This window comes from Acanthopagrus latus, chromosome 21 (genome assembly GCF_904848185.1).
Source record: "Acanthopagrus latus isolate v.2019 chromosome 21, fAcaLat1.1, whole genome shotgun sequence".
Taxonomy (NCBI): domain Eukaryota; kingdom Metazoa; phylum Chordata; class Actinopteri; order Spariformes; family Sparidae; genus Acanthopagrus; species Acanthopagrus latus.
The window spans coordinates 14385833-14529150 of NC_051059.1; the positions used below are offsets into that span (position 1 = coordinate 14385833).

The window sequence follows — 143318 nt, forward strand, 5'->3', positions numbered from 1 at the left end:
ATCCCGTCCTTTGGATACAGATGCTGATTTTGTGTTCAAAGGCAGTGATGCTGTCAAAGTGCTTCTCTGCCTCAGGGTTTATTTATTATTTAAAAATTCTTCGACTTTTTTTTCACAAAGGAGTTGGACTGAGCCGAACCACAATCATTCCAACACTACTTTTTATAAAGTCCTCATACCTAAAAAAACATATGGGGGTATTAGCTTTCAGTAAAAGCATAATTCAAAGTGGATTGTAGGAAATGTTTCACTCCTCGTCTTATCTCGTTTTCTTTTATCACTTGAACAACAAATCTGTTATTGCTGCCTCATGAATCAATATTTTTTTTGTCTCTAGCGACAGCCTTTTTCTTTGTCTGAGTCCCTCTGGTGTAAAACTCTGAATTGCACTGGATTTGTTTGCAAGTGCCCTATAGATGAGGTTTGATTGATCGATCGAAATAATCTGCGATCTTCAGCCGCAGCTGTGTTTACATGGACAATATTTCCCCCAATCTGATGGAAGTGATTCTGACGAGAGGCGTAAACTTTAACCGTTTACATGGACGCTGAAGAAAAGTCTTCCGATAACAGTTTGTGTTTCTCATCATCAACTCAACTTTTCTGCCCCTGCCCCCTGTGAAGAGTCTAATCTGCTGGAACGTAGCACAGAAGAGTTTTGTTCTGTCCAGCTGTATTGAGAATATTCAGTTTCTCATTCATCCGCATTGTCTGTCCACACATTCATGTTCCTGGAGTGCTGCAGTTTGCTGTCCTAAAACACAGAAATCCGTAAGCGTTTTTACACGCACCCGCACGGAGACTCGTCCTCTCACTAGTCCGTTTTCACAGGCCGACTTTAGTTACAAACTATTCTAACTCCAACTTTACTTTTCTTTAGGCTAAATAAACGATTTCACTTTCAATGATTCAGTCGCATCAGTAAAGGCTTTTTAAATTGCTTTCCTCGGTTTTTGATACTTTCTTTTATGGAGCGCCTGTATTGTTTTTTTGGAATCGGTCTTCAACCTCCAAAGCACAAAAGTTGTATTGATCCCAGACTAGTTTTGTTTTGCTGACAGCGACGTCAGCTGTGATGTTTCCCCCCACGCGAGGCGAGCGTTCCTCCAACCACAGAGAGAAGTCTGAACAGGAGTTCACGTGGTTGATCAAAGGTTTGCACCACCCCTCATGTTCCGATCAGATCAGGCGGGATCGGCTCAGTCTCAGTCTTTATTCTGATTTGACATTTGTTCCGATTATTTTTTGCGGCTTCTTAAAGCTTGTTTTAAAGGTGTGCTGTGTAGTTTTGGGAAAGAAATTCTGATCAGATTGATCTTTATGACACACTCAACTAAATAACTAAATAATTACAGTTGTGTACGGTTTTTCTTTGTTTATGTCGGATGCTTATTTATTCAGTTTCCTCAACAGTCCATTGATCACCTTTAAGGTCCCTTTATATTTTGAATGTATGACGCATTCGTAAAGACACTCCAGATTTAATGGTATTGACCATATTGATGTAGAAAAGTACTCACAGACAGACACACAGCTGAGCATTTGCTTTGAAGCATCTGCTGCCCAGAATCTTCCTCTCTGAGTGTCTCAGAGTTGCTACATCTTTAAGTCTTGTGCTCTTGATGTTGGAGGGAAGCAGACTTCACAGGTCATTCTCTCGACATCCCTTTGACCCAAATACTCTCAGATTGCTGTCAAACACGCTGCACGCTTATGCTGAACACAGACTTGTGTAGTGAAACCTTCTTCAGTGGGCTCTCAGCCGGAATCAGCATACCTCTTACAATCTCACTCGGAGCTGAATCTACCGTATGTGAAGGGGGGGAGGAAAGAAAACCATGGCAGCTTTCGCCCGGGGTGTTGCTTTTGTGTGAGAGAATAGAGAAGGCAGTGGAAAAGAGTCAAGAGAGAAAATAACGTGTTTTTCACTGCAGGATTATGGCTTGGACAACGAGAACATACAGGACCGTCGCTCTCTCCTGTCTTTTAAAGTTCACAACACATTCACTGAAGGTCAACTGTGTGCTGCAGCGGAGTGGGAGAGAAAAGGCGAGCAGAGGGAAGATGACATATGCTTTGTCTGTGGAGGCAACACAGCATTGTCTTGGTGACGGAAGGATAACTGGCAGAGCCATCTTGTTTTGCCATCATCTTTTCATCGACAGCAACATTGTATGAATGGAGCCACAGTGATTTTTTTTTTCTCTGCTTCACTCACAGCTGGATGACTTATTCAATTCCCCTGAGATACCTCTCCATTATGTATTTTGCAATGTGCTCTCCGCTGATGAAAAGTTCCACTATAACACCAACACAGTCCTCACCTTCTAAAAGGAATAGTGAAACATTTTGTGAGATATGCTTATTATCTTCCTTGATGAGAGTTAGATGATTAGATTGATACCATTTTTCTATTTTTCAGTTTAAATATATAATATGTAAGAATTTTGTATTAAAAATGTCTTAAAACACATCAGATACATTCTCGTCAGAAGTGACGATGGCACATAACCAACTGTGCAGCGGCACGTTGATTCCAATGTGAGGTGCTAATTTGCAGATTGCTCCCTTTAGACAGAGCCAGGCTAACTGTTTCCCCGTTTCCAGTCTTTCTGCTAAGCTAAGACTAGCTTCATATTTAACAACAGATGTGAGAGTGGTATCAATTTTCTCAACTAACTCTTTGAAGAAAAGCAAATAAGAGCATCTTCCAAAACGTCAGACTTCTGATTTGAATATCAAGCTAACAGCCAGTTAGCTTTGCCTAGCATAAAAGCTAGAGACGAGAGCTAGCCTAGCTTTGTCCACAGGCAGCAACATGTGCCTGCTAACTTTTTTTTTAATTTTTTTAAAGCTAATCGTAAACGAACAAACTGATTGATTAAACAAATGAATTTCTGGGCTTTAGAGGTGCTGGTTGATGGACTTTGTTACTGTTCTCTCTTGCTTTTATTCTTTATGCCAAGCTAAGCAAACAGGCTGTTGGTCGTAGCCTCATAATGAACAAAGGTCAGTGGTATCTCATCATCTCTCATTTAACTTTTGCCAAGAAAACGAGTAAGAATATTCCCAAAAATGTTTAACCGCTCGTCTGACAATCCATTGAGAGCTGCAACAACAGAAAAGACAAATGAAAACCCTCTCACTTTTTTCTCCTTCAGAGACACTCAGCTTTTGTTATGTACTCCGTGCTGCCTGTTGTACACTTTCTATCTCAGTTTGATCTATTTCTTTGCTGCCTATTATTTACTTCTTAAAAATCAATGCACCTCGGCGTCTTGGGGTATACAGCGACGCGAAAAAAACCCTGAAAAATTGCAGAAACTGATCATTATCACGGCAGTGGGGCTTTTTTATCTCCAGCTTTATGTGCTTTTAATTTGGTCTGTCTCTGAAGCACAGAGCTGACCGGCCCACAGCTCGGAGGCGGACGTAACGAAACAGATGCTTGGCAGATGTCAAGGTTAAAGCGCGTCGGAGGAATTCACTTTCTGTTTAACGGGCTGCTGAGAACATGCCTTTCAGCTGCAGGCCGTGGACATGGAAAAACCGGCGTGTGCTGGGCATGTTGCATGTGATTTGGGGTGGATTTTGAGGAGAAGGCCCTGCAATGTGTGCGTTTGAGATCACAGCTCTACATTTTCCTTTGTGTCTTGAGGCTGGATAGAAAATGGAAAACCCGGCTCTTGAGGGGTTCGGTGACAAAGCACACAAAGTCAAGAATTGAGATGACACTCGCAGCTCAGATAGAAGAAAGCTGCCAGCCAGGGAGAAGATCATTTTCAGGATTCGACCTAAGATGGAGCCCTGCTGCCTTTTGAAACATATAAAGGGCCAGCGCTCATCAAGGCAACACGTGGGAAAGAAGCTCCGACTGGGAATGAAGAAGAGGCGTATATCTTGTCTGAAGCTGTCAGGAAGTTGAACTCTTCTGCTGCTTTGTTCCCAAATTTTGACACACTTAGAACTTGTTTGCAAACGCTATTGATTGCTGCCAAGAAAGAGGGACAGCAAGAGGCCACGGAGTGACATTCTGTGTAATCACGTGGAAACAATCGTGTCGGGAGGACGCTGTGAGTGGCGTTTTTGAGATTTATGCCACTGTGGAGACAGAGGGGAGTCTTCAGCTACTTTTTCATCTTCGACAGTAACAACTACTCAGCAGAACAGCCCTCCCATTAGCTCAAGGACTACCATTAACTCTCAGTTCCCCTCCACCTGCACAAACTGGTCGTCAGAGCTCATTTAGAGGAGAGCGAGCTGCGCAGCCTCGCATTCCTGTTTACCTTCCCCGCGTCATCACCTTGATGTAGGTTGACTCGTTTCGCTGGTGTCTTGCCTGACATCGGTACTTGCATCAACGCAGACCGGATTTAACAAGGCTCTGTCTTTTTTTACGGAGAGGCAGGAGTGGGCACGATACTGCAAAATTACCCACCTGATGCTCGCCACGAATGCACGCGGGGAATTGCTTTGCTCTCTCAGTGTTTGATAATCAGCTGCAGCAACAATCAGAATGGGAAATGAGTAGCCATAGAAACACGTGCCCCTTGGGTGCACGATGCATGTGGTAAATACGCTGGCAAATTCACTTTTTATTTTCATCCTCAGCCGACCCTGGCCCGCTACTAGTTGTAACTGATGATTTATTAATATGTTAATGCCCTCCGACGGTGTCCTGTATCGTGCGGCCTGCAGGGAGAAAGATTCAGTCACACTCTGTCCACCTTTAACACTGTGCCACTGCACCGGGTCAGTCCAACAGAACCTGCTCAATAATTCAAGTGCTGGACCGGAGAGCTGGGACCCTCCTGTCACACACAATGAGGAAGCACATGACACTAAACTCCAGCCAGGCACTCAGCGCTCATCATCAGCCGCCGATGGGTAATGAACCTAAATGACCTGACACGAGCAGAGAGAGACAAATTAGGCGCGGCAGAGCTGGAGAGCCTCACAGAGGAAATCTAGGTTTAAGGTGGCACCTCTGCCCAGGCTTGATGTTTATATAACTTCCTTTATGTAATGGAAGAGTTTGAAGCTAAATCATTTTCTTCCTGGGAGTTAGATGGGAAGTGTCACACTTTGTGTTTCATTTCCTCCTTTTGTCCTCTTCCCACCTTTTTTGGTCCACACCTGTGTTCTGTTAATCGCCTCCTGTCTATTGCGATCCTTGGCTCACCCTCTTGTCTTTGTAATTTTAGTCTGTTTTGTCCTCGTGTCCCTGTGTCTGTCCCCCTGTCCCACCTTCCTGTTAAGCATTTTTGGCTTTTCATTACAGATTCCTTGCATTATTCCTGGTGTGTACTTTGCCTTTTGGGTTACACTTTTTTTCAGTCTTGTCTGAAAGGCAATACGCAAGGACCAAACACAAAACCTTAGCAAAGTACAAACTAAAAGCAAAGCATCAAATCTAAAGGCAAGGGTACAAACTAGGAATAACATGAGGAAACACAGGAATAGACCCAGGGAGACTAAACAGAAGAAAAAATGAATAGTGCAGGGAGCTCACAAGCTATATACAAAAGGGAGGTATAGATAATAATAGATACATTTTATTTTGAGAAAGTTAGTTCCTGGTTACTGGGTGTGATGCAGCTGAAAACAAAATTCACCAAATCTGACCTCTTGAGTCTATGGATAACAATGTCTGGAAACCAAAACTCACTAATAAACTTGTAATATTTTATTTTTGATACCTATAACGTGTTAAAGGGGGTCTACGTAATAATATGTAGTAATGAATTAATCAACCCTTACATGACATGAAAAATGAGAGCTCCCTCGTCTCTCTCGGTTGCCCTTTACAGGCCTGTGGTCCATTTGTTGTTGAAGCTGTTTAATGCTGCTGGTCTGTGGATTTCTTTGCGAAGGACTCGAGTCGGATTTTCCGCGACAGTCCACCGGATGTGACTTTATGTTCTCAAGTCTCAGTGCCTCTTTCCGCTCCGCCAACAGAGAGCAACGGCAGCTAACGTAAGTTCAGAAATGGAGTCCGCGGACACGAACGAACACAGAAGTCCCACAGAGCCCCTTTAACAATTTGCTGTTTTATGTGGGATTATGGGCCAAACCAGTAAGGTCCTGGAGTCTCCGCTGGTGGCCTGGCACTAATCCCAGCCAAGAAATAGTCCTTTAGACTACACAACATGCTAATTGGAGGGCTTTAGTGGATTTTTGTTATCTTTGGATAGAGCCAGGCTAGCTGTTTCACCCTGTTCCCGTCCTTAGCCTTATCTAATCTAATTGGGTCGGCTGAAGCTTAATATTTACCACACAGACCTGAGAGCGCTATAAATCTTCTCATTTAACTCTCTGTAACAAAGTGAACAGCTGTTTGTTGTTGTTGCATTTACAGAAATAGACTGTGCATAGTGTCAAGGCAATCACCCTTCAGTCATTACTGAAGGAATTCACCAAACCCTTACCGTCACTACAAATTAAACACGAGGATGCACTGGAAGGTTTCGACAACTTCTTAACATTTTAAAATCCCCTCAGGATGTTTAATAATCACTCCTTGAGCTTAAACCACGAGAGGAGGGAATTGAGCGCGAGCATCAAATTCTTCATCAGCTGAATTAATCAGGAGCCTGAGAGTTTTCTTCAGAGTGCCGGCTGGCTAGCATTGCGTCTGTGTGACTCAGAGTGCCCCTAGTTGAACTTTAACCACTTGAGAAAGACAAAAGAGAGCAAGGGGGACAAAAAAAACACCGTGCACCCATTTCACTTTACATAGCAGAGCGAAAGTTCAGGCTGAATCCTCGGTGGGATACAAAGATTCAAGCTCCCTCTGGGATTAAAAGTGCAAACAGTGTTTTCCTCTGGAATGAGAATCAGGATGAATCCTCAGGGTCTGCAGCCCGCCTCTGTTTTCAGAGCGTTGTTTTGAGTCTCTTCACACTGAATGGGCATTTTCAGGGAGCTGGTTCTCATCATGCTGAAGGACCTCTGTGTTATAGGAGGATAATCCCAAGTGTGCCATAATACATCGTGGAGTCTGCATAGCAGGCAAGTTGGTAGTTTCACATTTGCAATTCATAGCAGCTCACCCCCAACACGTCTGCTCACTCTCTGGAGTAATAGACTGCTGTCACTGATGAGTCCCGGGGGTGTACAGAGTGAATCCTTTCTCACGTCTGTATCGATCGGCCCGACAGTCCTACCTGATTTACATTGACAAGAGCACTGGGGTCCAAATGAAAGTAAGCATGTTTTCCAAATTGGAAACACAAGGGACACGTTGCTCTGTGAACAGACAGCTGGGAAGGTAAGCGCTGACGTTTGGACTGAATGCTGTGGAGGAGAAGGCTGACTTAGCGACTTTTCTTTTATTCCTGGAGGGGCAGCAGTCACTGCTTTTAAGGAATATTTAAGGTGCGTTTTAATTAGACAAAACAATCTTTAGCAGCAATGAGAAGACTCTTGTGTCAGTGTGTGGACACTTTTGAAGGTTTCATAATGTTTCCATACGTGCAAGTTTTTGACATGCAGTCTTTAAAACTTAAAGTATTTTTTTCTGTATAACAAAAATATGATGCTGCTCGGGCTGCAGACTCAGCTCACCCACGCAAATCAAATTCCACTGACCCTGATTGTAAGGGTATTAAAGTGAAACTGAAAATAAGTTTCAGGTCCCTTTGGGCGCTTGGGGAAACGTACAAGAACAATGAATACAACTTTTAAAACCGATCTATATGAAGCCAAAAACAACCTTTCGATACTTTGAAGAAAAAAGGTAATTTTCTCGGTAAGTGCATCGCTACAAATGCACCAGGAAAACCACTGTTTGCCGTGAGCGCTTTTGTTGCATTCGTCAAGTGAAAATGTTCTGATCCCTTTAGCAGAGACCGTGGTGTCGGACTGCTTGTCAGTGTCACACTTTGCAGAGACAACTTTTGCGCAGAGCCCCACTCGACAGGAACACCATTCTTTCTCAGACAATTTTGGGGAAGAAGAAGAAGAAGAAGAAGAAGAAGCGGTATATAAACACTGTCTTCTTATTAAAGGGTAACTCCATCAATTTCACACATTAAAATGTGTTTACAGGTCTTGGGGAGTACAACTGGATGATGAAAGTAGTATAAAGCCTTTTGTGACTCCAGAAGAAGCTCCATGTAATCTTATATTTTGCCTCCATTGATGTCACTCAATGGCCGAGTTGCATTGTGGGTAATATATAAATTCCAATCATTTGTTTTTAAACTGTTGATAATGAGTTGACAGTGTTGCAGGAGTGGAATGCTCGAAAAGTTGACTGCTTTTCAAAACCTGGAACCAACATTACCCATAATGCAACTGTGCCACTGAGTGACATCACTGGAGGCAATTTATCAGATGACGTACAGCTTCCTCTGGAGCCACTAAAGGGTTTTTACAAATTCTTCACAGATGTATTAAGACTTCCCAAGACATGTAAACACAATTTAATGTATAAAGTCTTATATATGATATAAATAATTATATCTTACAAACATGAGTCTAATATTTATTCACCTTTTAGCCCTGTTTTGGTCTCCTTCTTACATTCTTTATAAAAAAGTCTCTTTGGCTCTGAAACCAGGGCTAGGATGCAGATGTCCGCAGGAATATTTTTTCCACGTGTTTTAAAGTTTGAGTGATTTCTTTTCCCGCTTCCTAATCAGTCAGAGCTTTACCTTTGGTCTTATCTTCACACAGAATAATAATATCCTGAGGTGAATCACTGAGTTTGCCAGGTTAACTCACAGTTTGATACAGAAACCACAACATATGGGTGGCCATATTGAGGAGCCAAATGAACAGATGGACTCAAACCCACACAGTCATTAAATGTCAGGGCTCATTTAAAAGCCAGTATCACAGGCTGGATGTGTGATCTTAAAATAAAAAAGTCAGTACTGCTTTTTAATTTCGGCGAGGCGGTGAAGCTTGATGTACACACCGCGAGAGAGAGTGAATCATCAGGTTTGTTGAGGAAGGATTCGCCTCGAGCTATAACTACTGTACACCGTGAAATCTATAGGGCATTATAAGCACTTTGACAGGACACCAAATATTCCTCCCACGTGGACGAGCGAGACCATTAGACGGCCCGAATAACATCACGCGCAGACGGCGGGTAGAACACTTTGTTTTAAAGCGAAAACCATCATCTTCATATTTGACAGGGGGCAGATGAGGTAGTGAAGCTGATGTAATTATGTTGTTGATGCCGGCTCTGCAGGATATGAGAGCTGACGGGGCCAGCAGCTCAGGGAAATGTGAGCCTAAAGAATGTCAAGGGGTTTTACTTTCACAGAGGAACACAACAGATCTTGGGAAATGTCAGTGTGTAAACACATTAGAAGGTTACGCTTCATTGGTCACATGCGCGCTGGCAGATGCACAGACAAACACATGATCAGCACAGATTCTCACTCTCTGGAAATGCACACACAAACACAAACACAACACGCACACCAACCCACACACACACACACACACACACACACTGCATCCGTAAATGACCTTTTGTCTCATCATTATTTTTGAGTAAGCAGCACAAATGGTGTTTTCACGAATCTCACGCTCAAATTACTTTTTCTTTGTGTAAATTCTGTGAGAAATGGCAGCGGATGCAGAGGAAATGCTTTCAAAAACAGGGCACAACAAAGAAAAGAGCAACACAGCGGAGGATAGCCGCTCGACATTTCATCCGAGCTGTAACTTACAAACTGTTAAAATGCTGGGTTTTTTTTTTTTCATTTTCCCTTGTATAATTCTGATGGCATTATACCAGGACAAACCTCATTTCTCCACCACTCACTTTCACTCCCCTCTCTACACATCCTCGATTGTATTTAATAGCTCCAATCAGTGTGGGGACAGTGGATCCCTGCTGCTAATGCACTATTCGTGTTTGAAAAGGGGACACTGTGCACGCAGCATCGGTCCATTTTGCCATTAACGTTGCATTACATGTCCCGCTCCTCACTGTAATTACAGCGCTCCAGACCCGTGATGTGACCTGAAGCACAGAATAACTCCAGACTATGAGAAATCACACAGCACACATCTCGCCTGAGATCGCCTCCCTCGCCTGCGGACACATGGCTCAGAGCTGGCGGTGTCAGCTGGGGTATCGGCTAAGATGTGCTGTTGAATTACCTGCAGCCCAGCCAGAGAATCGGCATGTGTGCTGAGGTGGAGGAAAGTGGATACAGATGTATAGATAGAGGAATTCTTGGTCACACCGTGCTGGAATGCCTTCCCCTCAAACTTGAAGACGCTGATGTGTTGCTGCAGGAAGAGCAGGCGACATATTCACATAACGAGGCTGATGATGCTGCAGTTAAACGCTGAAATCAGCTTCGGTGTCATTTTCTTCTGACTCGTTTTCAAGTGTGTGATTTAATTGAATCCAACCATGACGAAGACTATAATCAAGATCTTTATTCAAAGAATCACACAACTATTTCGAGCTTTTCTGTTTTGGTTCACTGTCACTGTTGTCCTTGTGTTGTGTTTGGCCACAGCAGGGATCTTTTACCAGCAAAACCTTTTGGTAAAGCGACTGTGCGCCACCTGTCTGGCACCATAACGCCAGACAGTGAAAGCAAGGACTACCTGGTGAACAGGTGCAGGATTTCAACCTTATCTCAGGAAATGTTCACTTCTGCAAACCACAGATATCTTGAATCTCGAGGTTTCTTTATGTCCACTTATAACCTGGTTAGGTTAAGGCACAGACATGGGATGGTTAGGGTTTGAAAAATATCATGTTTTGGCTTACTGGGTCACAGTCCTGAGTTTTTCTGTCATTTTTATATGTTTTAAAATGAGCCCCAATCTACTTCAGTTGTTTAGGAGAATCCTGCGACACTGTTTTGCTTGTGAAGCTCCAGAAAAACTTTGTAGACTATTAAATTTTCCATTGCAACTTCCCATCAACACAGGGTTGACTGGAAAATGAATGAAATGAATGAATTCTCATTTTCAGTCTTAAATGTTTGACTTCATTGAGACAATATATTTTCTTTCATGCTATAAATGTGGTGGTGGCAGAAGAGATAATTCCTGCTCATTAGACATGTAACTTGAGTCTAATTCAGTAGTCTGGGCCAATATTTCTGACACTTGTGACATCAAGTTGATTGCTTTCAATCAGTGTGATGATCGGGCAGCTTTAAACAAACTGACAGTGTTGTTTATAAAAGAAAACTAAGGCAAAAGTTTGAATTATGTCTCGTTCGTCACACTTTGCAGACCGACTTCTGGTTCAACTTTGACCTTCTTTTACTCAGATAAAGATCTGAGTGCTTCCACTGCTGAACAGTTCAAATATACCCACTTTTTATTCTAATTTCAGATTACTTTATTTATTCTCGACCACTACATTGTGGTGCAGAGTACAAAATAATGATGGGAAATATGACGAAAAATAAGCCCACTGTGGAATATTTCTTACAAGCAGTATTCAACATTTTAGTCCATAGATTAATTTCTAATGTTTGTCAGGAGCCAGGCTAGCTGTTTCTCTCCTGTTTCCAGTCTATATGCTAATATAAGCCAGGTTTGCCTGCTAGGTGTTCTTTCATAATTACTGTGACAACATCTACATACAGACAGCATCTCACCAACCCTTGCTAAGTAAATGTAGAAGCTTATTTCGTCAACATGTAACCTCTTTCTGTCTGACAGTATAAATCAAACCATCAAATGTCCGTTTCCTGACAGCTGGTGTGACTTTTAATTGTAACCCATACATCACTGATGCAATTTGTAAGACACGGCCAGAATTTTAGTTCAGCAAAAGTCCAGACAAATTCTAGATTCACTGGTTCCGCGCTTCACCGAGCCGTGAGCTAACTGCAAGGGCCAGAGCTGCCAGATGGGAAATGTTGAACTATTATATCATATTTCTGATTTTATATTCTTATCTTACCAGTATCGTAAATATTACCTATTACCTAACAACATAGTGCCCCTTTAACCCTCTGTTGTATGAATCCACAATACAAGCAGTAATAATGGAGTGTGTCTGAAGATGGACGTGTCCTGACCACAGATTTATAAACAGACATCTTTTATAAACAGACATCTCTTTTATAGTTGTGGTTTATGACGAGAATGTTTTGGGGGCAGCGGTGGATTTTTTTTTGTTACAATACCACAAATGGCCACTGGGGGAAAAATGGAAACAGGTGTGAGCAGCAGCTCTTGTTATAGGTTCTCCAGTCAAACCACAGTGCTTCCCGATTGGTCCCATCTTTTCCTAAACCCATCCAAGGTGTTTTAAGAGCAGACAGCCAGATCATAAAAACACTCCTCTACTCTGCTGTTCTTACTTTATTTTAATCTCCACAAATAAGGAGTTTATAAAGTCTTTCATCATGAAACCCTCAATTAAAAATCATATGGATCATCTCCTCTGATACACGCACCAAGTCACCTGAGGTGAACAGGTGCACTTCTTAGCAGAATTCACCCCACACACCTCTCTCCTGTGACCCTTCTGGGACACCGTCGGTGACACCAGCTAGGACCCGGACCCTCGCTTGAGCACCACAAAAAGAAGGGAAAAAAAAAAAAATAAAAAAAAAATCAATGACATTACCAAAAGCTCTTATCCATTACAGCCCTTGAATTGCTCACCATGTGTAGCTACGAGAGAGAGAGAAAAAAAAAGCTCGGACTGATTCAGAAACTCTGGCCAAACCCCGAGTCACATGACTCCAGCACCGGCAGCGACACAGAGCGCGGCGGGGACGCAGAGCCTCGGTATTTACCAGCCTGCACAGCACCAGTCCAGCACCGCCACACGCCCAATTTCTTTTTAATTGAAAACCTTTTACTCCCGCTCGGTGAGTACATTTTCCACTGACATTTTCTTCTGCATATTTTTATCCTCTTTTTCTTCCTTTTCTTGTCTTGACTGTTGCGACGCGGTCGAACAAAAATAACAAACATGTTTTCTCGTTTTCTGCATGCGATGATTGAAATCTTTGGATGCTGAGTGTTTTGTCGCTCCGGCGACATCCGCTGACAGATATCCCTCCGTGCTTGCGGACGCTCTTGATATTTTTTTTTTTCCCCCTCTTCCCCCTCTCTCTTCCTCTTCTCTCACCCCCCACCCCACCACCACCACCTCCGAGGCAGCTTCTTTACGAGCTCACTTGTTATAATCCCCGAAACCTTTTGCTCATTTCCAGGCTTTTTTCCCCCTCCTCCTCTTCCTTCTCCTCCTCCTCCTCCTCCTCTGTCATGGCTTGTTTTGGTGCGGTTTCGGTGCTTTTCTCTCATCCTGCAGTGTTTCTCTGGTGTTGGAGGCTGAACGTCTCTCAGGGCGCAAACGTTACAGTTTTGATTTTCACTCTTGAGGATTTTGCTTTTCGAATAGGTGAGGAATTTGAACTTTGCTGGAGTTTGTTTGTTTGTTTGTTTTGGCACCTTCTTTGCACTTTCTCTTACGCAGCCTTTGCGAGCAAAACGGGAACTTTTTTTTTTTCTTGCCTTCCAAGCTGAATTTCTCGGACAGAGCTGGATGCACGTTGAATCCTCAGAATGTCTCACACCTGCCCCTCAAACGCAACAGAATCACAATATGGCACCGCTGAACACACTTTACACCTTAAGTCCATATTTCTTTCTGTCATTTAAGGATGAGAAAAGTGAGGAGGGGTTGCTGCCCCTCAGTCCTCCGAGTTGCTTGGGAACATTTCAAACTATCTCTTAATGAATGCAAATCACCGCTGTGCAAAACAAAACAGATTCCTGCCAGTTGAACCAGACACAGCTGTGCTCCTCCTCAGCCCCTGTTTCGCTCGCCACACACACACACACACACACACACACACACACACACACACACACACACACACACACACACACACACACACACACACAAGCCTTGTTGCACTCAGACATCACAGTCGGAAACTTAAAGGGGGCTGGATGTGAGGAGGACGGGGAGGGTTGGAGGTGTGTGTGTGTGTGTGTGTGTGTGTGTGTGTGTGTGTGTGTTGGGGGGGGGGGGGTCTTCAAGGCCTGGGTACATTATTATTTTTTTCACAGCAGTTCATTATGCAAATCAGGCCGATAAATTTGATTAATAGTTTGACCTTGACATGCAGCCAGTGCTCACCCACAAACCTGCAGGCGACACGTTCCAAAAAAAAAAAAAAAAAAAAAAAGCCCCAAATCTCCTTCAATTAAGAAACAGGAACAGGGAGACAAAAAAACAAAACAAAGATATTACCCTTTAAAAGCGACCTCTTTAAAAAAAATCCTTGAGCAAAGTTTTTTTTTTTTCTTTTTCTTTTTAAAGGGAAACGCTTTCAAGACAAATAAAAACCTGCTTTCAGTCATCCCTGGGAGAGAAAGATACGGGTGAAGGCATCTGACAGCCATTCCAGCCTTCAGACTCTCGCAGGTTCAGGGAACAGGTGGGGGAAGCGGAGCATGAAATGTGCTGCTACGCAAACAATACTTATCTCTCACTCGGGATGAAGTGGGAGGCTGGGGCGCCGGAATAGCCAGCCCGTATATACGCATGCACTGAATCACTGAACGAGCCCGGAGAGGGAGGGAGGAAAGGCAGGAAGAAAGTTTAGCCAGGCATTTCCGGAGCGGTCAGTAATCTGTCTTTTTTTTTTTCGTCTTTTTACGTTTCTGCACCCGTGGGCCGGGATGATCATTGACCCCCCTCCTCGGCAGGTGTGCGGTGTGGGCTGTCTCAAAAAGCCACGCGCCACTGAGTCTTCGGCGAGATACGGATGGAAAAAAAAAAAAAACGTTTGAGAGCTGCGCCGGGCTTTTCGGGCTATAGGTCAAGGAAGAGATTAGGCGGGCTCGCTTCTCTCTGTCTCTTCTTTTTTTCTTTTTCTTTTCTTTTCTTTTTTTTTTATCACCCTGCATGTGAAAGATAACCGGGGAGAGAGAGAGAGAGAGAGAGAGAGAGAGAGAGAGAGAGAACAAAAACAGATGAGTGAGTCAGACAAACAAAACAGGAGGATGGTTTGTGCGCATCAAATGCATCAAAACTCTTGGAGCACACACGCGTATGACGTCCACCTCGCACGGAGCAGCTCTGCGCTACATTACGCATGTGGAAATAACCCACCGCTCCCCCGTCACATCTCCTGTTCTTGGCTCTGAATGTCCTGCTCCACATCTGCATTAGTCACATTCAACAAATTCCTTTCCCCCCCTCCTATACTGTCTTTTTCAGCCATTCCCGGACGAACAACAGCCACAGTATGCGCGTGCACCTGATGCTCAGCTGGGTTGCGTGCCATTAGCCTCGCAGCGTCAGTGTGTCGGCACCGCGGCCAGCTCCCTTTTATTCTCCATTCAAAGAGATAGCAGGTTGATTTCAGCACCGTGGACAGCTGCCAACACTTCATTGCTCTGGCAGCTGGAGCCGGCTGATTCCTGCCTGGGAAGTCCGGAGCGTCTCTTCTCACTAACCCCTGCCCTCTGCACTGGCGCAGGTCTTATTCAGGGGCTATTTAAAGCCGTGTGACCCCCCCACATTCAAAAGGTTAAAGAAGAGGTTGCACCCCAGATAAGGAAGCAAATGATAATACTTTCTCAGAGCGAGGCTCCTGTTTAATTTAAAGCCAGCTGAAAAAAAAAAAAAAAAAGCTCAGTTTAATATTTTTTTCAGAGTGGAGCTGGAATGTTGTAAGGGGGAGATATGCAGGTGTGCAACAGGTGTGTGTGTGCGTGTGTAGGTTTACATTAAATGAAGCCTCAGCATCATCTTCATCCACATCAAAAGGATCAACAGGACCACTCAGAGCAGTTTGATTCACCAAACAAAAATGTGGCATGGAGAAATTGTCCAGTCTCAAAGATTATTAATAAGTGAAGCAACAACGGACAGCTAGAGATAAAAAAATAAAAAAACAAAAAAAGAACTGTCTGGTTCACTCTCCTCTAGCCTGCCTGCTCTGAACGTGACCACCTGGAAAACAAGACTATTCTCACGAGACTTTCAAAATAAAATGGCGCAATTACTACAAACTGCAATCATGGTAACCAATTAAGAGGTGTACATTGCTAACAGACAACAGATCCCATCAATGTGCATTGCTGTATCCCACAGATTTGTTGAAACTTAACATTTCCTCTGGTTCTATCGTGTGATGACGGTGTGTTTATGCTCATTAGGGTTTAGGCACAAAAAACCCACAGAGTTAAGGTCAGGAAAACATCATGTTTGGGCTCTAACCCTAACCTCACCCTAACCCATGAACCTGCAGTCACCAGTCCCTCTCATCTGTAACTCCACCACCACCTGCTCCGCATCTCAAGCTTCTCATCTCAGTGGTTTGCAGAAACGTTGACAGCCAACGTGTTTATTCGAACTACGGGGCTAAATAACCACAAATAGGATTACTGGCTGGTGTAAACGGCACTGGGTGATATTTAGTGTGTTTGCTTTCAGCTGTAACACTTGGACCCCACCTGCTGCAGCAAAAAACAGTAAAAATACAGTAAACAAAGTTAGCGAGTGAGCAGAAGAGGAATGGGAAAAAAGAGACCAAGGCTGAGAATCATCAACTCCAGGAATCTTCTGTCTTGTATTAAAAATAAATAAATAAATAAATAAATAACATAACATAACATCAATAACATCCAGTTTAACTGAACACATCTGGAAAATGACACTGGTGACACGTGCCTTCATGAGTCAGTCCCACATTTATTTTGAGTTAATCCCATTTTCATCCTGCTGTTTTACTCACTAAAGCACCAATTATGTATTAATCCACAGCCATAATCCTCCATCCTCTCCTGGTTCAATAGCGTGTGCCAAAAACGACAGTGCCCAGCTGCTTTAGGGTTCCTCTGAGCCCTTTTTAGAAAAAATTTAAACTATATATTCAAGACCACTTTTATAAAGACTCATGTTTCCAGGAGAAAGTAAGGTAAAGGTTCGTAGAAAGGTTAAGAGGGACAGACTTACACATTGCTGGTTTTGGTCTTGAAAAAAGAAATAAAAGTTTGTTTAACTAGAACTGGAATTTACTGTGTGAATATTGAAGTGGATCATATTACGGCTGCTTTGAAATGCTTGCGAATAAATATAGAAACCAGGCAGGGGCCAATAGTTCAGCGCCTTTATCTTTCTTACTGAATCTTCCCTTGATGTTTATTTGCATTCTAATTAACATTGTGTTTAGTGTTTACTGGTTTAGATGTAGAGTGTGTTCACCCTTCTGTCGCTGTGTTGACAAAATCCATCTCTTATCCGCTATACGCTAAACCGAAAACACCATCAGCTTGTAACGTTTCATGCCGGAGATGCTTTTTTTTCCCATTTAAATTGCAAATTGTCCCTCAAACGAAATTAGAAATCAGTTCTTAGTGATGTTGTTTTTTTTAGTGCTCACACAGAGGAAGCCCCGCCTCTGCACGCATCCAGCTCGGCTTCCTGTGCGCATTTCATTCGGACGCTCCTCCCCACGTACGAGCCCGCTTTCGACCTTTGACCTTTCACCCTCACTGTTAGTCAAATCATTAGCTCGCTCCACAGCCCGCTGGTGCCATAAAGCAGGAACCAGCTAATTACTCACAGCTCTAGTGACCCAGTTACTTTAGCCTAGCGGAGCGGGGTGCTATATTTGGCAGTCACACAAGAGGAGAATTAAGGGAAATGGAGAAATATGTCCGTGCCAAGAGATATGGGGAAGCGTGGCGTATGTTCATTTGCCCTCGAGCGGCGCTGTGGACTCCCCCTGCCACATCAGCAGGTGGAGTCTTTTTCTCGCTCTTTCCTTCAAGTGCACATATTGATGCAGGGTGTAATCCACAGTGTTTCTCGGCAGTGCGAGAATTGGGAAAGTCTCCAAATAAAATAAAGAATGAACTTTTCAGAAGGCTCAGACGGCAGCAGCATGATACACGGTGATGCAACAGAGAGTCTCTGAAGCCAAACAGTTGGCGGAGGCGGCGGGTGGAAAAACAAACAGGGTTAAAAATGTTCCCTTGAAACGATAAAAGTCCCAGTGGGACTGACGGAGCGACATCTACAGCGCTGTTTGTCAGAGGTTTCACAGATTCTTTACTCAAGTACTAGTACAGAGGCTTGTGTAAAAACAGACTGGTGGAAGTAGAAGTCTACTGATTCAACGTTTTTACTTGAGTGAAAGTAAGAAAGTACAGATGTAGCTCACAGTATAAAAGTAAAAAATGTCCTTCTGAGGGACATTCCTGCTGGCCATTTCTGTGCAAAGCTGACTGAACCTCACGTCATATTGATATAAATACAGGGCTGGACGTCATATTGATTTAAATACAGGGCTGGACCTAAATATCTGACTTATCAGATATTTGTTTGATGGCTGGGTATTCCTTTTTCAGGTTTTGGATTCTGATTTTTGTGTTTTTTTGCTTCAAAACAGCAGTTTTCATACCTTGTTGTCCAAACAAACTGCTGGGGGGGATTATAAACATAAATTAAACACACCAAACCTTTTGGAAAATGTCTTTTCATTCAGTAACAAAATAACAATAGAACCAACAATACTGTAGGATAGCAGGATCCTTCTAAATAAATGCTTTTAATTAAATAATAAAACACATGGACAGCCATGCTGTTCATCTCAGTTGAGAACAGAGAAATGTCGGGCCAAGTCCTTCACAGGTCATGCTCAGCACACCCTCCTCCCAGAACCAAAGCTTCGAATATTTGCTTTTGATTAGTACCGAAGCTCCAGAGACCCCCAAAAAAGGTATTTGTGATGACCCTGATAATTATACTTAAAGGCAGAATCAGTAGGATTTGTAGCTGTTTATAAATGCACCAGATAGTTGGTTGTTGAGTGTCATTCCCAGGACTTTAGAAGCTCCAGAAGAAGCTGCATTTAATCGCTCATTGACTAAACTGCATTGTGGGTAATGTAACTATGTTGCATTGCACTAGGTTTTGGAAAGGAGGAGTGTGTGGAATAAGCTGATATCGCTGCTTCTGCTGTATTGATTTTGGTCATCTGTTTGTAAACTGTCTATAATGAGACGAGTGGACTGATTCTCAAAACCCGGTGCCTACATTTCCCACAATGCAGCATGGACACTGGGTGACATCACTGGAGGAATAAAACTGGACCTAGAATAACTTTATATTATTTAAATTTTTTTTATATGTGCAGTTGAACTCCCCAGGACCTGTAAATACACTTTGATGTGAGAAACGTCACCCTTTAAGTTCAGCAACAAAGTATTTGTCATCACAATAAGTTGCTTGTGTTTATGAAAGCAAAACGTTTGAGATGTCCAACTGGTAACACCCTGACCTCAAGGATCAGGTGTGTGATGTCTAATAAAATCATGCACATCAGCCCTGATTACAGAAACAATCAGCCCTGCCCGTTTTTGAAGGATACAAGATAAAAACATCTTGTGGAGATACGGTGCCTTCCCATCTCACTGTATAGGTCACATTGTGCTCTTATCTGCCTGCTGTCATCGCCTGGTCGAAGCTATAGGTTCCCCAAATCAGATTATGGGACAGCTCATTTTAGGTGCATGATTGTCTGGCCTCAGTTTCCAGGCTTCACAGAGCCTCTATAAATTCAGACCGTCGGGGGGGGGGGGGGGAGTTGGTTGAAATCTGATGGAAATTGGAATGTATTTTCTATACAAGAGCCCCGGCATGTGCGTAGACCTGTGGGCTCCCGCACAGTGAAACATCGCCTCACACTTCGAAAAGTCAGTTTATTAAAGGTATGAAAATATGTAAATGATAAGAGGCTGATGCATGAAAGGATAGCCATAGAAATAATTTATAAGCCAGCACCACATACCTACAGCGTGATGTGCGCCTGCGTTTTTTTTTTTTTCAATCTTTGATATTCTGTGTGAGGCCCAGCTCTAAGCTCCTTGAAGATGATTGGCATTGCAAATGTCTTTTCCCCCCTCTTTTTTTTAGAAGTTCACGCCCTTTTATTTCCCTCTCTGCTTCTCCATCTCTCTCCTTTTGTTGCCATTCCCCCCCTCCTTCTCCAATTCAAACTCAAGACAGGTATTATGCAGGAGGTAATGGGGTGTGGAAACGGAGGAAAAACAAGAATAGTTGTTGACAGTCATCCCTCCTTGTTAAGATCTGCCGCAAAAAAAAAAAAAAAGAAAAAGAAAACGCAGGTACTGGAGTAAACAGGCTTTAAAACGGCAAATCGAGTTGCTCATTACACGCGGGCAAAACAAAAAACAGCTATTCTCTATCTTCTCTGCACCGTTAGCCAGTATTTACTGTACAAGTCCTGCAGGAGAGATTAAATTCCAGTGGGCTCCTCTGGGCTGGGAGCAGAATGGCCCAGCAAGGACCTCTATTCATTAAGCTCTTAATTGCTAATTGAGGTCTTTGAATGATTCAGCAATAGCTGCTGCTGTTGGGGCATTAGCTGAGTAATTTATGGCTGCGAGGGGAAGCAGGGAAAAAATTGAACGAGGGCGCGAGAGTGTTATTAAAAAGGACATCGGTGCCCGCACAGCACTGTTATTACACAACCACCTCATGTTAACGCTCAAAAAATGGCTCAATGGTCTTTGTTGATTTTCATCATTTGTCTGAGTGAAATTCATTATGTTCTGTGATTAAGTACCGTTCAGTAATAATGCATTTTGACCCGCCACCTCATGCAATCTTAATTTAATTTTTTTTGATTAAGTGTATTGTTATGTGTTCGGGGGAAGTTCTACATTTGTTCCTTCTTTTGTCTATTGACAAATGGAAATAAATTGTTGGTCAGGTCAGCTAGAGTCATAATTCTTGCTATGAAATGTCCCAGAGGCTCTGTCACTGACTGATTTTAGGCACTATTTTCAGCTTTTTATATTTTTCATAGCAGCATTTTGATAAATCATCACTATTTTTATGCTGGCATAGGTTCTTGTAAAGCAGCAGAATGGTAAAAAATAAACCAGTCGCATCATAAATTTTGACTTTATTAAAGTATAATTAGGTTTCAGTCCACATTTATGCTCTTGTAATGTGTTTGGCTGTGAGGCAAAAGGAAAACTGGCATGATATGAAATGGACGGCCATTATGAAGCTGCAGCTAGATTTTAGCATAGTTAGCATAAAGACTGGAAGGGAGGGAAGGGAAACAGCTAGTGGTAAGTCAGTCTCATTAAACTTATTGAGACTTATTGCTTTTACTCTGCGTTTTTTTAAATACTGATTAATCAACTGGAATATAAAGTTTTATCAATAAAGCTCAGAGGTGCTTGTAGGAGGTTATTTTACCTTTGCAGAGAGCTGTATGTAGGCTAGCTGTTTCCCCTGAGCTGTTTCCAGTATGCTAGTTAAGTTAAACTTCGGCTGACTCTAGCTTCATTTTTTGTGCGCATTTTTAAAAGTTTAATATCTCAGCAAGTGTAAAAACAATAACTGGCTTAATATGAAGATTGGTACCACGTCCATTTCGTAGGCAATAAAATTCCAGCGTAATGCTAACTTAGTGTTTGAGACTGAATACAGGCAGCAATGGTAAATAGTTAGCTAGTGGTTAGTCTGGCTTGTGCAACCAAATCTTGTTGTTTTTATATTGCAGTTTACATATATTAGTGCTTGTAGGAGGATATTTTACCTTTGGACAGAGCTAAATGTTGGCTAGTTGTTTCACCTGAGCTATTTCCAGTATGCTAGCTAAGCTAAAGTTCTCCTGACTCTAGTTTAATATTTAGCAAACATGTACTAGTGGTATCAATCTTCAAAAACAATGAAAAGAATGGTAGCTACTACTTCATGTCCATCTATTACATATGAAACTATAGCCAGATGTTAGTTAGTGTTAGCATTGTGACTGAAAGCAACTGGCAGTGGTTAGAGCTAGCTAGTAGTTAGCCTGGCTTGTAACACCAACCCTGATGTTTTTACATTGTGTTTTTTGTTCAAGATTAAACAAATGAGATATATTTTTGTATAGATATAGATCTTTCTACAATTATACAAATTAAACAATATATAAAGTTTTATTAACAGAGTCCTAGAGATGCCTATAGGTGGAAGTTTTACATGACAAAGCTACATTAGCTGTTTCTTCCTGTTTCGAGCAAGCAAGTGACTCTACTTCACATCTACACTGCAGTATTGGTACTATTAAAACAAATGGGATATAACGTTTTAAAAAATAGATATGTAGGGGTGCTAGTAGGGGGATGTTTTTTTTCAATATGTTCCTGGCTCCAGCTTCGTATTTAGTGCACACTGGTCGGCTATCACCTGTCAACAAGAAGGCAAATTATTACCCAGGCACCTGTTAACTCCCAAAACCCTGTTAAATCATCTTTTTTAAATGGCTCTTTCAATTAGGTTGTGTTTGTTTCATTGTGTTCGGCAATTAAAAAAACATTCAGCCATAATTCACCCTTTACTCCAGCCATAGTTTTGATCAAGCGTGTGATTTTGTCCTTGTGGCAGTTCAGCTACATTTGTACTGATGTTTTTTTCTTTGAATAAACTGACAAAATGTAGCAGTCAGGTCAGCTATAATCATTTCTTGCTATGAAATGTCCCAGAGGCTGTGTCATTGAGCGATTTCAGGCACTATTTTCAGCCTTTATATTATTCACCGCAGCATTTTGATAGATCCTCGCAATTTATGCTGCATATGTTTTCACATAGCAGCAGAAAGAAGGAAAACAACCCGTACCTGCACTGCAGAGTTGTTCGTAAATTTAGACTGTATAAAAATGTAATTAGATTTCGGTCCACATTTATTCCCTTGTAATGCGTTTGGCTGTCATTCAAAAGAATGAGGCAAAAAGAGAAAACTGGCATATTCTAGACCATATTTCATTCTCCCTTACAGACACATTTTTTTTTTCCTAGGGAGACAGTAAAAGTTGAGACGTAGTTCCAGAGATATCTGTCTCCTGAGCCTGATAAGGCAGAGGGTAACGTGTCGATGTCGCGAGCTATGAAGACGCCTGCACATTAAACTCAGCCTTATTTTCCTATGTTGACGACAGTTGAGGTTTGATGCTTTTAGCAGTGCACTGTCAACTCGCTTAAGATAAAATGCTGCAGTGCAACATTCAAGCAGCGGAGAGTGAGTGTGGCCTGAATGCATCCTTCACATCCCATACGTATTTGTCATTTTGGATGAAGAGTTTTCATCTTTTCTCCTCAGACGGGGAGCATGAGTCAGTGAGGAGAGATCAGGGAGAGAGGAAGTGCTAAAATGATTACTTTCACCAGCTCCTCGCTTCTTTATCTCCGGGGAATTCAGACTCTGAAGCCCCTGACAGTCAGTGTGAAAGGACCAAAGAGGATCCGTGAAATACTTACACTTGGAACCTCTGCAACACAGGAGGATGCCGTAGAAGAAACATCACCGTCGAGCATTCGTGTCTCTGTCATGAAATGAGACGTCTTCAGAGATAAACAAAACGTCTTTGCGTGCAGAAGTGTGCGAGTGATGAGCTGGGTAAAAGCTTCATCCATGCATGAAGATGTTATTTAGCATTAATTTCTGGAGCATTAAGCGTGCCAGGCTGAATCCGAACCCCTCTCTCCCCTCCTGCATTGCCCATCAGGCTGCTTTGAATTCAGAGTGAGTGTGTTTTCTGGCCTGGGACGTTTCTACCAGCATTTGCCAGCAGTTATGCCACATGTTCTTCTTAAAAGGCTTTGAGGATCTTAGAGACTCATGAATATTGTAAAAGAATCATCTTTGAAGTCTCTATTTTCCATTTTGAATGAGCTAGAGGAATAATGTAATGCATTTTTTCTTGTGACCATTCTCATTAAAAACATGTAATTGAGGGCAATTGACAAAATGATTCTCGAGCACCTCTGGGGCGTTAATCTACAGTGATGCATGTGGAGAAAGAGAGGCTGAAAGCTTATGAATTCCTCAAGGCTTTCGGCCATAGATTGCCTGTAGCTGTATTTTTCCCCTGCAGCTGCAGCCTGTGGTTATTTAAAGCACAAGTTCAGTGGTTGCTCAGTGACCATTTGATGCTGTCAACTGCTAATAGAAGTTTGACAAGTACACAGACTTTGAAGGAAACTACAAACCATTAGTCTGGCTAATGTCTTGTGTCCATAAGCAGGTTTGCATCAGTCTCAAAATTCAAAACAGACACAAACACTTTCAAAGCAGTTTGCCGTTTCTTCCTGGTGCATAACTGCTGTTGCTTGTTGCGAGACTGTGCCTTCCGGCTGTGGAGAAGGCTGTTTAAATTATGAGCAATGTTTTTTTTTCTTTAAGCTTTAACAATAAGGGGCCGCAATGGGTCTTTGGCTCCATTGCATGTCCAGTTTCTACCCCTCATCCTCCCCCCTCTCCCCCTTGAATGTCTGCTTCCCCTATGGACAGAGTTACAAGGGGTAGAGGTTGAAATCCACCACTATGAACCCTCATGCGTCATCAGTAATGCTACATTATAGGCTAATTAGCACCCTGTGCTCCGACCCTGCTGGTCTGCATTGATATTAGACAACAACTTCACTGCTGGACTTTAGTTACATTTCATATGCCATCAAAATGCAACATTGAAAAATGTCTAAATTCCAGACTGTTATGCAAAAATTAGCAATAACGATGTAACGTTAGCTAACTAGCAAGTTAGCTACTGAGATGTCAGTAGTGTAGTAGTAATAGCTATTTATGCTTATTATACAGAAATGGATCGTAATATATTGAGTCAACATTGCGCTTTCATAACCCTCGGTGTGAAGTGTACCTCTGAGGTTTGGACGGCCATGTAGCCATGTCTGCCATGCCCTAAATGTAAATGTAAATGTAGCCCTAATCCCCAGATTCCATCGTGCCCATTGCATTAAGGCCATTACCTTAGCTGATTGTGGCTGTTCTAGACAATGTTCGTGTTTCCACCATCTGTGTCCACAGGACATTTCAGCAGAAGCAAACAGCATAAGAGCAACTCAACAACACCAGGCATGCGTGACGCTCTGTTCCTGAAATGCTCCCTGTGGGATATGAAGCCACTCAGAGGACAGAACAAAACAGTGTTGCAAGAATGATGATGGTCAGTGAGTTGCTGTGACAGCCGCACAATCCTGATTAGTTGAGATTTTGAGTTGAACACTTTTAATAAACAATACCTAAAGATGTTTATTTAGTGTTCATGTTATATACATGTTTTTGTTCAGGGGACTTAAGAGAAATTCTTTAAAGTAGGCCTAAGTCGTGGTTGGTCACGTGCTTTGAGGTAAGAAAGCAGTGACTCAGCTGTACAATCTTACTTTCAATTCTCTGCAGCTATGACTGAATATAAAATAACCCATAACTTTTTTTTTCTTTTGTTCACTTCTCTCAGACTAGCTACTGCAGTCTTTTCTAATGCTGCTCATTCATCTCGTATTTCATGAGCAAAGTCAAATCAGTGCTTTCATTCAGCTTTAAATCCCAGCTCAGCAGGGGCTTACATTTCAGATTCACAAGTCTTCTTTAAAAACTGCTCTTACTTGCTTAATCAGCCCTCTAATGGCCTCACCTCTGTGCATTTGCCCTAAAGAGGCCATTCAATGCTCTTCACTTCCATCACTCACTTGGTTGGTTGGGTTAGGCGCCGGAGCTGCGAGGCTTGTTCAAAGGTAGAGACGGGGTTGAATGAGATTTGATTGGATTGGATTGACTGGTGGGCTTTTCAGTCTCCTGCACTGTTGATAATTAAGTTAATCAACTCCAGAAAACTCAATGACGGCATTGCCACAGTATGGGACTCGCCGCAGTACTAAATTATCCTCCATTCTGTGAGGTGTGAATGCAGATTTTTTTTTTTCTATAAGAACAGCAGAGGAGACTTAGAGTGGATTATGTGTGGGTAGAGGCAGGTAGGATGGGGAAAACTGTGATGGGAAGTGTACCTGAGAGGAGATCGACTGCAGGCAGTATTTGTGCCGATGTGCGAGTCATATTTTAAAGAATATACCTGTAAGTGTTATTACACCTTCCCATCCTCGCCCCTATACGTGCTCATTTCGATTCGGACTGAAACGTGAAACACTCACTGCTTAAAACATCTTTACAAGTCTCCTGGTCACCTGAGCTGACACATCTAGAGAGCACTGGAGCAGACCTGGAATCATTTAGACATCAAACCTGTTAGTTGATAAACAGAACATTGCCAACTATTTTGATCATTTATTAAGTGTTAATCTCATTTTTCAAGCAAACAAACTCTGGTTCAGCTTGTCAGATGTGAAGATTTGCTGATTTTCTCCCGAAACCTCGCTGAGTATACGATAAGAATAAGACATTTTAAAGGAACTGTTCACCCAAAGATTAATATTATATTATTAATATTATTCACCTTCATGCTTAATCCAAAGTGGGGTCGAGTTCTCCTAAACAACTAAAGCAGATGGGGACTTACTTGAAAATGTAAAAAAATTAATAAATAAACATCCAAAATAAACTTAAACGGGCTCCAGACAGCTTGTCCAGCATCATCCAAGTCTCCAGAAGCCCTGAGAACCCAGATGGATTAGGAAACAAGTTACTCATAGTATTTTTAAGGTGAATTCCTCATTGCAGCTGCATTGTGGGTGCACGAACTGGGCCGCATGTCGAGGGTGTAAATAAAATCTTTTCTAATCAATGTGGGATCTCAAGAGCCATTAAATGTTTGTCATTGTATGTTTTTGTCGGTTTTCACGTTTTCAAGCAAGTCCCATTCTACTTCAGTTGTTTCGGAGAACGCTGCAACGCTGTTTTGCTGTGAAGCTCCACTGATGTTTTGTGGACTACAAAACTTAACCTGACTTTCCATCAGCATGACGGTGAGTAGGTAATGACTGGATTAACATTTTTTGGGAGAACTGTAACTGTAACCTTTAAGATACTACTAATTATGACTGTAATTTTTGACATTTTACAGATGAAAGTTTTTATCAGGAAAACAATAGCAGATCATCGGATGATAGGTAGACAGAAAGACAGATAGATTGATGGTGAAACGTATTGCAAAATTAGGAACCAGTAACCAGAGAAAGTAGACAATTGACACTTGATGTATTGATTCATTATAAAATATTACTATTCATTATGTATTATTTTTGATTAATTATGTCAGTGCTGTAAAAAAAAAAACATCCTTTTTTTTCTGTAACATGACACTGAGACTCTCTCCTGCCCAGCATGTTGACAGTTTCTGCTCTTCCAGTCTCATCAAAGCTTCTCCTGAGATGATAAAGTGTGTACAATTTGTGAAATGTAGGTTAAAAAGACTCATTGTGGGGGGTACACAAAGAAACACACACACACACGAAACCAACAGGGAGTTCCAAGAAGCAGTCGCCTGAGAGCTACTTCCTCCAGCTGTGAGTGGATGTATTGCCATGGCGACACTTCCTGATCCCCCCAGAGAACTGAGGCATTATGGGAACAAACAGTGCAGCTGCTGGGGGGTTATAATTGATTTGAAGTGTCCAGGCAAATCCTCTTTGTTTTCTGTTTGACGGTAATAAGGCTGTCATTGGCACATACGCAATATGTGTCGTTAATACCTGTGGAGGAAGAAAAAAAAACTTTTAATCCATTAAAGTACCAACACAGCATGGAGTAAAAATACTTACAAGTCAAATTCTGCTTTCAAAACCTTAAGTAACCTAAATTTGTTGTAATCTCCAATTATTATATTTGTATTAGCAGTATAGTCTGTAACAGACAAATAACTGTAGCTGTAAAATAAATGTAGTTGAGTAAAAAGTGCAATATTTTTCTCTGAAAGCAAGTGAAGTACGACTCAAACGAAGTACACCTAACTCAAACTGTATTTACAGTACAGTGGTGATTACATGGAATGGCTTTGAGTTGTTTGCCCCACAAAGAGGAAAAAAAAGAGGTGAAACAGTGTGTAAAGATTCGTGTGACTTTGGTGTGAAGTGCTATTTTCAAACACGGGAACACAGTCCTCACATACAGAACGATTTCACACATCCGGTTCACAGCTGCCGTGTCAGAGTTCCTCTCACCTCCTGCCGACAACAATCTGTCTGAGCTGTCGCGTTCCTCACGTTCTCTGAATATACAGGCGGAGACGATTGCAACACCTGCAGAAGCTCTGTGGTGACTGTAGAGCTGAAGCGACGACTCGTCAATTTATCGATTAGTTGAGGACAATAACGGACAATTTTTTTCAAATAATTGCTTCATTGTTAAGAGAAAATGTCCCAAAACTCAGTGGTTCTGGCTGCCCAAACTTGAACATTTACCAACTTTCTTTGATCAATTACATTTTAGGGTTTTTACACTGTTGGTTGGATCAGATAAAAAGTAGAGCTGCATACATTAGTCACTTAATTGATCGTCAGGAAATTATTGCCAATTACTTTTGGCTGTTTTGTCATTTTTCAGGCAAAAAAATATCCTAGTTAATTGAATATATTTGGGTTTTTGACTGTTGTATAGATAAAACAAGACCTTGAAGACCTGATCTTGGATCCTAGAAAGCTGGGACAGACATTGTCTCACTATTTTTTTTTAATGTTTAATAAACTGCAAGGATTAATCAAATAATTAGGAAAATAACCTTCAGCAATCAGTAGGGAAAATAATCAGCACTTGCAGCTCTACTGTAACTAAGACATCAGGCTGTGCTTTGGGAAATGGTGACAGATTATCTTATAATCAAATAGGAAAATATGACCCAATTAATCAAGTCGTTGCTGTGATTAATACATTGAACTGAAAATAATACTCTGAATGTTTGTCAGAGCATAATGGAAGCATTTTTCTCTGTTTTGACCGTCCATCGTGGTTTCAGCATGAAATATTCTCTCTCGATTATAGACAGCACATGCCCTCAGCTCTGCTTGTTGTTTACATCCCACTGGCGCTGACTGTCTGGCCTTCCGTATGTAACCTCCACAGTCTAACCTTCCTGGCTTTCTGAGCAGTGTGCCACTGTGTCTCCCAGCAGGCAGTGCTGCAGGAATAGGATGACTGGGAAGACCCTAACCAGCAACGTGACCAACAAGAATGACCCGCGCTCCCTCAACTCCCGCGTCTTCATTGGCAACCTCAACACGGCCGTGGTAACCAAGGCCGACATCGAGGCTATCTTCGCCAAATACGGCAAGATCGTGGGCTGCTCGGTGCACAAGGGCTACGCCTTCGTCCAGTACGCCAGCGAGAGGAACGCCAGAGCAGCCGTGGCTGGGGAGAACACCAGGGTCATCGCCGGACAATCACTAGGTAATGTTGTGCTTTGTATTTTGATTACAGTGTGAATATTTTCTGCCGAATTATTGTGTACAAGGGTCGCACAGGGAGCTGCTCACACAACACGGTACATTCTCAGTGCTTAGTCCTGGTGGTGGCGTATCAGTTCAATAGTTTTGACTGTTAGATGGATCCCAATAGCACATGGTTAGAGGTGCAGATATTGGGGTTGGCGGGTCCCCCGCAGTATTTAGAACATGAGCATTTGCAGAGCTCCTGTCTAATTGTCATATGCATATGTTTTCAAGTGAGGTGGCACCACAATAATGGCTGTTCACTTATGCAGATTTATACCAATTTATATATATATTTTTTAATCCCCCAGCAACAATGACAACCAACAGTACATGTATTGTATCAACATTACTGTAATCCATCATGGAAAGGCTGGTCGTTCAAACATGGGCACACCAGGGCGATCACCCCCGCCCCCCCCCTTGACGTGGCTACTGGCAATTTAGCTTATTGCTAATAGCCAGACGTCCAACAGATCAAGAAAATATGTCGGGATTAAGTTACATACTGCCCCTTTAAAATACATGACACCATATCTTATTTCATGGCAATATCAACTCTGTATCTCTGCTTTCTCCATTTTCCCAGTCTTGTTACTAACTAACCCTGATCCTTAAATTGGTACTAAGTTGGCAATAAAAACTAAACATGAAGTACATATGAAAGCAAGGCAAGAGTCATAAAAGAGGGGTCAATACCAATTTTAAAATAGGATTTGGTTTAAGACTGGAAATATATGGATTTAGTCAGTCTGAGTGAGACCTTTCAAGCCTGTTTTTTGAAACTAAAATGATCACCTCTTACATTAAATCAATATATGGTGTCCATCTGGTTCATCGGGTTTATGGAGAAAAGTTCTGGGACATATTTTGATGTATGTTGTTAAATGTCATGGGTAAAACCTTAGAAGCACAATGCTGCAGAGAGGACAGGAGGCAAGCTTTGACATAAAGACAGACAGACAGACAGGCAGATAAACAGATAGCAACAATGAGGAAACATTCAGAGCCCAGTCCTCGGGGGCCTTCTGTGGATCCCTGTAAATCTCCCTTATATTACTTATTGATTAGTTCGCAGCGTCCTCCATGGAAAATAAAAGTCCTCTCCACGTCCTGCTCTCTCATTAAATATGAATAAGAGTGCTGCGGGGTCACATCTGTAATTCCACACTGTGTTTGCCCGGTTTCACGCATTTTTGGTGTGTGAAATTACATACTGAAGTGGTAAAACTGAAAGGTGGAGTCTCGTTCATGGTGATTTTCTGTATAATTACATGACTCAGGAGATATTATTCAACTATTACAGAACTTTATGCCTAAGACTCTGACTATTAGTGAAACTGGATGTGCTCGAGCAACTGGTCTGAGGTTTTATTTTGGCATTTTGGGCAATGATTTCTGTTATTGATAATAAAAACTTAAACTTGACTTCCTGGACGATATTAGAAAAAAAACAAAATAAGTTAATAAATAAATCAAAAAAATGTATGTATAGATTCATTAAATCAGATACACAAATCCAAATATAAGCCAAACATATCTGGAGGAAAAAATGATGTCCAACAGTAATAATATGAACCAAACTGGCTGTTGTAAACAATCATCACATCTTCTGGTTTGACAAGTTTGCTCACTATTTTCCTGTTCACTGTGGGATCACTGGTCACATTTCTGGCATAATATTTATTGGCAAATAACTTCAGTTTTTTACTCAAAATAAAGAAGTTTTGATAATCTGGCCTTACTGTTTGTTTCATGAGGAGCAACAGGAGGCAGATTTGACTCAAAATGAGTCCTGAATAACCTCCTCCTCAAAGCTCAGCTCAAAGATAACATTTTCATAATTATCTGTTATAATGTGCTTCTCTTCTCACAGCTTGTTGCAATTAAAGAAAATAAAAATCTCCAAGGAGTTTAAAGACCGACAATAGTTGAGTTGTTATTGTTGCTGTGTTCTCAGATGTCAGTATTTACTTTGGTGAGTGCATTGTTATCACATCATCTAGAATTAATTGCTGAGACTAGGAAAATGTTGCAATAAGGTGGAACTACCCTTCAAAGGAACAATTCAACCTTTTGGGTAATAAGCTTATTTACTTTCTCACCAAGCATCAGATAAGAAAATGTATACCACTCTCATGTCTGTATTCTAGCAGTTTGGAATAAACACTGGAGGCAGGAGAAACAATGAATGAAAAAAAAATGCTTGTATGTAGTTAAGTGCATTTTGATGCTGAATTCCTACATATAATATCTTTAAAGAGATAGTTAAAGCTAACTGTCTCCATAACGACATTATAATTGATATCATTTGTTCATTTGTGGCCCTAAATGTTTCCAACAGTGTTCACCAAGAGAAAAGCTTACTCGGGGTAACAGTGTGTTTCACTAGTTCCAGGACAGGGGGCGAGAGTCAACTTAACATGAATAAAACTTAATTCAGTTCAACTTTGACTGAATTCAGCACTCAACCAGAGACGGTTCTCTCCCTTCTTTATCCCCTCTCCTCTCTGTAAGCTTACAAATAAAGTACACTTCCCCGACAGCTCCAGTCGGGGGAGATGTTACACCCAACGATGGAGGTCGGCTCCACAGATTGCTGCTGCAGCCAGGTTGATAAACGGAAGTGAAGATAAATCCACCTTTCAGATCCCATAAGTTAAAACGTAAACTCTGTGCTCTCCTTTCAGCTCCGGATCTGAGCAGAATTCAGTGTGAATCTGGGTGTTTATTCCTCCGGCAGGTCGTGCTCTGCACCTCACTCTCTCCTCCAGAGCTGCAGATAGTTTTCACTATTTCCTCTAGTGTCACATGGTGGAGTTTTTAATCCTTGAAGCCTCATTGGCTTCGTCATTTAATGTTTGCTTAATTAGCTCTTAAGGACACATTTCAAGGTCTCCACCACGGCGTGCATCATTTAAGTGTTTTCTTGTAAATGCTGGCCAGATTTTGACCATTTGTTCATTCATCAGACGTGATCAGTGACAAGAAAAATAAGCCACATTTGTAAAAGCCACACCGCAGAAATATCCACACTGCTGTCAACACAGATTCTCTTGTCCTGACTGTCTTGTTCTGTCTGCATCATTGCATCCACTTAAAGAGGCTCCTCTCATTGTTATTCACACGATAAACCGCAACATTTATATCATCTGAGGGAAACAACATCCACAAAGGCTCCCAGAGAAAGGAAAGGACATCTCAGGTGAACATGTGTCTTCTGAACAAAGGCAGTGAGAGCTTAAATCGCATATATCAGCGAGCTATTCCTTTGCATAGCTCGGCATATTGCATCTCCACTGGCTGCACTTCAATAGTGTCCCTGTAAACACAGACAGACACACACAGTATATTCAGGATATTATCAATGCACCACAAGTGTCAGAGGTGTGCCTTCAGTATTGCCTGCCTCTGCTTTCGAAAGTCATCTATTCTTCTTTTATTCTGCTCTGCCCCGTGAAATTTAACCCTCACGCCTTATCTTTTAAACATGGACTTCATATATGATTCTGACCCATACTGCCACAGGGTGCAGCCTGCAAGATATATTAATTCTTATACTCAATTACACACAGTGATGGGCGTCATGAATAAAAGTACGACATGAAAGGAGGGTCGGAAACAAACCTGTGAAGGAAGCCAAGATAAGGTACTGGCCGGACAATACAGTGCAAACAACTGATGCATTCATATTTGTACATGGCATAGGCTGTGTACCATACTGACATTGTTACAATACAATGTCATGTCACATTACATGTTTATGACCTCATATCAGTAGGTGGAGGGGATGATGGTGGAGTTAGAGGCAAGGAGGCTGGCAAGCCACTGACTGCAGTTCAAGAGTGCGTTTCAACATATGTTAAGAGGACCGTGGTCCAATCTTCAGCTTTGTTTGTGGCGACAAAAGTTTATACTTTTGACAATTCAGGACATCTGCAGCTCTCTTTATGGCATCAAAAAAACCTGATATTTTAACAAGAAGTGTGAAAACAGAAATATTTGGTGACAAGTCGAAGTCAAACATCTTCAGTTGTGTTTGTATGTAAAAAAAACCAAAAAAAAACATTTTAAACCAAAACATGATCTTACCCTAACTGTTTTTTGTGCCTAAACCTAATCATACGATAAAAAGTAGTGTTGTCACAACATAAAACTGGAAAATGTAACCAAAAGAGATTGAACATTTCAACATACGGGTCATCTGTAGAAACACACATTGCCAACATTTATCCTGGTGATTGGGTCGGGCAGCTCGGTCTGCTGAATGACCAGAACGCCTCACGCTTGAGTAGATTTAATAACCACAAGATGCTAAATCTTCAGCTTTAGCTTTACTCAATTTCATTCCTTCAGACATGACTGGGTTCCCGATGTGATGGCTTTAAGTAGTCCACGCTAATAAAAGTGACATTCAATCACACCGGTGTTTGGCCTCAGACAGCAGCTACTTAGATCCTGATGAAGCTGTCTGCCGGTGATGAAGAGCACACAGGGGGAGCGTTTCGTTCTCGTTTCGCCGACTCAGCATTTTCTGCTTTTGTGGATAAGATCTGGACACAGATGAATTGATATTTTAAGGTTCATTTTTCATAATCAGGGCTAGCTGTGATCATATGTGCCTCCCCGACATCATTTGGTTCAAAGTGTGCGGGAGCTTTCATGTGCGGCAGCTGTCTGGCAGTCTTTGAGCGTCTCTCTGCGGCTGAAGCGCGTACTGCAGGATGGATCAGAGGGGTTGTAAGGTCTTCTCTCGTTACATTCAGCGCTGCAAGTCATTTGTTCTTTGATGAAATGTGTCAGATGGTCGTTTGGGGGGAAAAGGTCTGTATTTTCTGTAACAATGAAGCAACCGTTTCGCAAATTCGTCTGTCAAAACTCTAATCTAATAATCTGGAGAACGTTTATTTATTTGATTTAGTAGAATAATATACAGGAAAATAAGGTGACACGGAGATTAAAACAATAAGAATTTAGAATTGACTTAATAAAAAGGACATCAAATCAATAAACTATGATTAGATCATGGCGCTTGTTTTATTAATTTGATGGTTATATATTCATCAGTGGATAGAAATGTGTATCTGCGCTCTGTCTACCAGTTTTTCCTCCCTCCTGAATCCTCCGTCTGCATGAACACTAGATGGTGCTGAGAGAATACCAGTGAGGGCGCCGCCACCGAAAACTGGGACATCTTATTCTGTCCCTCAGCATGTGTGATTCATTTGGATCCTCGGTAGTCAGACTCGTGCAGGGAGGACAGCCTGCAGAATATTCAGCCACATTTTCCCGCTTATGAGTCATTTATATGCAATGAAAAGAAGCATGTTGAGTGATTCGTCTCTGCTGCTCACGGTGCTGGTGAGCTTCAGTTCGTTTTCACTCCTCACATTAGATGATCAGAGCTCGCTTTTGTGAAGCTTCTCTAAAGATGTCAACAGTTGAGGAAGCTGGCGTTTGATTCCAGTGACTCGCCTAGAGACAATGAATCCGTCACGCTCTGCCTCTGTCTTTCACGAAGCTTTTAGTTTCTTGTCGCTTCTAATCGAGAACAGAGAAGCTGGGTTACTATTAAGATGTCAGGCTGCGCGCGAGACAGCTGCGAACCCCGTGTCAGTGTAATTAGATATCACAATTACAAGGCTTCATCTACAACAGAGCCCAAATGCTGCAACAGCTGGGGAATCAGTAGGCAGCTCCCCCCCCCGGGCGCTCTGCTTTTTCAATCCGTCTCTTACGTCCACATCCCATCCACTTTAAATTAAATGTGAAGACAAAAAAAACAGAGATGAATGGGAGACTTTGGCAGTGGGAGGTTGATTTACCATTCCGAGTTATGAAAGCGTGCGTTTGATTCACTCTCTTGTAGATGTTTTTATTTTTATTATTTTTTTTTATCCTTGGTTAATCTGCCACAAATGTTTGTTGAATTGTTGTGGAATTGCGTGTGTCAGTCTGTGTTTAACGGAGAGAATCACAGAGCAAGACATGTTTGGACGGTTTTTCGTGATGCTCTAATTATTGAATACACAAGAATTAACCTTTTATTTCTGCTGTAATACTGAGCATTTCTCACTTTATTCAGCTGATTGTTTTGAGTAAGTAAATGTTTTATCCCGTGTTCCATTAATTCTTGTCTTTAAAGTATTTTTTTTATTAACATTTTTGATCAGAACATCCTGCTAATAGAGCTTTGTTGTCATCTTTCCGTATAAGAATATTGCTATTATAATACTTTCACTGGGACGATACAGATGCAATAGCTGCGATGTTTACGTTGTTTAGATAATATATACAGTATATACAAAAACAACGTACTGGTATTTGTCAACGTTACCTGTGTGCATGTCAGTACACATGTATAGTGTGAAAGTGTTGGGAGTCGTCACTCTGGCTCTACTGTATATGAATCTTTTTATTGTCTTTCGGCTCCTTGTTTTGATTTTACGGCCCACTGCTTTATGTTGTATTTTCGCTCTGACTGATCTCGTCTTGATCTTACGGCGCGAAAGTTTTCATAAACCTGCGTGACGCTCCTTCACAACATCAAGTTAGCGATTAGATTCCCTCAGGCGAAACACAAGAATCAATAGCAGACTTAGATTCATCAGGTGGAAAGATTCATGACCTGTGTGTTTAAAGCCCCCCTACGGTTTATTTGGGTAGTTTTGTATTTCATGGTTTTTTTCAGAGTCCTTTCCTGGTAATGTTGATGAGACACACTGTTAGCCAAATAACTCAAATTTGTCCTCACAGTCAGTTTATGACAGTATTTTTATGAATATCAACACAAGGCACTTGTAAATGTAAAGGTGAATTAATAATGTTGATGTTTTAAGGTAAAGATACAACTTTAAGTCATTTTGTCATTCTGCACATTCATTGCCAAGAAAAGTTCACATTTTACAATTAAAAAAAACCTGAATAAAACTGAAACAACTTCTTAATTTAATAATTAGTTAAACTCTTACCTTACCTTAGAACAACAGCTTCAATATGATGTTGGTGTTACAGTGTCTTGTAACAGGGTGAATTGTGTCTCTGTCTCAGCCACTTTGCCCTCCATCACTTGTTTCTGCACTATGTAACTTCAGTGAGCGGGTTGGATCACAGCGTTACAGCCATGTTTACTTTTGACACTCAGAAACTGTGGGGGGCACCAAATCATACAAAATGCCAATTTTTACATAATTTTGCTTTAACAGACTTCAAAATGTATTGATTATTGTTTGCTTTTCCGTCATCTCGTATGATAGTATCTTAATGTCTTTGGGTTTTGGACTGATTGGTCTGTTAAACAAGATATTTTAAGTAATGTTTTTAACTTGGGATCTGCATTTATTCCTCACTATCTTCTTACATGTTATTGTCTGACAGCTGTTAATTGATTATGGAAATAATCTTTAGTTGCAGCCATACACATGATGGTCTTTTAACGGATAATTATATATGCATGTAGTATGCTAAGAATTTCCACGTTTGAATTAAATCCAGTATATTAATCAGCTAATTCACTTAAACTAATAGGTAGCTACAGAGACACAATTTTGATTTTTAAATTAAAAAATTGTGGGCTGAGATGCTTATTACAGCCTTGCACTTGAAACAGAATATTGTATGAAAAAGCTGCAATAGATTAGTTTCACGAGCTCTGTTTTCTTTAACATCTATGTTCTTCCTGGTAAAAATGCATTTAAGGGGAGGGAGAGAGAGACGTCCATAAAAGATCTTAATCAAACTTCTTGCCTTTCCCCCGCCATCAGTAGAGACACGAAGGCAAAACGAGGATTTTTAGTTCAGCTTGTGTTTTCTTGCATCTGGAGCAGAGTGGAGGCTTTGAGGCGAGAGCTCCCCCTGGAATAGTCTGACAAATGGTATGGTCTGAAGCGGCTGTGAGTCTGGAGCTGGAGGTGCACCGGCACTCTGTCTATTTTTGGGCAGAGAGAAGAGGAAGCGGACTCGGCCCGGCCACAGCAGAGTTATCACAGCAGCGTGTTGTACCGCTCACCGTCATGACTATGTACAAAGGCAGGCGTCGCAACCAGAGATGTGAGTACGAGGCATCAGTCAGTGACGATAACTGGAGTTTATGTCTCTGCCAATTTTATGTTTAGTTGATTAATTATTTTTTTTCCCCTGAAGTTTCACTTATTTGACATTGAATTTGCTCTACAAATATCTCTTGTTTGAGTGGTGATCCCTTGAGGAACTTCTTGTTTAGATCCATGTGTGTGCAGGCTACTTTGCAGCGTTTTTCTGTTGGTTGAAATCCGTCCTCTGCACTGTGCCTCCTTCTTTTTCTTCTTCTTCTGCGCGTCAGCATTTGCATGTAAATCTGAAATTTCCAAGAAAGAAAACGTAGTCCTCATTTGATCTTAAAGTGCTCTGTGAAATACTGCGCTGTAGCTTTTCACCATGCATGATAATTAAAATATGCAAATCACACAGGATAATCATTTATTTATGCCCGGGCTAATGTGACAATAATTTACCGTATCAGACAACACAAATCTATTTTCATCCAGCTTTTGTGCTTTTCACTGACACTAATTTTCCCTATGTGACTTGATCAGAGGCAGGAAATTGCTGCCTAAAGGGCATAACATTTATTTGAATCTACTTGGTGAGTGTAGTCTAAAGAAGTATATGTGATGTTCAGGTTGGACTCCACGGAGTGCCTTTGAGCAAAGTGCCTCTCTGCTGTTTGCTCCAGGTGTGCTGTGCACCTGTGTACATAAAGAGGTTGTGTGCTGATGGAGATATTCTTGCTTGGTGAGCAGATCTGTGGGTAAATGAATAATTTATAACATTAATGAATCTACTGATGCACTGTTCCATGATCCAAATCCATTATTCATCTGGGCAGCTTTGCATTTTAAACCCTTGTATTAATATTTGTTTAAGTACATGAAGTTAGAGCTGCAGTGAACTATTATCCTTCTCACCATCTTTCTCGCAGCAGATATTTTGTCTTGGTGCAGAAGGAGCAGCACAGCTAACACCAAACCTTTGTCGTACAGTCACAGTTGGTTGGATTGAGGCAATAAAACTACTCGAGGGGGGTGAGGAGAACATCATTGTTCCAGGGCTCCAGACTAAGGTTTTACACTTGTGGCACTGGTGCGCCCACCTCTTTAATGAGGGTGCACCAGCAAATCAATTAACTGTACCAAATAATACCTCAAACCATTTTTGCGGGATACATTCAGGATTTCCGCTAGCACCGGACAACGCGACTGGCAGGTTTTCTATTTACCGGAAAAATGTTTGAAATTGCAGTCAAATATCTATCTGAATTTATTAAGCTTAAAATGCTAAATAATATGTAGGATATATAAGAATGATATCAAAGCATGTCAATTTATAATCTCTCATGTCAATTTATAAAAGTATAGGCTGCATCAAATAAAATGAGTGCCGTCAATTGACTCACGTGCGTAACTTTGAAATAAATATTGCACAATGCGCTGAAGGCCTGTTGCTGCCAACTTGAAATAACAAAAAATAAGTCTGTTCATTATATGCTTTTGAAATATATATGCAATAAAAATATTTCTTGACATTTTTTTTTTTTTTTACACATTTTTCACTGCAGCAAAATGTGCAGCAGCTGAATTAAAATCAAAAGTGTGCAGTGTCTTCGCAACTTGCAATACGCATCAGTCCTGTCACCTTGTTCTCCCACAGGCGACTTTGCTGTGCTGTTTTGATGCGGTTCTGCAGGCAGAAACCTCTCACACTGGAGACGGGGATCACGCAGGCTATCTTGGCCAGTTTAGCCCATTTCGCTGAAATCTCTGATGAGAACATTGCAGGCTGTTGAGAAGTTCAAGCCTCCATAACCGTGGAGCACTGTCATTACAGCGATGGCCTCTTGTTACGCACAAATGGCATTGATGAGCAGGGCTGTAGCTGCCACCAACTCGTCCTCACTTGTAAATAAAATTCAAATTGCGCTTGGAGGGAAGATTTTCACTGGACATTTTGACCGGTGGGGTTAAAAAATACTGGACTTCGGCAGATTTTACCGGTGAAAGTGTGGTAATTACCGTATAACGGAAACCCAGGTTACATTAAACATCTGCTAAATTTGACCAAACTGGTGGCACCAATAAACGTGTTAAAAATGTGGGTGCAGGACTTTATACCACTTCAACTGACTCCCTTCTTTGCTGCTGTAATTGCTACCATGACCACTAGAGGTCGCCAAATTAGAAACGAAAACAAGTGTCCTGACAGGCTGCTTTTACAGTTGAACTAGTGCATATGGTTGTTTTGGGCCCCAAAAATGAAGCACTTAATTTGAATATAGCCATTGTGCATTTTATCATCTACACTGATGTTCAGTCTGTTTTCTTATCTGCCTTAAAATGTGCTTTTTAAAATACCTGGGCAATGAGAAAGAGCCTAAAAGAAAAGCATTAAAATCTGGTTTGCCCATTCTGCAGCAAAATTTAAACTGGTGGCTATTCTTGAGGAGGATTTAATCACACAAGTGAAGACAATCCTTCTCAATGACCCACAGGTTGCCAACCGCTGGCTTGAATGATTAATCAAATATCAAAGTTTTTGCACATTCATTATCTGGTGCTCAACTAAATTATAATCACAGTCAGCTGCAGCAGTTGTAACTCTACACCATGTGTGATCCTCGATGTGTGAACTGATGAACAAGGAGGCCAACTTTCAGAGCAGATGTATGAGGAGTTTCGAGCAGGTGGCAGCTGCCAGTTTTATTTATCGGCTGCGTGCACAGACTCACATGCCCCGCGGTTAGGTTAAAGGGATGAACTGACTTGAGGGGTTAAAATGTTTCAAAGCATTGCATGTAAGAGCCACATAGTTACATCATGGAAAAAAAAAGCCAAAGCGGAAAAGGAGGAAAGTGTATTAACAGATCACAAGAGATAAAAGACTAAAGTATCTGCACCTCAGGCCACGGCAACACGCTCATTATGAATTGATGCAAAAATCAACACCTAAAAATGTTGAGATGTTGAAAATATTACTTTCTTAACTTTAAATATTTATTTGTATTTGTATTCCCAATGTGCAATACACAGAGCACAGTCAACCTGAGAGAGTAGCAAACCCCACATCATGTTCTCCTTAATGGACCATAACTCAGCAGGTCTAATGAAAATGATTGTATTAGATACTCAGGAGCTTTGGGACCAGCTGCCAATTTTGTGCGCTGCCAAGTAACCATTTTCTTTTAAGAGGGCGACCGAGCAAAGTACAAGGAATTCATTAATGAAGGACAGGCTGGTGAGCAATTAATCCACGTGTCGCCTTCCAACCGTAACAAAAACCTCCACCTTGAAGCCTCCAGGTTCAAGTCCTGATTGAAATCGGTGCACTCGTTCAGAGCAGGTAGCTCAGTTCAAAGAGTTCACAGAGTGGTACGCTTGCATGATTATGGTTTTTCCCCCTTTGTGTGTGGTTTTAACATCCAGTATAAAAGATGACATGACTCAGATTAAGCATATCCGTATGAATCATGATGCACAACACAGTGCTGATTATCTGATATATGAAGTCTCCCATAGGGCTCTGACTGTCTGTTGTTTTTACTATAATCTTTTCGTATTTTTGTTTAAATATATATATATTTTTATCAAACATTATTATTTCAACATTTTTTTATTGCCTTAACAAAAGTATTGCAGTGACTTACATTATGTCACAATAGCAAAAACAATACATTGAATTATCACAGTACAAATAATACAACAGTAAAATAAAGGGTCACACAGTAAATTTAAAGTCACTGAGATGGTTGTACTAGCTAATGGTACGTACGCATTAACCTATAAAGGTAGCCTTAAGGCCTGATGGCCAGCTGACTGCAGGAAAACACAATATACAGCAGTAATTAAGAAGAGACTTTTCTCTTGTCTGTGTAGAATTCAGTTTTAAAGAGAGACTTTTGAAATTCTGCAAAAAGAGTAGCGGTAACTGTAGAAAAGCATATAACTAGCATGCTTGTTGTGATCGCAGGTACACAACAACAGCTTTCCAAAGTGCCCTGACATTAGCTAACACTTTAGCAACACATTAGCCCCGCCAAAAAGCTAGCTGCTCATATTACGAGCCAGTTTCATAGCGATAGACTGATAGTGACGCCCAGTAAATAAAGACAGAATTATTTTAAAGGGGCTCTGTGGAACTGGAACTAAGCCATTCCTTAGTGTATGTAAGCGGACATTTATAAACTAATGTTAGCTGCTGTTTTGCTCGATGTTAGCAGCGTCACTCAAGAACACGCCTGAGGTCACTTCCTTTTCAAGGAAATCCACAGTCCAGCATCATTTAACAGCTTAAACAAATCATCCACAGACAGGGAAGGTCTCATTTTTTCATGTCATGTTACGACCTGCTCACACGTGAAAAAAAAAGAAAGAAAAGAAAAGGTGATTAACATGTAAATTGTTGTTGTTAATTGATCCATAGAGTTGCTTAAATGCTAAAAGGTCATCCGCCCTACCCCATACAAACTCTGACTGAACAGAGCCATGCGACTGGTGGCAACAAATGATGAAAAAAAAGGAAACACTGCTGCTAATTTGTCGTTTAACAGTGTTTTGGAGCAAGAAAATGAGTTTTCGGAGGGCACAGTTTAGGCAGGAGATGTACAGTAGCCTGGTGAGGATGTCACCAGTTGTTTGTTTGAGGAAACTGAGCCTGACCAAGCAGCGCCGCCCTGCTCTGCATGAGGATTTTATGCTAATGTTGGAATTTTTTGCTAACTGAAGCATTTCCAGCTGGACTGAAGGCCCTATGGAGCTGAGCGTCGGGCTCGGCACGGATAATTTACCCAGAATTTATAGCAAATTAGACCCACTTGAGATAGTCAAGAGAGAGAAGTGTGAATATAAACATTTATCCACACTATTAGTTCGGTCCATGTCTTTCTTTGTGCAGCTAACCAACTAAAATGAACTACATCATGTCTCTGACGTGTAAGTGAAAACATTTCAAGATGATGTGAACAGAAGGTCATCACGTCCACACACACACACACACTTATGCATATACATGACTGCGTCTACCTGTACATACAATCATTCACATTCACCCCGCTCTGCTGCTTGAGAAAACACACTCTCAGGTGCAATAAAAAGCCGGAGTTCCCTCTGCCCTTGAGTCGAGACCGGAGATTATTCAAGTCCCTGCTGTCAGATTTACAGGGGCGCGAGAACACAGGCTAGATTGAATCTGCGACAGCTGTCACGCAGGATGTCTCTTAGTCGCACATTTGTATTCACACAGGTGCCTGGATGATCTCTTCATCAAATACTGCTTGCCTGCTCTCAGGATGCGTGTTACGGCAGAGACAGAGTTTGTTCTGTGCCAGGAGTGATCCTTTGCCTGCCAAAGATGATGTCTAGGCATTAGTTCAGGGGAGGAAAGCTTATTTTCTCATCTCTCTTCTCCATCACCTCATTTCCAGCTCTTGAGTCGTGCTGGAGAGAGAGCACTAGTTTAACAACCACTTCCCAACTATTCCCTCCACTAATTTCCTGAGAGCCTTGAATCAAGAAAGGCAGAGTCAAAAAGGTCGAGTTGCTTTGTAGAGTCTCTTCAGATGTATTGTCACCTATCAGAAAAACCCCAGTTAAGAGGGAAATTGCTACCACACTATAATTTTTTGTGGCTTCTGCTTGGCTAAACAGATGCAGCACAAGGGCCACACAGTTATTTAGCTGCTCGAACCAAACTCATCCCGGCGGACTCATTCAAATTTATGTCCGTGTGTCTGTGTGTGCACCCGGTCCGGCTGTAATGACCTGTCCACACCTCCAGAGACAAAGAGCTCAAGGGCACGCTGAGCTGAGCAGTCTATGTCTAACTAAAATAGACCCACACTCACACTCACAGACACACACATGCAGCACACTCGCAGGTAATTTAACTTCATTAATATGAATGAATCCAAACTGTGTCAGAGGCTCCTGAGGTGATGATGGTGTTCTTTATCCAAACTGTTACTGAAGTCATCCTTGCCGTAGGAGACGCTCAGTTGAAATGAGGTCTTGTAAAGCCTGAGATTGATGCTTTCATCTTGTGGACAGATGAGACGAGGGGATGAAAACACCCGTTTGACCTCAGTGTGTGACCTGCAAACAAGACTGGATTAAACTGTGTCTCAGACTGGATTTAGAGAAGCTTTCATAGTGCATGTAAAGTTTTGCTTATGGATCAGTACTATGGCTGAAATGACAGCAATATTGTCATTGTTGATTTGTGACATGATAGTCAGTACAATCTGGATACATCTCATCTCAAGACACTTTTATCCTCCAATGCTGTATTGCTTTCTATCATCTTTTTAGTAACTGAATCATTTTGTAAACCTGGTTTTGAAAAAGGTCTGTTAACTTGCATAAGAAAACCTTACACCTAACCTTTGATCAGACTCCTTATAATCCTTAAAGCTGCACTAATCTAGATTCTTATACCAACAATTGCTCATATCTCTTTAGCTTAATGTGAAAAACTATTACCAACTATTCTGCCTCTGATTCCTTCTTCTTTAATATGAAGATTTGCTTTGTTTCTTTACTCCTCTACAACAGCAAACATGATATCTTTGGGTTGTGACCTGTTCAGTGGTTATGCTATCAACTTGCTAATAGCAGCAAAAGAGCGGGATTGTTGGTGAAAACCAAAACAGAACATAAAGATAGCGTCTTCAATAGCAATGCGAGGATCAGGACAAGCCCGTCATTGGTTTAAGAAAACACTTTGAACCCGAGTAGAGCCAGACTGGCAGGTGTGATGGGAAACAGCAGAAACAGTGTCTAAATGTTGGTGTGCTGCCACCAAATTTAAGAGTAATATTGTATTGTGAGAAATCCTTTTTAATAAATGCTTTCATTAAATATCTTATATACTTGCATTCTGAAATAACCCCTCTATATTGCAGTTTACATGTTACTGGCACAGTCTGCCTTTCAATTACAAGCAGTGCTAGAATGCTAAGACCAAAGCTAGATGTTGACTGACATTGTGCCGCAAAGGATTCTCAACCCACAGGTATTAAAACCAGACTTAGGATTTGCTCTTCTTCTGCAGCATTTCACATAGAGCAGCCATGTTTTCATCACCCGCACATGTCATTTTGAACAGAACCTGCATTAAAGGTGTATAAAAATGCACCACAAGTAACTACAGGTGTCACTATAACTATAACTTTATTATTAAGATTGTTACATTTCCATCAGCTCCACCAAGGAGATTTTGTTTTCACCAGTGTTTGTTTGTTTGTTTGTTAGTTGATTGGTTGGTTTGTTACCAGGATTCCAAAAAAACCACTGAGCGGATTTCCATAAAACTAAGATTGGGGATGGGTCTCGGCCCAGAATAAAGCCCTTTAACTTTGGGTTCTAATCTGAATAAAGGGACAGATCCAGAAATGTGTTTTCACTTTTCTTTAAAATTGCATTAATTCTTTGGGAATTATGCACAGAAAAAAATCAGGTGTATTTAGGTGGCTGATATCTGTTAGTGAGTAGATCCTAGATCTGGTGATCTTACATTTGGGTTAAGCAGTTATGGTTGGTTTAAAGATAAATAAATATAATAATAATTCTTATAAATAAATAAATAATAATTCTTAGTGAGGCGTTGTGTTCAACATTTTACCAGAAGAAGAACAAGAGCAGCTTCTCATGAGTCGAGAGGATGAACGGGGATTTAAGAGTATCTGTGTCTGACTCTGTTTGTCGCCTGTGATTTTCCTTCTGTGTTGATGCTGCATACAGTTTATAGTATCAATCAAGCCATAACTGGCTATTGCTTAGCAACGCAGTCCCCATCTCTTCCATCTCCAGCCTCAACCTTTTTATTGCTCCACATACAAACAAGTCAGCCACACACACACACACACACACACACACACACACACACACACACACACACACACACACACACACATCTGCTCCATTTTTTTGTATATGATTAGTATAATGACTGTAATTAATCAGAGGCTCAGTGTGTGTCTGCGGGGGGTGTGGAGGGTTGGGGGTTGCTGGGAGGTTGGCGGTGTTCGCTTCGGAGTGCTTTTTAGTGCTTCGCTCTCTCTTTAATGACCCCAGTGGGGGACCAGAGGAGAGAGCACACTTTACATTGCGAACCATTCCTCACGTCCTTCTGGAGCCTAATGATAATGATACAGCTGTCCCTGTGCACCTGAGAGCTGCCGATACATCCCCAATCCATTAGTCCATTAGGGAGATCGAGGGGGGAAATGAGGAGGAGAAAGGAGGAGAGGAAGAGACTGCAAACATAGTGCTGTGGTTAATCTGCAGACAACATGCTGGAAGATCCAGACGCAGGTGCAGCTGTGGAGTGTGTGTGAAAAGACGTGCCGGAGGGGGGAAAAAACAGAGATCTTGTGCACTGTGGTCCGAGATATCTTGCATTCTTTAATTCATAAGCTCTGCACGTTAACATTGCGGCCTGGGATGACATTATCATCTCCACGAGCGGGTGGGGAAAAAAAGACAACTGCAGCGCTTTCGGCGAGATGACTTGACTTTAGCTCCTGTCGTGACATTTGCTCCTGCATGATCCTCAAGGCAGTTGATGCAAAGCTGTTTTATCTGCGTAACTTGTTGAAGCTGTCAGGGGTGACTCATCCATCTCTCCTGTGTGTGCGTGTGTTTTTGTTTGTTTGTTTGTGTGTGTGTGTGTGTGTGTGTGTGTTGGAAGGGGATGTTTGATATTTGTTTGTGTTTTTGGTGTATGACCTTGAGCAGTACTCGAGGCTGATTGAGCAGAGTTTGAGCCGCCGCCGCAGCGTCGACAGACTAAAAGCAGTGATACCAGCCTGGTTTAGTGTGCAGTGATTCTTGGCAGGTACGAGAGGCTGTCAATCATGACGAGAGCCATGTGGTGTTTAGGGATGAGTCACAGCAGTCTGCTCATGCATTTCAAGGGGATTACATTTTTTTCTTTTCTTGAGTTTTTACTAAGTGAACAAAATGTTAAAAACACTGTCCAAACATTGATTTGTAGTCGATCAATGTCTCAGTATCTCAAGGCCCCGATCCTGTAAAAGGTTCTCTCTGCTTGTCTTTATCTCTTTGAGGGCTTCAGTGGACTCATGTGAAATCACTAAATGAACTGATGCTCTCTAGTTGAATTCACCTGGTTAGTTTCCTCACACAGAACACCGTACTGCAGGTGTTTTGACAGCACGAACCTCTGCCAGCTTTAGAGCATTAAGATTCATCTGTACACGTGACTTCTTATCAACTGATTAATCAATTTATGGCCACTGTAACCAGAATGTATAAAATCACGTTTCAGAGCAGGGCTTCGCATCATGGAGATATGATATTGTTGTTGGGATTTGAGACTATGCATCGTCTTAGATTTTTGGATTGTCATTGAAATATGGCATCAGTGTTGTCTTCCTGCTTTTAAAGGCTGTGTTACAGTAAACTGAACTGTTCTTCCTGTTCTAGTACTTGTCTTTACCCACATTACTGATGAGTTTTTATCAGAAAAATAATCAATAGTCGTCTCTACGGTACTGTTGCAGTGTAGATAATGAGGTATTTTGTCACCCAGTCCCTAGACCAACTTAAAATCAACATTTCTTCCTGACAAGAAAGTGCTTTATTTGTACCACAACTTGATGACATGATGAACGATTTTATATCTCTCTGTGATTTTATAGCAAATTTAATCACATCGGCCACCAGATCTAATGATATCCTGGGGAACTGCAAATCACCTTGGATTTAACAAACGTGTATCATGTGTCTACCGCTGCTGCTCCAGCTGCTGATGCGCTGGTCAAACCAGCAGGACTGTTGTCTCCTTCAGAGAGACAACCCAGTCTCTTATACATCATGCAGTACCTTTGATTTTTTTTTTGTGCCACAGCATTCTTATATTCTTTCAGTTTTAGCCATTACGTTGAACTTCACTCTAGTTTATGATTGTCTTGCATGAAAAAAGGTCCAGTACTAAGTAAGGCCATGTCAGAACAGACCTTACAGACTCTTACTGAACATGCTTACCTGCTGTAATGTTTTCTGGTGTCATAAACTAACTTTGCTCCTTCTGCGCACCTCAGTGAGCACTATGGTATTCATGACATTTATAGGAGTACAAAGGGCTTTGCTATCAGAGTGAATGGCTGCCATAAATAATTTCTAACCCATGAGAAGCCAAAAGTTTCAAAACAAACAAATCACAGCAGTCACCCCTGTTTTCATAAGTTTCTTTGGTGCCGTGGTTTGATATGATTCATTGACCATGTTGCGTTTTTGTGCTATGTAACTTTTACATTTAAGGGTGTCGCTGATGTGGAGCAACCTCAGACGTACATTGTGCTTTTGTGTGCTACATCACAGTCGCTTAGAAGTCAGAAATAAATGATGCCTCTCCTCGCATTGTTATAAAGCACCTCCTTAAATCTGCAGGGCATCGCTTCAAAAGATTCTGCCCCGTGTAAAGAAATGTTGGAAAACATTCCCACATCCAAATCCATTTCTCTGAGATGAAAAAAATATCTGCGAGGTTACCCAAGAGGTCAAATTTAGGAGACGGGCAGAATGGAGTCTGTCAGATGTGCCTGAGAAGTGCTTTAGGGGAATCGGCCCCCCCCGAGTGTTTGTCAGTGACACTCTTCCTCTAATCTCACCTTTCACTCTTCGTCTCCTCAAAAGAAAATCCTCTAATTAGCAGTGTCACTCGTCACCTGAAGTTTGGATACTCAAAGTAACCGAGTGTCACTTCCAAAGATAGTTTATTGTTTTTCGCTCGAAATGGAGAGCTAGATGCTCTGACCAATCATTCAAAACCAAAAGATATCCAATTTTGAATCATAAAGGAGGAAAGCAGCAAAGCACAAGAAGCTTTTAGAAGCATATTTTCCACCAGGGCTCTTTAGCTGCAGCTTGTGGTATGCTCAGAATTATTTTCTGTGCATTATAAGCTGCTACTGTATCACGTCGTTTTCATTTTCTTCTCCAGATATCAACATGGCAGGAGAGCCCAAACCATACAGGCCCAAGATGGGCTCCAAGAGGCCTCTCTCCTCCCTCTACAGGTCTGTGTGAGACATGTGCCATATATCTTATTTTGCTGTATCAGTCGGATATTGCTTTGCTGACCTACTTTTCCTGCTACACTTTCATTCTGCAGCCTGTAAAATATGTGCTCATGATCCTCACTGGCGGCCCGGGTGCTTTCTGAAGGAACAGTCGGTTCCCTACCTGTGTTATCAGCGCCCCATTTCTGGCTGTTGCAATAACACATTTTCTCATTCTTGACATTTTAGAGTCTCGTTTGAAGCAAAGGAAAAAGCAGTGCACAGAAAAAAAAAAAAAAATCATGTTAGTTTCACGTTTTGGCGAATCTGCTTATTCGCTTTCCTTGCTCAGGTCCACTGATTGTGATGCTTGAGCCTGGAGATGGTCAGCTTAGCGGGAAAACTGCAGCAGGAAGCAGCTCGTCTGGCTCTGAGATAAAAATCCACCAAACCAGCACCTCTTGAGCTCACTAATTGTCTTGTTAAAGTAACTTTAAAGGCGTAAAAATGACACATCGTGGTTTTATGAATTGAGCTAACCAGCTGTTGGCCTTCACCCTATACTCAAAAACTGATGCATTTTGAAAAATATTTGTATTTGTTTCCTGGCTGAGAATCAGAGTAGATAATCAATACAGCTCTCAGTACAGCAGTACAGCAGCCATGAAGTCTGCTGTACTGTCACACCTCTTCCTCCTTGGTGAGAGAGAGACAGAGAGGTGGAGGGGAGGAAAAATATTTAAACAAGTTCCAGATGCTCTGGAAAAAAGAATTACTGTTTCTTTTGTAACATTTTAAAGTAAAGGGGATGTAAAATCTGCCACGTCTATTTTTCTTTCAGTCACGGGGATCGCACCGCTTCAGTCACCACCCAGAGGCCAACAAACACAGGGTAGTGTGCACACATTCTAATGGGTGGGGGCAAAAAACAAATTATTAAGTGATAAATATAAGTTTGACACTCAAATGCAAATTATTAGTACATAAACCCACAATTAAATAACAAGTTTTCTTTGTTTTTTTGTGCAGATAAACAATATGAAATATGTCATTGAGCTTAGTGGTGCTGATTCTCTCTGTTTCAGGCTAAGCTAAACTCAGCGGGTGTTGGATGCAGCCTTATGTTTATCATACGGACAAAAAAAGTGGAATTGATCTTGTCCCAACACATAAAAAGGGAATAAGCGTAGATCCTCAAGTGGCAGATTATCTTTGAGAAAGCACAGAACAGATAATTTCGCTCAGACCTAGACTGCTGGTCATGTTCTTTATTTTTCTGTTAGTGTCTTCTGTCTGGATTTTCCTCTTCCTCCCTGACAGCGGCTTATTTTCTTTTTTTTTTTACAGTGGCTACGAATTTGACTATGACTACTACAGAGATGATTTCTACAGCAGGTATGTTAAAGAAGAAAACACTCTAGTTAAAGACAGCAGTGTCTGGCTCTACTTTGCTAACTTAAATTTTCCATATCGCTCTTTAAGTCCCTTTTCTCCTGGTCTTTTGCCCCTCAGTACATACCCCCCACCCCCACCTCTCCCCATTTCCTTGTCAGCTACTTAGAAAAAGATGAGTTTTGAGAAGAATAGCCCCATTTCCATCTGAGGCAAAGTAACTACATTATCATAGGCATAATGAATGTCATATTGGGGAGGTTTTTATTCCTCTCCGTTGGGCTTACTAATGATGCTTTTATCTGCATAGACGACTACTGAATGTCAGATAGTCCCCGGGCTGGTCATTTGCACTGGCAAGGCAGAGAATGTATCTTCGTTCTGACATTTTCATTGGTTTGTTTACTTCTTCTACTTTGCAATAGCCCTGAGAGTTGAATCCTTCAGCTTTGAGTCATTATTGCTATTTTGCCTATTTGGTGTGTCGTAAGCAACGGGGGAACGGATTTGATTGAATGGCAGTGGCATTGTTCAATATGTACCACTATCGTTCAAACATCTTTTGCAGCATGTCTATTAGGTGCTTTGTAAGCACTTCTTGTTGCTCGGATAATAACATCGTGGGGCAGCAGGAGCGACTCCTGGGGAAGAAAAACACCAATTTGTTGACACTTTACTGTTCAGTGCCCATAATAAAACCAGAAATACCTCTCCCTTCTTTTTAAAAATGTGTCTTCCTTTTTGTAACATGTCTGTTGTTGTTGTTGTTAGACTGCTGCAACTTTATTCTCCATGTGTCTTCAGACTCTTTGAGTACCACGGCCGTGTCGTGCCTCCGACCCGGGCTGTGATTCCCATCAAGCGTTCGCGGCTAGTTGTCCCGTCCACACGCAGAGCCAAATCTTCCTTTCCAGTCAGGGCCTGTTCTTCCTCCTCTTCCTCCTCCTCTTCCTCCTCCCGAGCACTCAATGTCGGCTCTTCCATCACAGCTCCTAAACGTACGTTCTCTTTGTCCTGTTTCATTCCTGAAAGTCAAGTGTCCTGCTCTATTTAAAGGACAATTCCACAGTATTACATTTTGGGTCTTATTTTTGTAGTTATTAGTTGCAATAACATTGAACTCACCAATGTGAATGCTGGGATCACTGGAAACATTGCTACAATAACAATGCAAAATACATGAGTCGTTAAAGGACGTGATAATGAATCTGCCAATTAATTTCTAAATTAACCAATGAGTTGAAGCCCCCCAAACATGTACTGTTCAGTCATGGATGACTGGCATTTCTCCTGTTATTATTTTTTTTACAGACTTTTTGTTGCTGGTTAAATTTCTGCTAATCCATTCAGTGAATTGTTTCTACTAAATTTGCAAACAAGCTAACATTTAAGTCAGATTATTAAAATTTCCGGTAACTCAGTCGCAGACTTACCTCTAGATAGTGGTTATAGGTGGTTATAAGTTATAAATGGTTATAATTCCCTGTTGCACAGAAGATTTGGTCAATCACTTTAATTTGTATTTTTGTTTTACCTTCCAAATCAATTTTGACTAACCTGGTCATTTATTATTGAAACACTCTAATGTTATTTCTTGCATTTCTTCACCTATCTGACTCCTTTTTAATGTTCCAATATTTAACAGTTGCACTAGTCATTTTTTTCTGTATGGACAGTGGTTTGACTGACTAAGTGTAATGTAAAAGGTGTTGGTTTATGAACATCGTTATTGTCTTGACTCACTCTCATTGTTCTTATACTGTAGCATTGTAGCATCGACAGACAGAGTTGGTGATTAGCTGGTAAACTTAGTGAAGCTTTTAGCCGCAAAAGACTTAGATAATTTTCGCAGGAGTTGGTGGAGACCGGGCTAAAAGACTTAAATTATTGGACTTAATTATTGGAATCTCAGGTGGACACAACACAACTCAAATTGAATGCTGCTGTTGCTCCGTATCTGCTGGATGCGTAAATAAGAAACCACTTGAGAACACATTTGCTTCTTGTTCTTCCCAAAAGTGGCCTTAAAGATAATCAGTATAGGTTTAATTTCTAAGAGAGATATGTGTTCAGAGAGCTATATGATAATATTGATATCTTCACAAGTTTGTGTGTTCAGTGTAAAGCTACAGACAGAAGCCTGTTAGCTTAGCTTAGCTTAGCTTAGCACGAAGACTGGAAACGGGGAAACTGCTGGCTCTGGTCTTTAGGTCCCAAAATCTGCCATCAGCATCAGCGAGTGTATTTAATAAAAAACTGTTCCTTTAAGTTGGTGAGTACAGCGTTATCATACTGATGGTAACTGTGTACAAAACTACAAAAATGACAGTTGAGTTGTTTAAAAATGGGATTTTCTTTTCATTGATCAACAGTAAACGTTGCACTGCTTGTACTCTCACTTACTGATCGGTAATCTCTCCATGACACAGTACAGTGGAACAGTCTAAACTTTGGCTTCCATCAACTGTTCCTTTTAAGTGCAGTGGCTGTTGTAACTGTGTCAGTCTTCTTGTCATACATTGCATTAACTAATGCCTTTTAACTTCAATCATTTTTGCTCACAGTGAAGACAGACCAGCTCCAAACAATCAAAAAGGAGCTGTCACAGATCAAGACCAAGATCGACTCCCTGCTGGGAAGGCTGGAGAAGATTGAGAGGCAACATCGCTCCGACACAGGTAAGATTTGTCAGAGGGGAGGAAAGAAATGCAAGAGTGCTTGCGCGGTATTGAAATGAGAGAGACACACAGGGCAAAGTGATAACATTGAAATAAGACATCAGTTCAATAACCTATTATGCCGGTGTTAACTGTGAGTGTCTCTTTTGTCAGAGATGCAGAGGAAACAGGAGGAGATGTGTGAGTGTATCCATGGTGACGCAGCAGACCACTCCGGTGGAGAAGATGTGGAGGGGACAGCCGAGGTGGAGGCGGGGGAGATGACAGACGGCGGAGAAGACGATTTTGAAGACGAAGGCACCAGCGATATGGTGAGCAGGACAAGCAGCCACTCACAGTCTCAGTGAGGAGTGAGTGGTGCTCCACGGTCAAGACAGGCACAGAAATGACGTGCAATGTCTGGTTAGACTTTCCACTGAGTCCACTGATGACTGTCTGAACCCAAGCAGCTGTTTTCAGCAAGAAAAGCATCAAAACAGCTGTACACTACCTGTTCAGCAGCAAAAGGCTGACAGTTGGTGACTAGCTGGTAAACTTAGTGAAGCTTTTAGCCGCATAAGACTTTTTTTTCGCAGGAGTTGGTCTGGGCCATTGATGGAAAGTCCTATATGTGACCCACCCTGACTACAACCGAACCCGGAAATTTCAGTGGGGAACTTGTAGAAATGACGCTATGGGGCTAACTACAGTGTCAAAAAAGCATCTGGCGACTGACCAGGCTGCTGTATTTGACATGCTGGGAGTGGAAACAGGCTGAGTGTGGAGGGCGTGTGTGCAGTCACTCTGGTGTGTCTGTTTGCATTAGATCTAAATCTACTGTACGTGTTCATTTGACCAAATTTATGTCATAATCTCAGCTGTTAAAGGAAACTGGGGAACTGTTCTGTACATTGGTGTTAAGTAAACCAGTTTGCCATCAAGTTTTAGGCTGGTGATACTAGCAAATCCCATGAAAAGGCCAAAACCAAAGGTTTGTTTCTCAATACTTTTCAACTTTCATAAGACTCTCAGCTGTAAGCTCACTCTCTCATCCTGGAAGCTGTGGGCACAGAACTTCAACAAACGAGTATTTTGGTTCAATAACCAGCACATCTCTTCACATTTTATAGGAGTTGGACACTCTCCGGCTGACTAAGTGTTAATTAGATTGACCGAGTGTGTGAGCTAAACAATTGAAAACTAGTTGGGTAAGACTTAAACTGACTAAATTCCCTCATTGTCTTACTCTCATTTAATGAAAATAACCCAGACCAACATGTAAACTGTGGCTGGGAGGACGGGACAGTCGTGTCAGAACGTATCTGTTATTGTTTCTTCAACAGTATGTCTCCACCTACATCTTTAAATATTGGGTCTTATTTTCTGGTGATATGAAACTCTCTCCTGTCTCCTACAGGCAAAATACAATATTTTTCCTCAATGGAGAAAAAAAATCTGAGTCACCAACTGTATCAACGGCTGAATAGCCTTTCAAGATGCCTGGCCATGGGAACAACTGATGTATGAGACTAAAGATCCCAAACAGAGAGTTCAAATATAATGCAGTCGCTTTATTCTTTATATTTGGAAAAAAAAGTTACCCAACCATCTTTGTATGAGCTGAATAAAGTACGCGTTGATGTTTTCTCTTTGTGTGCATCTGCAAATTACTTTTTCTATCCTCCTATTTCATTTATTGATGTAAAAACATACAAATCAATAAATGCATTGAACCCCGTGACCCTGCAGAGGATTAAGCGGCGTACATATAATGTGTACAGATGATGGATGGATGGATGGATGGATGGAAATGCATTGAAGCAGAACAGACATTTATGTTTTTAATGGTATTAAAAAAAAAAAAGTTTATATTCTGACATGTTGCCATTGGTGCAGAGTTGAAAAGGTAGTTATCTCATTGATGTCATCGCTGTGATTAATTACTGTTTCTTTTAATTGCAGATAGAGAACCACATATCGGACATTGACAACTGAGCAAGGTCAGTATTTCATCCAAGCTTCAAAGAGCATAATTCTTTAGTCATATGAATACAAACCAGCCGTTGTATTCTCGACTGTTTGGCATTTTATTTTGTGAATCGAAATTCATGTGTCTGAACAATATATGCCCAACAACTTGAAGTTTGCACCAGCAGCGACGCAAAGGATCTGAGGCTTATTTTCCCACTTTTAAGCTGAGCGAGAAACACTGTTCTTATAAATGGCCTGTCATTCTCTCCGTCTGGGTGCGTAAGAAAAGGCAGCTTCTCTGCAGTTATCACTGATGACTGTCTGAACCGCCGCAGAGATTAGGACTCCGTCTCATCCGCACTTTCCATCAAACAACATTTAAATCCCCTGATTTTCTTTGTATGAACAAATAGCTGCAAGATTTAATTTGCCTGTTGGCTGACATTTCCTCCCTGCTGTCCTCAAGTGCCCGATAACGGAAATCTCTTTCAGCCGCTCTGAACATGATCGATCGTTAAGGCAATGGCCTAATGAACTGTCTGTCCTCAGGTGGATATCACAGCGGTTCAGGTAATATCAGCAATGTTAGTCACAGCCTCCACGCGTCCTCTGTTTTTCCACCAATCTCACAGGACGATCTTGCAGATAAAGCTCCTAAAAATAGCTGGCGTTTCTACATAGGTTTACTGTGAAACCGGTAATAATGAATTTTCACCACAGTCTGTCTGTTTCTCTCCTCTTTTTTGTTAGGTTGGGGGGAAAAGAGAGGTCCTACAGTACCAGAAGTTGAGAGAACAGATACCAGCACAACCTTTCTCCTCAAGAAGGTGTATTTGAAAATTAAAGGGGAAGCAAAAATGAGAGTGACTGACAGCAGAGGAAGAGTTTTTTCAAACATGTTTGTAGCTTGTTTGCCTCATTAGAACACGACACTTCTGATGTGTACTTGCTGGTTATGAAATTCTCCAGAGAACTGCAAGATCAACTGCAGAGAGCAATCAGTAGTTTCCCTTCAAACTAATTGCCTCTCTGGATAATAAGGACAGTATCTCATGTGCTTAATATATTATGGTCTGTATTGTGCATAAAAAAAACAAACGAAAAAAACAGATGAACCATTAAATGCCCTTCTTTCGTTGTACTGCAAAGTGTATGTTTGTTCTGTTTATGTGATGAGCCACGACACTGGCAGAGAGCTACATATGAATGTAAGAGGAACACGTTTTAATTTATGTGATTTGCTTTGTTCGTACATTTGGCTGAAATGTACGGTATGTAATTTATTCACAGCCCCTCCACACAGTATTGTATGCATACCATGTTTTTTTCATTTATCACACTTGATAAGATGCAGTTTGAATTCTGTTTACATTCATTTTATGGGAAACATAAGATAACTATTTTTTACTATCAGCATGTTGAAAATGTGGCTATTATGGATCATTTGTATTCATTGCATCTGTTGTACAGCTATGGATGATATCCGTTTTTGAAATAAACCCGTTCCTCCCCAAAACAAACAACAACAACAAAAAAAAGTCTGCCTGAGTGTTGTGCCTTTCATTTTCACAAACAATTGAAAAGGTGCACTCTGGGTTCTCAGCTCTGAGCAGAAACCTTTTTTTTCACTTCAGACTTGCAAAACAACTTCCAACTGTTTTCCTGGCTGAAATTTTTCCTCCAACCCCCTAAACCCCTCTCTTCCTCTCTTGGATGGATTGTTATTTTTTTTTTTTCTCGGACATTCATGATCCTCAGAGGTTGGATCCTGTCAACTCTGGTGATTTTCCACCATGATTGTGGGTCCAGCTTTCAAAAACTATACAATTCAGTGGTGAAACTGAAGTGTACTTAAGATCAAAGTTACAGTTTTATATTCTCATCTCACTTTACTGTATTTGCACTCCGGTACATTTCAGAAGAAATACTGTAGCCGACTTGATACTTGATATTTTCAAACAAGCAGTATGAAGCTGTCACTTTGGGCTATATAGCTGCACTATATATCTACTGTTAAGACCGACAATCCAAACAATTATCGAATAACCTGGAAAATAATCAGCAAATCATCCCTAATGAAATCATCATTTGTCACAACCAGCAGTAAAAAAATGCTTAATCATCAGCCTTGCTAATTAGTGTTGTAGAAAAAAGGCCAATAATTAGTCTATACCTAATTTTAGCTGTGTAATATTGAAGACTGTGATTTCTTGATATTTTCTAAGACGATGATCGTTCCATGAAAATCTCATCCTGCTGTAGCCCTAATTATTACAAGACAAATAATAATTTAATTATATATTGTACGTACGTTAATACAACATTTTTCAGTAATGAGTACTTTAAGCTTTGATACTTTAAGTTAACCAAAAGCTAAAAGCTACACATAAATACATTCTTAACATCATCATTTTTAGAATTGATGCTACGCCTCAGTTCAACATCACAGTGCCTCACATGGCTGTGGACTTTATATATCACTTATTAACTTTGTATAACATTAGAAATGGCACTGCAAATGAGCTTCCTGATTCAAACTAAAAGTCTCCCTCCACCCTCTAACTACTTTCCAAAATAAATGGGAGCTGCAAGGTGAAGAAGAAGGCACAGTGTGATGCTAAATATAAGAAATCTCCACTCACGTATAATTATAGCATTCCTATACATTAGTGCTGTTCTCGAATTGGCTCTGAGAATATTCATCACATTTTTTGCATGGTGCCCTTGAAAACTACAGCCTGTGAGAGATAAGTGGTGGTGAGGCAGATGGCATTTCATATTCACTCACTTCATTAGCACCAGATCATCATTTTCACAGGTTAAGGAGGGCCATTGGCGGGGTTGCAGGTATAATTGGTTCTATCATTGCTGGCCAGCAGCCAGTGAGTACAGTGATCAGTCATGCATCTTCTCTAATATGGACAATGTTCAGTGTGTGATGAACTGAATCAATCACCAGCCTGTAGCTGCTGGAGGAATTAGGGGTATAATAGGGGTCAGGATCTTTATAATACATCTGTGATTAGCCATAGTTGAGCGGGGATGCGCGACTCACAGCAGCCATTGTTTCACAGGCCTAAGTCAAAGGTGGAGCTAATGTAGGAATTTTTAAGAGTTATTTTTCAGGGAAAACAAGCATAAAATGAGCCATTTAGATGTAATACACTGCTCTATTAGTAATTCCAAAATGGCAAAGGCTTTAAAATTATTATTCAGACTATTTACTGGATACTGTTGGTCTATTTCAGTGGCCACATGGCCCTTTACTGGATCAGTTTGACAACACTGGTTGCTCATGTGTAAGACACTTTCAAGAGTTTAAAAATATTAGTGACATGTGATTTTACGAGCAATCTTCTCCAGTGGTTTGTGTCAATGTGTAGCAGGGGCCAAATGCCAACATTAATTTCCCATTAGGTTTATTTTTGGAAATGGATCGTTATTTCATTTAGCAGATTATAACAGAGTCTTTAATTTAAAGCCAAAAATGTCATGATTTCTTTGAAATAAGTGCCTCATTTTCTGTTATATACAAATATTTTATGTTCTGACAAGCAGTAAATGTTGTATTTGTTATACAGCATGTTTGTTAGTATATTTCTTTTGTTCTTTATCTGGGAACTTGTAATCACCACATTTTTTTGGCTGAGACATTCCTGGGAAGGAAGCAGCTGGTACTTAATATGTGTGAAGTTGTGAAACACTGGAGGCTAAGAAGCTATGTAATTGCACTTTTGGCTTCAAGAAAAGTAGACAGCAAAAAGGAAATAATTTTAGTCAAACAGTGAGTGATAAATGCACACACATACATACACAGCACTAATGAGTGTGATTAACACCATGGGCCTGGTGAGGAAAACACATGACAGCTTTTTTTTTTTTTTTTTACGATTCTGTAAAACTTGAAATTCATACAGTTGAGTAGACATTATGCTTTTGGTTCATTATGAGCTTAAAGATTCACTTTTGACCGTGAAAACTGAAAGCTGAAAAAAAAAAATATAGGGATTATAGTAAATTATAGAACAACCACTAAATGGACATTAAGCTGGCATTGTTTTGTCAGCTGCTGTTATTTTAAGCCAACACCCAACTTTACAGTATGTTACTAAGAGAAAAACTGAGATTCCATCTGGAGCTGTTGAGTTAGAAAGAGGCAGGCATTTACAAGGCAGAGAGAATCTAAAGAAAGTTTGGAAGAAACCTCAGGAAGAGCTACAGAGGAGGGATCCCTCTCCCAGGATGGACAGACATGGCAAAACAGGCAATACATGTTGCAAGAACAGAACAACAAAATCACATTGTATAATTCTCCTAAACAACTGAAGATGTCAAGAAGAAGTCGAGGGTGTTAATAAAGTATCTCTAATAAATAATATGCCTATGTGGCCTATGTGGGTGGAGATATACTGTGCCTAAGGTGAGGAACAGGAGCTAGCTTGAAGTGTGGCTGTTAAATAGTAAGCGTTTAAACTTCATGCTGGGAATTAAGTTTGTAAAAACTAGCTAGAAAGACTTCCCAATAAACTTTCAGTTCGTGTACAAATTAGTCAGAGTATTTCTAGTACACTGTCGAGTATATAATAGCAATATTTCATAACTTAAATAGTTTACCTGGACAGACCGGATGTAGGAGGTGATGTTTCCCGGATGTTGCCGTTAACGACGTCGTACCAACCGGAAGTACGATACCAGAAGCGGCTCGTTCAATTCCAAAGAGGAGATGCCGAAAACAAAAACAAATGTTTTAGCTAGCTCGGTAACAGTGCTTTGGCCGTCGGAAAAAAAACATACTCCACTTGTTAGGTGTTAGACTGTACATGTTAAACGGTTACGGAAGATTTCGCCTCGTTCGCTAGTAAACTTTAGCGAGGATGCTAGGTGGCTAATTCCGAGCAAGTTCTCTGCACATTTAAGTTATCGTGATGTGACAGCGGTGGTGGCTGTGTTTGTTTTAGAAGCATTCAGACGGTCAAGTAACGAGACCTGCTTGTCGTCGTAATGGGGGAGAAGGAGCTGAGTCTCATCGACAAGAAAGTTACAAGGTAATTGTACTTATATTTTAAGCTGTAGTTCAGTTGTTTAGCCACCAAAAACATGTACCCCGATTTGTATTAAACATTGAATTAATTACAAGTACACGATGACAAGTACTTAATGATAAGTAAAACTAAAACCTTTAACATGTTAGCTAATAACAGCTATGTGAAAGTACAGAAATATCATCAGCAAAATGTACTTAGACCCACAAAAGTAAACCCATTAATTTTATGTAGCAAAATGACTCCTGGCAGTGATTATAGTTTACGTTCTGTCAGGTTAGCTATGTTATTAGAATATTATTACGAACTATTAATGTGTAAGTAGCTATGTTGTACCTGGTCAAGGGCAAGCTACAGCAATATGCACTGTTTGTGTTGGGAAGTTCAGAGTTTAGATGATCATCACATGTTTTTGTTGAAAGATGGTGGTATGGTATAGAATAATTTTAAATGTGTATAAAAGTGAAGTATTCTAGTCAAATAGAAGTACCTCAGGACTAGTCAAGCTTAGTCAAGTATATGTACTAGTTACATCGTTTGTTTGACTGACTAACATTCAAAAACCCCAAATATTCCGTTCATAATACGACTCAAAGAAAAATAGCAAACCTCCACAACTGAGAAGTTGGAACCAGGAAGTGCATGCATTTGCATTTTGCTTAATTTTTTAATGATTATTGAAACCGCCACTCATCTAGTTGTTGCCGATCTTATAGTTTCATCTTTTCTAAAAATACATGCTACATGCCAGGTTTTGGAACTGTAACAATTTGTCGATTAGTGAATCGGCAGACAGGTTATCATTAACATTTTCATTAAACTAATGATTAATTAATGATTTCAGATATTGAATCAAGAAAAAAATGCCAAATATTCACTAGTTTCTTGTGTTCCCTCTCTGAGGTTTATATTCATGTGAACTAAATGTCTTGGGTTTTGGACTGTTGATCAGACAAATCAGGACATTTGAACTTGAAGATGTCAACCTCAGCTCTCAAAACCTCTGATGGAAAGTTTCCCAAATTCTGGGACTTTCTGTAGGATAAACAATAAATTGATTAATAGAAAAAAAAATCCCCCAAATTGTTATATAGATTTTGATTCCAGTAGCACAATTGAGCCTCAACACAAAATGATCAAGATTTTTCTTTGATGGTGAATTTGTTGTCTCAATTTGTCGCTCTCTGTCTAGTTTGCTAGATGTCCACCTGAGTCCCACTGTAACATCCCTCAATCTTCACTGCAATCACATCCCAAGGATCGAGGGCCTGACCTCAGCTTGGCACCTGCGGCACTTAGACCTTTCGTCCAATTGCATTTCTAAGATTGAGGGTCTAAGTTCCCTCACTTCCCTGAGGACTTTAAATTTATCATGTAACTTAATCACTAAGGTTGAAGGTGAGTTTTTTGTCTCCATTTTACTTGGACAATAAATGTTTCAACTTTGTGGGTGTTCGTCAGGTGATAATTCTTCATTACAGTCTTGTGTTTACGGTCACTGCTTTATGGGCTGCAAAGTCACTCAGTTGTTATTGTCCCCTCCCTTTACCTCAGGACTGAATGGCCTTGTGCAACTAAAAAGATTAAACGTGTCCTACAATCAGATAAACAACCTCACTGGTGAGTTTAATATAGACTGAACAGAGTTATATTTTTGTACACTTAAATGGAAACACTAACAGTTGACCGTCATGTCAATGTTGTCAATTAGGCTTGTTGTACCTTCATGGTCTGGAATACAAGCTGAAGCACGTCAGTCTCCAAGGCAACCACCTGGAGAGCATCGATCACCTCCTGCAGTGCCTGCTTGGATTGCAATCATTGAAAGAGGTCATTTTGAGTCAGGATGGCAGAGACAACCCTGTGTGTAAATCAACAGGTACGGAATTATACATTTGGAGTACAGTTGTGACTGGTGGTTGGACAGATATATTACCAATAAATACAATACTGCATCAGTAAATGTTACAAATCAGCAAAATCAACATTAAGTCATATTTTTGGTGCAGAGACTCTAAAATGTCAGGTTGTTCTAAGCTATTTCCAGGACTTATCTTTTTCACAAAGGTTTGGATGATTCTTAATGAAAATGTGTTTACATCTACACACATTTGGCAGTTTATTGGATACATTAAGCTGAAATCATTTCAATAATAAAAAGGCTTTATTTACTTGTAGCACTGAACACATTTGTACACTTTGCATTTCCACATTTTTTTTAAACACATTTAGTTCTGAATATACTGTGGATAAAAGTGTTTTAATAATGTCATACAACAGCCCTGCAAAGACCCTTGCATTTATGAAACTAATAATGTTCAGTGTACGTGTTTATTCAACTTTACGACCCTTTTGGAGGCTTCGTATTTCGCTTTTCTGTCCACCACATTTACTGCATATAAATGAGAGTAGACTGCATATTAGAAACACCTCTCAGTATAATGTAGTGCAAATCAACCGCACCACAAAGCAATACGAAAAATAGAATTAGAAACTGTGTTAGCATTAAGTGTACCAAAAAAAGCAGATAACTGAGTGTATAGCAGGATTTTACATGTTGGACATCGAAAAAAATTGTAGTAATGGGCATTATGATTATGGGCTATAAACAGCTGGTGTCTTTCTTTTCTTTGTGTTGTTTTCGATGATTCGCTCGCAAATCCAGAGGATAACTGACTAACTAACTTGTTTTCTTCCTCCTGTCGTGTCTGTAATGTATGCACAATGAAAATCTGAGCTAGCTACATTGGGAGCCACTTAAAAATATGACTGTGGTCTGTTTATCCTCCTGTGCATGTAAGTTCAGGTCTTTTAATAATTGGATTGGCAGCAGTTAGATTAATGTAAAACTCTTTCCCCTGTTTTCCCTGTAAGTTCAGCTGTGCACCCATTATCCCTGTCTTCCTGTTCATGATTGATTTACAGCAGTAGCTGTCAAAAGTATGTGTTTAAATCAATGAGGGCATACTTGAAGCATTCTTAGAAACCCCTGCTGTCAATATGCGTGGATACACTGATAACTGTGCTCTGATCTCATTAAGTGAGCCACACCAATAGTGGATATGGGGATAGCACGTACCGGAGAGGTTATTCTCGTAGATATAGATTTCTTTTTTTTTATTCTCACCTGATGTTTTATCCAGGCTGTAAGCCAATGACACTACAAAACTGAAAATTTGTGTTAATGGGCAGTCACAATGCTGTAGCCTGCTAGGGTTTAAAGTAAATATGTATCCATCTTGCTGCAGGTTATTGGGAGATTGTTATGCAGTCCTTGCCACAGATCTCTGTTCTGGATGGCGTGAATCGTCTAGGAAGTCAATCACATCCAGGTCTAGTGAGTCCCTGTGATATCCCCGGTCTGGAGGACTATGTGGACCTCCTTCTGTCCTCGGATACTAGTCGCAATGAAGCGGTAATTTTAATGCCACACTTCCATTATAAGCCTTTTCATTTTACCCTTATATTTCATTATAATAATTACATTTACATAACCAGGTAGAGATAAATTGTCTTTTTTTGCAAGAGACACTGGCCAACATGGCACCATAGAAGTGTTAGCTAATAGTCTCATGCATTTACAACACTTAAATATAGCGTGATGAAACAGGACATGAGAAGCATTGGAGAGAGAAGATTTACTATTGTTTAATTTTGAACGTGGCTTCCTCATAACCTCAGGTTTATTGTGTAAGATATGAGTGCATAGTACAAAAAAATGCAAAGACATTCTCCGTCTATTATATGTGTAAAGTTCGGAGCCTGACTAATTCTTGATTTTTTTGGGCGGGGCTAATACTGATATTAGGAAAGTCAATATCAATATTTCAATCAAAGATATGTAATGGGGGCAGGATATTTTACAGTTTAACAATCAACTTGATCATCCTAAAAAGAAATCAACATCACTTAGAATTTAATGATAATAAATTACCCAGAGCAGTTTTTCTCTGCTTTATTACAAAACAAGACATTCAGAATACCCCGATAGGATTTTTTCATATCTGTGTGTTTGGATTTATGAAATTTATATACACATGCAGGGACAAAGTGTGACTTTCTACTTCAGAGCTTGTCCACTCAAATTCTGAGAGTGCTGACAGAAGAAGGAAAGTGTTATGTTACTGGATGTGTTCGAAAGACTTAATAACTTAGCACCATCTTGCTTTGAAGTGACAGCACTAATTATTGAACCACTGTGTCCCCCTGCAGTACTGTAGTTGTTGTAAAGAGTAGATTCCCACTGGCCACTGAACTGTTGGATATTATGTAAATTTGTGGATTTATACCAGGATAGTGAGAGTTGGTGAATCTGATCTCTTTCCAAATAATTCATCTCACACATCCATTGCACCAGATGGTCTAATATCCATCTGGTTTTCTCATTAGTGAAACCAGCTGCATTGTAGTGTAACACACCCATAGTTGGATCCCTGCTGGAAGAGAATGCTCGCAGTGAAAAAAGAAAAAGAAACAAATTAAAGTTTCTATTGCAGGTTAAAGGCGAGGTCCCTCTCACCACACCCCGCATCGATGAGTTACTGACCCAGTTTCGGCAGCGAATAGCCTCCGAAGCAATCACAGATCCAGTCGCACAACCAGATCATGAGAGTGTCCGGCCGGTTCGTTCCACTGTGGCTGATCCAGCAGACCCCGTGAATGAAGAACGCATCAGGAAATTGGAGCACCAGGTGTCCCAGCTCATCCAGAAGGTGCCCATTTAACACTGCTGACAGCCATTTACTCATTTATTAAGACATATTTGTGTGAGGTTTAGTGTAAGTGAGATAACATAGAGAAGGTATGTTTTAGTAGAAAATAATAGTATTTATCCAGCACACATAGCTTGTATTCCCCAATATTCCCCATTAAATCATATAAAAGAAAATAAATAGCAGTGTTTTTGCATTTTCACATTTAGAGCATTCTTTTTAAAGCAGATACAAGAAACATATTTTTTCATCAATTTTGGTGGCCCATAGAGGCTGTGAGAGAAAGTAAACTGTGTTTTAGTGCTGCACCATTACAGCAGACATACAGAGCAGTTTCTCTCTCCTCAGACTTTTATCCTTCAGCAGGCTATAAAACATTTGGAATTTTAATTCGTGATTTACAAGGTTTTTTTTAATTGGTCCAATTTATGTTTATCAAATACCCTTTGTATTCAAACATGTAGACTGTTAAATATTTCATTTACTGCATCAAAATTATAAGTATTTTTGCAATATTTACTCAGACCCCTGCAGGTGACAAATCTGGTACTCAGTCTGTGGTGACTGTACAGAAAGCCAAGAGGGACATAGATCGCACATCTGATAGCGAGTGTGACAGCGGGAAAGAAAACACAAGGCACACCAGGATCCCCAAACATCGTAACCTATCGAGGTCGAACCCCAAGGAGACAAGGGGCCGGAGATCAGACAGGTACCTCCATATCTCTGCACAATGAAGATGTTTACTCTCTGGAGTGGCAATAATTAGTTTGTATGTGTATGTGTACTCCTTAATTTTGTTACAGCAGGTAATTGCCACCCCCATAAAGCCCAACATTTCTCTGAACTCACTGTTAATGTTTTGTAACTCAACAGTGTGAAGACATTTTCAGCTCTATTGGACACTGTAACAAAATCAGGGAGTGCACCTGTGAGGAATGATAATCACATTCAGATGCTTGCCAAAGTTAGCTGACACGCAAGTGTTTGCGATGTTGTAATTGACAAAGGCTGCAACCATAGTAATCAACTCAACATGTAGCGATGGATATTTCTATTTTGTTCACCATGCATCAACCTAATATTATTAGGTCTCTTTTAGCTCTCGGCTGAAATGGGGTTGTACTATTACTTCTCTGAGCGATGTGGTAAACTTTCCTCCCCTCTTTTAGAAATTACAGCTGTCATCTCGCTCCCATGATTAACGACTGTGCCTCCACGGTCTACCCCCTCATCTTACTTCATCAGCCACTGATGACATGTGCTTAGGATTCAGTAATTTAACTGAAGTAAGCTCCCCACTGTCCTCATCAGAGACAAGGTGATATTAAAATATTAGCTCCAAATTCAATTCAAAGTTGTTCAAACTTAGTCTTTCTGTACAAGTGAGGAAGTCATCCACTTTGACCTTTAGAGAGCTTGACATTAACTAGATGGCTGTTGATAATCAATTTTACTGCTGGCTCAATGCCTTTGATTTGTTTTATGTGCAGTGATCAGGAGAATCACAAACAGAAGAGTTCAAAGTCTGCTGTGGGGCCCAGGAGGAAGGCTGACAACACAGGGGCTAAAGACGCCATGGGGCCAACTCGAAGGGTTCTTTTGAGAGCTGCCAAGACCTCCGGTGACGTGAAAACCAAATCCACTGAGGAGGAAACCTACAGGGTACTGCAGCATGGATAGGTCACCCGCTAACTGAATGGCAGTTTCTATTTTTGTTAAATGAGTGTAATATGAAAAAAGATTATGTCTCCACACAAGAGGAGAGCAGATATTCTCGGTGTGTCTGAGCCTATATCATTGTGAAGGCACACTTTGGTTTGTATTTGTTTTTTATTTTGCACAAAGACAGAATACAAGATTCAGCCTGAATAAAAGTAATAACTGCAAGACTAAGACGACAACAAAATAACATTTCTCAGTCAATGTTTTGCTCTTTTTGGGAATCGAACCCGCTTCCAAAAAGTTGGGACGCTGTGTAAAATAGCACAGAATCTGGTAATTAACTAATCCAATTGGACATAGTACAAAAAATACATAATTATTGTTTTTCCTCATCAACATGTTTTTTGTAACTATATGCTTATTTTAAATTGATGCCAGCAGCACAGTTTGTTTGTTTTGGGACAGGGCATCAAAGGACTGGGAAAGTTGTGGATTGTTCAGAAATCACATTCACAGAACATTCCACAGGTAAACAGGTTAAGTGGTAACAGGTGATAGTATTAAAAAGATTAAGATGTTCCTTAATTGATCCCCCTTGCGAGAAATTAGCAGGTAACATAGCAGTACAGAGGGAATTGGGTATGAAAGGACAATCCTCAAAAGTCGTTCTGAAACAAGTATTGGGCGAGGTTCACCTCTTTGCGAAACACATGATTGTATAAACGATATTACTACATGGGCTCAGCAATGCTTTGTCAAACCATTGTTAGCAAACACAGTTCTTTTGCAAATGATTGCATTCCGTTTTTATTTACGTTTTCCACAGCCCAATTTTCTGAGCATTTTGGTCCTAGTCAGCAGTCTAAGCATATAGCATATTTCCCTTCCTTTTAATATAATAGGCACAATTCATTTTGTATATTTAGTCTAACCTTCACCCTGGCTTGGAATATCTACCGATTTGGCATTGCACTTGCATAACATTGTCCAACTCACAATAGACAGTTTGAAAATAAAGATCCAATATCAATGCAGCAGGTGTGCTGTGCTTTTAGTAGGTAATGTAGCCTCAGGCCGCTTGCCTTTTCATTTTCAAACTTGCATTGATCAGACCCAGAATGACATCACTTCTCACAGCTGCCTCTGAAGCAAAGCAAAAAAAAAAATCTATATAAGATATTTAATTCTTGTCTATATTCTTTACAGGAACTTACTGATACTTAAAAAAAAGAAACAGAAATGTTCAATGTTGTTTAATAGTTTATCTGTTTGTTTTTGTGTTTTTATGTATGTGCACTCAGACCATTGTTGAAGAGCGTGACCAAGAAAGAGAGAGGCGTTGGAAGGCTGAGCAGGCTGTGAGGAAACTAACAGAGGATCTGAAGAGCCTGCAGACAAAGGTCAACGAGGAGAAAGACCTTCAGAGCATGGCCCTGCACACCACCGACAGGTAAGAGGAAAACCTGGTCGGACACACAGATGCAAATGTCTGCGCTGTACACACCAACTTCCACATGAATCGGTGCAATAGCTCTAAAGCAGATATCATGATGAAAGGGATAATTGAACTTCTCTCTGTGGATTTTCGTTGTCAACTGCATAATGGATTCTCATCCATTTCTACCCTCTTCATCTTTTGTATTGGCTCTCCTGAGACCAGGACCTGCCTCCAGTCTCATCCTTGAACAATGAGTAACCATCCTACCATTAAAATTCCTCACTGTCATTGTCCTGTAGCCTCTCATGAAATTAAAGCACACACTTTGGCTGCGTTACCTCAAAACCTTAAAGTATGCCTGCTGATCATAAAGATGTTTAGTATGAAGGCCACTAACCTACACACCCATTCTGCTTATTTGCCTTAAATTTACATTCCAGAGGTTCTCATTATCTATAATTAAATATTCCTGTCTCTGTCTTTCCACACATGAGACCATTTAGCTGTGAGCTTCCTTCCTTCTGCACAGCATAGATAGAGTCAGGTGTAGCTATTTTGTGCACTTGTTCTTGCATACATCACAACCTGCTTAGATAAATCTGCATTATGGGTGTAATTAGAAGCCCAGTGACAAGCATATGTCAGCAGCATTACATCAATCAGTCTTGGCTGTCACTTTCTAATGACACTGAACACTGCTGCTATTGTTGACTCGCTTGCTCATCAGGAGGCACATCATAGAGAAATGAGTCATTGCAAATTTGAAGGGAGAGCTGCTGTAGGTGGTTGTGTAGCTCTCCAAGCTTGTATTTTCACCAGACTGCCCTTTAATATACAAAATATTTTTTTTCCAATGTCATCTATAATTCTATTTCCTTTCCCCTGAGATGTGATTTAGACTATTATATACAATGTCAGATTTCTCCAATTTCCCAGGCTATCGTTTTTTTTAACAGATGCAGATAAAACACAGAGGACAATCAAGGTTATCATGTAATTGGTAGCGGTTGCCTCAACCAGTTTCCAAAAAAACCAAAAATACACATTCAGGGTAAATCACTTGCTGCTCCTGCTGCTCCTGCACGCTGGTTTTTTATGCTTTCTCCCCATCCAGACTAAAAGAGTTGTTGCTCAAGGAGCGATCGGGGCGCTCTGAGCTGCAAACTCAAGTTGAGGAGCTAGAGGGGAGGTGTCAGTCTCTGACCCAGCAGCTGGAGCAGGCCCGCAGCAGTGAAGAACAACACAAGACTGCGCTGCACAGACTGGGGGAGAGCATCTCACATGGAGAGGCACTCAGGGCTCGACAGCAGGCTGAAGAGGTAGTGTTGTTGGTTTGGTATATCTGAGAAAAACTGTATCACTTTGTGAATAGAGTGAAGATCCGGTCAGGTAGTTATTATAGATTCTCAACATAGAAAGGAGAGCAAAATATAAAAATTATCCTTCATCATTATTATACCATATTTGCTCCAGCAGAGTGAATAAATGGAAAAAGATGAAAGATTCAGCAGACAGGGTTTTTCAGCTCTTAAAGGATGTGACAGGCAGGTATAAGATGGTGTCCTTCTGACCTTCCTCAGATGAAGCGGTACCAGGAGCTGGAGAACAGGGCAGCAGCTCTGAAGAGAGAGTTGGACATCCAGAGAGCTTCAGTACGTCAGTATAAAGACAAATTGCAGCAGCTGCATGAATTGCTGGCATCCAGGGAACAAGAGTACAGGTACACCTGAACCCACACCCCTTCCTGTATTATATTGTTTTAGCTATCTTTCTGTCTATTGTGCATTTAGCAATCCCCTCCCTCATCTCTACATCGCCACCCTTGCATGACTCCTTTCTTTGTTTTGAAGCAGCTTTTATACACATAAACATGGATTACTGACCAAAAAATCTATAACAGTGATTAAATATGTGTGGATATTTGTGTGGATTATTTACAGTGTTGGAATATGGAGCTGTTTATCACTTCTTTTAATAAGAAAATAATGCTTATAGCAGCTTTAAATAACAGTTGGAATTGTATGTCCTGATCCACATATTACAAAATGCATCCTAAAACCCCAATCACTTTTAAAATAGGCCAATGCATAAACCTTGCTTGTATTGTTTTACAGAAAACAGCTTGAGTTGCGGTTGCAGCCTGGCGGGGCAGACTTCCGCGAGGCAGTTGCAAAAGAAGTTGCAGCCGCGGAGCAGAGACTCGCTCACAGGGAGAAGGAGCTGCAGGAGAAGCTGGTAGAGGGCAGAAAACAGTACGCCGCTCTGGAGGACGAGTTCCGCATGGCACTAAGCATTGAGGCGGCTCGCTTCTCTGAGGTCTGTTAAAACATGGACACCTGCCACACAGATGGCCTGTAATCACTGCTGTGGTGTCCGAAAATGTTCTCGACATCCTCCGTACAGTCCAAAAAATGATTACTGTGTTGATTAAAAAGTGAAATGATTGAACTAAAATTGAACCCAATCTAGATGGGCTTTTCTGATGGTGAAAGCTGAGATTGAATTAGGATCATCACCACGGACAAGTATGTGTGATTGCCTCAGGAAGAAAGCTACAAAAGGATTGGATTTGAATCCATCTGTACTTTCTCGTTATGGTTACAGATTTCATTCAGCCTCCACACAAAATCTAATCCAATCTTGATTACTACTGTGGCACAATTTTCTACTTTAAGGTCCCTAAACTTTGACCACTGGAATAGTCTGGAATACAGTTGAACCCTCACTTATGGAAACCTTTAAAAGTTTGCTTGACTTTAAATCCCCAGCTCTGGAACCGTCTCTGTCAGACCTGAAATGTGACATTGATTGATAAACACGTCAAATCAGGTAATGCTTGGCCCAAAAGTCCTTCACTCCTAGACATCTCATTCACATTCCACATTCTCTCCCTGCCTCTGTAGGTGAAGGAGGCTTGTGATCACATGACTGCAGAGCTGCTGGAGCTCAAGGCGACCCTTGCCCAGTCACAGCAGAGGGAGAAGAAATCTGGCTCTCTGGTGCAGGAGCTCACAGCCATGGTCAAAGAACAGAAGAGCCGCATCTCTGAACTCATCAAAGCCAAGAAGGACGCTGTCACTGATCTCAAGGTACAGCATGGAAGTTAAAAAGAGTCTGACTAAAGTTTTTCTTAGCAAATAAGAATAAATTGTCTGATCAGGTATAAAATATATCACATTAATATATAAGATATTATAAATAAGACCGATTCAGGGCCTCAGCCTTGTCAAAAATCTTTCAGCCCAAGTCTGTAGGAAACATCTTTAAGACATCATGAATTCTGAATGGGTCCAGCTGTCTTTCCATCTGTCAGCTGTGACAGATGGCCATCGATCATTATCGCTGTTTGTCTGTCCCTCTGCCAGAGCCGACTGCATTCCATGGAAGCAGAGGTGGAGCAGGATCGGCGTGTCAGTCTGCAGCTTGAGTTGCTCAAGAAAGACAAGGCTCGACTGTTGTCTCAGCTCACAGCTCAGGAGTCGGTGATAGATGGCCTCCGGGCAGAAAGGAGGATCTGGGGCCAGGAGCTCGCTCAGCAAGGTGTGAGACATCCACGTTAAAGTTTATTAACAGACACTTGTACAGGTTTTCCCTTTAGCCCCTTTTGGTTTGGTGGTTGCTCCATATATACCATTTACAAATTGACTCACTCTTGGCTTAGTACTGTGTAGTTTGATGTTGTATTTAAATTGTGTCATGTAAAGTCTGCCATCTAGTGGTTATTTGAAAGAAACGCACTCTTACACATGAGGTAACAAGGTTGTGCAGGTACACTGGACATAGTAGACAAGAATTTCAAAAATGCTTTGTATAAGGCTTCAAAATGCACAAAAAAACACATTTTCAAAACACTGACAAGATTAAATTAAAAATTAAATGAATAAGGAATCAAATGAACAAAAATATACATTAAAATTGTAAGGTTTAACATTAAGTGCTTTTCTCTTTACTAGGAGTGTCTCTGGCTCAGGATCGAGGACGCCTGGAGGCTAGGATAGAGGTGCTGGGTGCTGAACTGGAGACTCAGAAGAAACATAACGAGAGGGACTATGATGCCCTTAAAATCAAAACCAAAATCATTGATGACCAGACAGAGACCATCCGCAAACTCAAAGAGGTAGCAAAATGCTTGTAATACCACAATGTGCTACTATTTTAACGTTCATATTTGTGCCTTTAACTCTGAGAATTGTATGTGAATTGTTGTTTATGTGCATTTGTGTATATTTATCTATCCCTCTGTCGTAATATTGATTTTAAACTTATACTGAAACAGTTTCTTCATCTCATCTGCCTTCCTGCTGTCTCAGGCCCTGCAGGAGCGCGATGATCAGATCCGGAGGCAGCGTGAGGAGGCGGTTCAGGGCCAGAAGAGGCTCCAGCAGCAGCAGGAGGAGGAAACCGCTCGGCAGACTGAGCTGAGGGAACGGCTGGAGCATCTGAGCCTACGCAAGGAGGAGCTCAAACAGCAGCTGGAGGACAAGGAGGCCGAACTCGAGGATGTCAAAAGAGTTTACAGGCAAGCATAAACATCGACATAGGTTACACAGACATAATAGAAAAATGTTTACTTGATCCAATCAGTCTCTTCAACATTGTTATATTCTGTTTATACTAGTGATTCCAGTAAGAAGTGGCAGGAGAAGGCTGACCTGCTCACTCGGCTGGAGAGCCAGGTGAAGCGCATGAAGGACAACTTTGATTCCAAGGAGCGTTTGCTGCTGGAAGAAAGAGATAAAGCAACAGAAGCACACAAGTAGGCCACAATATCCCACTAGGTCAAACATGTCTCATCAGTTTAATCATTTGACTCATGAAGTTTTCTTTAGTATCATGATCAGTGTGAGTGATGTTGTGTTCAATACAATAGTAGTTTAGCTTCATGTCAGTGCTTCTTTTCTATGGACATCTGTCCTAAAAAAACAGCATGTTAGTTGTATCCAGGACAGTTGGTGGGACAACATCCTCTAAGTGATTTACCTTAAATGTGATATTGTTTTAATTGTTTTCTGTCTTGCAGAGCTGCAGTAGAGAAGTTGCGTTGCATGGATGATGCATTTCGTCGTCAGCTTGAGTCTGGCCAGGCTGCACATCAAGCTGAGCTGCTTCGACTGGCGAATGAAAAGCAGAAACAGATTGAACAAGCCAATCAGAAGGTAGAATTAAGACACTTAGCAGTTTTCATCCAATTTTGGATGGAAAAGTGTTTTGTGTGACTGGTCATGTGTGACTAATATAACCAAAAGCCATATCTAGCCCTCACTCTAAAATGAATAACAGTAAGTCTCTTGGTATTTTGTTTCTTAGCATTTCACCCAACAAGTCTTGTGAGAACTTTCTATGAACAAGTTTGAAGTGTTTTCTGTAGCTGAGGCTCTCTCTGTTTGTGTCTGTGTGTCTTCAGGTATTTGAAGTGGAGGAGGAGATGCGTCAACTCCTGGAGGAGATGGAAACTAACAAGAGAATCACTGAAGAGAAAATGAAGCGTCTCACAAGTGTATTAAAAGACTTTTAACACATGAAATGTCTTCTTTTCAGCCACATCAATATATACATTTCACCCCAAGAGGATGTGTTTTTCTAAATATCAATCAAGTTGTTTCTGTTTTTATGTTAAGTTATTGTATTTATTTTATCATGATTTTTCTAATAAATTCTCATGCATATTTTTGTAATTTTATTTTGACAGATTATAATGTTGCATTTGGTGTACTTTACATAAGTATTTCTATTTCCTTAACACTTCCGCTCATCTACATTTTGGGGGCAAATATTATACGTTTTTTAAATTTATCTACTTAATCATTTTTAGGTAATGGTTAAATGGCAGGTTGTGTGTTGCATCAGTGTCAAAGTAGCTAATTTTTAAAGATCATTATTTTTTTTTTTTTACTGACAATTGGTCAACTTATAGTATACAGGATATACATGCAAAAATGTGCATAATTTACTTACTTTTGGGACCTCTTTTGCCAGAAAATAACTTAAGCCTTTAAGACGATACCTCAAGTACTATTTGCATGGACTACTTCCACTTGCCATAGTAATATTTCAACAAGCATGACTTTTAAGTTAACTTTTTTTAAAACACTGGTTTGAAGTGTATGTGATTGTAATTCAGACTCTGTCTCATAATGTTGATTTATTAGGTCAAAGCTAAAAAAAAAAAATTGAAGTATCAGAACTGCAACCTTTAACTTATATATGTTTTTATTTCCTTGTTTTAGGTGTATCTAATCTGCTCTTTTCGGCCTCCATACAGTGAGGGTGTATACCTGTCTGTACGGTTGAGAAAAAGGGGGCGGGGTCAAATTCGGGTGGGGGGGGATAGCTGACAAGGAGGGCACGAGCGGCACAAGGGTTGCCATGGCAACGGTAACCTAACGTAACGTCCGTTGATTTAAAAACCATGAAGGTGCTGCCGTCCTCCCGCTGAGGTAACAACAGACGGTATGTGGACGGACAGAAATGTTTCTTATTTGTAGTTAAACACAGGCGGCTGACTCAAAGTAAGCTGGACTCTCGTTTAGAGAAAGAAGATGGAGTTTGAGACGACGGAGACTGTTCGCTCGACACCGAGCCGCCACGAGAAAAGTTTGGGGCTCCTCACGATGAAGTTTGTCAGTCTTCTCCAAGACGCGAAGGATGGCGTCCTTGATTTGAAAGTGGTCAGTGAAACGGCGGTTGGCTAAGTGTTGGTGTTTGTGGGTTGTTTTCAGGAGGAATGGACCGGTTCCACCTTCCAGACGGCAGTTTGTGAACAAAGGGGTGTCCGTCACATATGGAGCCGGTCAGGTGCATTGATTTGCTGAACAGGTGCACTAGCTAGCCGCTATTAGCCTACCTAGTTCCCGTCGTCTGTGTGTTCAGTAACACTAACTTGAAGGGCAGTAAAAATGTTAAACGCAGAGGGTGCATCTGCCGACTATTTCTAAAAGATTAAAAGTTTTAAAACAGCTTATACTGTACATAAGAAGTGAGGCCAGGGTTCCATTAATGCTATTTCCCTCCTCATACTGACAAAACAAACCTAAAGTCGTGAGGCAATCCCATTTAAATCTAACGTTACTGTAACCGAGTTTTTGCATACCTAACATAACATGATGGTTCCTGTTTTGAAATCACCCACGCAAAATGAGCCAAAACAAACTGGAGTGAAATTCAATAGCTAATTTTGAATGCAGACTCCCTTGAAACCTTTTAATGACCTGTGGCGATCACCAAAGAAGGCATGGGGATGCAGCCACTACACCACACCAGCCTGCCTGTCTAGGACATACTTGGGAGGTAGAACTATCAAGTCTGCAGCACAATCTTCTACGTCATCCTGCTAATTACAGCTGCAATAATTTTAAAATGAACAGAAAAGCTGATGGACAGACCTTTCCAAATGTAATAGAGTTAGTGAAATCTGTTTTATATTAAAGTAAGCTGAATATCTCTGGGTTGTGGACCGTTGATCGGACAAATCAAGACATTTAAAGAAGTTTTGTTGGATTCTAAGAGACTGGGATTAACATTTTTCATTTTTCTCATGATTTATATACTAAACAATGGGTTCAGACAATTAATGAGAGATTTATAATAATGAAAATGTTTTGTTGTGTGAATTTTTCCTTTGAAAGTCTATTTCCTGCTACCCAGCCAATACTAAGCTCTAGTAATTCATAGCTGATCTTGTCATTTTCAAAACTCCTTCCCCTCAAACAGTATGATTGTGGTAGACTTCTTGTACCATCCATGTAGCTGCCCTCAGTGTCTCTTTGCCAAACCTCCCTGAAGTGTCCTCCTCAAATCTGCCTCATATTCATCACGATGATGAGTAGTTTTCCCTCTCTTCTCGCGCGCCAAAGCTGGGTAATGTTTACACAGCAGGCTCCTTAGACCCTTTCCCTCCTCCTTCTTCCTCCTCTGCTATTGTATAACTGTCCTCTTCTGCCAAGGGGTTTTATTTGCTGTTTGTTCAGCTTAATTCACCAAATCCTTAATGTGTTAGCTTTGCCCAAGTTTCTTTTTTCACCTCACGATGTGTTTGCCATAGAAATGTCTAGTTTCATGTTGATGCCTGGTGTAAGTGTCTGAGGTATCTTGTCAATAAATGGTCATATTAAGCTGCCACTGAGTAAGACCCCTAATGGAAAAGTATGTCTGAATTAACAGGCTGCAGACAGCTTGGCAGTGAAACAGAAGAGGAGGATATATGACATCACCAATGTACTAGAAGGAGTGGGGTTGATCGAGAAGAAAAACAAGAACATAATCCAGTGGAGGTTTGAAACTTTTTATGTAATATTCACATTTGAGAAACGGTGAAGTGCTGTGTACATTTTTAAATGACTTCATTATCTTTGAGCTCTTAAATGGTGAGGGTGTTTAAAAAAACAACTTTCAAGCACTTGCTTTGCTACTATACTTTAATATCAGTATTTTTCTCACCTAGGCTCAGCAGCTGATGAATTTGAAAAACAGAAAAAAAGGGGGGTTGCAGCCGAGCTAATTTCCTGTTGGCTGTTAACTTTCAAATTACTGCGCAGCACTGGCAAAACATCACAAATACATGGTTTGTATCTTCATCTTGCACTTTTTCCTCTAATGTTATCTTCCGTGTGTCCAGGGGAGAGAACTCAGGCAGCCAAACTCAGGAGGTGGTGGAGCAGGTAAAGTCTTTGAAGGCCCAAATCTCTGAGCTGGAGGCCCAAGAGAAAGAGCTCGACAACCAGAAGTCATGGCTAGAGGAGAACATCAAACACCTAAACCATGATCCCATCACCAGTGCATATCCTTTAATGGCAATCTGACATTTTTCTTTTTTTCTTAGAACTTTCGCAGTAAATCTGACAACTCCAGCTGCATTAAACAACTTGAACAAATCATCCACACGATGTTAGGTTATAATTTGCTCACATATGGCCTATAAAAAAGTGATTAATACTTGTAAACTGCTGCAAACTGTTACATAGTGCCCTTTTACGGTCCCTGTAATAAGTCTTTCTGATATGAAATGAGGCCCTTTCAAGTCTGTATAAGATGCCATTGATATTACCATTGATTAGGCTAACCCTAAATGTCAGTTTTAGCATCATAAATGTATATTGTGGAATAAGAAGATGTTTATAAGCACTTGTGAAAACCTTTTTAGCAGTAGGGTTCTTATAATTGTTTATTATTAGCAATATAAACACATCGTGTTTAACCGCCGGTAAGCTTTTTTTGTTGCTTCATTCAGATCAGTACTTTATATTGTGTTGTAAGTGTTAGCAGTTAACAATGCTTTATTAACATTTTTTGCAGCTACTGGGACTATAGTGAGATGAATGCATTATTAATATAAAAATACTGTATTTTACTCTTAGAGTTAACATTTCATTTTCTTAAGATTTCAGGCAAAAGGGCTCAGCCTGGAATCGAACCTTATTATGTTAATAAGGATTTTATAGGGACTTATTATGATGCTTATTATAAGGACCTGTAATAGAAAGCGTTACCTGCTGGGTCAATTTTAAAGTTAAATGTCGACACATCTCCATTCCAAAAAAAGCAAGATACTGTTGGACTGAACATATGAAGAGTTGAAAATATTTATGGGTGAGGCTTTGCTTCAGATTTCATTACAGTGAAATATACTGTGCTTGGTATTCTGGATTCTTTTTGTGTCTCTCTGCAGTTTGTAATTCTACCCCTCATGGTATCCCATTTATTCATTTGAGAGGATAAATCCCTACTTGGTTCTTACTGAACAGAGAAAACGCTTCAAAGGGAGGATTATGACTATAATTGCTATTGTCAGTTGTAAAATCACAGCCAGGCTAATCCTTGCACAATGCTCACAGTCTGGTGTTTCCAGTTTATTGTCTCCATTTTCCTCCTGCAAGTAATCCCGTTCCTGTTTCCCTAACACAACCTCTCCACTTATAAATTTGTGACTCATGAAGACATCTGCAATGCCTTCAGTGGAGACACTCTTCTTGCTGTAATGGCTCCTGCTGGGACTCAGCTGGAGGTAGCGCTACCTGAAATGGTTTGTCACATAAGCTTTTTTTATTAATTGAGATACCTGGAGTATTTTTTGCATCGTGTTAATGATAATGGTTACCAGAAATAAGGAAATTCACCACTTTATGTATTCCTTGTTTTCTATGATAAACAACATGTTGCCTGTTTATAAAAGATTAGTTATAATTTGTTTCGTCTAGCATATGAAGTCTAACTGGAAATGGAAAACATTTTTGCTTATCAACATGATGTCATTAACTGACACATAACCTTGTGTAGCAGTCCAATATAATGATTATGGAGATGGCTTTCAAACTTACTTTACTTGCCAAGTTTAGCTTTATGTAATGCCTGCTTATGATCTCCTAACTTAGAAACCTACAGCCACTTGGGTGCAGCAGAAACAAGCTGAGAACACAACACTTTACACTTTATCTGTTGACATCGTACGTAAAACCTTGCCATTCAAACATCCAACAATTCGGAGTAACCTAGTATTAATTTGAGATCATATTTCGGGCCAACAGATATAACAGCTAGTCTATAGTATGTCTGCTGTTTTGAGAGCTTTTTCATCGGAAAAATATATGTACTCCAGCTGGAAATACTGCTGAGAGCATTACAGTGAATCAAGACTTAAGAGCTGCAGGCTATAAAATCAAAGATTTTAAAAAATTAGCTGAATTATTCAAAAAGATTCCATAGCAATCAGGAAAACTACAAGCAGCTGTTTTCACATACACGTAGTAATTAGATCCATTGTGTATATAAAAATACTGAATGCAGCGGAGTAATGCCAATAAACATGTCACCACACTGCTGCTCTTCAGGGCCAGAGTGGTCAGAAGAAATACCAGGTGAACCTACGTAGCCACTCGGCACCCATCCAGGTCATGCTCATCAACAGAGATTCAGACTCCACAATACCTGTCGTCTTCTCTGTGCCACCCACTGATGACATCTGTCAAGTGCCAACTCCACCCAGCACCCCTGCAAGCCTTCAGAGGTTTCCTCTGTCAACATCCTTGTACTCAACCTCCAACACCACCTCCTCCTACTGCAGCCAGGACTCTCTCTGCTCAGACCACCAGATGGTGCTACCAGAACATGATGACGTGCTGACTCCATCTTCCACCCCTTCTGACATACATATTGGTAAGGACAGGGAGACCTGAGACCCACCATGTGCATTGTTAATGACTTCATGGCTTCCCTTAGACTGCAGTGAATAACTTCTAGAAGATAAAAGCTTAGTTAATTAAATGAATAAGGCCAACTTCAATAGCTAAAAGAACTTATAGAATAATGTTGATGGGAAGAAAGAAAGTTCATCAATAGTAAAATAAAAAACACAAAATCAGGCCTCACAAGAAACCAGTCCCTTACAAATTGAATAAATAATGGCCTAAACAGGGAAGCTAGCTTTACCAGAGACGGCGGTCACACTGGGGCAGTTTCTGTTTTAATTACACAAATTTTCCATGATCTAGCTGAAGTAACATCCTTCACCCCATGAGTCAGCGATAGCATTACTCCCACTTGGTGCTGACAATAATCACTTTTGGTTTCATGTCATGTCAGAAAAACTGACCGCTCCCTCCTATCCTCTTGCATCTAGTAAGATGAGACAAACCTACACCTTGGTTGGTTTATTGAGGTATGTGACCTCATGAAATTTCCATTATAAAGCCTCACCTTACTTTATCCCAAGCAGCAGGGGAATTGGAAGAAATAAGTGAACACCTGGGTGAGAATGCAAAGCCATTATTGTGTGTTACAGCAAAAATCGGGGGAAAAAACAAATGGCATGGATGGTAAACATAACCTGCACATGTGTAAATTATACCAAGACCCTCATACAGTACACCGTCATTGCCTGTAAAGCAACGGTAGACTTAATATTAGACAGCATAAACCAGTATAATGCAAAATGACCATGAGGTTGAATCGGCACCAATGCAGCTCAACAAAATCTGAATACTATAATCTAATAGGATTTATGATAGAAATATTGTATTAGACTATTATTTTTGGCACTGGTGTAGCTAATAAACTGGCAGCTGAAATATCTTACACGTGGTAATACTTTTCAAGCAGAGACAAGTTTTCAAAACTCTGTCTTGCATTCAAAGACGCTATCATGTCGAAAAACTGAAAGTATTGCAAGGTTGAACTGTGTTGTTAGGAAGTCAAATCGTGATGACGAACACAAAACAACCCTGGGAAAAAATCAACCCTGGTTGATTTGTTGATTTGTTTGCCTTCTGCCAGCTGATCTCAGCTTGTCCTAACAAGAACAGGAAACATGAAAATGTCTCCTCTTGCACTTGTGCCAGTCACAATGGCTTATCTATTTCACACAAGTTAAACTCTCAGAAAGTCGATTGTCCTCCTACAGATTAAGTTAACCACCACAAAACGGTTGGCTGTGCCACAACAAAAAACTTGGAAATGCCATGCTATAGAAAATGGTCAGTGTTAAAAATAAAGCTAAAGCATGCAAAGGTGTAGATGTTAAAGATAAAACAAGATTGAAAATAAGATACTGTACAGATACAAAAGCTCCAGATAAACTGACAAATGCCAAGACATTAGAAATAGTACTTTGCAAACCCAACGTTTTGGGTGCCTAAAATTCTTCCTTTCCTTCATATTGGAATGCAAACCATCGAAGGAAACTGAACTGGCAGGTTTCAGCTTCTCCTATCATGAATTGTTCCCTAAATCAACCTTAACTTGTAAATGTTATGTGTAATTACTTCTGCATTAAATGCTCTAGTTCAGCAGTGCAGAAACAAGATTTCTAGGCATTTATCACAACAGAGAGCAACAACAACAACATCAGTTTCTTGGTAAGGCACTTGTGATTTGATTGCAGTGTGTTTTACCACAGTAGGTTTGATTGTAAAAAAACATTTGTGGATAGAGGCCCAAAACAAGTGAACTGTTATCTAGTTAAATAGATGGAGAAATGAGATTTACTGTCATTTTGATGTGGAATAAACATCTTGTATGTGTATCACATATGTCACCTAATTACCCAAGTTCAGCAACCAAGCCAGCACGACTGTATTTGCATGTGTTCATGCATCATGCCATGGGGAAAGACTCAATCTCATGAGTGGGAAACTTTTAGTATGTTTGAAAGGCACATGGCTTCCTTATCTGACCTAGGTTTTAAAGAAAAGGATGATTCACTGCTGTAATAAGTGTATAAAAATAGATTCAACTGGGTAATATGGTTCAACATTGTCAAAGTGAAACTCAGAAGTCAGTAAAAAGAGGAATTAACACAATAGCACCACAGTAGACATTTTTACTTTGATACAACACAGTGTTGGGAACAATGACAAACCAAACATAATGTTTAGTGTTCTTCACATTGAGAAAGAGTCAGATTAAAATAATTTGGATTTACAAGGGGTTATGTGTGGGATTGTTTTATGGCCATGCACAACTGCAGTGTCTCAATTCAGGGTCTGCACCCTTTAAAGGACCTGGCCTTGGCAGTATTCAAAGGCGAAACCTTCGGAGAGACCTTGTTAACTGTGTCAACCATTGTTATATGGGACGGTCTAGCCATTGGAGCATTTCCTGGTTGTGTCACCGGATGTTTTACCCTTACGTCACGATTTCTGCCGCCCAGGCCCACGAAAGTGACAATCCATGCCATGCATGTCACCATTATGTCTCTTTCTTTCATCTTTATCGGGCGCACAGAGGATCTTGGGATACATGAGGCCACAAAGGATAGTAGTGGTGCATCCTCCCAAAAAGAGGGAAAAGAAGACTGCGTTTGTGGACTGCATTTGAAGGAGCCTTTGAATTGAGATAGCCTTCGCGTGGCATTGTAACGTAACTGGCCTTCAAATGCGGCCTCCGAAGGATGTAGATCCTGAATTAAGACACAGCAAATGTCTTCCTACAGTCTTCTGTTTTTCCCATATATTGGCTGTACCTGGATGGCCCACCCAGGTAAATAATAGGAAGATAAATCCAAATTATTTTCAATTAATAATGTAATTTTACATTAGCAATGGCATTAGCAATTTATGCTAAGCTGAGCTAAGATAAGATAACCAACTGCTGGTCGCTTCATAATTAGTTAACTGAGGTATTAATCCTCTCATCTAACTTTTTGGAAGAAAGTAAATAAGCACTTTTCCCCAATATGTCTATCTTGCAAGGCAGCTGTGATCATGAGATCACATGATCATGTGATATTGCAAATCCATCTTGTGATGGTTCAACCTATGGGCTTGTGGTTGAACCAGTCAGCTTTCAAAGAAGAAACTACAGGCAACTATGTATAATTTAGAATGGTGACCAGCTAGAGAAGCAGTGTTTGAAAACATCATATGTCAAGAGCTTAGCACAATGCTTCAGTTATCTCAGAACTGGAGAGTATATTTCATAAAAAGCAAACTGCCTAGAAAGGTTTTCACAAGAAAAAGATGTTTTCACTCCCCTCTCAGCTGGCTTTAGTAAGGGCATGGACACACTATACGCAGATAACAGGTGTGAAAGTCACCTGCTGCGATGAAACCCACATCAAAGTTTAGCAAAGTTGAACGCCACACAAAGCGCAAACGTGTATTTCATCACTTGATTCTCATATTTTGCACATGTGTGACTATTCCCTAAGAGTTTGATTTACTAACTGGTTATGCTGGTGGTAGTAATCTCCTACTGTGATTTTATTGGTTGAAGTTAGCAGGTGATAAACCGAGTCTATCACTTACCAATATTCTTCAGGAGTGCCTGCCCTTTTCCAAACAGTTTCTAGTGGTACCTCTCCAGATGGTTCTGTGTAAGAAATCATCTGATATACCAGATTAAATATTTCTAACTCCCCTCTGGTTGTGGAAATTTCCTGTGGCTTGTGTCATTGTTGAGGGCTGTCCAATCCACAATTCATCATGTCCACAAGAGTGGAATTTGTGAACTGATAGAGTCTGCTTAGGGTGTAGACTTCATCAGAGTTTGTTGGAAAATTACTGATAAGATAATACAGGCCTTTTCTATTTTTGAAGGCATTTACTTTTTTCCATTTTAATTGTATAGGTTTGATGTCGTATGATGTGATATTGGAAGTACAGAATATGGATGGGTTGAATAATTATACAAAAGCTTTTTTTTCCACACATCATTCATTAGTTGCTAGTGCCCTGTTGGGAACTGTCTGGAAAAACACTTTGAATTGAGTTACAGCGTCAGGAATTTCAATTCATCTCCATGGAAACACAAGTCTCAAGTCCCGTTTTATAGTGCTGCTCAGCACCCTTGTCACGGTACATTATGTATTATAAAAGTGTGAGTTCATCTGCAGTTCTGGAGGGTGCACGCTTGGATTGAGCCCCTCTTTAGGTACTTTGCTGTTTCATTTCGACACAGCTGATTGAGGTTGTCTTTTTCTATAAATGGTCCAGATAATTTCACCCTGTAAAGTTACAAGTTTAATTTCCAGATGGGGGGCTTACTGAATACCTATGGCTAAGTATTATTGTTTTACTTTCTCACTCTTGCAGGTTGTCACAGTCAGTCAGCAGCAGTGTTGGAGCAGCAGCAGATGGACCTGGAGGGCTCAGAGTTCCAGTCTGTACTGGACATGAGCAGCCTGCTGAAGCTCAGCTCTGCTGGAGTCCACATGAAGGACGACAGAGAGGGTATCTGAACACAGTTTATTCTGTAGTTGAATCAAGCAGCCAAGCTTGAGGGCGATTTAATTATTCACATTCATATTAGTTATGGTTCTGTAAAGGCCCTAAGATCTAATCGTGCTTTTATAAAGTTTTGATCCCAAGTTTTACTTCTTGGTTAGAGAAAATGGCTGAATAGTAATGATTTGAAGTTTACTTCACTGAATTACAAACATGTCTTAAATTCTCTTGTAGGAACTGTTGACCTGATTGATGAGCTAATGTCCACTGATGGTAAGCATCTGAAAACCTTTCTTTAACTGGTAACATAAATACAAACATATTTTCTGCTTCAACGCATCATTATGAAGTACGGTAAGTGTTGATTACACATTGTAATGGATATGTCATTTTGAAACCACTGGCATTTGCATCGGTTCCCTATAAATATTACAATCCGTATACAATTTTGTCTGACACTGGACATACACTCACCAAGGAAAAGGAGGGTTAACTGACAATCTCATTCTATTACAGACCAAATGATTAAAGAAACTTGTTCTTTTGTGATGTGTTGTTGTTATTGGCAATATTGGAAATTATCCAGTTGTCTTTGCATCAGCAAACAATAATACCATTTGGAAATGCTAAAGACAAAAATGTGTCTGTTGCCAATTTAACCTAATTCACAATTGGAAAAACTGTGGCCACAACTATTTGCAGTCAGTTTATTTATACGATAATCAACAAATTGGGAGTCCACAGCCATGCTAGCAAAGTGGTGCTTTGAGCTGAATGCAGCATCATAACGTGGATGTTTTGCAGATATAATGTTGACCATGTTCAACATCTTAATGTAGCCTGTTAGCATGCTAACATTTGGTAATTATCACTTATCATGAAGCAAAGCTGAGGGTACTTTGACTCACGTGATGTAAACTTTAGGTATAAACTTATTTCAGGTTTCAGTCCCCTCGCCCTTCTAATCTTTCTGTGCTACCTTTCTGAAAGTCCTCACCAATACAGAAAACAGTAACAACAACCTCTGAGCTATCAAATGCTGATGACATGAACTTAAATAAGCCATTTTGCTATTTTAATGCCTGAACTTAAATGATAATTGGTGCAGCCTGACCTTTCTCCAGAGCACTGACACAATGCTGATTAAGTCAACTTTGATCTACCTATCCATAATCTGCATTGGTATTCATGTTTTACAATATACTTCTTGTTAATGCTCCTCTCTCCTCATGCAGGTATTGACTACAGCTTCAACCTGGACGACAACGAGGGAGTGTGTGACCTGTTTGATGTGCAGATCCTAAATTACTGAGTACTAACAGCACCTCTGCTGTTTGCTTATACAAGCTTGTGGAGGACTTTTTTCCATTTAAAAATTGCACAGCTGGGACTTAAATGTATTGTTGTCACGAAATCCTTTACACACATTACGCTTGACCACTGTCTGCCAGATGACCTGTTTGTTATCCTGGCCCTTTGCCTCAGCCAACACAAAACTAAGTGCCTGAATTAGTTTACAATAACTTGATGATGATTTACTGGATAAATATTTACAACATTCCAGAGAAATGGGGTGAGAAAGTAAGCCAGGACAAACCCTTAAAATCTCCTACTGATGTTTTGCATGCACAAATCTCTGTATTGTACACATCCAGTGGAAGAACAACTGGTTTACTTGGTGTATGTTCAGTTAAGATTGTGACAGTGTTTTCTCCAGCTGACTTACAGTATTGGCCTCTTTCTATCATTCGATACAGGGTTGATGATCTAGTTCAGGGTATGCAAGTAATTGTCTTTACATTGAAAGCATATTGTGTAACATAACAAACTCCATAGTTATATTTCATACAAAGACATATTGTATTTAATGAGTGAATGTTTTGGTTGCGTTCTGTTACCTTGTTCTTGTGTGAAAATGCCAGAAAGTTTTGTTTTCTAAATTATTGAGACACTGCCGTTTTAGGCCTCTTGAGTTTTTGTTTTTAAAAAAAAGTCTTAAGTACAGTTATATATTGAATAATTAATATTTTTTACTTAATTTAAAAATAATACTTGGTTCAAGTTTGTTGAAACTGAAGCTGTTTGACTGCCTTAATCGTCATTTAAAAAGTGAATTGGCCATATTTTTGATCTGACATATCAGATGTTAAGAGCCCTAAGTGGAATTTTTGTACATTTATAGTTTTATTTGATTACAAGAAGTCTTGTCTTTTGTTACAATTTGTTGTTTTTTGCACATTTTTTAAATGTTTCTCAATAAATTGACATGATCTTGATTTACAAACTTTTCTTGTCCCACAAGTTTAATTTGAAAATATGAAATGAGACAAAACAAATTACTTCAACATGTACTGTGCTTGAGAGGAGTTGACAAGGTTGTCTTAAAAACAGAAGGCTTTGTTAATGACACATCAGCTCGAAGTTGAATCTCCAGATTGAAACACTGTTTTTTGTTTTTTTTTTGTTGTTTTTTTTTTTTTCGTTTTGTTCTTTGGCTTAGTAAAATGTGTTGCTCCATTGACAGATGGCAATCCTCAAATGGTTTCCACATGGGACCGTATACGTGCCAGAGCATGACCTGCAGCATCACTTAAACCACTTGATTTTTACCAGCTGGGCTGCAGGAAGGAAAGATATTCAAATTAATCTGTTTTTCTTCAAATCAATGAGGAAGTGCTAGAAGTCAGGCAGAGGGTGAACAGTCAAATGTGTTTACATTTTGTCTGAGAGATTAATGACCTGTCAAACCACAGCAAACATGTGCCTAAAAGGAGAATAATACCATCAGAAATGCTAAATATTCAAACTATTTAGTGCTGTGTTTGTCTTATTTGCAATTGCAGACAATGTTTTTATTTGACAGATGACTGGCTGACAATCCCTCCTGTGTCATTGACCCCTGACCTTGTATCCACCCAAGCATGCACTGAATTTGCTTCATTCTTTTCCTCCATATCAGATACAAGGTCTGTTATACATCTATTCAACAAAAGTGTAACACATTTTGAACCTATTGGTTAAACACTCTCAGGAGTAATTATGCAACATGAGAAATCTCTGCCTTGAGATTCTACCTACAGGCTTGTGGAAGGATGTTTTCTACTGCACAGCATCAGATCTTCTACAAGGAAACACTTACCTACTCTCATGTCATTTCCCACAGGTACTGAAAACCGCAGTTCTTAAATCACTCGTGAGTCACTTTGGTTACCTTATTTACACAACTTAAAAGCTATAAACTTGAACTTGAACCCAACTCTCTGGGGGAAATGCCCAGTGTGTGACCCATCCAACCACCTCCTGCTTCGGTCTTTATACTACTGCAATGTCAGTAGTATAAAAAGCGAATCACACTTGGAATCATGGGACCATTGACCAGACTGCAGTGTTTTGACGCGCTGCCAGTGAGAACAAAGTGTAGTTGCACATCTGAGGGTACAAAAATGATGTGGAGTTCCTCAAAGCTCTATTCTTGGTCCTCTGCTTTTCAGCATCTACGTGCACTAGATAAAGGAAAATAACAAAATGTTTTGCCTTAAACATGCTACCAACACACACACTATGTAACAAAATCATGGGCTGACTGGTCCCCATACAAGAATTTAGCAAGTGTATGTAGAAAGTCATCGATTGCCTGTGTTATCAAGTTAAATATAGATAAAATTGTCTCCATACTCTTTAAATTCCCATTAAATGTATCTTCTTAATGCTTTTCTGTCTTATGTAAATCAACATGACTTGCCCTGTTATAAAAAGTTGCGATACAAATAATTCCTTTTAAATAAGGCAGTGCTGTAACAAGTCCGCAAAGGTTGGCAAGATTAGCATTAACACTGACTTCTCTAAATATGTAAAGTGTCTTAATGCTGGACTTGCTGGCTACAGCTCCTTATCACTTTGTAAAAAAGGCCAATTAAGTTGTTTTCCAGTCTGTTTTGTGGACTTCTCTGTGTGATCACAGATAAACTGTAAAGTACGTATGCAGTTAATTCATCTCAGATGTTCTGAGGAATTTGGGGAACAACAAATCTCTGGCTATCCCTCATGAAATCACACTGGATGTAGATCTGGCACAAGACTCTGCAAGAAACACCACCAGTGCAAAAAAAACAAACAAAAAAGCTCTCCAGTATGCTTTAATCTGTGGTATCTTTTAATTTTCAGGAAATTACAGTTGTCTTGAGCTGTGGAAACGAATGTATGATCAGAAAATACACAGATCAAATGGAACATTGTTAAAGAGCTGCTTCTTCATGTGGTGCAGGCACGTGTGCATGTGCAGTATGTCTGGTGTACAGCACATGTGTAGCATCAAGTGGATCAGGAGTATTTACTTCAGTTGATTAAAATTCAAACAAGCACCGTTTCAAACAAGCCGTTACAAAGTTCTAGCGCATACATAGTTTCACTAATGGATCTTGTTTTTCTTCTTCTATTTCACTGTATAATGCGTCATGAACAGTATCAAGTATCGGCTTGAATCATAGTTGTCCTTTGTTCTGTGTAAACAGCTGGAAATGTTTTGAATGTCTCTTGTGAAATCCTGGAAAACGATCGGTTACCTCTTTGATTTGGATAAACAAAACCAATTAAGCCTGTGAGGTGTTCCGCAGAGGAAGTTTTAGATTCTGGTAACAGCTTATAACAACCATCATTCATAAATGCTTAATTAAACTTGAGTTACTGTATTTGACAGTTGACAAACAATGAGATGTTTTGTAAACGGTTTATTAAGCAATTGTTTATGGTGAGGCTGCAGATGATGTTTATACTCTTTTGTGAAAGACGCAACTGTTGTTTATAAACAGTTATGAATGTTTAACAAATGTTTATAACGCACTGAGAATCACTGTTGTCTTGCTACAGTACAATCAAAAGATAAAATGCCTTCAGGTCCAAAACTGACAGAACAGCAGCAGCGTCGGTCTGTCAGTCAACCTATAATGAAGTACTGGACAGACTGACATGATATTTGGTCCAGACATTCTTGCCTCTCTCAGGATGAAATGTAATAACACTGCTGATGCTCTGACTTTTTATCTAATCGCATCATCAGGTCAGAATGTTCTATTTGTCCCGACGCCAAAAAAAGGTTTAAAAATTGACTAAACAAATCCAAAACGAACAAATTACTCCTTTCATTCATCACGCGCTTGACGGAGTAATTTTTTTTCTTTGCTGCTTGGAAGTGAGATTCACATGTACGAATGACTTTTTCATTGGCCGTATGTGAGTGGATTGTAATGTTACGTAAAAAAAAATTAGACCGTCCTGACTCTCTCGGTTGCCTACACAAGACTTTGGACGATCCTCAGAGTGCTGAGGATGAATTAAGGAGTCTCACAGTCTGAGGAGAGAAACTGTTCTGTCGTCTCCTGGTAGAGAACGGAGGCACTTTTTCTCCCTGATGCTGCTTTAACGATAACAGGACTTCACAACAACAACCTCCTGTTTGAAATGTTTTAGTTTCAATGGAATTTTTGTCCCAGTTAATGATTTCCACACATACTGTTGCTGCTTCCTAAAAAACAAACATCCCAACGCACTTGCATCTGAACTTTTTCTGAACTAGATAAGTGAATCTGATACACGTGTTTCACTGTCTCATATAGAGAATGTGTTTGTCTCTTGGGATGCACTGCGGGAGTTGAACGACATGTCCATGCCTTCCTCCTCTGTGGGACTCTCTGTCCTCTTCCTCCTCCTTCTCTTCTCTCCAAACCTCTTGGCCACTTTCATCATGTGCTGCCTGAAGGAGGACCCCACGAAGGCGTAGAGGACGGGGTTGAGGCAGCAGTGGGTGAGGGCCAAGCTCTCCGTCACCTGAGCCACCTGATCCAACACTTTGCTCGTCCCGCAGTGGGTCACCAGGACGTAGACCGAGTCCATCGCTCTGTACACCTTCAGCACGTTGTAAGGCAGCTGAGTGACCACGAACACCCCCACCACTATCAGGAGAACTCGGACAGCTCTACACTTCTTGCCTCTGCTCTCGACGGGGATGCCCTTTATTGCTCGGCCAACATTCCAGTAGCAGATCACCATGACCAGGAGAGGAAACAGGAAGCCAAGCAGCACCTCTGCTATCTCCAGGGCGGCTTTCCCCCCTCCACCCATCGACGAAGGGTAGATAGCCAGACAGACGTTCCTGTTAGACGCCCATCTCACCTCTGAGAGAAACAAATCAGGGAGGCCGAGGATGAAAGCTGTCATCCAGGCGACTAAACACATCCTCCAGCAGTGTCTCCTGGTGAACATCCTCTGCAGCCGCCCTCTGTGGTCTCCACCCTGCGCCCTGGCTAACGCTAAGTACCGATCCAGGCTGATGCAGGCCAGCAGCAGCATGCAGCAGGTGAAGTTGACCGTGTAGCAGGCCGACACCATCTTGCAGACGGCCTCCCCCAGCTCCCAGCCCCTAGCCGCATCCGCAGCCCAGAAAGGCAGCGTGAAGAGCAGCAGCAGGTCAGCCACAGCCAGGTGGGTCAGGAAGGTGTCCATCATGGTCTTGAGGCGTTTGTGGTAGGCGTAGACGGCCACGACGGCGGCGTTTCCCGCCAAGCCCACCACCAGACACACAGTGTACATGACGGGGAGGAAGACGGCTGCGAAGGAACGGACGTCGCCTTTCTCGCAGAGGGTCGGGTAGTCGTCGTAGGTGAAGTTGATGCTGATGTTTTCATGGTAGTGGTAGTCATCCTCCTCTGAGACGTCCATGTTCGTCAGATGAAGCTGTGAGGGAGGACGACATTTTGAATTACTCCTTTACTTAAAGCCACAAGCAGCGGTCCATTCCTGCATCCATAATTATGATTTTTCTCTCATAATTTTGACTCTTTAGCTCTTAATTTCAACATTTCATCTTAAAATTGTAACTTTTATCGCGTAACTTTTAGTTTCTTATCCATAATTCTGACTTCTGCGACATAACTATAACTTTTATCTCACATTTTTGACTTAAGCATGGTAACACCTTTCATCAGGCTTAGTTTTCATCATAATTCTTTTCTTTAACCAGCAGAAATGAGCTTGCACATGAGCGAGTGTCTGGACTTAATATCCGCCTAACAATAAAGCTTTCAGAAAGTCTGTCTTTGTTTTACTGCTGGACTGGAGCTAGTGTTGGCCCCAGAACAGGGAAACGGAAACGAAACAAACCTCCAGTTTGGAGAGAAACATCTGAAGGAAGAAGGCTAAAGACCGTGCATGATTTTGTTGCTGCATTTATTCTCGTGCCCTGATAACATCGACGTCAACATGCTTTGCTTGCTGACTTTTGGACATTGTGTCCTGACCTTAATTGACCCTCCCTGTTTTACCCTCACAAAGATAAGTAATGTGGGTTTTCTGCCTCCCCTTCCTGTGACATGTTCAAAGGACAGAGGAGGATACTGTACAAAGTTTACACAAGTGTAGGTTGGATAAGCTATCAAATTTCCCTGGAGATCCCCCGGCACAGATTTCACCTCTTTCTGAATTAACTTGCTGGAGATGAATAGTTTTGTCTTTGAAGCTTATTTCTTTGTTACTAAAACTGATTCTGAAGTACAGTCTCACCACTTCATCTACACAAGGCGTTTCGTTGAGACAGTCTCGAGCCTTGTAGTCTCACAAGGTCGTCTTGAATCTTGAAATGTCAAGTTTATCTCGACATTTCCATAAGGAAAAAAAGAAACTTCCTCCTCTTTTCTCCTTCACCCCCTGTCCCTGATACTCCTCCGTAGATAAAGACCACATTTAGTGCAAAAAAGGCTCCATGTACAAAAAAAAAAAAAAAATGCCATTGAAAAATAGTATATGTTGACTATATGGGAAGTAAGATTTTGTTTGAATGACATCATGTGAATAAACTTGTATTCAAAGGGTTAAAATCCTGATAATGAACTTATATTTGGTAGTTATTATCAGGACTGATGTTGGTTGAAAAATGGAACCCAGTGAACGTTATAATAATATTAATATATCGTATTTTTACGGAATTTTTCCCCACATGGATTATTCTTTTTTGGACTAAAATTTTGTTTTTGTTTGTTTTGATTTTTTTTTTTTTTTTTACCAAATGCGACTTTACAGATGGCTGCTTAAGCAAATAGTCACATCCCACCACAGAGGAAATCTTATGGACACCACCAGCATTAAGCAACGTTAATATAAGGTAATGCTGAAGTAAATCAGCGGCTCAGACTGAACCCCGTAAAAACACAACAAACGCTTCTTGAGCACGAACCGGTGCGTCAGCTGAGGCGCCACCACACAAACAGACACAGACAATAATAACAACAATAAAAATAATGATGTTGCTGCGTAATGTTTGATGGATACTCACGATGTTTTATTCATCTGTCTGTCCCGGAGTGAGTCATGGAGGATCCAAAGTTTCTACTTTTTTTTTTGTTCAATGGTTTCCTAAAGGGTTCGTTCGATTCCACGCCCAGGACGCGCGGCACACGTGGGCGGGGACGTAAAAGACAGATCCTCTACCTCACCACATATAAGATTTGGCTTTGAAAGCAACGCCCGTGTCTTCTGCATAACTGATGTCGAAACAGCCTTTTTTAACTGAAGGTTTTAAAAGCAAAGCCTGGTAATAACTGATGACAGATCTGCTGTCATCAGCTGTGATGGCAGCACAGGACAGAGGGAGAAAATGATCAACCCCACACAGGATCAAGGGGAAACACTGGACTCCTGTCAGCACGTTTTCATCTGGACAATCTGAACTTTTTTACAGTTGATTTTGTTTTCCCTCTAATAAAACTCCAGATGGAGCTGCCATCCTGCATCCTGTGCACCAGCTAAAGATAAACTAGATAAAGCTTTTACAGCACAGTATAGAATTCATTTTGACTTGGCTCGAATGTTATTTAAGTAAGCACAGAAACCAGTCTTACCTTCAGTCCCGGCTTTGTTTCTCAGATCAAATGGAATCAGTCCAGTTTGTCAGTCTGGCTGAGTCGTGTGGCTCCACACGCTGTAAACACACTTATGGGAACCATGACTCACAGAGAGCGTGAATGAAGTTAAGTGACAGGAGACAGAAACCAAGTCACAACCAAACCCTCTGCTTGAGATGTTTATTGAGGAAACTAGTTTTTTGTCGTTTTAAACATGCACCGACATGTTGACACTGACACAAAATCACGTGTTGACGGCATTTCAATAGCAGAGGATCACCAAGTCCGACACGTATGCCCATACAGATTAGATGACATGCAAGATGTGTCTCTTGTATCTCAGTAATTAAATTTGATATGTATTTTGGAGTAACTTAAAGCAAGATCCTGTGGCGTCTTGTCCTGTGTGTTAAATTTACACCTGCACCCGTTTTTAGTAACTGCACTGCAACTAAAGTGTTTCTTTTGAAAGCTTCCCCAGAGGCCAAAGGTGGAGTTGCACCGGCAGCAACAGCCCTGTTTGACACATACTCAAGTCAGGCTGGAGAAAAGTCCAGAGGCCCTGAGGGACAAGTCAGAATTTTATTTTTCTGGTGATCCATTTTCTGAGTCTGATCTAAATGATTTTCTCGCGGGTGTTTATGACTTGCGATCAGATGAAGGGAGAGAAAAAGAACATTTTGCCAGCAGAATCTTTCTAAGTTCCCAATTTTTTTTCCATCTGTGAAAATGTGAAAAAAGAAAGAGAGACTTGTTTGTTGTCATGCGAGAAAGTGAGTGAATTTTTTCTTCAAAAAGAAAATCCTTGTGTAACTGAGTGAAAAAAAACTGATCTATAAAAGAAATATATGTTTATTTATTTGTGGAGCCGAGTGAAATTATTTTGTGTACGGCTCCTTTTTCTGTTTGTTTCTGTACATGTTCTTTCTGTGCAAAAAAGAATTGTGAAAAAAAATGTTTGGACTCTGTTTCACACATGAGAAAAAATTCCACATGTTTTTACAGCTATGAACACAAATAAGGAAAACACCAGTGTGATGGTAGAAACATATTGTTGAACCTGAAAACAGAAACTTTGATGACATCCACCTGTTTGTGTGCCAAGCAGGAAACCATACGCGATATATGATTTGAACCTTTTATTCAGTTAATAATCAAATTACAAATTGCATTACATTGCATTACATCAGCCCTTGAGTATATAGCATATTCATCTCCACTCCTCTACGTAGCGTGGCAGCTCAGGAAAAGCTTGTTTTTCAGATGCAGCAGTGAAAGTGTCTGTTCTCTCACTGTGCCGCTGCAAACTGCTCCTTATTTCCTGCTATGTCCAGTTGGTCATCGCTCTAAAAGTTTGGAGAGAGAGAGACAGAGAGGGGAAACTTTAATTCAAACAACAACAGACTCATACAGCTGTCATCATTTCACTCAAACTAAAGCACCAACCTGATCTGTTTTGCCGAAAATGTTGCATCCCCCGGGTCTTTTCCAGCAGCCCAGCCAACTTCTGGGCTTCAGTGTTGCTGCCAGCCGTATTTCCTACAATACAAAGTGAACCAATAAAGGATTAAATCGACAGAAATCCACCTCCTTTAGTCAGAGACCAGCAGTGGGTCTTCTTACCGGATCAAGACGCTGAATCTGTTGTTGATTCTCTTCCACCAGAGCAGCTGCATCAGCAGCAGTGAAGGCTGTGATGAGCAGGAAAGACAGACACAACAGCAGCACACCTTTCTCCATGGCTGATGAACTAGAGGGTCTGACACACACAGGTCTTTAATATACTGAGTGCCAGCCAACCACAAAAGAGGAAGCAACAGCATAACAACTCTTTACATCATCAGAGAGACGTCAGGGGAACGTTCAGTGAGCCACACCTTTAACAGAAATATTACAACTTGTCCTTCTTCTGGTTTGGCTGAACAGTTGGGCGTTTACACTTTAATGTCTTTCTGAGTGTCCCCCTTCTTCTGCTCTGTCCGTCAAAGCACTTTGTAAAGTCTGTTTTTCTGTTTTCTGACTATATAAATAAAGCTATTCATAATGTGTTCTGTTTGGGTTGTTTTATAGGAGTGGAAACAGCATATTGCCTTAATTACACTGAATCTCAAGCATGATTTGGAAAAATATCAAACTCAGAAAGTAGATACAGCAGAGAAATTCAGCTCTTTCAAGCTCTGGTCAAAATTCAAGCTTCTGATCAGAATACTTAAGACATTCAGTTGTCGGGTGGCTGACAAACAGAAGGTGTCGTAGCAAGAGTTAGCAGACTCTGACATGGCCTGTTTCTTCATCCATGATTTAAACACATGTTACGTTGTCGTAATCTAAGTATTTGCACCACCGGCCAGTTTCAGCAACCCAGGTTGTTTACTTCTCCTCCTCCACAGTCCCTATCATGACCACTGATCAAACATTTAAAAACAAAAAAACATCTTCTTCTACCATTTCACCAAACATTAACATCTACTGTTGAAAATGTGTGTAAGTTTTGGCTGTTAGTGGGATGTGTTTGAAAAATAAGTTTTTGTCTAAAGTGAAACATTGATTCCTTCACACTGGCCACGATCAGCAGTCTTCTGAATAAAAGTCCTCTCCTTGTTAAAACTCTCCTCCCTCCCTACCTGGACTTGTGGTTCTTTTTATTACTACAGCTGTAATACCTAATATTGGCAGTGGCCCCCCCAGGCCACCCCTCAGGGGCACCACTGTCTGGAGAGCACACTCACTGTATTCCCTCACTTATAATGCCACCAGGAGAAATTAGCCATCGTTTCTGATAGAAAACCAGCAGACACAACAGGACAGCGGTACAGGTCTGTCCATGACCGAGAGTTTAACACAGCAGTGAAATACACAGATGTGTATCCATCCACTGCAGACTGATCTCTAGTACACACAATAACTGTTGCTGTAATACACGAAGGCTGTCTGACTCCATCTAGGGGTCACGTGACGCAGCACATAGAGAGCATGAAACTACAGAGGTGAGGATCTTCATTTGATAACTTCTTTAGGAACAGACAATTTAATGAGAATTAAAGCAGAGATTATTTAATCACTCTGGAAGCAACAAAGAAACTCTTGGAGAAAGAGCAAATAGCATCCCCTCCTGCTACACAGCTGAGAGTGTCACCAACATCTTTACCTAAAATCAGATACCAAGAGTTTGCACTCGCTCAGACCGAATTCTCTTTCAAAACTGCTTCCTTTTAAAAACTTTAAGGTGCATTATATAGTTTTGCAGAAGAAATTCGAATCAGAAGGGAAAGATCTTTATTGATTGATTTTCACGCCTGATTAAACCCTCTATGTTTTCATGACTAAATAAACTGAATAAAGGAACTGACCTTAAAGGGCAACATAGGTTCACACTGTCTTACTGTCTAGCTAGAGCTGTCGCAGATTTTATTAGCTATAAACAAACAGTGTTCTGAGGACCTTATTTTCCTCTAAGAACAGCTTGTTTATTTAATCATGGAGAACAAAAATATTTCTGAGTTTGTATTATTGCATCATTAATATTAACATTTCGAGTTTGAAGTTCCTTCTGCATAGCACCTCTTTAAAGACCAGTGTGGTGGTAAAGTACAGAAACATAATGTTTAACCTTAAACAGAAACTTTGAGAACATCCATCCGTTTCTTGCACCAAATAGAAAACCATACACAGTATATGATTTGAAAAAGTTTTATGTAGTTAATAATTAAATACTGCACATTACATCAGCACTTGAGCGTGAGCATGTAGTATATTCATCTCCACTCTTCTTCATAGCATGGCGGATCTGGAAAGCTTGTTTTGAAGTTCTGTTGTTTCAATGCAGCAGTGAAAGCATCATCATGTTCCCATCGTGTTACTGCAAGACGCTCTTTATTTCCTTAATCTTATGCTGTTTACTTAACTCTGGTTGGACAGTGGTCTAAAGGGTTGGAGACAGAGAGAGAGATACTGTAATTTAAACGACATCAAACTCATACAGCTATCATCAAGTGTTTAGCACATTGAGAATTGAATTTCACTCAAATGAAAGCAGCAACCTGATGTTCTTTGGCGAAAATGTTGCATCCACCTGGTCTTTTCAGACAGCCCAGCCCAGTTGTTGCCGGGCATGGTCCCTACAATACAAAGTGAACAAATAAAGAATTTAATCAACATAAAAAACAAAAACAAAAACCTTCTTCAGTCAGAGACCAGCAGTGGGTCTTCTTACCAGATAGATACAAAGACTGGGTAGTTGTTTTCGATTTTCTTTCGCCAGAGCGGCTGCATCGGTAGCGGTCCAGCCCAGCAAAGTTTGGGGACTCACTGGTGGTACCAGGCATGGTCTCTACAATAAAGAGTGAACAAATAAAGCATTAAATCCACAGAAAACCACCTTCTTCAGTCAGAGGCCAGCAGTGGGTCTTCTTACCAGATAAGGACAGAGTCGTTGTTGTCGATGTTGTTGATTCTCTTCCACCAGAGCAGCTGCATCAGCAGCAGTGAAGGCTGTGATGAGCAGGAAAGACAGACACAACAGGACCAGCAGCACACCTTTCTCCATGGCTGATGAACTAGAGGGTCTGACACACACAGGTCATAATATACTGAGTGCCAGCCAACCACAAAGGAGGAAGCAACAGCATAACAACTCTTCACATCATCAGAGAATGTTGGGAAATAGTCTTATGGGCCACACCTTTAATGTGAGGCTTTTATTTTATTGTTTTTTATTTGTATTGCTTTGATATGATTTTGACCTCTTTTAAAATCATTTGTACTCCATTTACTTGTATTAATTCTCACTGACACTTTGCATTGACACCTTGCATTTTGTGTTTTTGGCCTTCTTGTTTTAACTTCTCCTTATTCTGGTTTGGCTGCTGGGTGTCTTCCTGAGTTTGCTACTTTAGATCTGTCTGTCAGATCATTGTAAACTCTGTTTTTAACGGTGCTACATATATACAGATGTTGCTAATGGCAATAACTCTTATACTGTTAAAAAGCCTGTTTATTTCCCTTTTATATGGTACCACATTTGTAAGGAACATGCATTTGTGGGATGAGCAGCTGAGCTGATTAAGTGGGTCGCGCCCATGAAAAATTAGCCAACTCTTCCTTGCCAAAACAGCTTATGAGATTAGATGGACTTTTTTTTTTTTTTTTTAAATCTCACAAGGGGAAATTCACTAGTTACAACATCTCAAGATGCAACAAGTACAGGAAAAGAATCAGACAAATATGTATAAAGTAAGATTGAAAATAAATAGAAAAAAATAAGATATTTACTAAAAGCAAGTCAGTGGAAAGTGATTGCTGAGGTAGTGCTTGAGTTAAACAGTCTGATGGCTGTGGGGATGACTGATCTGCGGTAGCGCTCCTTCTTTCACAGTGGGTGGAAGAGTCTGCTGCAGACAGAGCAACTTGAGGCTTCCACAGTCGGGTGCATAAAGGAGCGCTGATGCCACCAGAGTGCCATAAAATGTTCTAAGCGCTGTCTTCTGCACCCCAAAGGACCTCAGTCTCCTCAGCAGATGGTGGCTGTCTGACTCCATCTAGTGGTCACATGACGCAGCACACAGAGGGCATTAAACTACGGCAGACAAGGCACATGTTAGCAGAGATCTTGAATTCTTCTGTCCAGTAGTTTCCTTCATTGATAACTTCTTTAGGAACAGACAAAGGGAATGAAATATAAACAAGCAGTGTCCTTTGATAACATCCAACACATTTGCTGTTCGAGGCCGAGGACACAAGCTGAGGGATGAGACGTGAGAGATTCTGTTTACATGCCAAGAACGAAACCACACACAACATCTGATTAAAAATCTTTAATTAAGTAAAATATTAGAATTACTGCTCATTACATAGGCACTTTAGTATATCCACGTCTACTTCTTTATGTAGTATGGTGGCTCTGAAAAAAAAAGCTTGTTTCTCCAATGCAGCAGTGAAGGAGGCAGCTCTCATCGTGTTACTGTGAGAAGATCTCTGTTTCCTTTGGGCTATGCTGGATTGAAGGGGTGGGCTTGGGCTAAAGGAGACAGAGAGAGACATAATTTAATTTAAACAACAAACTCATAAACCAGCTGTTATCTACTTTGTAAGAGATCACCGTTTCACTACGCCCAAAGAAACAACTCTACCTTTACTCTGTCAGGAAAAATGTTGCATCCGCCTGGTCTTTTCAGACAACCCAGCCCAGAGTCAGGATTCACTGTTGTTGCCGGGCATGGTCCCTACAATACAAAGTGAGCAAATAAAGAATTTAATTAACATAAAAAAACACCTTCTTCAGTCAGAGACCAGCAGTGGGTCTTCTTACCAGATAGATACAAAGACTGGGTAGTTGTTTTTGATTTTCTTTCGCCAGAGCGGCTGCATCAGTAGCAGTCCAGCCCAGCCAAGTTTGGGGACTCACTGGTGGTACCAGGCATGGTCTCTACAATAAAGAGTGAACAAATAAAGCATTAAATCCACAGAAAACCACCTTCTTCAGTCAGAGGCCAGCAGTGGGTCTTCTTACCAGATAAGGACAGAGTCGTTGTTGTTGATGTTGTTGATTCTCTTCCACCAGAGCGGCTGCATCAGCAGCAGTGAAGGCTGTGATGAGCAGGAAAGACAGACACAACAGGACCAGCAGCACACCTTTCTCCATGGCTGATGAACTAGAGGGTCTGACACACACACACAGGTCTTAATATACTGAGTGCCAGCCAACCACAAAAGAGGAAGCAACAGCATAACAACTCTTTACATCATCAGAGAGATGTCAGAGAAACGTTTTGAGCCACACCTTTAACAGAAATATTACAACTTGTCTGGTTTGGCTGAACAGTTGGGCGTTTACACTTTAATGTCTTCCTGAGTGTCATCCCTCTTCTGCTCTGTCCGTCAAAGCACTTTGTAAAGTCTGTTTTTCTGTTTTTAATGTTGCTATAGAAATAAGCTATTCATAATATGTTCTGTTTGGGTTTCTTTTACTAGGAGTTGAAACAGCATATTGCCTTAATTACACTGAATCTAAAGCATGACTTGGATAAAAATCAAACTCAGAAAGGCAATACAGCAGAGAAATTCACCCCGGCTTTTGGACAGAATACTTCAATGACAACAATTTGCATTAATTGGTAAATTAAAAACCTTTACTTAAATCAAAAATAACTTTTTTTGTATCAATGTGAATATCTATTTTTTTTAACAACATAATATTCAAGTTCAGATTCCACAACAATGAACCATTTCACCTTTGACTGTCCACTGATGTGTTTGCTCATTACTGCTTTTCAACACTATATAAAGCACACACAAGTCATAATTGAGTAAAAGTAAAGCTATCATATGAAAATATTAGATTGGTAAAACTAAAAGTCACCTATTCAAACAATATTTGAGTTAGGGTCATAAAGGATCAATTATCAAATTAACTTAAGTATCAAAAGTACAAGTAAATGTAAATCAAACATATATTCAAGTGTATGTATTGTACATGCTGTATACCATGGGATCTGATTTTCAGCGTTTTTCTGATTATCAGAAGTGGTGTTTATTTAATCCAATCGCAAATCGAATTTAAAAATGCACCTTGGCCATGACACAGCCTGTAATCTGTAAAATAACTAGTAACTAAAGTATCAAATAAAGTAGTGGATTAAAAAGTACAATATCTGCCTCCAAAATATATGGAGTGGAAGTAAAAGGTAGCAGAAAATGGAAATATTCAAGTAAAAATGTACAGTCTTGAGTTAATGTACTTTTTTACATTCCATCCCTGCTGCATTGAAAACCTTTAAACTTTGCATCCTTTGAGTGTTACAGTGTTACCATCAGCTCCAGTGGTTTCAGTGACTTCAGTGGTTTCAGTATTAAATTTCAGTTGTTGGGTGGCTGACAAACAGAAGGTGTCGTAGCAAGAGTTAGCAGACTCTGACATGGCCTGTTTCTTCATCCATGATTTAAACACATGTTACGTTGTCGTAATCTAAGTATTTGCACCACCGGCCAGTTTCAGCAACCCAGGTTGTTTACTTCTCCTCCTCCACAGTCCCTATCATGACCACTGATCGAACATTGCAAAACAAAACAAAAAATCTTCTTCTACCATTTCACCAAACATTAACATCTACTGCTGAAAATATGTGTTTTGGCTGTTTGTGGGATGTGTTTGAAAAATAAGTTTTTGACCAAATTAAACACCAATTCCTTCACACTGGCCATGATCAGCAGTCTTCTGAATGAAAGTCCTCTCCTTGTTAAAACTCTCCTCCCTCCCTACCTGGACTTGTGGTTCTTTTTATTGCTACAGCTGTAATACCTAATATTGGCAGTGGCCCCCCCCAGGCCACCCCTCAGGGGCACCACTGTCTGGAGAGCACACTCACTGTATTCCCTCACTTATAATCCCACCAGGAGAAATTAGCCATCGTTTCTGATAGAAAATCACCTTCTGTTCAAAATCGCTTGAATGAATCTATACCCCCGCGACCCTGCAGAGGATTAAGCGGCGTACATATAATGTGTACAGATAATGGATGGATGGATGGATGGATGAATCTATACAGTGACCGTAGACCACCAATGCTGACAGTGAACAATCCAAACCAAACAGTTTGAATATGCACCACAGCAGCTCCATCATCAACTGACAGGCTCATCAATGATCTTATTAGACTGAGAGTTATTGTTGATCCTTTGACAGGAGAGCAGCTGCATCAGTTGAAGTGATCAGCTGGAAAAACCTGCAGACACAACAGGTACAGGTGTGTATCCACCTGCTGACCGATCTCTAGTACACACAATAACTGTTGCTGTAAAACCCAAAGGCTGTCTGACTCCATCTAGTGGTCATGTGACACAGCACATGGAGAGCATTAGATTACAGCATACAAGACACATGTTAGCAGAGATCTTGAATTCCTCTGTCCAGCTTCCTTCATTGATAACTTCTTTAGGAACCGACAAAGGAAACAAAATACAAACAGTGTTCTTTAGTAACATGCAACACGTTTGCATTTTGAGGCCGGGGACACAACCTGAGGGATGAGACATGAGAGATTCTGTTTGCATGCCAAGAAGGAAACCATACACAACATCTGATTAAAAATCTTTTATTTAGTAAAATATTGAATATATGACTGCACAGTACATATGCAATTGAGCATTTAGTATATCCATGTCCACTTCTTTACGTCGCGTGGCGGCTCTGAAATAAAAAGCTTGTTTCTCCAGTGCAGCAGTGAAGGAGGCAGTACTCATTGTGTTACTGTGAGGAGATCTTTGTTTCCTCAGGCTTGAAGCTGGATTGATGGGTGGTGGTCGGGCTAAAGGGTTGGAGACAGAGAGAGACATACTTTAATTTAAACAACAAACTCATAAACCAACTGTCATACCTTTTAAGATATCAACGTTTCACTCAAAGTAGAGCAACAGCCCTACCTTCTCCCTGCCAAAAATGTCACATCCCCCCGGTCTTCTCCAACAGCCCATCCAAAATCTGGGTCTGCGTTTGCCCACCTTTTTTGGATAAAGACGTCGTCCCTACAATACAAAGTGAACAAATGAAGCATTAAATCAACATAATAACTATGAATAAATAAATAAGAGACCAGCAGCGGGTCTTCCTACCAGATTAAGACGCGGAGGTTGTCTTCGATTCTCTTCCACCAGAGCGGCTGCATCAGCAGCAGTGAAGGCTGTGATGAGCAGGAAAGACAGACACAGCAGGACCAGCAGCACACCTTTCTCCATGGCTGATGAACTAGAAGGTCTGACACACACACAGGTCATAATATACTGAGTGCCAGCCAACCACAAAAGAGGAAGCAACAGCATAACAACTCTTCACATCATCAGAAAGACGTCAGGGGAAATTTCATTTGCAACACCTTCACAAAACATATGATTTCAGCACGAGATGTAAACGAGAGAACTGATATGTACCTTCTTTAAGTGACATGACTAACATGACTGTTCAATGTCACAACATAACATGCGTTTTGTTTTTTTGTTTTTTTCTCCAGCATATGCAATGTGAGTGCATGGATCTGAACATGTGTTAGGGGCATGGCCTCAAGGAAATTGCACCAACAGTCACTTTTATTGTGAAATAATGAGCAAAGAGCACTGAAATTAAGAAACGCTGAGAAACACATTTAGCCGCTGCCATGTGTTTTGAAATCAATCACAGTAACAAGACACAGAAATAGCTGGGATTTTCCATGCAGCCACAGCGTCTCACATCGGAAAAGTTTGACACTACATATTTTCACTGAAAATGACACAACAGCAGAGCAGAGTTCTGCTTCAACTGCAGAATGTCACCAAGAGAGACACAAAACAAACCAAAAAGACATAAAACAAACCAAAACAGACACAAAACAAACAAAAAAAGACACAAGATATACAAAAAAGACACAAAACAAACCAAACATGGACACAAAACAAATACAAAGAGAAGCAGGTTGAAGTCTTTTCCTTTCTCTTTCAGTCTTCATGTTTTGCTGCAATGTTAGAGGGTTCGGGGCCTTTTACATGTCTGCCCTGCTTACAAGTAGTATTTCCAACTACTTACTGAAAGGACCGAATCCAAAATCTAAAACCTTGAGTGACCCTTCACTGCCGGTCTGATGCAGCTGAACACAGTAGATGTGTCACACTTTTCTGTCACCATGTAAGGGTTTGCTGATGGAGGGTCTAAGGATTGTTGTTGTCCTGTCTTCTTGCTACAGAAATAAAACTGAATAACAGATGCTGCAGTGAACATGCATGGCTGTGTGTGAACTCAGACTTCAACTTAACTAGTCTGCACCTTTCACTGATTTGACCACAAGTTAGTGTGTTGGAATTTAAGTGACTGTGCAACCAACCAGTTCCTAAAAAAAATGGGGAAGAATCACCAAAATGAAAGAAAAGAAAAGAGAAGAAAAGAGAAGAAAAGAAAGAAAAGAAAGAAAAGAAAAGAAAAGAAAAGAAAAGAAAAGAAAAGAAAAGAAAAGAAAAGAAGACTGTCCTCTTTGTCTACCCCTTCACAGTCCCTCTGAACATGAACGACTCAAAATCTACTTTCTCCCCTCACCAATCTTTTAACCATTATTCTTAAGAAGACATCGGTACAATACACAACCAATGGGGAGACAAAAATTTGGATATTTAATTGGAACACAACCTTTTCCTCACCCTGACCAGGTGGTATTTGTGCCTAAACCTGACCAGAGCACAAGCACAGCGCTGACAGAACTTGAATCATAAAACTGAACCTAAAGAATCGTAAAGTTGCAACTTAAGAAGTGTAAAACGTCAGAGCACCTGTGGGGTGCAGGCTGTAATGCTCCACCTGTCCACTAGTGGCCCTCAGCGAGGTTCCTCCCACTGCGCACACCTGCTCCTCGCTGTCCCATCAGCCCCAGCTCTGCTTCAGACTGCGCGTGTTATCACGTTTTACCTGCCTGATACCGAGTGCACATCGTCTTATCCTCCACTGCTTCTGTATCAGACTTTCACCCTGTCTTCAGTTACTTTTTGTGACACTGACGGTTGAAAATCGATATGTGGGTCAACATTTGCGCATTTACGCACAGAAGACGTGTCCAAGAAAGTTCATCTTTTCTACACCCTGCTTAAAATCCACCACACACCACGATTTATGTCGCATAAATAATCGGGGGTTTTTTCCCCTAAAGTTTCCACAAGCTTCATCACTTTCACGTCGCCTTGTGTCCAGCAGAGAACTGGAAGTTGATCCTGTGAAAGTCTGATCCTGATTTCCTCTCAGGCACCGGGACCGGCAGCAGCAGCAGGGATCAGACCTGCAGAGGAACTTCTCCTCGACTTCTGAAGCGGAGAAAACTGCTTTAAAAGACGTTTTAAAGAGAGTCAATGTAATAGATCCCGGCGACTTTTTATTTCACATATTTTTGGCAACACATATAATTCACACGAGGAACAATAGAAGGACGTCAGGAGCCTTTCTCCTCCTCTGTGCCGGCTGTGGAGGTCCACTGGTGGTCAGATTCACCAACAGACTCAGATGGCGGTGAGTTTTAAGTTTGTTTGAGCATTTTAGAACATAGAAAAAAAAATCAAAACCTCTTTTCGGAAATGATTTACACAGTATTCTGACTGCAGCCAACATAAAAACAACAAAAAAATCATTACTTTTACTAGATAATTTGCTTTTAACATGCCTGATCATTCACAAGGTTTGATTTGTGGTATTTATTCCAATTTACTAAGTAAGTCACAAGATTTGAATGCATGAACAGCTAAAAAGTACTGGTGCCTAGTTATTAATAGATGGGTCTATTGCTTTAGATGGCTTTATTGAACTCCTCTCTACCCAGGAGCTGCTCATCCTCACAGGCTCACTGCAGATCCCCTGATCTGATCGGCTGTCATGGTGGCCTCGGTGACGGAGGAGTGGGCCTGGACTTCACCTCTGAGTAGATTTCCTCCTCAGGAATGCTGATGGAGAAAACCCAAATCCAGCTCGGTGTTAATACCCCCGATTTACTCGCGTAAGTGGCTTGTAGGACTTCAAAATAAGGAGTTTGAAGGGCTTACGGACACAGTTCTGTGCTCTGTGGTGTCAACCGGGAGGCTGTGTGAGCGTCACTCAACAGTTTCATTCAACAGATGTGGTTCATGACAGCGTTGGGCTGTTTCCCTGTGGTAAACTGATCAAGTTCAGAGTTTGTCATGAATACAAACATTATCTTTGCATGTCTCAGTGGTGAATTACTGAATGATTATCCCACAAGAACATACTTACGCTGCCTTACAACACACAGGCTTTACTGTCGGGGTTAACTGATTATTAGGGCCGATATTCAGCTTTTTCTAATAATCGGTGTTCGTGTTTTTGTTTTTTTTCTGTCAGAATGTCGATGAAACAAACAAACTTAAAAAGAGCTGCAAGATGAAATGCACTCAGTTGTCAGACTCCTGCAGTTCAGGGGTCTTATTTCTGTCATTTCCTGCTCTGATGTGTGGTATTTTGTGATTTATGTATTTTTTTTTTTTATCTGCTATAGATGATCAGAACGAGCTGATTGTTTGGTCAGAGGGGGTCGATGACAGCTGGAGGCGTGTCAGCGATGGGCCGGAAGTTAGATCTGTCCGGACTGACGGACACCGAGGCGGAGCACGTGCTGCAGGTGGTGCAGAGGGACATGAGGCTACGCAAGAAGGAGGAGGAGCGCCTCAGGTGGGTTCTGATGACCTCTGATGTTCAGTTCACTTCACTCATGTGGTTCTATACATATTCATCGAGTGACTCATTCCATTATGGTTGCTCACCCTGTTAACACAGGACACTGAGAGGCTATATTTACTCGTTACCACTGCTTTACTGCTTAAATTCAACAGAAATGCCCCTAATGCCAGTGTGTTTTCATGAAACTTAGTGGAGGATGGGGTCCAAGAATAAACCCCCTTTTTTCTACCTTTTGGTGTGGATCTGGATGAAGGAACAGACCCAGGAGTTGTTCCCTCTTTCTTTAACACTGTGTTAGAGGGATTTTCCTGCGTTTTGTTAATTCCTCAGGGAATATTCCTCAGATCTTGATGTAAAAAGTCTATTTGTATATTTAGGTGGTTGTATCTATTTGACGTGGATCCAAGATCTGGTGAGTTTAAATTATGTTTAAGCAGTTGTGGGTGGCCTAGAATTTAGAGTTGTACAGTGTTACAGGGTTCGATATTAAATTAGGCTTGATTGGTTTAAAGGAGATTGTTGGTTGTTGTTTGTAGGTATGCACCTACGGAAAACTGAAAAAGGTGTCCTGCTGAAACTCACTGTGAAGATGAGTAACAGTGAATGTGATTTACATTTGAGGCTCTTTCAGACCTCTGTGGGTATTTTCCATCCTGCCTCTTTGCTCTGAAGTGTTTCCTCAAATCATTGCACAGGAAGCGACCTCCCTTTCCTGTTGCACTCAGACAGCTTCCTGAAAACTTCCACCCTCCCCTCAGCACCCAAACACAATATGTACACACACAGAGACAGAGTAGTATATGCTAATTGGGCGTGTTTGACTTGAGTCTCCTTGGTCTAAAAACCGACGGGTACATAATAGAAGGAAATGATTTGTCTGCTTGTAAGTGAGTAAGAATAACATGGTGATGTCATCGGTTTGAGACCCTTTTAACTGGCTCCTTGTGTTTTTATTCCCTCACACGACATTTTTCCAAAAAGGCTTTTAGTAATCAAAGAATTCCATCAATGGATAAGAAAATTGTCCCTTGCATGCAAGATTAACATGCTGCGTTAATCTTAATTAATAGCTCTGAATTCCTGAAGATTTCCAAAGAGAGGAATGTCTTAATGTGGAATTTGGCTCGAGCCTCGTTTACTACGTGACAAAATGCTGTTTGTTGTGTTGTTTGTAGCTTTTGTGGTGGAGGTTCGTATATTGTGACATTTGTTGTAATGACAGAAGCTCTGTGATGAATTAATAATTGCGGTCTGTTGTGTTTAACTTATGCACACGGTTGATGCGACACACAGTACTATTCCACTGACAGACTAATGAGCCTAGAATTACAACAACGCAACACAAAAGGCAGAGAAGAGAGAGAAGAATGTGCAGAATTAAAAAAGGTAATTTTTTTTTCAGGTCAGATTTGATCATTCATTTTTAAACTGTCCATAATGAGCACAAATCAGGAGTGCAATGCAGACCACTGGAGCTTTACAAATCCTGGCCTACATTACCCACAATGCAATGTAGCCACTGAGTGACATCAGTGGAGGAGATTTATAAGATTACATGCAGCTTCTTTTGGAGCCAGGGGAGGCGTTTCTACAACTTTTTCCACATATGTGGTAGAACTCCTGTAAACACACTTCAATGTGTAAAATTGGTGGAGGCACCCTTTAAATGGTCATGTGACATTAGCCGAGGCAGTTAATCTTCAGAACTTTCTCCTTTCTCTAACTCTAATTGTGGCGAGGCAAAGTGCTTGATTACAGATAATCTTGTTGTCGTTTGCTACACCGGGTCTGATGTTTGACTCACAAGAGGACATTTTTAAACACATTCATACTGAGTTCTTTAACAGCGATGAACTTGTGTTTAACCTGCTAAACGATGTCAGACACATCCACACCAGCTCCCTTCTCCGGCAGAAGCACGTTAGCAGATAAGGTCACGTACCATCTTCAGCTATCACGTCCTCACTCTTCTAGCTGTTAAGTGAGCTCTGACTTCATGCACCCTGCTTTCAATTCCTGCACCGTCGACCCACCTGAGATGAAATCCAGGAGTCTCAGTGACGGTCGATGACTGATAGACGGTGGAGTATAGGGAAGTAATCAGCATCGAGAGTCGAAGTGCGGAAAGGAATACAGATGAGAGGTCAGTATAGTGCTGAATACTGCTGCTGGTTCTTGTGTCTTTGCCGTCCGTCAGTTGTTTATGAATTTGGATCTGGACTGAGTCTTGGGTGACACTTTCTATCAGGGTGCTCATGTTACAGCGGAGGGCCGCACTGAACTGACGTTTGTTTCCTGGGCACAGTATGACAGCCGTCACCATCATGCAGTCTTTCAGAAATTCACCATCAGAGAAAGGCTTGCTCTGATCCACGAGCTTGTATGATGGCACGTAGCTAGCTTTCATTGTTGATTCTTGGACGGTCAGCTGCTTTGCAAAAATGTTTTGCCTGGAGATGAAGCTTGAACGCAGTTTCAGGACTTTTTTGTGTCTTTGCTTTGTCGAAAAATGTCTCTTAATTTTGTGTTTCTTGAACACGGTGATACTCTCCTGGCATATCCTGCATAGCCTGTGAACCAACACTTGTGATGAAATATCTGGATATCCACTCTCGATTAAAAGCGCAGCATTGTGTCAATTTTTCAAATTTTTGAAACATCCAGGCCTCATCACGCTTCTGTCCTGACAGCCACTATTGCTACTTGTCACTTTAGGTGAATCAGCCAGAGTCGACTTGAGGCCTGTTGTCCAATCGAAATGCAGACGGCGCTCTCTGTAGGAATCAAGCTAAATAGCAATGCAGACTCACTGTAGCCGTTTGCATCGAAATTTATTAACTTGCGGGCCGGATTGAGATGGTCCGCGGGCCCGATTTTGCCAAAGTGTGTATTAAGAGATAGTATGTGGTGTGAAGTTGAAGCTTCACAGCAAAACAGTGTAAGCTTAAGTAGATGGAGACTTGTTTATAAAAATGTAAAAAAACAAAAATAAATAAATAAACAAAAATAAAACACAGAATGGCTCCATGCAGCTCATCCGGTGCAGACGTTATTTAATTTCAGATGAGCTGCATGCCTTCACTTTTAGCTCAGCAGCCACGATAGGAAAGATTAGTGTAGATAATGTCTTTTCAAATTAATTTGGTTCTCTGGACTAATGTAGACTTGATTTATACAAGTCTGCATTTATTGATACAGTTTTATCTTTATCCACAATAATGCACTTGAATAAATGTACGTCGTTTGGAAATCTCTTGATGAAACACGGTAAGATTTAACAGTGCCACAAGCTGAGTGACTAAACACCTCTAAAACCAGAGGATTTATTGTTCTATCAGATTGCATTCATTTCAGCAAGGTGTCCCATTAAACTGGTAACTGAGTGTGTAAGATGTGTGGTATTCTTGAAGAAAAACTTTGTTAGATTGAAGAAAGGTGTGTCTGCGTGGGCATAAATTAATTATAAAATGTGGTGATATCGACGAGTCGGAGTGTGTTTGCCTCGTTCAGTCTCCTCAGACAGCCACAGTTCACTGAACCTGCACCCGATGATGACTTGCGGATTGCTGGCATGTGTTTCCCCGCTGTAACACCCTCCCACACACACACACACACACACACACACACACACACACACACACACACACACACACACACACACACACACACACACACACACACACACACACACACACACACACAGAAACACATGCAGCGCTTGGCACCTCCGATCTGCGCACACACATGCAGAGTGTTGGTGTGGATGCTAATCCTGCCTGATTGGGAGAGGAAGTCTGTGGAGGAGAAGTTATGTTCGGTGTTACAGGAAAATCAGTCCTGAAAGAAAACGCAGAAAACAAATGAAACGGAAAAAGACATTTGACGCGTTTCATTGAATCCTCAAAAAAAGTAAAAGTATTGTGTAGAAAGTTCCAGGGTTTTGTCTTTACACCGTTTACAGCAGCTATATTTAACACAATATTGACAGTCATTGTCCTGAAGAGGAGAAAAAACGCTGCCGATCTTTTAAAATCTTTTAAAGATGAAAAAAAAAAAAAGCTGTTATCCATTGACAGAGATGTAAGTGCACATTAGTGGACGTCACATCAGCTTATCGCCAAGAAACAGACTTTTTGTGAGGATTATTGCAGCTGACACAGCTCGAGTCTCTCCCTGTTTGTTCTGTTCTCATGCCTGAAGCTGTAAAGCTCCTTTAGACGAGGCTGTGTGAGGACAGAGCTGCACCACAGATACAGCGCAGAGCCGAGCCGCTGATGGACATGTGCGTCTCACGTCTCTTCGATATTCAGACGAGACATAATGAATGTGGATGCCGCTGTGTGTTTGTATATTTATCCTGCATGTTACTCCAGTGCACTGCATCTTGCTGTGGCTGTGCGCGTTTGACCCTGCACAAATGTTTGCGTATGATCCGCCTCAGAGCTATTTATACCATCCAGTGAGCTTCAGTAATGCAGCGTCGAGAGAAGGCAGCCAGAGGGAGACTCTGTGTGATGTGTCGAGCTCAAATGATTCGGACGCTGTCAAATTTAAAAGTTGACTTTAAAAAAAAAAAATTAAAAAAACAGGAAACCGATAAGCTGAGAATTACCAAGTAGACCATTATATAAGCTTAAAAGTTTGAAAAGCTTTACTTGGTAATTTTGAGGTAATCAGTTCCCCCGATTCTTTTTTTTTTTTTTTTTTTAAGCTAAGTTGCTCCGTCAGATTTGACAGTTTAGTTGGACCATTCAGTCGTTCAGCTCATGTATTTAAGGAATTATGTGATAAAATTTCAGCTTCGGACAACTTTTTGAACAAAATAAAACATTTAAAACAGCGATTTGTTAGATAGCGACACAATTGTAGTTGGAAAAAACAAAAAACAAAACTTGAGCATCCACGAGAGGAGACTGGGCGACTCCGTTCAGAAGAACAGAGTTTGGTCAGTCTGTGTTTTTGATCACAGTAGCGTGGAACGCCATACCTAAAAATACTGTGTTGTTTTTATGTAGTGAAGTTGCCCAGCGACAACAAATGAGAGAGGTAGAGTGGCGAGTTTGCTACTTAGTCTAATAAATAAACAAAATGAACTCATAAATGTCAAGAAGGGACATATAGTTACGCCTGCTTTCCTCAACAAACAAAGAAAATAGAACCGTACACCATTTGGATCAAAGTTTCTCTCTCTTACTCAAATAAGACAAACTTAATTGCCTTGTTAACATTTCGTTCTTACTCAGCATGAAATAAACTTGGCTAGTCTTCACACAATCACCTCGGGTTTGGTCAAAATGAATCCTCTAATCAGTGACTCAGATGTGAAAGTATCCCAGCTCTATCCTGTCCCCAGCTGCCATGTCTTCTCATCCTCAGGGCCAGAGTCTGAGTCAGAGCCACAGCTAACTGAGCTACTTGCTAACGGTCGCGAGTCACAACATCCAACAAAAAGGACACAAGTCCAGAATACTGAGCAGCAGGAATATGATGTGCTGCATCCTATAGTTTTGACACTTTCCTCCGAATTACCTTTTTAAAGAAGTCAACTTTGGCTGAAGGAAGTAGTGAGGATATTTTTTTCACTTCTTTCTGACCTTTTATAGACAATGACTGAAATGATAAAGTGCCAATCAGCAGATTTAATGGATGAAAAGTATGACCACCTGATCAGTGTTTTAGATAGTTACATTGTTCTTTCCCTCCATAAATCATATACAGAACACAAGTTTTCTGCTTCTGGCCTGTGAATGTGAACACTTTCAGGAGCATTGCATGTCTCCATCTGTCAGTGTGCAATCATGATAAGAGTCATCATATGTTAATTCCACTTCAGGAGAGACTTCATGTTCCCTGCACATATGTTTATATGTGCATTTGTCGGCGCATATATCTGACATAAGAAAAGATTCTGTATGTGAATGAAGCCTGTTACTGAGAAGCCAATTTTTTTTTGCTTTAAACCTTGATTTTTAAAACTAAACTGAAGTCAACTTTGAAGCCTGCGGCCTCTGTTCCGTTATCTTGCCTGCGTCCTCGTGTTGTCAGCCTCCATCAATCACCAGCAGTAATCACCTATAAATGATTCAGTCATGGGTGATGCTCCTGCAGGCCTGCAGACTTTTTTTTTTTGACACTTTCCTTCTGGCGCTGCTTACACCAGTTTCCATTTGTCTCCCTTCTGCCTCTATCTATCTTGTTTTTTTTCCCCCTGTTTCTGTAATTTCTTCCTCCATCGTCTGGAAGCTTGTGTTTCCCATGTGGTGTTTGATGCTTCAGCAGTGTTTGAATGCAGGAAAACTTGCAGGCTGTGCACATAAAGATGGATAGATGGATGTTAATAAATGTTAATGTTTTGGATTTAACAGGTGAGTGCATGAGATCTGTGGCGATAACAATGTTTTGGTCCACAGAGATAGTGTGTGTACTGTTTTGATATTAGTCTTCCATTGTACTTATTTCATTTAATGTGTTACATGTTTCTTCAATACGAAATCGGACACATGTGACTTACGTGTAACAGGCTGAAAGATGGACGTGGAGGATTTTAACAAAGTCTGATGTATTGCAATTAAAAATTAGTTAGAAAACAAAAACAAAAAGAATCTTAAACAATGGTTTGAGACTTACTTAAGACATGTCTGTGACATAACCTTAACAAGCTCCAGAATAACAACTAACTGATGAAACGGATACTTAAGCAGTGATGCATGTTTATGATACTCTGCCACGAGGAGCCACATGGACAGAAAAAGCTGCTGCTGCTACTGTCGAGGAAACCCACCGATGTATTATTCATCACAGCTTCCTCCTCTAACCTTTTACATGAGCGCAGCAGGAGGCATTTAAATGAACGTGAAATGATAATCTGACATTTATGAACCAGAACTCCTTTTTTCCCCTTTTTTTTTTTTTTTTTACGTTGTTGACCATCCGGGGATTAATAATGTGCATCGGGGGAGATATTACTGCTCTCTATAATCCTCGTTCACCTTTTTAAATGATGTTTATAAAATGATGAACTGACCGACTTTTTGGAAGCACTTTAATTTCTGCCCCATTTTCATTAAAGGATCAGCTGTGTGTTGACGTGCACTCCATGTCCCCGTCATCATAATCATCCTATTTCAGTCATGATTGTTGCTTCATCCACGGAGAGCAACTGTATCACCCCTGTCTCCTTCCACAGACTTAAATATTATCTATAAATATGCAACATTTTTTACTGTCATTTTGTACATCTCTCTCTCTCTCTCACATGCACACACACACACACACACACACACACACACACACACACACACACACACACACACACACACACACACACACACACACACACACACATCCCTGGTATCTTCCTCCCTCTGAGCATCCCTCCCCCTCCTCCCCACAGTGAACTGAAGCAGGAGCTGGACGAGGAGGGCAGTCGCTGCCTCCTGCTGTCACGGCAGAGTTGCTTCAACCGGCGCTGCTGCATCCGCTGCTGCTCGCCCTTCACCTTCCTGCTCAACCCCAAGCGCGAGTGCCGCGACTGCCGCTACAACGTCTGCAAGGCCTGCCGGGTCTACAACAAGCGGGACAAAGCCTGGCTCTGCTCCTCCTGCCAGAAGAGCAGGTAAGGGTCGGTGGTGGTGGTGGTGGTGGTGGTGGTGGTGGAGGGATTCAGGGAGTGTGTGTCTGTGCCAAGTACACGAGGCTAAGTTAAGGATGAGAGGCTGACGTCAAAGGTTATTAAGGTCTTAACTCTGCTGCTGGAGAGATGGATTTAGCACTTATTACATACAACGTAGTCAGTAAGATACAGCGCAGGATGAAATATGACACAGAAAGAGCGACTCACAAGGCGGCAGATTTGGAAGGAAAACTGTACGTAGAAAGACAATTTTCCACCTTTTTTGTTTATTTTAAAGTGCCTTTTGATGCAGCAAGTCTGTTGCTCAACCGTATCATTTTGAAATGTGTTTTTTTTTATGTTTTAACCACTTGCTCAGATGTGACATGTTTCATATGACTTCATCAGATAGACTGGGAAATGTGTCCAGTGATTGTGATGTAGATGAGACTGGTGCTGCGTTTCCGAGGCCTGGGGTAAACTAGAAAAGAACTAGTGATGTCCAACTATGTCTGAATGATGAAGTGTCTAAAATCGTCCTGAACTGTTAAAAGTCGTCCGTCTCGGAGAAGGGCAGATGAGATAATCGTTCAGATAACAGCTCACATATTTTGGACAGTTTCTCCTCAGACTAAACAAACTACAGTGCCAGCGTTCATGGTTATGCTAAAAGTACGATTCTTGGATGTGGTGTTATAGTTTTTAGGACAGATTGGATGACTATATGACTCAACTTACATGCTGACTCACGATTCGATGATAAATCTTTGTAAATTAGTAAGTTTGAAGTAATATCATCTCTATAACTACCTGTCGAAAGTTGTGATTTCTGTTCTCGTAACCCAGTGAGGACTAGCTGACATCATGGCATAAACTAATGCGATGATGCTAATAAACAAATAACAATAAATATATAAACACTTAACCTTTAAACTACAGTAGGAATTATACAGTACTGTATATTACAAATACTGTATACTGCAGAGACCCAAAGTTGATTCTCTACACCCACCTTGTCTGCTCTGAATGACTGGCAGCCGCAGGTATCCCAGCAGGCTTTAGGGCAGAAGACGAGTGCAGTCATCACAGTAACAAACACCCACAGTGTGAGTAATTAAACCTGTCAAATCACCTGAGAACTCGCAGAGAGACGCAAACAAACGGGGAGAACGAGCACAATCCACACAGGAAGGATCGAACCAGGCACCCATTAGTTTACATCATGACCTTAAATTCATGATAATCTGTCTGGTAAACTACATAAATATTGTTGACTTCCATCTCAGCCAAGATCTGAATGAAGGCTTCACAAATGTTTCTGTAAGAACTGAGACGAGACCTGTTTGTTAAACCTCCCTGACAGTTTCCTCTGCCGGTTTGTCTGAGGAAACACACACACAGACACACAGACTGGACGAGGCAGGTCACACTCGAAGACCGTGTGTGTGTGTGCGTGCGCGTGTGTGTGTGTGTGTGTGTGTGTGTGTGTGTGTGTGTGTGTGTCACCTCCACCTCCTGTCAAAACACTCCCTGTACACACACTCACTCAGCCTCCTTCACACTCAGGCGCACACTGAACAGATGGCAACTAATTTAGCATGCTGACATGAATATATCTCTGCAGCGCCCCACAGCTGTCATTCCTCAACATTCAATTATATCCAACTTCATTTTTACTCGCGAATGTTGAAACGTGGAGGTGAGATGTGAATCTTTCATTCGTTAATTAGATGTACATGAAATCCCACTTTGATTAGACCTGTTAGATTAATGATACACGACGCTGTGTTTGACTGACACGACTTTAAACACCAGAAGAAACTCTGGATTCACTAATTGGATTCAAATTGGGTCCAATTCTGAATCAGTCAGGCGGACGGTAAACTTCTCCTAAACTCGAAGCCTTTTCCTTTAAATGCAGTAGAAACAGTTGCTTACTTAACATCCGGCAGTTAAAGAGCAACATTATCATTTATCTGAAGTCATGTTTCTGTCCATCCATCAATTGGATGTCCAATATTCACTTTCCTCTTTCCTCTCCTACAAATATCCAGTTGAAATGCAATAAAAGAGTGGAGAAAATAGTTAAGATGCATGAACAGTAACAATTTTTATATCTACTATCTGAAAGTAAGAACGGTAAATTGAAAACAAGTGGCAATGAACCAGAACGCTACGAGGAAGCTTTCCTGTGCATTTTATCATCTGGTGTTAACGTTACGAATGACAGTGAAGCGACTGAACTGGAGACCAGCGTGTTCACAGTAGGATACACATTGATAACATCTGTAAAGTTTAGGTGTGTCTGTGTGTCTCTCACAGGTTGTTGAAGACTCAGTCACTGGAGTGGTTCTACACGAACGTGAAGCAGCGCTTCAAGAGGTTCGGCAGCGCCAAAGTGCTGAAGACTCTTTACAGGAAGCACCTGGTGGAGCACAGCGCGCTTTCAGAACTTACTGGTAAATTGCTCGATTCCTCAGAATTGTGGGTAAAACCTGACACTTCTGAATCTTTTTTACGGTCCCTTGACATTTAGGATTAACCTGCACTGACGGTTCTTGTCTGTGACTCACTTAAGAAAAATAAGACATCTAAAAAGGTTCTGAAATCCTGAGTATGAGTTGTTCAGATTTCTTCTGCAAGTCTAATCCCCTATTGAATGCTGTAAACAGATTACCATGGGGATGAATTTACACTCATGAGAAGTGACGGTGTGGTTTTATCAGGAGGATGTGTGTCTCCCTGAACAAACTCTGTGTCATTGGGATCATGTGATTTGTGCTGTTTCATGTGTAGAACAGGACGTGAGAGTGAAACAGGATTAAACTCCTGCTTGGCGTTTCATCTCGCATTATTTCAAGTTTACTGCAAGTTTGTTTGCTTGTTTGGTAGCGTTTCTTAAAGCAGGCCGACACATTGCGTAGCACCAATACACACAAGGGTTATAGGAGCTGTGCTGGAGGCAGCCATGCTGAACACGTATTGGTGGTACTAGGAAGTGTATTGAATAAGCCTAGTTGCCCCAGCAGCATATGCTCCGGCGTGTTGGTCTAGCGGAGGAGAGCATCTCTGGGTCATCAGTTCAGAGTGTGATCTGATTGGGCAGACGAGGGATTTCAGAGAACAATGAGGAGAGGTCGCTGCCCGGCGATGACGCGGAGCTGTGACCCCTGTGGCTGAGCGACAGGACACCGCTCAGCGTCTCACTCTGGTACACATAGCTCTGTTTTTCATTTTAAACACACACACACACACACACACACAGAGGCTGTATCATACATTCTAATTTGTTCATGATTGACCTGCACTGGAAATTCAGCAGTGTTTATTCAGCTGCCAAATCCAATCTGCACAGTCTTAGTCATGGAAAAGCCCCGCCGATGCTTACCCTGCATAAGAATAATGCGAGCTGCACGAATAGCATCAGAATTAACACAGCTGACATTTGGGAAGTAATAGCCGAGGGTATAGGCATCATCCAGTGTGAGGTTTGTGTGGCAGTGAAACATTTCCCCCTCAAGACAGTGTGACAGTTCAGTGACACATCCTCCTCCAAAGACTGAAGAAGATAATGAGTGAGGAGCAAAGAAAAGGGCAAGAGAGCACATACAGATACATTTATATTCAAAGTACAGACATTTAGAGCGGAGAACAGTCAGAATGATGCCACTCAAAGACAAAAACAGAATTTGTTAGGTATTAAAAAATACTTTTTTACTGTTCTCTTTTTTTTCCTTCTTTTTTATATTTTGTAGTTAGACAGAATTTCAAGCACAAGACGCTGAAAACTTGACTGATTGTAACAAAAATGTTGTCCCTTCTGCAGGCGTAGTCTCAGTTGAACCCTCAGCAGTGCATAGATAGTGCTTCTCGCATAGATAAACAAAGCAGAGGTGGAAAAACGCCACACAAGGTTGCAGTCGCACTTGTTACATTTTATTTTCCATTTTCCAACTCCAACTTCCAAGTACCAATCCGGACATTGAGTGGCGTTCCACTGTATGTGTCCTAGACGACTAGATTAAAAGTCAGAGGATCGCCAGTTTTTTTACTCATCATCAAGCCAGCACGCCTGTAACCGTCTCAGCTAGAGCTCAACTCGGCCCACATCTGGACTTCTCCATTGAAAATGCGATGTTCTGCGACTGCTATGAATGTGGGTTCAACCTGCCATCATATACATTGTATGACACAATGCATTAGTATTATGTATCTACATATAAACATAATACAGCGAGCGATATATAAATACTCATGTATTTCAGCGTCCGCTGACCTTCCCCAGAGTCTGAGAGTGCTTTGGGGTTTTTGTGACCTTTTAGCTGCTCCAGTAAATGCAACTGTGTTTGTCTTCTTCGTGTCCCTGTGCTGCGGCCAAATGTATCCTGACTCATATGATGTTTCAACACAGATGTCTGCACACGCACACACGCAGGCTTACACTTGGGGTCACAGCAGCACAATCCACGCTCAAGCCCCTAAAACCCAGAGAAGACCCTCATGTTATCACACATCAGTGAACTCATGCCTATAGGGTTTTTTTTTAGCAATAAAAGGGAGTAAGTATGGATGATATATATAAAAAAAAAGCAACCTCATTTGCTTTAAGTCCTCTCTTTTCCCCTTTAAAATGATTGAAGGCGACCCTGTGTACTGTACTGTACCTCTGAACCGGCGCCTGCTGCGCACAGATCAGGTCGTGGTAATACCACACGCGAGGTCGCCCTAATGCACTTACATAACCACAAATGGCTGCATTGTTGCATGAATATTTACACCACGTCAAAGGAGCTCAGGGTTCAGAGTCGGAAGGGTGACTGAGCCCTCCGCTGCTCCGACATCGACTCCAAGTTCAAGTCATGGAGTTAAAAACTCAAACCATCATCATCATGTTCTCAGCGCTTAAACATGTAATTTCCTATTACTGTTTCTGAATCGTTTTATGTTTTATTTTTATTGTTCTAACACTGGCAGGTTGATCCCGTCTTTTCAGGTTCAGCATGTCAACGTGTGTGTGTGTGTGTGTCCATGTCTGTGTGTGTTTGCAGAGGGCAGCGCCTACGAGGAGAGTATCTGCAATGAGGGCAGCGTCTGTGGGAGCGACTCAGCCTTCTACAGACAAACTGAAGGTGCAGGCTTGTTCAATTTTCCAACATTACACCCATCCCAGTGTCTTTTGTGAATTCACCTTTGGACACTTGCTCCATTCATGTTTTTGGGCGTGACATATATTAAACCAACAAAGAGCATTTTCTCCCGTTCCCTTTAAGAGCCAGCTGGCTGCTGGACCCTCTTCCCCACCATTTCACAATCCTCTGTCCCATCAATAACTCTGATATGAGAAAATACAGCGACATTTAGCTGAGGATGTTTGTAATAATCATAAATAATCAGTAATTCAGGTTAATGAGTGTCCTTTGTTCTTCTATGCATCAAAACGTCACACACAGTCCCAGTTCATACAGTCAAATAGTTTTGAAGTGAAGCATCTAAGCAGCTCTTGCTGAAAATATTTGTTTTTAGCAAAGTTTAATGTTGTTTCCCCTGGAGAGTTTCCTCTGTCCTGTCAAGATTACAACCGCAGCTTGTAGTTTTGCTGATTATGTGTGCCATAATATTTGTTACAGTGTCTCAAATCATAAAATCAGGTTGCGTAGGAAAACAATGACAGGAAACAGACTGCACCTTTGACTCTGCCCTTTGTGTTGGTCTATGGTGCTGTAGCTTTCTGCTGCCTCAAGACAGTGCCTGACCATACCGCGATTCAAGACCTGTGCCCATGGGTGCACATGCAAGTACAGTGCCGAGCTAGCTGTTTCCTTATGTTTGCAGTCTTTGTGCCAAGCTAAGAATCTGCTGGCTCCATCTTCATATTGAATTAGGCAGATTTTTAGTATCTTCTCCTGAAACTCTCTGCAGGGGAAAAAAAAAAGAAAAGACAAAATGAGCATATTTCCGAAATCGTTAAAACTTGTCTGTTAAAACTTGTCTGTTAAAACTAGATTTTAAAACAAGCCCTGTCTGTAAGGCAGGGCCTAGGCATCGAGGTCAATGAAAGGTAAATACAAAAACTGCAGTAAGGCCTCTTTCCATGTCAGTTCATATTAAATCATTTAATCTCCACAAACTGTTCTCCGCGCAGCGACGCGTCACCTTTAGGGCCCCGGGGCAGCATCGAGCGCGTAAGTCCATCTGCGCAGGAAAGTTGCTGCAGCTGACCTTCCACGGCAGCATTATCCGGTTCAAGGTTACTCAGGGGTCATAGTAATCCTCTCATGAATCCATAAACTCATATTTGTTCCCAGCTGCCATGAATCTAATGCTTTACTGCAGCGGAGAGGTAAACAGTCGGATGATGATGTTTTATCGCTGTGTTTTCCGCTCTCTCGGTCGCCGCCTAGGTCCCACTCTGCCCTCACTTCTCCTCACGCTCCCAGTTCACTGCACAGGATAAGTGACTGCGAACATGAATGAAAGGCTGCAGCAGCCCGATGGTTACGTCTCTGTCAGCAGCGCCTCGAGGCAACGCGAACAGATTAGTAACACGCAGCCTGGAGACGATTTAAACTGAGAGGGATGCAATTACCCTCCTCTGTTAGACATAATTGGGAAAAGAGTGAATGTTTTTTTTTTTTTATGTGCTGTCAATTCAGGTAATAACAAGCGATCCCTGTGTTTCTTTGTGTTCAGAGCACAGCATGGCAGAGACACTCACTGTGGCCATGCGGGTGGCAGAGGAGGCCATAGACGAGGCCATCTCCAAGGCCGAGTTCGACACCGCCAGTCAGGTTATTTATGTCGTTCACATTTTATTAACAGTCTATCATCATGCATGGTTGGTTTGCTTATCTACAAGACACTCTGTAGACACAAGATCCTCAACTATCACAAAGAGACAAAAACTCTCTGAATAAAAGAGACGCTAAACAGCTAAACTAACTTTAACTTTAAAGATACAGAACAATCACAAAGACACCCTCAGTGACTAGATAGACACCACGGAGGAGATGCAGAACCCTCACAAAGAGACTCTTTGACAGTTATTAATAAGAGACGCTAAATGACTACAGAGAAAACTGATCTGATATGATCTGCTACTATGTGAGTATTCATGACAGCAGATGTATCTGTAGGTCAAACCAGAGTGTGTATTTCTTTCTAATATACTCCAGTATGTTAAAATATATCTACTTAGCCGTAATCTGTTTAAGTATCCCAAAGCTTTTGAACTGAGTACAGCAAATATGTATATTTAGAGCGTATGTTGAGTGGAGTAATCAGCTTACAGCGCGTGTGTTTGTGTGTGCGTGGTGCTGAACCGCTCTCTTATGTGTGTTTTCGGTTTGTTCATTCGCCAGGAGAAGCAGAATGAGGCGCACTATCTGCGGGAGCACAGAGGAGAGCTCATCGAGGAACTCGCCAAGACGATTGTGCAGAAAGTACGATGTGAATAATAGATTGCATCCGTCTGAGCTGCCAACACTCACTTTGTGCAGCAACAGATGTTTTGTGGTGTGTAATTAGGCTGATTGAGTGTGTGTGAGAAGCCTCCACAGCTGTTCTGAGACGGGGCGATGTGTTCAAATTTCAAACCTCCTGCACAAAAACATTGATTTGCTCTGAATCAGGAAAACAGACTTGCGTGTTCCACATGGGATCGGATCCATTCACAGTACTCATCGTGTCTCCGTCTCTCTCAGATCATTAGCAGGAGGAAGACTTTGGCTGGGATGAGGGCAGAATATGACCAGGACTGGCCACTTGAACACGACACTGACCTTCAGCATCCTCATCAGTCTGCCTGCGATCGAGCCTCCAGCTCCCTCAAACAGCAACCAGGCCTCTGGGTAAAAAAAAAAAAGACACATTCATTCACACAGCCTGGGAACATTAGCCTGCTTCACGATGGTGGGATGACCAAAACCCTGCATCTGATGAAGCTGATAATACCTCAGCTGGTTACAGAGTGTGCCTCATACAGGCCACTGAGATACACTGAGGCCAGGGGATCGAGTCCTCCTTACTGAACTGAGTAAAATGTGACCATCATAAAAACCACAAAAGTTCTTTAGATGTCTGTGATTGAAGTTGAAAAATTGTAAAAACTTACATTTTGAACCCTGTAAGGATGCCACCTGGACTTCGATAGTGAAAAAGAAAAAAAAAAAAAATCATTCTTGCACCCACTGGAGGTCTTTCCAACACTGGCAAAACCGTTTGGATATGTTTTTGTTCAGCGGGTTACTGAACTGAGCTTAACCTACACCAGCTAAAACAGTCAGATGTTATTTCAACTTGAATGAATCAGTAAGAGCCTGGTGCTGTCCTGTAGAAGTGTCAGTCACAGGGACCATTTCTTCTGCAGAACAGGTGCTTTTACTGTACGTATATTGTGCTGTATGCTGACCTCTGCTGGCTAAACTGCTCCATAGACTTAATCTAGTTGCTGACATCCAGAACGATTGTGGGTGAAACTGGAGCAGGTGACTGCGGCACAACAGAGAGCTAGTTATTGTTGTCTGTCTGTCCTCAGAGGTCTCACTCCGCCTTCTCGCTGTTGGACAATGACCCTCCGGGTCTGATACTAGACTCGACACAGGCGTTGAAGAAGGAAGGAGGAGGGTCGGCCATGTCGCCCTGGAAGAGCGTAGACCGGCTCGACAATGCTGGTGAGATCTCATTGATCATTGCGACTTGTGTCAGGAATATTTATACTTTAATTTACTTTCAGCAGCAAACTCAATAGTTAACTAATAGTTCCAGGTCTAATAGCTTCAGTGAAGCGCTACTGTATGTTTGATAGTTGAGGTCAAGTTTAAAAACAAGCTTATATCATATTAAAAACCACTGTCATACCTACCTCCTCTGTGTTTTTGTTTGTTGCTGCATGTTTAATTGTACTTTGCGTGGTATGCTTGTTTGGCATATGGTCTCTTGCCTGCATGATATCTGTGCGTGCGTGTGTGTTCTCAGTGCTGAAGAGCCCAGATGGGAACTGGATTGCCCTGCAGAGCACCCAGCTGTCACGTCCCAGCCTGCTGACCAAGAGGAAGAGCCTGGTCTACAGTGCCTTGGAGAGGGAGTCCGGCGTGGTGTCCGCCTACGAAGGCATGGGCTCCGACACCGAAACCAAACCCGAGCCCGACAGCTCCTGGGGTGCCGTCCTCCAGGAGATCCACAGGAAGATGACGAACTCGTACCTCAACCTGCAGGACATGAGAAACAGGACCCCGTCCCCGCTGACGAGCCGCCGGGGCAGCAGAGACGAGCTGTTCTCAGACTCTGAGGGGAACTGGAAGTTTCATAAACCTCTGCTGGCTCTTTTGAAGAAGAAGGTGCCCGCCGAGATCAGGCGCCCCCCATCGTCCCCCAGGACCAGCATCATCGATGTGAACTTTAATGTGGAGGGAGTGACGGAGGAAGAGGGTGGAGAGGCGACTGCAGAGCCAGGAGTGAGAAAAGTCCGGAGGTCACAGAAGAAACGGAAGAGTAAAAAAGAGTTGGCAGCTTCTTCTGTGGTGAGAAATATCATCTACAAGCTGCTGAGATGAAAAGAGGGTTAAACAATGTTGTCAAATACTCAAAATTGCAACATGGCTGACTGCAGGAGCTGCAATTTTTTCTATTATTATCAGGCTTTGTGGTGCAACTACGGAAGAGTTTGAAAAAAAGTAGGTGAAGCGATGAAACTGTACTTCAGAATTGGGTTAAATGAGAAAAAAATAATTTCTCTTTTAGCTCATGAACAGGCTAGTTTTCAGTGTTAAGACTTTGAAGAGAAACACTCTTGACTTTTGTCTTAAAATGCATAATGGAAAAAAAACTGCCTCCTCTCATTTTTTTGTCTCACCCCTTGACCCTAATACTCTACTCTAATACACGACAGAGATGGCACGGCCCACAAATCATATCCTCCAGATGTAAGGGAACACAAACAGCACAGTAAAGCTGTTAAAATTGGAATGAAGAATAATGGTTACAGCGAAAATAGATAAAAATATGAAAAAATAACTTTAGCGTTGAATTAAATAATCGAACGCATGAAAAATGTGCTGCTTTTCAGTGTTTTTATCATCTAAAATTAATTATTTTAAGTTGGTCGAGCTACATGAGACATTTGAACGATATTTTTTCCACTTTTTTTTTCTTTTTAGATTGTTTTTGACCAAATGAGGACTGCGCGTTTATGTTTGCACGATTGAATGTGTTTTAAAAATCTTTTATTCCATGTATTCACAGGATTACTGTACAAATGACGACCACTCCCAACATTCCTCCGATGCTGTGACCCCCGACACTCTGACCTCTGGAGCCACGACCCCTGAACCATTGGCCTTCGAGCGTGACATCACAGCCCACGGGGCCAATCAGATGGACAAGGAGCTGTTGTTCAAACGTTCAGCAGGCCGAGGGTCTGATTTCTCCACCGGAGGAGAGGAAGAAGTCGTCAGCGGAGAGAGAGATAATGAAAGTGATGGACAGAGGGAGGAAGAGAGACAGGGGAGCGAGGACAGAGATGAGGAAGATGAGGAGCTGTGGAGGATGGATGTCAACTTGGATGAAGGAAGAACAGAGGATGAGGAGGAGGTTGATGATGATGATGAAAAGATGAAATCCAGATTATACAAGCTCGTCAGGCAGTCCCGACTCACGTACTTCACGTCCACTGACAACGACTTCGACAAAGTCAGCCAGAGTGAGGGAGAATGGACGGGAGAAAGGGATGAAGATGTGGCGGAGCAGAGGGAGGACGAGGCAGACGGACTCACTTTTAAAATCTGTCAGCTGGAAAAAGAAGTGAGAGCGAGCCAGTTCTCCTCCACCGAGGATGAGCTGGACAGAGTCGGCGTGGAGGAGGAGGAGGATGGGAGGAACGAGGAGCTGGCGGCGAAAGTGTGCAGATTGGCGAACCAAATCAACGCCGCTCAGTTCTCCTCCACGGAGGATGAGTTAGACAGAGCAGGGGGAGGTGAAGAGGAGGAGGCGATAGACGAAGCGGCGCTGTGGAAACTGCAGGCAGAGAAAGCCGTCCAGGCCGCTCAGCTGCGCGATCTGTCCAGTTTAGTCAGCGCCTCTCAGTTTTCCTCCACCGAGGACGAGCTGGACAGAGTTGGAGAGAACGAGGAAGCAGATGACGGAGGAGCCGCGAGACGTCTGTGGGACGAGGCAGCGGGGCAGCACCTGCGTCAGGGGAGGAGAGGATCCTTTGGGGATCTGGATGTGAACATGTTTGACCTGAGGGATGAAACTGAGGAAGGAAAGAGGGAGAGCAGTGGGGGAAAAGAAAGAACTGGTAATGTTTTGGATAGTCAGACAAAAGACGTTCAACAAGATGAAACGGAGGTGGAGGAAGAGAGGGTGACAGAGACTGAGGATGAAGAGGAAGAAGAAGTACAAGATTTGAAAGAGTCAGAGGAAAGGCGAGAGACTGAAGCGGAGAGAACGGACGAGCTAACAAAGGAGAATCAGCCAGAGGCGAAGTGGCCAGACAAGGAACAGGTCACAGACGCAGAGAGCGAAGAGGAGGACGCAGAATTCGACAGAATAATCAGCAGCATGTTGATGATGACCCTGGAGGACATGCAGGGAGAGACGTTAAGAGAAGAAGCTGCAGAAAACGGGTCAACGCATAGAGAAACAGAGGAAGGAGAGACAGAAGAGAGCGTAAGAGCAGGGAGACAAAGTGGATTTGAGGACAACGATGTTTGCACAAACACATCAGAAGAGACAGGAAGAGCAGAAGAGTCTCGGAGTCGAGGCGACAACGTGATGTCAGAGTCGGCTGTGGAAGAGAGGCCAGGAGGAGACGTGGCCGGGGAAGCTGAGGGTGATATTTCGAGTGAGAAGGAGAGTGGAGATGAAAGAGACACAGACACGCAGGAGGACGGCAAATTAACGAAAGAAACGCCTTTTATGACGGAGATGCACGAGGCCAAACAGACATATGATGACGAAGGACAAGAGGACAGAGGAGGAAAAGTCATGACGGAGACAAAGGGAGACGGAGCAGAGGGAGGCTGCGACGGTAAAGAAACCGATGAGAGACTCCAGGAAGCCAAAGAGGAAGAAGACGACGCAGACGACATGGAGCAGAGCAGCACGCCGTCTCTTCAGGAGGGTTTACTGTCACCAGAGGAGATTCAAATTGTAAGAACCGAAGTGTAGAACAGAGACAGACATGAAACACCTATGTAGCCGGCCAACAATCCAAGAGTATCAAAAGTCAGGTCGAGTTAGAAAAGCCTGATGTGTTTACATCATAAATTCTCCACTGACAGTCTGTTGTGACTTGAGTTCAGCTAATGTAAGCAAACTAAAATGTTGTCACTTACAAAACATGTATCAGTTTAAATAGCATTTGTTGAATGTTTACAGTAATAAGCATAGAGCTTTCTACATAGAGCTTCATTGCTGGAAAAAAAAAAAAAAAGTTTTTTTTTTTTACCGCAGATGAAGTATTATCTCCATTTTCTTGAACTGTCTTAAAAAAGTGAATGTGCTGATATTCATTGCATATATGATTAAAACAAATCAGCGATTTGATATTGCTCATTCAAATAGCTAATCTTTCATACTCATTGACTGTAACTGATTAACCGTAACTCTGCTTACTAACTGCTCTTTTCAAAGTCACTAACTCCTGAACAGCTGACTCTCTGCTTGCTGCTGACGCCCTCCTCCTGTCTGTCCTGTGTTGTCTTCTCGTCTTTGTGTGCTGTAGGGTGTTGACCTGGAGCTTTACAAAACACTAGAGTACATATCCACTCTGCTGGAGCAGGTGAGAGCCTGTAGCGTGGAGATGATTGCTGATTTATTTCCACCTGCTTCACTCACTTTCTCCTCTCTCCTTGCTCTTGTGTTTTTCGTGCATTAATTTCATTAACCTGGGTTTGCTGGAGAACGTTGAAAAATGGTCAGATAAGACTTTATTATTATGATGCACAAGTCCTGTTTACATTGCAATGATTTCTGTGTTGTGTGTGTGTGTGTGTTTAAGAGGTACTCGGCAGTGTCTCTACGCAGCATCACCACCGAGGTTCTGAAGGTGCTGAACGCCACCGAGGAGCTGCTGCAGGGCGTGGATGGAGGAGATGAGCCCCGAATGTCCACCCCCTCCGCCCTGCCCCCCAACACAGACCCCAAGAAACTGGACCAACAGTTCTCCAGACTGGAGGAGAACGTGAGTCTGCAACACTGCATGTGGCGCTGATTTAATGATACTGTTTACTTGCAGATTTTAGATGGTGCTTGTCCTTCAGCTTCAGCTGCATGGTAATAACATACTGCAGCTCGTTTTAAACTTGTGTTTGCATCACTGTCTGCAAGGAGCACAGAGACAGGACAGACACTGTACAGTTAAACTGAAATGTTTCCAATTATAGATGGTTTTATAAAAATACTCAAAAAAAGTAAAATTACTCAGCTCTCTCTGGTAAAGGTCACTGTAGCTGCTTTTAACTGTGTCATATCTTGGAAACAGTAGCCTAAAGGTTAGAAAGAAGTGGAAAGGTTTACTTAGCAGGTTTACTCAGAAAATACCAATACTGACCTGTGTTGAACCCGATGCTGCAGGTGTACGTAGCAGCTGGCACGGTGTACAGTCTGGAGTCGGAGCTGAGCGACCTGGAGGAATGTGCCCGAGGCATCTGCAGCGCCACGTCTGATATGGAGCTGTCCTTCCTGGAGGAGCAGGTCGCATCAGCAGCTGCTAAAGTTCAACAGTCTGAGCTACAGGTGAGTCCAAGCCAACTACGAATCCCATTTTAAAACTGAAAGATGGCACATTAATAAAGTGTCTGCCTTGGGAACTGTTTGATGAGTTCATAAAGACTCCTGGTGTTTAGAGCCAGCGTGACATTAACCAACATGTACTGCGTCACGTCCCTGTGATGTTTCTGCTCTAGATTTGTGACATCTCCGCCAGAATTGCCGCTTTGAAGAGCGCAGGCCTCGATGTGGACACACAGTCACGCGCCAATAAGACCAGGACGATTCCAGTCATGGTGCCGTATCACTTCACATTAATATACATATCATCAGCACAGCTAACAGAACATAAAGTCAAACATGGGGAAACCCAGAGGGGCAAGTGAAGAATTGTTTTCTCTCCTGTGTTTATGACTTATGAACGAATTAAGACACTTGCCCCTCAGGGCTTCCTTACAAACACATTGTAGAAGAATTAAAAAAAAAACAAGGCTTATGTTTCACATACAGCCCATCACCCTGGACTCATCAAAACAACTGAGGAGGCGATTACCTGCACCACCAGTGAAAGGTACGAAACAAAAGCTTTTTCATGTTTTAAATTTTCCAATCCCTGCACAGATGTTATCAAAATGTAGCTTTAGAAAGTTAATGCAAAAATGTTTCCCCAACATTTATTAGTAGTTTTTTTTGGTCCTGTAGCTGTTTAACTAGCGGACAAATTTTTTAAAGTGTAACCAGCTCTTCCTTCTCCTCTGTGCAATGCACAGTGGGATAACAGTGTCAACAGCATACTCGAAAGTCAAGGGATTTGCAAATGTACTTTTAATCACCTCACATTCTTAAACATCAAATTCAAGGACCTAACACCGACAGTTTTTATACTGAGCCGGCAGACTTTACAGAAACGCACAGAAAACAAACAGAGCGACTCGAATATGTGAACACGTCTTAACCGTGCAGTTTCAGTGGAAACAGCAGGAGACACAACAGAATGCAGATCGTAGCCTAACTGCTAACATCAAGTAAAAAAATATTAGAACTTTAATTTCTGTTCCTGCGCAAAATATTAATTCAAGCACTTTCAATGACCCAAGTCTATTTAAATCTATTTTCTAAAATGTTCAAGGCATTGAGATTTTTTTTAATTCACAAACTTTCAAGGACATGTTTGAACCCTTTACACTGTTTTGATGATCTTTGGACATCCAAACCAGATTATATTTGATCATATAACATATTTGGCGATTATATGTAAATTATTGTCACAAAATGTTACAAAACTGCATTGATATAGTATTTTTCTGACAATTATGAACTATCCACCCGTTGAACAAGAGCTGGTGTCTGACTCCTTTCGTTCCAGCACCCCAGATCACTTTGTAATTGGATTATAAATAATTTTTTTCTCCCTCTCTTTTTGTTTGATTTTTTTTCTCAGAAGATAAGGAAGCTTGATTCATCTGCGGTACCTCCATCACAGCAGTGCCTTGACCCTCTGCAGCCAACAGGCCAGTCTTAAGTCATCCGTTCGGACACCTTTTTGCCTTAACTTAGTTTTAAACTAAACATGCCTCAAACAATTTGGGACACTAGTACTGTATGTTTACGTGGTGTAGTTGTGCTGTATGTTACTGACTGTTGATTCTTGTGTCATCTTATCAAAATGTAGATAAAACTACTTTATTATTAGATGGATGACTGAAACATTCTTCAATTTGTTGAAGAGGAGCAGGTAAACTCCGATCACTAAGCATAAGAAAAAATTAACTAACATTTGAGTTTTTTCTTTTAGGTCTCCAAAACGGCTAAAACTGGTAAAATTATTACATCCCACAGCATGTGCACAAATCTTAATGTTTTAATTTGAATAATATTTAGACTTCTTAACATTAGCTGTCAATTTAACTTGCTGGTGAATAAAAGTTCTAAAGCCGCTAAAACTGTCAGCAGTACAGCTACTGAATATTACACTGTGTTTACCACTAACTTAAATATACAGATTACACAATGGGAAAACAATTACAGCATGCTAGAAAAATGTTGACTGTACAATGTCTGAAATAAATATAGATCTGTATTTTTCCATGGTTGTAGATGTTGTAGTATACATATTTTGTTTTCTGCCTTCAATGTTAAATTCAGAAAATAAAGTAAAAATTCAAACAGCTGCAGACATTTGCTTCAAACTGTTAAAATATGTTGTGCTCTGAGATGCAAACGCTGTGCGCTCTGTTTGATGAAGGTGGGTGTAATGGTGAGGAATTCAGTCTCATTTTTGAGATGAGGAAATGACACCCGAATATGACATTCCTCCCTGTGTAGTGGGTGTGGGAACGACACATACCTGCTCTGGAAAATAACAGCCGTCTTTGAGAGAAAAGGTCTAAAAACAAACATTCAGCAGCTTCACCTCTCGCTCTCTGTCATGCTGCAGTAAACAAGAATGGGTGACCCAACTTTTTATCTTTTTCTTTGCATTGAAACAGTCCAGTGGCTCAGATAGCTAATGCTAACATGAAGCCAAACTGTAGCTTAAAGTCTTCTGTAGTTACAATCTCCTCATAGAGGTTTGATGTTTTCCCCTCTGAATGCTCAAATTCTTAAAATGAACTTGAGCAACAGGTAACTGAAAACCAAAACAAGTCTCTGCATTAGAGAGCCCCAAAGCCTCCTGGGATATGTAGTTTTGGTCAGGAGCTCTCTGAGACGAGGAAACGCTCCCTCTGATCGGGAACAATGAATCCTTCTTTCTGTTCGCTCTCTCTCCTGTCGGACATGGCAAAAGACTGTTTGGGGTCGATCACCACTGCGGTGTCTTTGTCCTGACCGGGAGCTTCCACCTCGGCGTAAGAGGGGTGACCGGAGCCTCGTCTGAACTTCATGACTGGCCAACGGGTCGGCCGCCGCTGAGGGGAGAGAGGAAATTAAATAAACACATGAGCTTGTCTGTTCAAGCAATATTTGATTATATCACTGACATGCATTTTACAGCTACTAATTGTATGCATGACACACGTTTCCGCTCATCTGAAGTGCTGGGAGGTGGATAAAAAAAAGGTGCTGAATATTGTGGAAGGGAAAAAAAAGGTCAGAAACTTTATACTTGAAATTCATCATCTGGGAAACATGAACATCAGCTGCAAATGTCATGAAAGTCCATAACAACTACGGCAGGTCGGTAATGGAACTTTTTACCCATCATTGGTTCTAGATTAATGTTTGGACACCAAAATTGATAAGTACTCATTAACAAAGATGAGTCATACCAAATTTCATGGTAATCCTAGTAGTCCAAATATGTGTGTCTTTAGCCCTCACGGCTCATCAAACAAAATGTCTGAATTCATCTTCCATTATCTATTTTGACTTTAATTTCAAGGAGAAATTAACCAAAACCATATCAATGGGAAATTAAAATTGCTCAGGCAAATATGCAAAGTATGCTAATAAACAACAACAAAAAATAACAATTGTCTTTCAGGGTATTATGGAGAACTGTAGGTGTCACTGACCTCCATGAAAAAGAGGCCGGCGCTGGAGGTCGGGTTGTTGTACATGTAGACTGACATCAGAACGGCTGCTGCCATGACAACCATCATCAAGATGATGCCCGCTAGTAGACCGATCTGCAGCCGCTCATCACCCTCTCCTGTGGTCTCCTCGTCTCCTGCTGTACAGACGTGATGATGAGACCCTCAGTGACACTCAGAGTAAAAGTCACTGTGTCTCTGATAATATGATGGGGGTTGCTACCCTCCATTCTACAGATCTAACTGGGGCCTAGTCTACATGTACAAGGGGGAATAAAAAAAAAATGTTTTGGCAGCCTTTCAGAAGTAATCTGTGTCCATATAACACACCTGAACAGGCAATATAACATTGATTCTGCTCCTGTACAAACTCAAATATAACACATGCATATAATTACCAATGTTGCTACAAACACTAAATGTGTGTCTGCTTTTCTGAAAGAGTATCTGAATGACTTTTCCAAAAGCTCTGGTTCGTTGATCTTAAACACAGTTTACATGTGTACAGAAGGCCAAAACTCAAAGGAAAAGCTTTTTTTTTTTATAAGAAATACCCATGTATATGTGGACAGGGCCTTGAAATGAAGGGTCTTACAGCATCAAAGACATGCAGATGTTCACACTTGTTGGGGTTGTGCCATCAGAATTGAAACGATGAGATAATAAAAAAAAAACATCACACATCCGATGAAAACATATAAGTTTTGGGTAAAAGTTAACTTACATGCTTCGTTGATGTGAGACATCTTTGAGTCATCTAGTAAAGAAAATAAAGACAAGCTATTACATGCAATATGTTATTTGACATTTCTCAGGGAAAGAACAGGCTCAGGTCAAGAGATTGACCATGTCTAATTGTAATAGAGTAGCTTTTTATTTACTGTTGAAGTTTTTTTTAAGTATATTTTTTTTGGCCTTTATTATAAGTACAGCTAAACAGATGACAGGAAACAGGATGAGAGAGAGAGGGGAGAGTGACTCAGATCTGGGGCCGCTGCAGCGAGGACAAAGCCTCTGTACATGGGACACCTGCGCTACCAACTGAGCTGAACAGCACCCTACTGTTGGAGTTTTTAAGGTGGATCCTCATTTTGAGTACAAGTCAAATCTCAAGTGTCATTGCTGTTCTATTTCGGACATTTAGCAGATGCTTTTGTCCAAAGCGACTTACAATAAGTACATTTGTCACAAGAGAGAAACCACAACATATCACTGTCAATAGAGTAAAAAGAAATATAGAAACAACTGCCAAGCCCTTATCTGAGGATCGTAATTGCTATTTATCGATACCTTAAGTGCTATGATTGAAGTGCTGACGATAAGAACATACAAGTGCATAGTCCCCTCCCCCCGCCCCCACAGCCATCACAGATATAAGCAGTGTGTGTCTGAGGGATGTATTCTATTTTAGTAAAAATCAAGTAAGTTTATAAGATCTAAATATACAAAATGAGAGCTAAAATAAGTGTTTTGTTTGAGGACATTTCAACTTAAAAACAATGGCCCCTACAGACAAAATACAGGCCGCCTCCTCCATATTCTGAGCTGACCGCAGATATTCACATACATTAGCATTAACATTCAGCAGCTGAGGACACTATGCAGTATTTAACATGGCGCTGTATACACTCAACTATGAGCTAACAGAGGGCTGGGAAATAGCTGACCACTTGACCCTCTAACTGCCAGACTTTACCCAGCACACTGGGTGTGGATCCCAGCAACAACAACAAGTTTCAGACTGATAGAACACACACATTTTGTTTACTGTAGCATACCGTCTGCAGGTTTGCTGGTCGGAGGCTGTGGAGTGAATACTTTCCTACTGCTGGTGTTGCTGTGTGTAGAGGGGCTGGTGACAGTGGATGACATTTTGCTAACAGGGGTGGAGGTCATGCTGGAGGTTCTCTGCTGCATCGTGGTCATCGTAACAGGAGTGGTCGTATGTGTGAGGTGGTGAGATGTGGTGTTTGCAACATCTGTCACCCGGAGACACCGGGGATCCCTTCTCTGTAAAAACAAACATCAGTGAACTGTTTAGCAGACAGACACAAGTTATAGCTAGCTACACTTTGTGTAGTTTACTGAATTGAGGAATGATAAGAACCTCCTCCAGGCAGCCGAGGTCGACCCAGTCCTGTCGGTTACGATCAAAACCGCTGGAGCATCTGAGACAGAAAGCAACCATTTTCAATGTATGGAGAGAGCAGAGATTCATAAATACACATTAACCTTCCCAAACATACAAGATGCTGTGATTCATCAATTAGTTGTCAACTACTGAATTAATCGCCAACTCTTTGGGTAACAGAAAAAATTACTGGATTCCAGCTCCTTAAATGTGAACATTTTCTGGTTTCTTTACTCCACTAAGTCACTGAATATCTTTAGGTTCTTATATGAAATAAGACATTTGAGTGAGTCATCTTGGGCTTTGGAAACACTGATCAACATTTTTCAGCATTTTCTGACATTTTACGGACCAAAAAACAAATTTATTAATCTATAAAAATCATCAACAGATTAGATGATAATGAAAATAATTATTAGTTGCAGCCCTAATTGACAAGGTGCTTAGTGAAAGGACGAAGTGTTTGAATGGCGTGGATCATGTCTAATATACTTACGCACAATTTATATCTGTTACAATAGGGCAGCAAAAGGAACACAACAATGATTTAGTGAATTCTGTTTTTTAAAATAAATGTTGTGGAATGTGCAGCATTGTGGTTCAGTATGTTGACTCTGAGTGCTTTCCAGTTTACCTTTGTAGCCGACTGCACCAGCTACAGTTAAAGCCGATCTGGGAAGTGACACATGGACCACAGCTGGAGAACTGGAGACATGCTGAGAATAAAGAAAACAGTGAAGCCTGAGGAGGAAAAGACGGCTTTGATTTCTGCAAACTGAACCTGAATATATTTTTACATTCCATCCTGCAGCATAGAGCTGACATGCAACAGCTGCTACTGTGTGCCATCTTGGCAGCACTGTAAGAAAGACTGACTTACTCGGCAGAGGAAGCATCTCCACAGCCGTAGAGTTGGAGATTTTGGACTTGAGGATGTTGACTTTGTGATACTCATAAATGGTTCTTCTCCGAACATCTGGAGCATGTCAGAGAGGATATGATGTTGTTAAAGACCGATGAGATCCAGTGTTTTGAGTCTTTAGTAAAATAATTTTTGCAACTCACTGGGGATCTGCTCTATTTCATGAAGCACCACGAAAGCATCCGACAAGCCCACTTTGACAGGATGGTTCTCAGTGTTGATGCTGTTGATGTCTATAGGAATCTATGAAAAAGGGTACATTATTTATTTAAACAAATTTCACAGTACAAGAAGAACACAGAAGAGAAGAAATGTCACCTCTTTGTATGCAAAGACGATGCGTCCATCTGTGTGCAGAATGGCCTGGAAGGTGAAACTTCCCAGACTGATGTTGTCCTGTAGGTGAATCTGGTTCCACTGAACCACTAACGCAGTGCCTACACAATAGACAAACACAAACACAAACAAATGCACATTTATTTAGTGTGTTTTTTTTTTTTCCAGCAGACCCACAACACAAAAGGCCAAATTTGACAGATTTCTCTCTCTATCTCTCTTACCATTATCAAAGTAAAACACAGTTGAGTTTTTGGACAGACTCGGGTCAAAATTTGCCATCAGAGGGGCGATGTACTGAGTGGCTGTGAGCAGTCGGTGGATTATATCTCCAGTGTAAATGAAGCCTGTGAGAGGAAAACAAGCAGAGGTTGCCATCAGTGATTTATTCGCAATGCACAGAGACATTCACAATAACTGCTGAACTGTTAACGACTTGTGGGACACAGAGCTCCACGCACAAACTGCCTCACTCACAGTCATTTCATATCTTTCTATGTCAGATTTTTGTTGACTCTCACAGATAATAAGAAATATGATAGTATAAGCAAAAAATATCAGAGAACATCAAAGGAAATGTGATGCAGGTTACAGCCTCTTTAAAGCAGCGCTATTCTGCCTTCAAATATATTTCAATTGATTTACTTATTTAAAGTTTGACCTACTGTAAATTAAGCATGAACAAAAATAAAACAATTCCCTCTAAATTCATAAAATGTATCTCTTTATAGTATGAGGCTGCACAATAAAGAAGTATTTACATTGACAGCTAAAACGTTGATTATTTTACTGATTTACTGTCATAGAAGAGTAAGGAAACCAGAAAAACAAAAAAACAAAAACAAAACGTTTTCTCTCAAAGAAGTTACTTAAACTGACCAATTATCAAACTAGTTTGTGATTAATTTAATAGTTGAAATCTAATTGAACTAAAATTGAACTTAAACTGTTGCTGCTCTATACAGTACATACTCTTAAACCTACTTTAATTGCAGATTGAGGCCTCATAAAAAATTTACATAAGAAAATAGAATCCTGTGTCATGTGTAGTTAAGGACTAACCTTCAGTTGCCACCGTGATTTCCTTCAGTATGTGACCGTAAAAAGGGAAGTTGAAGGAAAGATTCACTCTCTGGAAACAAAGAAAGGCAAAGTGCAATATAAACTAAATGTCAAAATAATAATTTCATTCAGGAAAGTTAAAGAACATACACAGAGGAATAAATAATTCTCCTACAGGAGGTATTTAATTTAGCATAAAACACTGACTGTCCCTTGTATTCACAGATTGATTTTATACCTCAGCTTGTCTGTGGGTGCCGGACAGGACGCCAAAGACCTTCCACTCGTCCTCCTCCGTCTCATCGATATTCACCCACAGCTCTTTACCCGCTGCGTCTCCAGGTCCGTAGATTTTAGATGTGTAGTAGGCGTGATCGATATTCTGTCCAAAAATGTAGGAATTGAAATGCTTTAAAACATACATTAAACCAGTGTTAGGGACAGAAACTGTGGAAAATAAATTTAATCTACTTCATGTTCGAGTGATGAAAAGATTGCTTTCCAGCTGGCTATACAGTTTGAGTTTAGCACCTTTGTCTTTGTTCACCAAGGAAACATGCCTAAATAACATTTTGTTGCTAATATCTCTAATATTACAATTTCTGGTTCCAACGAGGGAACACATTTGAGAACCACAGCAACAAATGTTCCCATTGTCTTCGTTTTTTCTCTCTTGCTTATAAATTTACATGCAGTTATATGTATTTATTCAGCATGTTTGTAAGATGTAAGTCACCCACATTTGAACATTTTATCTAAATGTTCTGAACTTCCTTCCTAGAAACGTTGGAACTAAAGCTTAAGAACTATTTTTCTCTCATCTGCTGAACCTGAATTGAATTGTCCCTGACCACAGGAAACACTCTGACATTGACTCATGACAAAATACATAAATACATCGAGTGACAACCTCTTAGCTGTAAATAACTCTACCACAATATGTGTAGAATTGTCGTGTCCCTGCTCCGTCAGCAGCTCTGGATCTGACGCCTCTGGTTGATGCTTGTCTCTGTAGAGACCCCCTGTATCTGCCGCCCAGCCAGGGGCTGCAGAACTGGGCCTGGGTGCCCACCCTCTCTCTCTGGGCTTGTTGTTCCCTGTGACTACATACGAGCTTCCCTCTGGAGGAGACAGCTCCTGTGTGTCAGTGCGGTAGACTCCTGAAGCATCACAGAGAGGAGATTTAACATTATCGTCATAGTCACATTGTTTGAGGTCTTCCAACATTGAGCAAACATTTCTAAATTCAGGAAATTTACAGCCACACTCCATAAAATTGAATAATATTGTCACGTAAAGAGAATCATCTTTTAAAGGGTAAAACAATAAAGGCATCTAGATTGTTATAGTGGACAGTTTATAGTCTGATTTTATAATCCAATTATCATTTCAGAAATGTATTAAGAAAACAATAAACAACTGAACTTTATTCACACTTGGACTGAAAACAAAGATTGTTTCCATAATCAAATATTTTGCACATTATTTTCTTTCTGGCACTCGACATGTATTGTACTGACAATATGGAATAACATTTTCACAGGGATAAAGCAACTTAACAAGGGGAAAAAATATGTGACGGGAATGAGATGTGGAGAATGACTCCTTGAACATCTCGAACAGCAGTAAACAATCTCCTCCATCTTCTCCTCATATGGAAGAGGACATAAACGATTCCCCCATCATGCGCCAAGTGGCAAACATGTGTGGTCACCCCGTCATTCTGCCCTTCCAGTGACAACAGTGTGTCCAAGCTTTTCTCTTCACAGCAGAGGGTGAAAGCATGCTTCACATTCTTCACACCAGCAGGTCTAGGACCAGGCATGTGAGGCCAACCGGGCAGCAGTGGGTGTCTTTATTTTTTGTCACATGTTGGCCTTGTTGCTGCAGAGGCCTGATAAATCTTCCACATGTATGTTAGTGTGGTGTGGGCAGTGTGTTGATGTTATATAGTCTAAAGTAGCAGTGCAGATGTCAAGAAAACAGATGATAGAGAAGATGTATTGGTAACAAAAAGTAGAAAATTGCTACTGAGGGGCTGCTTCTGTTTGATACTATTAAAATGTCCAGTCTGTTGCATTCAGTCAGATTTATCATACACTTCAAATCTCACAGGTCACTGTTGCAGCATGGTCCACTTTTTTTTTTTTTAATTTATCTGTCTTTTCAAATAAAGCAGATATTCCACAAAGAGTTGAACCCACCCACAAATACTGTCAAAAACAGCTGCTTCAGTAACACACTGAGCCTGATACACATTCAATCAGTTCCCTCAAAATTAAGTATCTCCACCTGGTGGTCCAACATGGCAACACAAATAAACACAGGTACACGGGCCCAGTGTTGTAAAAATACGAAGAAGTCATATTGAGTACAAATAAAGATAAATGAAATATTGCTTAAGTCAAAGGGAAATTTCTGTACGAAAGGATGAAAAGTACAAGTAAACTAAACATACATTTACATGTATGTATAAACTGTATACTTGGCGTTATCAGACTGCCCAATCATCAGATCTGAAATTCAGCACTTTTCTGAAAATCAGAATCAGATTTTTTTTCTTTTTCTTTAAACGGATTGCTTATAAAATATATTAATTTAAAAATGTGCTACTTTGGCTCTGATGCAACATGCAGCCTGCACAGTAACTAGTACCTAAAGTGATCAAAAAAAATGTAGCACAGTAACATAAGCACAACATTTACCTCCAAACTTAGTGGAGTGGAATTATAAAGTAGCATAAATTGAAATACTCAGGTACAAGTACCTCAGTAAATGTACTTGAGTAAACTGTTTGAATAAATGGTTTATTTTCCCTAGTATATCAGGTTAAAGACGCACTATGTGGTTTTGGAGAATAAATTAAAACTCAGAATTTTGATCTTTACAATATTAAGGAGACAATAATACAAACTCAAAAATGTCTATCTCCTCTGTAAGTGAACAAACAAGTTCTTCTCAAAGAAAAATGACATCCCCACTGTTCGAAGCTAGAAAAGTGGGTTGGTCTGCCACGTATAAACAAATTAAATCAGAAACAAATTGCATTCTTCAAGGTCACTGTTTATTCAAAGTACTCAGTCATGAAAATGCAGAGAGTTTTTTTAATTTAGTTTAGGCATAAAAAGTCGGTCAATGACTTTAGTCATTATGAATCATAACGGTCTTTCTCCTCTGCATACATTTTCCCCCCCAAAACTACACAGTGCACCTTTAAAGAGAGACTCATGAATCATTTGAATGATTATAATTAGAGTCCCACCATGGGCTAAATGCTGTCAAAAGTTTTTCACTGATCCAAGAACAAAATAACATTTGGGATTTTTGGGGGGATTCTTTCTTTCTTTATTATTTTTTATAAAATGTCTTCACATAATTTTTTTTGTAGTTGGCATGTTCAATCCAAAAATATTGGTGTTACTGACGCAGAACAAAGCTTGTATAATATAAATAAATCAGATATTCGTTGTGCACGACTTTAACAACTTTAAATGACGCAGTAACATAAGTGCGGTTAACACCAACGACCACGTTAACTAGCATGATAGTATTGACAAATGTAATGAGCTTAAACGAAAAAACACATTTTAGGTTCAATTATGTTTTAAAATAATAGTATCTCATCTTCTACAGTCTTGCGCAAATTGACCTTCTGACCGTTAACGCTAACAACTAGCAACTAATTTGTGGATTCAAGATATAACTTATATACATTTATATTGAAACTCACCATTAACTGGTTTCAGCTTCATGAAGCTCAGTTGAAACTGGACAACAATGACCAGTCCTGTGATGAGATTAACCGTCTTTGTCAGGGTCACCGCCATCCTTCCTCCCAGTTCGTAGCGCATCTCAAAAACGCGAATCAACCTAAACTCTAATTGGCTCAATGGGATTTGGTGTCTGAATGCCTCATTGCCAAGTGATAACAAAAAAGTATCGACTTATCTTATTAGAAAAACAAAAAAACACACAGACGAGGCGAACTCTAACTATGCATGTGGCCTAACGTAGAACTTGTCATGTTGATGTCGATGTTTAGCTTTTAGTTGGTCAGCAAAATGTCTGAGCGTCAGTTGGTCCTCCAGAATGAACCGCTGCTGTTGATGAGTCTGTACCCGTGGAAACGCTGCCTTCACGTGTTGTCGTAAATGTCCAAATGTGTACAGTAGAAATAGACTTCTATGCAATGCTTCTACTTTTGTAGTCCAACTTAAGTAATATGTAGAATAATCGAGTATTTCTACACTGCGATATTGCTACAATTACTCAAGTATTTCTCCCAAACTAATTCATTCTTAGTGTGCGGCAATTATCATAGTAATTACCCGCCTGAATGTTCCGCCGACCTGACGTTTATTAGGAGCAAGTGAAGGCAGCAGAGTTGTGTCGCCCCATTGTAATTCCACAAGCTCCCCACTGGTGGGCGATAGTCAATAATAAACCCACGAAGCCACACCTTTTATGTAACTGTATTAACCATTTAAAGATAAGATTCTTTTAATTTAACTATTTAGTAATCAGAGATAAATACAATGCCTGTAAATGTTACCTGGTCAGAGTTATCATCTAGATCAACAAACCCTTCACTTTCTTGGGAATCGGTCTTCACTTTTAATGTTTGGAAATTTATCTCCTTCCGATTTCAGTGGTGGTTATTCTTTACAGGTAAGAGTGTGCTTTGAAAATAGAATGAATAGAAAAAATAACCCAGAGATTAATCCATAAGGAAAAATAATCACTAGTTGATGCCTTATAGAAAGCTTCAAAGCTAATGCATAAGTAACAATAATCTGATTATATAATAGTATTAGTCACATTTTCCAGATGCTCTTAGTTGAGTAACACTTTGGATTCAAGAGTTTCATTTGAAATAGAGCATCACGTTATATTATGTAACCGGTGCAGAGGACTGAAGATTAAAACTATACCTAAACCCACAGCGCAGAATCCGGTTTGACAACAATTCTGGGTACATGAAAACATTCCTAAAGCCACGTGTCAATCCGTTGTACAATGATACTTAAAGGCAAGAATCCTGGCTAGTCTGCCAGACACCAAAAACACTTCATAGTTTCAGTTCAGATTCATCAATGACTTATATCCTGGTAGGACTTCCTGGAAAAAAAATGATTATTCTAAAAGAACTAACTTTAAAACTTCACAACATGATTTGTGTTTAAGCCACTTTATGTTTAGATCCACCCTGAGAACAAATCTCGATAGCTGTTAAGAACAATTGGTTGCGATAGCAAAGTCTAACTCATGAAAATGAACAATGAAAAAATTGTGAATAATTTCTTTTTAATGCAATACCCACAGGTAAGACAATTCCTAAAGAATGGCACAATGAAGAAAAAAAAAACATTACCAAAAATGATGTGAAGCATGATGCTGAAAAACAAGGACACTTGAGGCCTTTCCAAAGACCCAAGAGAATATTACAAGGGACGGGATTCAAAATCTATTCCTCACACTACAAATGGCAACACAAATGAGCATAAAAACTTAAGTCATAAGACAGTTTTCAAAGAAACGTGTTTTACATTGTGTCAAACTTTCAAGCTGTCAACTCAGTTCATCTACCGAAGGGAGAAATTCAGGCAAGAAAACACAAATAAGCTCTTCATTAAAAGGTGTTTCATTTACATTTTTCGATATCAAAAATCATTACATTTTACTTTTGATGCTGGAGTTAGACATTTATGAACCAACAAGAGTTTGCAGGTTTAGTGCCACTGGTTCAGATTTAGTGACAATTCTGTAAAGATTCTTTAATGGCACACAAATTAAGAACAGCACACAAGTCTTCCTGATGTCACTGTGTCATCTGCTCGTATTCCATTACTGTCTGCTGTGCTACCTAACATTTATCAGTCACATGTAAGAATATAAGCCACATAAATCCTAAAAGAAATAAGCACATTTTTCAAAATGCTATACTATTTGTTTAAGGTTTTTGGATCCAAGTTTCATCTTAGCAACAATAATACCAGTTGCATTATTATGGTCTCATGTTTAACATTTGTCTAAATCATACCAAGACATCGGCATTCTTTCTACAACGATTTATTCCTGATTATAAATGCTTCTGATAGCACCTTTAATTAAAAAGTTATTTGTGTCCGGGTGTGGGTGGAATGAGAAACTCTGCAGAGCAACCTTCAATTTTAAACACTCAGCAACTGAGCAGCTCCACTTCAAAGATGAGAGTGGCATTTGCTGGGATGACGGGTGGGAATCCTCTAGCGCCATACGCATAGTCCGGTGAGCAGGTCAGCCGGGCAACCTGGCCAATGCTCATCTGTAAAAGGAAGTTAAAAATATGGTTTTAATATTTGAACGGCTGCTCTGCATTTCAGGCATCTCTGTTTAAGTGTTGCTCCAGTGACTTAGTAATGCACTTGCATAAAGTTTGGAAACTCAAAAGAGACTTTCAAAAATATAAAAACAATTGAACCAGAGTTTATAGAGATCTTGAATGTCCTGGCATGAATCAAATTAAAACAACCTAGATCCTACAGCATGATTTGTTAGACCCGTCTTGCCTGGTAAATGCTTACAACTTTCAAACTTCTGCCAACACTTTTACATATGCTCCTACAAATCTGAAGTCACTGAGGCCAAGATGAGATAAACCTGATGATACCAGAGGATATTTTTACAAACTTTGGAGAGCACATGCAGAGCCACAGAAGATATTATACAACTGTTGTCATAGTAGTGTTGGGTGATACATCAAAATAAGCGGTTTTATTCAAACTTATGTTTTACACAAAATGCGTTAAAATGTCTAGAATGCAAACTACCAGTTATTACAAAAAAAAAAAAAAAAAAAAAAAAGTTGAGGATTGCTGGCTCTAACAGCCGTTGGGAGTCACAACAGTGCTCATGAGCTAACACTAGCTAGCCAGCCACCTGTCTACAGACATCAGGCTGATGTCAAAGCACAAACAACATTAGCAGATGACTATGAGCTGACTGTTGTACACCATCTGTGCGCAAACTGATTTCAAGTACATCAAATAAATCTATGTCAGTGCTCTACCTAGTTAAGCACCTGGTACTGGCAGTCCAGATGCTGTATGGGATAACACGTGCCTAACGACTATACATGCAGTGCAGGCATTTCATTATTCTATCACAACCGTATTGCAAATTCAGACCTAAAACATTTTACATTTCAAAGTTGTGTTCATCAAGGAGCACTTGGCAATTAAATGAAAAAGAAGAAAGATTTCATTTTGGGCTATTTTGCCCAGTCCTATTTCACAGGCTGAATAGCCCCCCCGATGAGTTAGCTCATAATAAAGTGAGCCTCTTCATACCTGCATTACACCTTCATCCCAAGCACGAATTACTTGACCCTGTCCAATCTGGAACTCGAAGGGAGATCCCCGGTCCCTGGAGGAGTCGAATTTAGCTCCATTTGTCAGCGTGCCTGTTCAACACCAGCAACAAGAACGAAAACGTATTAGCATTTGAAGAGATTCAACACAACCAGAGTGCGCGAAGACATGTAATTTAAAAACACAACGTGATTGAATATTACACACGAGCTAGTTCGTGCGATCAGGAGGCACGGCGACACCTCCTTATCGTCCTACATTCATTCACCATGAAGCTACAGCCAGGGCACGGTTAGCTTAGCCTAGCATAAGGGCTGAAACCAAAAGGAAACCGCCACATTGGCCTAACCAATTGATATTTTTACACTTCGGTGTAATAAATGACATATGCCGTCTTCATTGGAGAGCAAAGGGGCTGGTCGTGAGCAGATTTTTATCAACACTGGACCGAGCCCCCACTACCAGTATTTGTGCTAGCTAAGATAGCTCAGTGAACCGTTATTCGATTCAGTTTGTCTCCCCACAAGAAAGCGACGATATGAGATTTCCAAAATGTTTAACTACACCATTTCTCCACGATTCCATTTAAAAATCGACCATTTATATTCGAGTGGGTGATGTTTCCCGTTTCTGGTTGAACTGGATGCATTCACAACCTTTGACCAGTCAGCAATGAAATAAACGCCGTGTCTCACCAACGTAGTGCACCTTCACCGTCTGCCCTCTCTTCGGAAAAGTCCGTCCTGGAAGGGGTGAAAACGTCGGTTAAAAACATGCGTATGATAAAAAAATTAAGCGTACTTCACTTATCAAGCCACTTGATTGATAAAAATCCTCACCATCTCCGGGTTTTAGAGTGTCGACTTGTACTCCCATTGTTCTCGCCGAGCAGTTCTCCCTCTCGAACACTGATTCTTTGAGCACGAGCTCTCTGTGCAGTGCAGCTACACGCGACGGGATTGGCTGGTTCGGTGAGATGCCGTGGAGGGGGTCTCACGCTGCTGAGAGGGCCCGTCCGGCCCAAAGCAATGTCTGTTTTTATTTCTGCTTTAATGGATTTGTGCTGAAGCTTAACTGAAAGAATACAACGTGCGATAAGGAAATATACAATTATTGTAATAGCTTAATTCAGCTAAACAAACAGGACGACAACAAGGGGCGTAGGACTAGGGGAATACTGAAAATACATCAAAAGGGGAGGGCTGTAAAACGTCCGGAATCGAAAGTTTACCTTTATGTAATTTTTTACATAATCCGCATTGTAAGTTAACTATTACTCTGGGTTAAATGAATAGTTTTGATAAACAATTTCTTGTATTTTAAGAAACACATTAAAGCTTCTCATAGCCCACGCCCCCCCAAACAAGGTGCGCATGGTTTAGTCCACTTCCGCTGTGAGCAGTGTTGGAATGTATCCAAGTAAATGTACTCTTTTGTGTGATGTATGACAGGGTTATGTGTGTGTGTGTGTGTGTGTGTGTGTGTGTGTGTGTGTGTGTGTGTGTGTGTGTGTGTGTGTGTGCGCGCGCGTGTGTGTTACCGAACACATGTAAATAAAGTCTAGAAAAAAATGGATATCAATAAGATTAGTTGTATTTCATCTTAAAACTATGTTGTTTCAGAGAAGAAAATCAAGCCCAGAAGTGTCATATTTCCAATATTTGTGACTGAGGTAGTAATACAAAAATATATATATTCTTCTCCATAACTGAATAAACAAGCTGTACTCAGAGGAAAATAACATCCCCAGAACACCATTTGAAACTAGAAAAATTGCATTTCCTGCGAAAATGCAGTGTGAATGTTGATAGCTGAAGTGATTT

General features: G+C 40.9%; 7 protein-coding genes and 1 long non-coding RNA gene across 20 annotated transcripts; 4 read left to right on the forward strand and 4 right to left on the reverse strand.

Moving 5' to 3' along the window:
• Window positions 1-12686: 12686 nt before the first annotated feature.
• On the forward strand, window positions 12687-55788 carry LOC119011378 (RNA-binding Raly-like protein). 9 transcript variants are annotated; one of them, XM_037084439.1, is made up of 11 exons: window positions 20991-21084; window positions 24828-24966; window positions 28861-29138; window positions 48173-48248; window positions 49072-49122; window positions 49578-49625; window positions 50427-50620; window positions 52187-52300; window positions 52454-52611; window positions 54242-54279; window positions 55001-55788. In XM_037084439.1, exons 3-10 carry the CDS (start codon window positions 28883-28885, stop codon window positions 54272-54274), a joined length of 930 nt encoding a protein of 309 aa, XP_036940334.1. In that variant the 5' UTR covers window positions 20991-21084; window positions 24828-24966; window positions 28861-28882; the 3' UTR covers window positions 54275-54279; window positions 55001-55788. The 9 variants fall into 9 exon arrangements, with proteins under 9 accessions (XP_036940336.1, XP_036940332.1, XP_036940331.1 ...); XM_037084438.1 differs by having other exon boundaries at window positions 28864-29138; XM_037084441.1 differs by lacking the exons at window positions 20991-21084; window positions 24828-24966 and adding an exon at window positions 12687-12824.
• LOC119011379 lies at window positions 50512-58907 on the reverse strand. The gene is made up of 3 exons (XR_005072177.1): window positions 58865-58907; window positions 50748-50779; window positions 50512-50647 (listed from the first exon to the last, which is right to left on the reverse strand). It is a non-coding gene; the product is annotated as an uncharacterized LOC119011379 (long non-coding RNA).
• Window positions 58908-58912: 5 nt separating this feature from the next.
• On the forward strand, window positions 58913-72773 carry lrrcc1 (leucine rich repeat and coiled-coil centrosomal protein 1). 2 transcript variants are annotated; one of them, XM_037084434.1, is made up of 19 exons: window positions 58913-59295; window positions 60485-60690; window positions 60847-60912; window positions 61004-61171; window positions 62541-62707; window positions 63789-64004; window positions 64529-64716; window positions 65498-65669; window positions 66971-67119; window positions 68222-68426; window positions 68688-68827; window positions 69222-69423; window positions 70011-70196; window positions 70473-70647; window positions 71061-71224; window positions 71418-71626; window positions 71726-71863; window positions 72128-72263; window positions 72512-72773. In XM_037084434.1, the coding sequence occupies exons 1-19, from the start codon at window positions 59252-59254 to the stop codon at window positions 72620-72622; spliced, it is 3042 nt and encodes a 1013-aa protein (XP_036940329.1). In that variant the 5' UTR covers window positions 58913-59251; the 3' UTR covers window positions 72623-72773. The 2 variants fall into 2 exon arrangements, with proteins under 2 accessions (XP_036940329.1, XP_036940330.1); XM_037084435.1 differs by lacking the exons at window positions 58913-59295; window positions 60485-60690; window positions 60847-60912; ... (2 more) ...; window positions 63789-64004; window positions 64529-64716 and adding an exon at window positions 64956-65325.
• Window positions 72774-73438: 665 nt separating this feature from the next.
• Window positions 73439-85045, forward strand: e2f5 (E2F transcription factor 5). The gene is made up of 9 exons (XM_037084990.1): window positions 73439-73557; window positions 73638-73775; window positions 75268-75377; window positions 75722-75883; window positions 77017-77125; window positions 77931-78255; window positions 82629-82766; window positions 82995-83033; window positions 83996-85045. The coding sequence occupies exons 2-9, from the start codon at window positions 73647-73649 to the stop codon at window positions 84070-84072; spliced, it is 1089 nt and encodes a 362-aa protein (XP_036940885.1). The 5' UTR covers window positions 73439-73557; window positions 73638-73646; the 3' UTR covers window positions 84073-85045.
• A 1845-nt stretch (window positions 85046-86890) lies between these two features.
• On the reverse strand, window positions 86891-91722 carry ackr4a (atypical chemokine receptor 4a). Of its 2 annotated transcripts, none has more exons than XM_037085174.1 (2): window positions 91649-91722; window positions 86891-89489 (listed from the first exon to the last, which is right to left on the reverse strand). In XM_037085174.1, exon 2 carries the CDS (start codon window positions 89472-89474, stop codon window positions 88365-88367), a length of 1110 nt encoding a protein of 369 aa, XP_036941069.1. In that variant the 5' UTR covers window positions 89475-89489; window positions 91649-91722; the 3' UTR covers window positions 86891-88364. The 2 variants fall into 2 exon arrangements, with proteins under 2 accessions (XP_036941069.1, XP_036941068.1); XM_037085173.1 differs by lacking the exon at window positions 91649-91722 and adding an exon at window positions 91084-91465.
• Window positions 91723-102990: 11268 nt separating this feature from the next.
• On the forward strand, window positions 102991-128330 carry si:ch211-106h4.9 (rab effector MyRIP). Of its 3 annotated transcripts, none has more exons than XM_037083380.1 (18): window positions 102991-103664; window positions 103972-104145; window positions 104662-104834; window positions 112237-112458; window positions 114778-114914; window positions 117504-117584; window positions 119146-119243; window positions 119814-119894; window positions 120156-120302; window positions 120989-121124; window positions 121429-121973; window positions 122695-124602; window positions 125177-125233; window positions 125453-125635; window positions 126028-126189; window positions 126360-126458; window positions 126673-126733; window positions 127604-128330. In XM_037083380.1, the coding sequence occupies exons 3-18, from the start codon at window positions 104701-104703 to the stop codon at window positions 127618-127620; spliced, it is 4068 nt and encodes a 1355-aa protein (XP_036939275.1). In that variant the 5' UTR covers window positions 102991-103664; window positions 103972-104145; window positions 104662-104700; the 3' UTR covers window positions 127621-128330. The 3 variants fall into 3 exon arrangements, with proteins under 3 accessions (XP_036939275.1, XP_036939276.1, XP_036939277.1); XM_037083381.1 differs by having other exon boundaries at window positions 127607-128330; XM_037083382.1 differs by lacking the exon at window positions 125177-125233.
• On the reverse strand, window positions 126965-138265 carry si:ch211-106h4.6 (plexin domain-containing protein 2). Its single transcript, XM_037083383.1, has 14 exons — window positions 137877-138265; window positions 135080-135306; window positions 134385-134528; window positions 134147-134216; window positions 133309-133431; window positions 133067-133185; window positions 132892-132991; window positions 132707-132802; window positions 132461-132542; window positions 131803-131863; window positions 131474-131705; window positions 130420-130452; window positions 129678-129835; window positions 126965-129071 (listed from the first exon to the last, which is right to left on the reverse strand). Exons 1-14 carry the CDS (start codon window positions 137995-137997, stop codon window positions 128856-128858), a joined length of 1782 nt encoding a protein of 593 aa, XP_036939278.1. The 5' UTR covers window positions 137998-138265; the 3' UTR covers window positions 126965-128855.
• Window positions 138266-139431: 1166 nt separating this feature from the next.
• Window positions 139432-142534, reverse strand: LOC119010852 (peptidyl-prolyl cis-trans isomerase FKBP1A-like). The gene is made up of 4 exons (XM_037083386.1): window positions 142335-142534; window positions 142191-142238; window positions 141475-141587; window positions 139432-140450 (listed from the first exon to the last, which is right to left on the reverse strand). The coding sequence occupies exons 1-4, from the start codon at window positions 142369-142371 to the stop codon at window positions 140325-140327; spliced, it is 324 nt and encodes a 107-aa protein (XP_036939281.1). The 5' UTR covers window positions 142372-142534; the 3' UTR covers window positions 139432-140324.
• Window positions 142535-143318: the final 784 nt, after the last annotated feature.

Bases quoted from the DNA above. Each gene is read 5' to 3' on its own strand.
- si:ch211-106h4.9 (XM_037083380.1), top strand. From the start codon at position 104,701: ATGACAGCTGGAGGCGTGTCAGCGATGGGCCGGAAGTTAGATCTGTCC. The intron at 117,585-119,145 runs GTGCAGGCTTGT...CTTTGTGTTCAG, and splicing joins CTTCTACAGACAAACTGAAG to AGCACAGCATGGCAGAGACA. The intron at 125,234-125,452 runs GTGAGAGCCTGT...TGTGTGTTTAAG, and splicing joins TATCCACTCTGCTGGAGCAG to AGGTACTCGGCAGTGTCTCT.
- LOC119011378 (XM_037084441.1), top strand. From the start codon at position 28,883: ATGACTGGGAAGACCCTAACCAGCAACGTGACCAACAAGAATGACCCG. The intron at 48,249-49,071 runs GTCTGTGTGAGA...TTTTTCTTTCAG, and splicing joins CCTCTCTCCTCCCTCTACAG to TCACGGGGATCGCACCGCTT. The intron at 50,621-52,186 runs GTACGTTCTCTT...TTTTGCTCACAG, and splicing joins TTCCATCACAGCTCCTAAAC to TGAAGACAGACCAGCTCCAA.
- ackr4a (XM_037085174.1), bottom strand. From the start codon at position 89,474: ATGGACGTCTCAGAGGAGGATGACTACCACTACCATGAAAACATCAGC.
- LOC119010852 (XM_037083386.1), bottom strand. From the start codon at position 142,371: ATGGGAGTACAAGTCGACACTCTAAAACCCGGAGATG. The intron at 142,239-142,334 runs GTGAGGATTTTT...CACCCCTTCCAG, and splicing joins CACTCTAAAACCCGGAGATG to GACGGACTTTTCCGAAGAGA. The intron at 140,451-141,474 runs GTATGAAGAGGC...TTCCTTTTACAG, and splicing joins GGGATGAAGGTGTAATGCAG to ATGAGCATTGGCCAGGTTGC.
- e2f5 (XM_037084990.1), top strand. From the start codon at position 73,647: ATGGAGTTTGAGACGACGGAGACTGTTCGCTCGACACCGAGCCGCCAC. The intron at 73,776-75,267 runs GTCAGTGAAACG...CTGAATTAACAG, and splicing joins GCGTCCTTGATTTGAAAGTG to GCTGCAGACAGCTTGGCAGT. The intron at 75,378-75,721 runs GTTTGAAACTTT...CCGTGTGTCCAG, and splicing joins AAGAACATAATCCAGTGGAG to GGGAGAGAACTCAGGCAGCC.
- lrrcc1 (XM_037084434.1), top strand. From the start codon at position 59,252: ATGGGGGAGAAGGAGCTGAGTCTCATCGACAAGAAAGTTACAAG. The intron at 64,717-65,497 runs GTACCTCCATAT...TTTTATGTGCAG, and splicing joins AGGGGCCGGAGATCAGACAG to TGATCAGGAGAATCACAAAC. The intron at 71,225-71,417 runs GTAGCAAAATGC...CTGCTGTCTCAG, and splicing joins CCATCCGCAAACTCAAAGAG to GCCCTGCAGGAGCGCGATGA.
- si:ch211-106h4.6 (XM_037083383.1), bottom strand. From the start codon at position 137,997: ATGCGCTACGAACTGGGAGGAAGGATGGCGGTGACCCTGACAAAGACG. The intron at 134,217-134,384 runs GTATAAAATCAA...CTTTGTTTCCAG, and splicing joins GCACCCACAGACAAGCTGAG to AGAGTGAATCTTTCCTTCAA. The intron at 132,992-133,066 runs GTGACATTTCTT...CCTTTTTCATAG, and splicing joins TCGTCTTTGCATACAAAGAG to ATTCCTATAGACATCAACAG.